General features: G+C 35.2%; 14 protein-coding genes and 2 non-coding genes across 27 annotated transcripts in view; 4 read left to right on the top strand and 12 right to left on the bottom strand.

Annotated features, from left to right (window-relative positions):
- Window positions 1-1645, bottom strand: part of LOC147405473 (uridine/cytidine kinase UKL1, chloroplastic-like) — a 12830-nt gene extending 11185 nt beyond the window's left edge. The window contains exons 1-3 of one of the 2 annotated variants that reach the window (XM_086433227.1): window positions 1400-1645; window positions 1165-1256; window positions 1-33 (exon numbers count right to left, since the gene is read on the bottom strand). The exon at window positions 1-33 is cut by the window's left edge and continues 37 nt beyond it. In XM_086433227.1, the coding sequence (XP_086289353.1) occupies window positions 1-33; window positions 1165-1256; window positions 1400-1541 (267 nt within the window). In that variant the 5' untranslated portion in view covers window positions 1542-1645. The remainder of the gene's footprint in view (window positions 34-1164; window positions 1257-1399) is intronic. The other variant, XM_086433228.1, reaches the window with a different exon arrangement.
- A 1425-nt stretch (window positions 1646-3070) lies between these two features.
- Window positions 3071-5427, bottom strand: LOC147405472 (mavicyanin-like). The gene is made up of 2 exons (XM_086432701.1): window positions 5233-5427; window positions 3071-3542 (listed from the first exon to the last, which is right to left on the bottom strand). Exons 1-2 carry the CDS (start codon window positions 5384-5386, stop codon window positions 3220-3222), a joined length of 477 nt encoding a protein of 158 aa, XP_086288827.1. The 5' UTR covers window positions 5387-5427; the 3' UTR covers window positions 3071-3219.
- An 8685-nt stretch (window positions 5428-14112) lies between these two features.
- LOC147405471 (uncharacterized protein At3g27210-like) lies at window positions 14113-18560 on the bottom strand. The gene is made up of 3 exons (XM_086433226.1): window positions 18017-18560; window positions 15223-15303; window positions 14113-14893 (listed from the first exon to the last, which is right to left on the bottom strand). The coding sequence occupies exons 1-3, from the start codon at window positions 18216-18218 to the stop codon at window positions 14460-14462; spliced, it is 717 nt and encodes a 238-aa protein (XP_086289352.1). The 5' UTR covers window positions 18219-18560; the 3' UTR covers window positions 14113-14459.
- Window positions 18561-45392: 26832 nt separating this feature from the next.
- Window positions 45393-52282, top strand: LOC147405470 (U-box domain-containing protein 45-like). The gene is made up of 6 exons (XM_086433225.1): window positions 45393-45627; window positions 46199-46284; window positions 46979-47164; window positions 47921-48028; window positions 49844-51054; window positions 51315-52282. The coding sequence occupies exons 2-6, from the start codon at window positions 46234-46236 to the stop codon at window positions 52108-52110; spliced, it is 2352 nt and encodes a 783-aa protein (XP_086289351.1). The 5' UTR covers window positions 45393-45627; window positions 46199-46233; the 3' UTR covers window positions 52111-52282.
- A 1183-nt stretch (window positions 52283-53465) lies between these two features.
- LOC147405469 (U1 spliceosomal RNA) lies at window positions 53466-53625 on the top strand. The gene has a single exon (XR_015177150.1). It is a non-coding gene; the product is annotated as a U1 spliceosomal RNA (small nuclear RNA).
- A 3908-nt stretch (window positions 53626-57533) lies between these two features.
- Window positions 57534-61824, bottom strand: LOC147405468 (putative adenylate kinase 7, mitochondrial). The gene is made up of 4 exons (XM_086433224.1): window positions 61400-61824; window positions 60634-60774; window positions 59512-59742; window positions 57534-57880 (listed from the first exon to the last, which is right to left on the bottom strand). Exons 1-4 carry the CDS (start codon window positions 61745-61747, stop codon window positions 57728-57730), a joined length of 873 nt encoding a protein of 290 aa, XP_086289350.1. The 5' UTR covers window positions 61748-61824; the 3' UTR covers window positions 57534-57727.
- A 942-nt stretch (window positions 61825-62766) lies between these two features.
- LOC147405467 (uncharacterized) lies at window positions 62767-71936 on the bottom strand. 3 transcript variants are annotated; one of them, XM_086433219.1, is made up of 9 exons: window positions 71693-71936; window positions 69907-70674; window positions 67707-68953; window positions 66747-67044; window positions 66247-66471; window positions 65711-65884; window positions 64682-64879; window positions 64457-64570; window positions 62767-63936 (listed from the first exon to the last, which is right to left on the bottom strand). In XM_086433219.1, exons 2-9 carry the CDS (start codon window positions 70615-70617, stop codon window positions 63622-63624), a joined length of 3282 nt encoding a protein of 1093 aa, XP_086289345.1. In that variant the 5' UTR covers window positions 70618-70674; window positions 71693-71936; the 3' UTR covers window positions 62767-63621. The 3 variants fall into 3 exon arrangements, with proteins under 3 accessions (XP_086289345.1, XP_086289347.1, XP_086289346.1); XM_086433220.1 differs by having other exon boundaries at window positions 62768-63936; window positions 69907-70131; window positions 71693-71931; XM_086433221.1 differs by lacking the exon at window positions 69907-70674 and having other exon boundaries at window positions 71693-71933.
- Window positions 71937-74081: 2145 nt separating this feature from the next.
- LOC147405466 (putative inactive leucine-rich repeat receptor-like protein kinase At3g03770) lies at window positions 74082-79997 on the bottom strand. 2 transcript variants are annotated; one of them, XM_086433223.1, is made up of 8 exons: window positions 79772-79997; window positions 77705-79068; window positions 77181-77314; window positions 76802-77045; window positions 75586-75797; window positions 75469-75494; window positions 74788-74899; window positions 74082-74400 (listed from the first exon to the last, which is right to left on the bottom strand). In XM_086433223.1, the coding sequence occupies exons 2-8, from the start codon at window positions 79053-79055 to the stop codon at window positions 74170-74172; spliced, it is 2310 nt and encodes a 769-aa protein (XP_086289349.1). In that variant the 5' UTR covers window positions 79056-79068; window positions 79772-79997; the 3' UTR covers window positions 74082-74169. The 2 variants fall into 2 exon arrangements, with proteins under 2 accessions (XP_086289349.1, XP_086289348.1); XM_086433222.1 differs by having other exon boundaries at window positions 77705-79159; window positions 79772-79996.
- Window positions 79998-88916: 8919 nt separating this feature from the next.
- LOC147405465 (transcription termination factor MTERF8, chloroplastic-like) lies at window positions 88917-89810 on the bottom strand. Its single transcript, XM_086433103.1, has one exon. The coding sequence runs from the start codon at window positions 89808-89810 to the stop codon at window positions 88917-88919; it is 894 nt and encodes a 297-aa protein (XP_086289229.1).
- Window positions 89811-92611: 2801 nt separating this feature from the next.
- On the bottom strand, window positions 92612-94236 carry LOC147405464 (uncharacterized). The gene has a single exon (XM_086433218.1). The coding sequence runs from the start codon at window positions 94062-94064 to the stop codon at window positions 92889-92891; it is 1176 nt and encodes a 391-aa protein (XP_086289344.1). The 5' UTR covers window positions 94065-94236; the 3' UTR covers window positions 92612-92888.
- Window positions 94237-99420: 5184 nt separating this feature from the next.
- On the bottom strand, window positions 99421-100047 carry LOC147405463 (uncharacterized). The gene has a single exon (XM_086432943.1). The coding sequence runs from the start codon at window positions 100045-100047 to the stop codon at window positions 99421-99423; it is 627 nt and encodes a 208-aa protein (XP_086289069.1).
- A 7296-nt stretch (window positions 100048-107343) lies between these two features.
- Window positions 107344-111969, top strand: LOC147405462 (nucleolar protein 56-like). The gene is made up of 8 exons (XM_086433215.1): window positions 107344-107684; window positions 108489-108703; window positions 108837-108994; window positions 109235-109422; window positions 109502-109754; window positions 110082-110230; window positions 110326-110460; window positions 111403-111969. The coding sequence occupies exons 1-8, from the start codon at window positions 107480-107482 to the stop codon at window positions 111768-111770; spliced, it is 1671 nt and encodes a 556-aa protein (XP_086289341.1). The 5' UTR covers window positions 107344-107479; the 3' UTR covers window positions 111771-111969.
- A 1981-nt stretch (window positions 111970-113950) lies between these two features.
- LOC147405461 (U6atac minor spliceosomal RNA) lies at window positions 113951-114075 on the top strand. Its single transcript, XR_015177132.1, has one exon. It is a non-coding gene; the product is annotated as a U6atac minor spliceosomal RNA (small nuclear RNA).
- A 1968-nt stretch (window positions 114076-116043) lies between these two features.
- On the bottom strand, window positions 116044-122382 carry LOC147405460 (4-coumarate--CoA ligase-like 9). The gene is made up of 6 exons (XM_086433216.1): window positions 121312-122382; window positions 119381-119570; window positions 118335-118480; window positions 117354-117421; window positions 117008-117110; window positions 116044-116285 (listed from the first exon to the last, which is right to left on the bottom strand). The coding sequence occupies exons 1-6, from the start codon at window positions 122293-122295 to the stop codon at window positions 116160-116162; spliced, it is 1617 nt and encodes a 538-aa protein (XP_086289342.1). The 5' UTR covers window positions 122296-122382; the 3' UTR covers window positions 116044-116159.
- A 5176-nt stretch (window positions 122383-127558) lies between these two features.
- On the bottom strand, window positions 127559-135817 carry LOC147405459 (cyclin-dependent kinase G-2-like). Of its 8 annotated transcripts, none has more exons than XR_015175962.1 (9): window positions 133736-135817; window positions 133301-133436; window positions 133124-133212; window positions 132808-132919; window positions 132594-132700; window positions 132317-132499; window positions 132121-132244; window positions 131863-131939; window positions 127559-130280 (listed from the first exon to the last, which is right to left on the bottom strand). XR_015175962.1 is itself a non-coding variant. In XM_086433214.1 (6 exons), exons 1-6 carry the CDS (start codon window positions 135340-135342, stop codon window positions 132400-132402), a joined length of 2151 nt encoding a protein of 716 aa, XP_086289340.1. In that variant the 5' UTR covers window positions 135343-135817; the 3' UTR covers window positions 131977-132399. The 8 variants fall into 8 exon arrangements, 1 of the variants encoding a protein (XP_086289340.1); XR_015175961.1 differs by having other exon boundaries at window positions 132121-132241; XR_015175957.1 differs by having other exon boundaries at window positions 132121-132499.
- Window positions 135818-139533: 3716 nt separating this feature from the next.
- Window positions 139534-142267, bottom strand: LOC147405458 (uncharacterized). The gene is made up of 7 exons (XM_086433213.1): window positions 142145-142267; window positions 141508-141795; window positions 141257-141342; window positions 141100-141168; window positions 140782-140935; window positions 140411-140683; window positions 139534-140308 (listed from the first exon to the last, which is right to left on the bottom strand). The coding sequence occupies exons 2-6, from the start codon at window positions 141785-141787 to the stop codon at window positions 140646-140648; spliced, it is 627 nt and encodes a 208-aa protein (XP_086289339.1). The 5' UTR covers window positions 141788-141795; window positions 142145-142267; the 3' UTR covers window positions 139534-140308; window positions 140411-140645.
- Window positions 142268-142507: the final 240 nt, after the last annotated feature.

The following is a 142507-nucleotide window of genomic DNA, read 5'->3' as shown; positions in this document are numbered from 1 at the left end:
TTCTTCAGCAGTCAAACCACGGTAGAATGAATCCTATAAAAAAAATTATATGGAGAAATTTAGTAACACAAAACTCGAACACAAAGCATCTCATTCCTACATGATTAAACATAGTGATCTCCAATTCTATTAGTCAATCTCTCTACTGCATTCAAAATTAACCTAGTAATAATTGCAAGCAAAAAAACAATGCAACAAAGAAAACAATGATCACGAACAGAACATGGAAAATTTACGTGATTCGGCAATGTACCTTCTCCACGGATGAGAACCGGATCAAGTAATTATATTCTTAAGTAGATTACAACCTTGGTATCATATAAAACACTCGAAAGCATTTTTCTCTATCTTTTAAAACCTTAATCTCCTCACCAGCAGGCGTAGAGCTAGTAAAGAGCTGGTCGGGGCAATTGCCCCCACAGAACTTTGAGACACCCTTATATTTTCAACTAATTACATGCCCCATTTGTCCCCACTCCCTCACCTCTCTCCCCATTTGCCCCCACACCCTCACCTCCCTCCAATTTTTGCCCCCTCCCCCCTTACAATTTTTTGTTGATGACATTGCCTCTTGACCGGGCCTTCTCACATACTAATTGGAAATAACCTAAATATCCTTTTCTTCGACTTCTAATTTCTCCCTAAAACCATTCATCTTCAAGTTCTTCAATTATACAACTAACCATAGTTTGCCCCCACTACAAGAAAATCCTGGCTCCGCCCCTGCTCACCAAGACATATATGTACAGAAACATATACATACCCATATAAGAATTATAAAAAATGCCCTTGATTGGTCGGGTTGGGTTTTCAGATTATGTCACATATAATTTGGATTGGGGGCACTGCCCTGATCCCTGGCCACTCCGCTTGTAACCCTCCCTCATTAGGTGGGGCTTCCCAAATAATTCCCACACTAATCCGAAGAATACGAGACACATATCAAACGAAACAATTACAATGAGATATTTCTAATAATCCATCACTAAATTGGTGAATCAATCTATGTCACACAAATATAAAGTAGCTGGCACTCAAACCTGAACAAATGCAACAAAAATAAAGTATAGAAACAAGGATTCAACAACTCCATTATCCATCTCAATATAATGCTCACGATCGTAAAAGAAAGAAACAAAATCAAAATAATTGACAATGTGGCACCTGATTGACAAGTACAACACGATGATCGTGAAGCTGTTGGATGATCATGTCGCAAACTGTGGTCTTACCAGACGCCGTACCACCCGAAACTCCTACACAATTTTTTCCCCAATTCAACAAAATTAAAAACAAACAAATAAGAAAACTGGAAAATTAAGAAGAAAAAAAAAGTTGAAGATAAGTTTAGTAGAAGTATAGAAGGGAAAAATTAGGTTTTTTTTTCAAGTTGAATTACCGATGACGAAGGGCTGTTTGGGAGCGCTGTCGTCTGTTAGGGTATCAGAAGAAGAGGAATGAAGAGGAGAAGAAGTTCGAAGGCCTTCGAAGCGTAAACCAGAGAAATGCGCACCAGATGATGCCTCCATTACGTAATCCATTGTTGCCTTCCTCTCTCTCTCTCTCTGAACACGATTCTTTTCCGTTAATTAACGAGGAAACATGATGAGCTTCACAGTTCACACACACAAATGCACAATTGAGTGATTCTATTGGAATTTGGAAATGGTTTTAAAACTCGTCCGTGACCGAAACGTATCGCCCGAGTTAATTCGGTATCTGGGCTGAACGAGACCAACTCATAAGTCACTTTTTTTTTTCGAGATTTAATACGTCACGTTCAATTTTTTAATTTTTTGATTTTTTGAACGAGACATCTCAAACGTATCGGAAAACTCATCCGAGATAACTAGATATCAGGCCTGGTTGAGACGAAACGAGACACGAAACCGAGTTTTACAACCAAAATACCAATGTTTAGTTATAAAAGCACACGAAACCGTTCACATATGATATATTTTCCAACAGTCATCTCAAGATTGTACCTCATATCGCACGTACTGACATGATGTGAAAGTATATAGGAATCTTAGATCTTTTTGACTTTTATCTCGACGAAAAACATCTATGATTCTTACACTTTCACGTCTGGATATGCGATATGAGATACAATCTTGAGGTCACTTCAGCATTGTTCATTTTCCAAAAACCCTTGTTTTACACACTCCAATTATTGATAAGACACTCCATTTACAGAGGCACCCCCAACAACTTATTTTAATGTTAACATGAAGTTAGGAATCATGGTTTCAACTTTAATAGAAATTGAATAGAGTCAACTCGACCAAATGACTTCCAATTTCTCTCTTGAATTTTTTTTTTTTAATACTCAACACTTTGTATTATGGTTTTAAAACTCGTTTTGACATCTCATCTCTTTCAAGAACGAGATTGAGTTGTTTTGAACGAGATATCTAATTTATTTGAACCGTCTCAGGTGAGATTTAAAAAAATGTCTTATAATTAAAACAAATCATGTCTTTGAGATGACTTGTCAACTTATCTCGTTGGTGGACGCTAACGAGACAACTCAGATGAGTCATCTTGGTCTCGGACGAGATTAAAACCATGCTTTAAATCTGATTGGGAATCATGATTGATGTTTGTTCTAATTTTTGGTACATCTATTTTAGTAAGCCATCACCAATGATTAACTAATTGGTGTGACATATGAATATTTTGAATAATTCCTACAAATTATCCCAAATCCCAATCTTGAATTTTCAGTAAATGTAGGATCATAATTAAGTAGTTCACGATTTTAATTTTAAGCAATGTTTTAGAACTCGGTGGAAAAAAAATCAACTCAAGACGAGAATAACCAATGAATTAAGTTAAGTTGACAACTCACAAGCCGACTCAAACGATATATTTAAAAATATTTTTTAATAATTTTAAATAACTAAAAATACCTTTTTTATTCTCCACTAAATATTATATGTAATACTCCAATTTTTTATTTATTCGGTGCATGGTTGAGTTGACTCTGTCAACTTGGCAAGTTGGTTCCATCGAGTTTGGGGGTCAAGTCAGTTCAAATCCAAATGAGTCGAGTTGACGAGTTTTAAATCAAGAAAATGTTTAGTAATGAATATACCCGTCAACCTTTTTATTCATATATTCCTCTCAAAAGTATACAATCAAGAATTCAAGATAACTATAACAAACCCAATTTTCAAATACAAACAACAAAACTTATAGGTGTCAAAATCAATCTCCTCAAATCATTTTAAGCACACCAATGGTTATCGACACAATTACTATAACAAAGGGAGCAATAGAGTGGAAACTAGGAGCTGCAGAAGTCGAAGATGAAGACGTGTCATTCGAGGAGGCAGTAACGATCTTGATCTTCAATTTCATCCCTTGATCACAATGACCGAGGGTCCCACAAGCAAAATATCTGGTCCCCGGTTTGTTTAACTTGACGACATCGTTTCCCGCATTCATAGAGTTCACAGCGTTGCCAATGTCGCAGTTCTTGTACTCTTTCTCGCCCGATAGCTCTAGCACACTGTGCAGGCCGGACGAGTACTTAAAAACTGCACCCAAGAAAAATAACAAATTATTATTTATTGTATCATTGTGATTGAAGAATGAATGATATATTTGACAATATCAATTAGATAGTACAAGCATTAGAAAATTATTGATAGTAGAAATCTTTATATTAGGTGTGGATGATCATGTTTCATGAAAACATCATATGATGACACGTGGCAGTATATGAAATCAAGTCTCAAGATCATAATGTGACGTCACGTCCATCCGAGCCCAAAAGAAACATATGGGGACAGGGCACAAGAGACAAATAAACTTCATCACTTAACTCAGAGTCGGATCTCGGAACCAGAGAGACAGATCAGATATTCAAGCTCCTAAATATAATGGATCTGATTGAAGTAGTACTTGTTGAAGCCCGAAAAATTAAAAAATTCCCTAGATACGTGAAATCCGTTGTTAAATTTGTTCAGTGAATCCAGACATGATTCAAAAGGAAATTCATTCTAATTCAGATCCGAACTCCTAATTGGAAGAAAGATGACATCAGCAGGGGATATTAAAAGATTGGGATTGGATCTCTATAAGGGGAGGGAGGGGAGGAAGACTCAAAAAGGTATGTTTTTTTTCCCATTTTTCCCATAGAAAAACTCTACTAATTTTTTGTACTCAATCTAAATAGGACGTCAGAGTGGTTGTATTGGAGGCACACCAAAGAGCACAAGAATAACAGATTTAAAATGGAAGTTGAAGATCTCGAGATAATGCAAGAAATTGCATCTACATTAGATTATTTATATATCTTGGTTGACGTAATATCCATAAATACCATGTTACGATTACTATAATAATCATCTGAAAATCATTGAGCAAGTCTCTTCTTCAATATTAAATAATACAACACGTTAAAAAGTTGTATTTCACAAAGTACTAGATCCTTTTGATAATTATTTATTTTTTACTAGGTGACTATATATGCTAAATTGGATTTACCATTTTCATACAAATGAACTTTTTTTTTTTTCTCGAAAAAAGATACTTATTTAGTTGAATTTATCTTTATACCCACTCTTTTTTTTTTCTTTTTTTTTTTTCTTTTTTTGTGAATAAACGAAATAACAAAGATAATACATTCACACAAAACACAAGGGTTTATGTGGTTCAGCAATGTGCCTACGTCCACAAAACAAAACAAGAATAATCACTATTTTCTCATCAAGAATTACCAAAACATGTAAAACTCCCCAAAAATAAAAAATTCTTAAGAAAGTATTACACGATTTCCCTTTTCGTACCCCATAAAAAATTCAAGCCCGACTCCTTGATGGAGCCACAAGCATTAGGCTCAACTCCCCGGTTGATAAACAGAATAGAAAAATGATTGGAAGTGATTTATTGGGATTTATTTATTTTTTTTTTTTAAGATTAAATATAATTGTTAGGGAAAACAAACAGAATAGAAAAATGATCTCGATTGATCATTGATGTTTGCTCATTCTTATTCTCTTAATGACTTGGGGAAATCGAAGTTACAAATCGAAAGAGACCTCAAAAATATTAAATAATAAATAAATGTGATTTTAAAATTTAAAAATGCTAAAAGTATTTTTTCTATATAATAATTTTAATATAACTAATGGATTCTTGATTTGGCTTGATGGATAGCCTTGATATTGGCTAATACCAAAAGGTTAGGCTAATTTAACAGAAAAAAATATATAAAAAAATTACCAAGTTGGTCTCCAACTTTAAAAGTGCGTCCTGATGCCCAAGAAGCCAAATCAGAGGATAGATCCCAAGAAACTGCATGCTGTGTTGCAATGGCTTCTCTTGTGCCCAACACCACCACATAGAACATCACCAATATCATGTAAACACCCTTCATTCTCACTCACTTCTTCTTATCTCTCATGCTTGTGTTTTTCCTTCTTCTATATATAGAGAATGGAGGGGAGGGGATGTCTTGAAATGTCCAATTGATTTTATTACCTTTACCATATAAAAAGAAAAATCACATAATATGAACCTTACAACTCTAATAATTAACCACATTGCCCCTAGAAGAATATTTTAGTATAATTTTCATTTTTTTCCTTTTTTATTTAATAATTTAAATAAATAAATAAATAGAACTTTGAGTAGACCCACATTAGTAATAAGCTGGAAATATTACCTTTGTATTTGCTATGAGAAGTGGGTTATTAACCGTAGAAAGGTCTGCCATGGGATTCAATCAGACCCAAATTCAATCGGATAAATTAGGGTTCAGCTCTCAGACTTTGGATCCAATATCTTATAAAAAAATACGAAATCCCGAACATCAAAACATGAAATCCAATAGTTGGGATTTATTTTAGGGATACTTGATATGTCCTTGAGATATGTGTTTTATCTTGGTCATTAGATTTCATGTTTTAGCAGTTGGGATTTCGTATATTTTAACGAATTCTAACCCATTTATAAAGTACTCCTTAAATATTTAATATTCAATATGAGCATTAATTTCTCAGAAGTTATCCATAAGGACGCACTCTCACTTATCTAGTGTGTGTGATGTGCGGACGTTGCAAGTGTCCTGGGACTAGTTCTTGGATAAGTCCATGGTCTATGAACTGGGCAAAGCCCAAATATGGGCATGTCTCCTGTTTATCGAAATACCCAATTCTCAAAACAAAACAAAAAAATTACTCCTTAAATATATATATCTTTAAAAATATGCATTGCAGAACTATATTATAAATATTATCGAATCAGATTTTACCTGAATCGAACTTGAATAAATCTGAAACCAAAGCCAATAATAAATATTTAATCCAATAAGTTATGAGTTCACATCCATATCGTGTCGAACCATTATCAAATTGTTCTAGATTGAGTCCAAAACTCCAAATCCATTTGAATTCGACCTATTGACAGACCTAGAAAAGCACAAATGATACATAGGGAGCTATACAGCTCGGGATCCTGGCGTTATCAGGCTGTGTGTAAAATAGTTTGAGACCATGACATTCAAGTGTGCAATACTGCAATGTGAGGATATATGGTGATCGGTGTTACTGATACGTGTCACAGTCAAAACAATGGTATTTTTGTAATTAAAAACTCAAGAAGGGGCAAGTTTTAGATGGATTCACATTTGTGTGCATTGTCCGCAAAGCAAAAAACCTACGTAATTTTGAAAATTCATGGCTTGGCTTGCAAACTAAGCACTCGTGAATCATTGATTCTCTCTGAGATACATACACAAGTGTTTATTTTTATTTCAATGATGTGGTGGTCTTCAGGTTGGTAGTTGTTGGGAACCTAAATGACTGATTGCTTCTCTCAAGAGCAATGTTTTAAAAATCAAACCATGATGGACCGAAAATTTATCAAATTGGTCTAACCTGGGTTGGATCCTGATTCAATTTGGTTGGACCGATTTTTATTTATTTAAATTCATATATATTGTGGAGGGTAATTCTCGGACGCACTGACATGTAGCACATATGGATGGTGTCAACCCATCAAGTAGTTCGGAGGATAGACTCCATAGATATCACGAGTTAGTATAGGTCAGAAAGACAGATTTGACAGTTGTATCGTTGATTGACTGATGTGACAACCCATATCCTGACAGATCAATTGTAACTACTCTAGGACTGCCAGGGTAGTTGTAACAACCCCTACAGTTGATAAACCAAAGAGTAAGTTAACTACTCTAGGTCAACTCAACGAGGCTGACAGACAAAAAGGACAGAAGAAGATTCCTATAAAGAGAAAGGGGCAGTTCATGAGGGGGTGAGAAAAATTTTAACTTTAAGAACTCTTCAATAAAACTACATTGATTCTAACTTGATTGTCGGAGTGGACCTATTGCAGGTCCCGACGGGCAATGATTGCGTTGAAGAGTATCTCGAGGTATATATATATATACATAGGGAATTGTTCAACAACAAACATTTTGGCAAAACATTTTTCAAAACATGGGTTAGAGGTTTTGGAATGGGCTGATTTTTGGTGAGGATAATCTCTACGGTGAGGAGATCATCATCACCAAAAATCAGCCCATTCCAAAACTTCTAACCCCATCAAAAATGGTTTACAAAAAATGGACGGTCCACGATTTTTCAACTTGTAAACTGGGGCTAGAAGTTTTGGAATGGGCTGATTTTTGATGAGGATGATCTCCTTACCGTAGAGATCATCCTCACCAAAAATCAGCCTATTCCAAAACCTCTAACTCATGTTTTGAAAAACGTTTTGCGAAAATGTTTGTTGCTGAACGGGACCCATATATATATGGGAAATGTTCAGCAACAAACATTTAGACAAACATTTTAGCAAAACATTTTTCAAAATATGGGTTAGAGGTTTTGGAATGGGCTGATTTTTGGTGAGGATGATCTCTAAGGTGAGGAGATCATTGTCACCAAAAATCAGCCCATTCCAAAACTTCTAACCCATCAAAAATGATTTACAAAAAATGGACGGTTCACGATTTTTCAACTTGTAAACATGGGGCTAGAAGTTTTGGAATGGACTGATTTTTTGTGAGGATGATCTCCTCATCGTAGAGATCATCCTCACCAAAAATCAGCCCATTCCAAAACCTCTAACCCATGTTTTGAAAAATGTTTTGCCAAAATGTTTGTTGCTGAACGGGACCCTATATATATATATATATATAGGGAAATGTTCAGCACCCTAAGTTTTACCACACACTTTAACAAACGTTTTTTGTCTTACATGGGTTAGAAGTTTTGGAATGGGCTGATTTTTGGTGAGGATGATCTCTACGATTAGAAGATCATCCTCCCCAAAAATCAGCCCATTCCGAAATATTTAGCCTCATGTTTACACGTTGAAAAATCGTGGACCGTCCATTTTTTGTAAATCATTTTTGATGGGGTTAGAAGTTTTGGAATGAGCTGATTTTTGGTGAGGATGATCTCCTCACCATAGAGATCATCCTCACCAAAAATCAGCTCATTCCGAAACTTCTAACCCATGTAGGATAAAATGCGTTTGTTAAAGTGTGTGGTAAAACTTAGGGTGCCGAACGGGACCCATATATATATATGGGTAGCGTTCAAGGGCAAACTTTTTGGCAAAACATTTTTCAAAACATGGGTTAGAGGTTTTGGAATGGGCTGATTTTTGGTGAGGATGATCTCTATGGTGAGTAGATCATCCTCACCAAAAATCAGCCCATTCCAAAACTTCTAACCCATGTTTACCAGTTGAAAAATCGTGGACCGTCCATTTTTTGTAAACTGTTTTTGATGGGGTTAGAAGTTTTGGAATGGGCTGATTTTTGGTGATGATGATCTCCTCACTGTAGAGATCATCCTCACCAAAAATCAGCCCATTCCAAAACCTCTAACTCATGTTTTGAAAAATGTTTTGCCAAAAAGTTTGCTAAAAAGTTGGCCATTGAACGCCCCTATATATATATATATATATATATATATGGTCCCGTTCAACACCCTAAGCTTTACCACACACTTTAACAAACGTGTTTTGTCTTACATGGGTTAGAAGTTTTGGAATGGGCTGATTTTTTGTGAGAATGATCTCTATGGTGAGGAGATCATCCTCACCAAAAATCAGTTCATTCCAAAACTTCTAACCCCATCAAAAATGATTTACAAAAAATGGACGGTCCATGATTTTTCAACGTGTAAACATGGGGCTAAACATTTCGGAATGGGCTGATTTTTGGGGAGGATGATCTTCTAATCATAGAGATCATCCTCACCACAAATCAATCCATTCCAAAACTTCTAACCCATGTAGGACTAAAAATGTGTGGTAAAACTTAGGATGCTGAACATTTCCCATATATATATATATATATATCCGTGGACACATAAAATTACTCATAAAGCTACAACGTTTTTGTCTTATATGGTTAAAAAGGTTCAAAATGGGCTGATTTTTTGTGAGGATGATCTCTATGGTGAGGGAATCATCCTTGCAAAAACTCATCCCATTCCAAAACTTCTAACCCCATCAAAAATGGTTTACAAAAATTGGACGGTCTAAAATTTTTCAACTTGTAAACATGGGGCTAGAAGTTTCATAATGGGCTGATTTTTGGCGAGGATGATCTCCTCACCATAGAAATCATCCTCACAAAAAATCAGCCCATTCCAAACATTTTTGTGCATATAAGACAAAACGCGTTGTAGCTTTATGAGTAGCTTTATATGTATACGGATCCTAATCCATATATATATATATGAACAGCGTTCCTAAGACTCATATTGGGACTCACATTGCGACACACCGTTTTGTCTTATATGGCAAAAAATGTTTAGAATGAGCTGATTTTTTGTGAGGATGATCTCTGTGATGAGGGGATCATCCTGGCAAAAAATCATCCCATTCCAAAACTTCTAACCCCATCAAAATTGATTTACAAAAATTGGACGGTCTATAATTTTTCAACAAAAATTGGACGGTCTAGAAGTTTCATAATGAGCTGATTTTTGGCAAGGATGATCTCCTCACCATAGAGATCATCCTCACAAAAAATCAGCCCATTCCAAATATTTTTGCCCATATAAGACAAAATGGTGTGTCGCAATGTGAGTCCCAATATGAGTCTTAGGAACGCTGTTCATATATATATATATATAATGAGAGAAGGTGGAGTAGATATGGTTTGACACCAACATTTAGATCTCACAAATGCCCCCACTTTTACACTTAAATTTAATATAATTAGGGTCATTTTAGTCAAAAATCAAGAAAGTTGCAACCCAAACGATTATAATCACAACGGTTAGTTTTCAAAATTGTGAAAACATCATTTTTATTATAATCTTCAAAAACTGTTTAATCTATATTTTAAGGGAAATGTTCAGCACCCTAAGTTTTACCATACACTTTAACAAACGTTTTTTGTCCTACATGGGTTAGAAGTTTTGGAATGGGCTGATTTTTGGTGAGGATGATCTCTATGATTAGAAGATCATCCTCCCCAAAAATCAGCCCATTCCGAAATGTTTAATCCCATGTTTACAAGTTGCAAAATCGTGGACCGTCCATTTTTTGTAAATCATTTTTGATGGGGTTAGAAGTTTTGGAATGAGCTGATTTTTGGTGAGGATGATCTCCTCACCATAGAGATCATCCTCACCAAAAATCAGCTCATTCCGAAACTTCTAACCCATATAGGACAAAACACGTTTGTTAAAGTGTGGTAAAACTTAGGGTGCCGAACAGGACCCATATTTTAAATTACAAATAAGTCTTTTTGATAAATGTGCTTTTGCACATGCCATCTAGTTTTTATAAAGAAAATAACATTTATAAAATCTAATCACTAATGGTCCACCGACCCAAGTCAATGTTGTTGAAAATTATGGTTGAACTTGATCGGACCATTGATTCGATCGAATTTTTAAAGCTCTGATCGAGAATGTTGTTCCTGCTTTTAAATGTCACTGGTTGGGCCAGGTTGGGAATGAACTCGGGCCCATGCCCAACCTGACCTTGGGAGTGAAATGCTCAACACGAACCCAACCCAACCAAGTCGGATTGGTCTGGTTAATTCATTCCTCATGTAAAAGAATTTACAATTATTTATCCTAAAAATGTGTTTCGGAATTTTATATACATGAAATTATAAGCAAATTAAAGAAAAATAATTAAAATAATCATTTTTATTTATTCTTAATCGCAATTTTCAACAAAAGAAAACATTTAAAGTTGTAATTATCATTTAAATAATTATTTATTTAATAAAAATAATCACACATTATTTTTTATATAGATTAACAAAAGCATATACATTGAAATACAAATTGTGAGTGATAAAGAAACCAAGATATAAGAAATAATTTAAATTATAATTAAGAACTGTTTGATTATAACTAGTTGTAAGTTATTAAAAGGATAGTAGCAACTCTGGCAATAACATTCCATAGCAAGGATTTAAAGAAATGCAACTCAACTATGGATATGGGTTGAATGGAAATATGACTAAAATATAGGTAAGAGAGAAGTCATGATTGACTCTTTAAGGGACAGTCTTATTAAATAAATTTGATTTACTTTCTTAATGTCAAATTTAGACTTAAATGAACGAAAGTTTTATTTTAATAAATTTAGTTTTCCTATTAAAAAAAGAGTAATTAAAATAAGGGACTTGATAACTACCATTAATATATAACACTTCGAAGGCACTTCCTTTTCAAATATTTTTGAAAAAATTACTTAAAAAACCCTCGTGGAAGGGTTTCTTTCTACATAATCCCTAAGTTTTGCGTGTTAGCTTGACAAGACATTTGTAGACTTTTTCTTTCTAAATGGAACCTTGTACTGTCGAGTTCATAATTTTTACTGTTGAACTCAACGTTTTTTTATTTAGTGTCGAGTTCACATTTTTTTTACTGTCGAACTCACCACTATTTATTGTCAAGTTCACCACTTTTTATTTACTGTCGAACTCAACGTTTTTTTTAATTATTTTCGAGTTCACCGTTTTAAAAAAATAAAAAGTAACGAACTCAACACTGGTACAACCAACCCGTTTTCAATTTTCAAGTTTTTTTGACTAAAATACATGAAAAGATCGACTAAAAACTTGAGATAACAACTTGTTTAAATGATTTCAACCCAAAAGAACTATTATTGGTTGATTTTCATACCAAAACTAAGAGAAAAAAAAGTGAAAAAAACCTAATTTTTTACATACATCTTCAAAATGTTTGAAAATGACTTCTTCTTTCTTAAATCCTTTAAAACAAAGTGGAGTCTCTGAAACTCGATTGAGGTGTCAAAAGTCTATATTTTTTTTATGAAAACGATGAGTTCGAACAGTTAAGACATTCAATCATGAGAAATGTGGGAGATGTCCAGGGACCATTTAGAAAGAAAAAGTTTACTAATTAGTGGAAAAAATTGAATTTTCCATCTCATGACCTCCGCTTCGTAAGGCATGGCCTTGGCCATCTCATGTTTTTGACTTTATTTTGGCTTTTGTAGGAAGTTGAATGTTAGTTGCTCACCAAATGCCAAAAAATTGCAATAGGAACTTTTTTTTTTTTAAGGGATGGGGAGAGGAGCCCTTATTTATTTATGATTTTTTTCAACTGGGGTATCCGAACTTATGCTTGACTAGTGGGACCGGGTGAGCCAGAGCCTGGACACACACCAGGTAAGTGAGGGTACTCCCTCGTGGCTGGCCTCGAGGAGCCACTACTCACGCTGGGTATTGAACACTCAATTTGCAAACTCTCACTGCTTATTGGATTCGAAATTGCCAATGAACTAACCCTTTGGGATTAGAGATGCCCTTAGTTGCATCCCCAACTTATATCAATCGAGGAGTGGGAATGCAATAACGTGAAGTTCCAAAAATATTGGAAAATTACTTAAAGGGACTTCTTTCTAAATAATCCCCAAGTTTTCAGCGGTTGCTTGGCAAGACATTTTCCGTTAAGCAATGAAATTATGGGTCCTGATTCTCATTTTAGTGAAATACATCAACATATTGTGCATTAAACCATTATCTCGAGCAGGTGCCCCCTGAAGTCCAACGAAGAACTTTGATTGAACCTTATGACTGAAAGACATCATTTAAGTGCATCCTCCTGAGGAGCTAAACCACTCAAAGACTCGTCTCTTAACAGCTTTGTTTGTGCACTTCATCTAAAATGTATTCTCCAGAAAATGCTGTATCAGTCTGTTCGTCTTTGATGAATTTTCAGTGGGCTCTCAAAATAATCCTGAAAATGGTAATTCCCATCTGTTATTTACCACCGTGGTCATAAAAATGTGAAGAACATGTATTGACCCCACATTATTCTTGGGCAGTTTTTTGTCCAAAATTTGCTACACACATTAATGGCATTTGAGTCATGGTTTTCTGGCACCCCCTCTGACATACACCCCCATACACTCCCTGACGTGGCATGGGCTAGAACCACAGATCTTTTTCCTCAGGATACACAACCGCACATCCCCATGCCACTTCAAGGGCGTATAGGAGTGTATGTCAAAGGGGGCATCAGAAAATCATTATTCATGGCATTTAGGTGAGACAAGAAGGCGTCTCTAGTCAGGTTGTTGTTAGCATAGTCCTATATCACCTGGGTACTCTGGGGATGTGCAATGTATAAATCGGGGGCAACCCTCTCCTTGCAAGCTGGTTTTCAAGGATTAATTAGGCCCATAGGCTTTAACATTGTATCAAAGCGGGGTGTACCTCAGGGATGGATTTGGTTAATATCTCCAGTCATGCGTTGAGGGGGAGAGCCAAGTGTCTCCAGCCCTAGCTATGAGGGGGAGTGTTAGCATAATCCCACATCACCTGAGTATTCTTGGGATGTGCAATGTATAAAGCAGAGCCAACCCTATCCTTGGAAGCTGGTTTTCAAGGATGAGTAAGGCCATGGTACTATGGTCAGACTTGGGTCTAAATGTACTCTGCAGATCATGCACAACTACAAAGTTAAAATTTGGGAGATATTCCAAAGAAATGGACCAAATCAGAACCGTATGGAAGGCCTTGTAAACGTGGATCTTTTGGTTAGAAGCAATTTGGGTTTTGTCCCAATACATACAATTTTCTATCCCTTTATATGTCTTCTTGTAATCAGAAACAATAAGAATGCATAATTGAAGAGAACTTTACATTTGAAAACATACCTATTTATGTATAATTGCCTGACATACAAGCATTTTTCTCCATCACAAGGGCATTCGAAGTCTGTTTACAGAGAGAGTACCCATCATTAACTTATAGATACAACTTTATACAACCCTTTGAATGCAAAAAATCTGCCAAGTTGTCTGAGAAAACGCAGATATATATAAGCACCCTTTACATGGATCTTTATGAAACACTCTGTCCGAAAGATGGGTATCTTGGAAATTGTAAATTTGAATGTCCTACATTCTGGCTTCTTCAATTTACACTAAACCATAAGTAATCCTTCAACTAAGAAGCAAACGGAAATCAAGTTTTAGTTAACCTCCATTATGGCTGGGCTCAACCTCTTTCTTTCATTTGAGCTGCGGCTAGGAACAAAACTTGGCATGCAACATTGGATGGTCCTTGCCGATTTCTCTTTCTCGGGTTTGAAATCTCTATTTGGGGTTCTTTCGCTACTGCAGACGGAATTTGCTCCCGATATATATGGGGTACCATTTGTAGATTTCGGAGGCAGAGGAGGTTTGGATGCCTTAACTTCCAGCTTTCCATTGGCTTGGTCATCACAGAAGTCGTCGCCCCCAAAACTCTCTCGGAAGAGATCCGATAGTTTCTTTTTCTTATCGGTTGGGGGAGGCTTGGGTATGGTCTTGGGTGCTCTGTCCATAAAAAGGGATTTATTATGCTGAGGAGTTCCTATGAAGTTGCTCTGATTGTTTGGAGTATTGCCACGAGATGGGGTAAAATCTGCATAGAAGACAAGAAGATAAATCATAATGAACTTAATGGTTTCAACAAATAGGTTAAAAAGAATGGGAAACGGGAAGTCTTATGTCTGTCTGATGGATACAAAGCATTTGAATCCTGTGTTCCACATTATAAACTTGGGCCAACCAATAAGTAAAAAACCTTATGTAGGGTGATCTTACCTCCAATTTTTTTTTCCAATGAATTAAGGGTACAATATACAATTCATGATGCGTGTCTCTGTTGTCATAAAATATACCACAATTTTTTCCAAATAAAAATGAAAAAGAATCCAAAACATAGGCATAACCAATGTAAAGTGATCTAACCTCCATTGACACTGAAGAAATCATCTTCACAGTCTGATTCCAACCAAGGCTGGGAATCAAAGAAAGTCTCCTCTTTACTACCTGCAAAGTCATGGACATTTTTTAACTTGAAGCACCAAACAGGTTTAAAAAGCAAGTAAAAAACATATGTTAAAATGCAAATCAGAGTTCTCTAAGGCTGCGCTTGGTACATTACAAATCATTTGCATTTGCAAATGGTTTGCAATGAATGATTTACTATTGCTTGCTAGTTGGTAACCAATGGAAAATCTCTTGTGAGTCTTTTTTCGTGATTGGTTGATCTTTGCAATAAAATAATTCATTGTGATTTTGCAAATGATATGTGGTTGTGCTGCAAATTATTTGCTTTGCTGAAATTTCTTAAGAATTTAGGTGATCCATGCAAATTTCATTTGCATTGTGTAACCAAGCACCAGTAAAATTGATTTCAGAAAATTATTTGCAATTGCAAATGATTTGCAGCATATCAAGCATGGCCTAAGCTGCAAATGATATAGAGTTCTCTTCAAAATTGACTTTCATACATGGTGACTAACTGACCACTAATCTCACCTGCTAGCCAGAAATAAGGAAAGATGGCACACATGTAGTTGGTTGGGACTCGGCATTGACGGATTGTGCCTAGGTGATCTCGTGGATCAAAATTTATTTTGGTCAAATGATTGAAACAATCTGGCCCATTTCACTATTTTGGATGGTCGAAAACTATCAAGCGAAGAGTCTGGAAATAGATCCAATAGTCATGATCTTCCAGTGAGAAAATATCTTATCGAGTATATCTACTGTGTATGACCTATAATATCCTGCATCAGTATCATAGTGTTGTGAAATTTCCAAATACAGACCCTAATTAGTGTGTGAATTTCTAAGAGCACATAGTGTATCCCAAGTTTGAGAAAGATACTCACTAGGCATCCTAGTGTATTCCTAGGAGTTTCTGATAGTATTGGAGGCATTCTTAAAACAATATGATCCTGTCTTCAATGGTGTTTCCACAATATTTCCAGAGAAGTTTACCCAATAGAGCCCAAAACCATTGTCACGTTGTTCAATCTATCATTTTAGATTGGCCCTCCTCTTACAGCCTTGAAAATGTGCTCCCTTTTTCATTAGTAAGATGGTGGAAATTCACCTTGCTTTAGAGAAAATTTTGGACCTCTTTTATAAGTTAGGGAATTTGGAGCGTTCTCCCCACTCTCGCACACAAATATTCTGAAGATCAAATCTCATAATAAAGCTAGATCAAACAATTTTTTGTATGAATTTTGTATTTTTTTTTTTTTTTGGGGGGGGGGGGGGGGGGAGAGAGAGCAATTAAATTACATTTCCATAGAAAACTATTCAAAAGTAATAGACCACTTAACAAACACTGATCATCTCCTTTCAATCCACAAGAGAAAAGTAATTTAAACAGTAACCACAGACCATACCGTTTCTGGTGAACAATACAACGTGAATTGCTTATCAATTTTGTATATTTTCAATCTTCAATCCTCCTATGAGCAATGTTGTCAAACAGCATATAATATGTTGTGTGATCAGCATATGTGATCTCACAATAGCATATGCAGTTGCAAAGTACATTTCTTTTTAACATAGGAAAAAAAAAGTAAGGAAGAATATGCAATTATTACGATAACTCTAGAAAAAAAAATTGTAATCTTTTACTACCAATTTCATTAAAATTTAATATATGTGCAAGTTTAAAATTTATGTAAGAATGCATAACCTCCAAATTTTGAATAAGAGTATTGAAATAGGAATTCAAGAAAGTAAATAGTAAAGAAATAAATTATAGTGGTGCAGGAACTGGGGGATGAGAATGGGGTATTTATAGGATAAAATAGGTTTTAAAAAAATAACTAATGCTCCAATTGTCAAGTTTTTGACTATTGAAGAAATATGCAATCACATACTTCATATGTAATTGCATATTGTAGCATAATATCTCAGAGCCCATGATAGAATATACAATTTAGTAACCAAAAATAGCATATTTGATCACATATTACAAATATGTTTATGAGAAAATAAGGTTGAGCCACAAGTACCATGCACCATAGGTTCTTAAAAGTCTTGAGCAAAGTTCACAACTAGTCGATCAAGGACTCTCAATAACAATGGATCAGTGGCATTAGGATGTAGCCAGAGCTCTCTCAGAATTTAAAACATATTCAACTAGAATAGAAACATTCACATTGATTGTATTAAAATCTTGAAATAATGTAGAAAATAAAATAAAATATCAACAGACAGAACAAAACTATAAATAAGTAGGCCTCCCAATTGGAGCCAAAGACTTTATAGGGCAAACGCACTCTTTAATTAAAAATATTAATTAAAGAGTGACAAATTATCCTAAATATGGGATTATAGTGTAGAAAAAACAATGAATAAATAACAATTAAGCCAAAAGAATCTCAATTTCACCAAATTTTTGCAGAAATAAAAGAAAACGAAATTCATCCGCCATCAAAAACAAATACCCATCTCTGGGTTCTCTTAAAGGTACTTAAAAGACAAGTCAGGCATCAATTAGAACCATAGATGAACAAAAGGGCACCTATAGAACAGTTTAAAACTCCAAATATATATTTAATTTGATGCACCTAAACTTCAATAATCATCTAAAAATGAAAAAAAAAAAATACAGAAAATTAGCAATCACCCATCAAATTTTTCAATAAACCAATCAAAACAAGTCATCACTCTTATAATCAGAACCATTAATTCAAACTATAAGAGAATGAGTTAAATATAAACAAGATTATACCAAAGTCTCGAAGACTCTTCACTGACGGCCGTGGTGGAGACGACTGAGACTTGAAACCGAAGTCAACGACTTGGTGTTCACCATTAATCGGTTTTTCATTGATGGGTGATGGAATCAAGAGTTTCTCAGTTTTAGAACCGATTGATAATCGCATTTTCATGGCTGAATCTGGGTTTTTATGGACTGAAACACAAGAACCCATGTTTATGACTTTAAATCCTTTCCACAAAGAACTTCAAAACCTCTCTGAATCCTGCAAAAGTTGCAGAAGAAGAAGAAAAGTTGGGGTTGGGGTTGGTGGTGTATTTATTATGGAAAAAGATAGTAGAAAATTCCTTGGAAGGAAAATAGAGAAGAGGGGATATTGGGCTTGAAAGCGAAGTAATAGTTTTTATTTTTTTTTACAGAAAGTTGGGGTCCAAATCCTATTTGGAAGAAGGAAGAAAAGTTTTTTAGGGTTTTTAATCTGACTTGGAAATAGAACAGAAAAAGCTGCATGTAGCGCGTTGGCTGAGCTTTCATGTGCTCTGCATTGGCAGAGCTGTTTAATTTTTGGCGGTTTTTGACTCATTTTATACTTCTTTATGTATACTAATTATTAGAAAAAATTACTTAAAGGTCCCTGATGGAGGGATATTATTTTAAATAATCCCTAACTTTTAGGACTTCTCTTGATAATTGATTTAATAAAAAAAATTATTTCTAATCGGTCCATAGACCTCAGATCTCGCGTTTCTCACGATTGAAACGTAAAATATGCTCTAATCGTTTGAACTTGCCATTTTCATCTAAAAAATTGAATTTTAAACATCTCAATCAAATTTAAGCGATTTCATTCTCACATTTAGGATTTGAGAAAAAAGATTAAATCATTTTCAAGTATTTTAAAGATGAATATAGAATATTAGTGTTTTTTATTTCTTTTTACTTCCTTTTTTTAATAAAAATCAATCAAATCTGATTCTTTTGATTTGAAATCATCTAGACAAGTTGTTATGTCAAGTTTTTAGTTGATATTTTTTGTGTATTTTAGTCGAAAAAATGAAAATGAATGAGTTTATAGTCTCGAGTTCGACAATTTTAAAAATTGTTGAACTCAACAATAAAAATGGTGACCTCGATAAAAAATTAAAAGTGGTGTGCTCGACAATAACTCCCTTAAGAAAAAAAAAATTCACTATATAGAGTATTAAACAACCGCCCAAAATTCAAGGACTATTAAGAAAGAGAATTCTCCATGAGAGACTTTTAAGTAATTTTTCCTAATTATTAAGTACTATCTATTATTATAAAAAAAAATATTTCTGATTAGATAAAAGACAACATAACCTAATTTAGTAAAAGATGGTTATGTGTAGGCATGGTGTACCAAAATTCGATCAACCATTGATTATCATCTATTAATCTATGATCATGTTCAAGATCCCGTGATTAAGATGATTATTAGCGTTCATTTTATTATAAATATCTCAATCTCGATCATTGGATTTTATGTTTCAAGAGTCACGGAAAAGTGACAAAAGCATACTAATAAAATGTCGAATGTCTAATGTCTAATAATAATATAAGACAAATCTACATATAAGATTTTGATATGACATTGTCGAATTTTATGGATAAGGGCCAAGTTTTGGTGACTCAAGAGAACACATGATTCTCATAACGTAAATGCAAAAAATGATCATAATGTATACATATCTTAATAACATGCATCTTAGTAAAATATCATAAATGACTATTCATGATAGATAGTCATATGTTTATGGATAGTCATTTTGAATATTCGAAGGGTATGTACAATCATGATATTTAAAATAATTTTTTATTAATATTTTAATATTTTTGTAATTCAATCTAAAATAAAGATGGATTGTGCATTGAAGACCCATAAAATTTATGATGACTTTTTAAAATAATAGTTGAAGGATGAAGAGTACAAACTTACTATCCAAAATAGATATTGAAAATCTCACTCTCCAAAATGAAGTGGGATGGATAGTGCATTAGTGACACGTATTTTGGATTTATCTCTTCAAAATGGTTATTGAGAGGGGATGGAGAGTGTGTTGGGAGTTGTTCGTATACTTATCCATAAGATAAATCCCAATTATTGGATTTAATGTTTATATGGTTTTTCCCCAAAAGTTTATTCCATGTAAAGAGTGGTTCAGATTTAATCTTTCATGTTTCTCAAGAAATAATTTGAATTTTATTTCATTTTCTCTCCTCCTTTATCAAGATCACCCCTTCAATTTTATTGCATTTTCTGTTCTACCCATTTTTTCATAATATTCCTTCAATTTTATTCTCTTTCATCCCTCCCTCCCTCCGACGTGATAACATGTCCATGTTCATATATGCATTTTACTCGTATCTCGTAAAAATGTATTTACAGGTATGCACGCCATCACGTCAAGATGTCCCCGTGTGTCTCCCAATAAAGTCGATCCAATATAAATCTTTTCAATAATACCCCTGCAACTTTAGTATTTTAATCATTTAACCCTAAAAATGATAATAAACTATATTATCATAAAAATAGATAATTTTTATCTGTCAAATTATTAATTTAAGATTTTTGGAAATTAAATAAATTATTTTATATTTTTATTTAAATATACGAAATCTATCTTGGATTTAATCCGATACAATAGGATTGAATCTATAGATATCGTACTACCAGTAGTACGATATCCTCACTCTGTCTTAAATTGGGAAAGTAATAGCGGAATAAGTTCCAGAGCTACTTTTGACAAGAGTAGGAATTGACCAATGATTACTGTAGCTCTATTTCCTGTAGGAAGGGAATGAGTGGTTGATCATTTTCCTTTAGAGCTGCTATTGGCACCTCAACTTTTACTTATTACACTTTAAATTCTTGAATTATTTATCAATCCCAATTGAATGATAATAGATTATATTGCCACACCAACTTTTGCTATATCAACCCAATTCATATGTAAGTGTATGTTTGGTAACACTTCTGAAGTCTGAATAGAGATGGCCCACCTTTAAATTTCAGACTTCATAAATTTTATTTCTATTTATTTCGTTTCAATTTTCAAGTTTTATAATCAAAATTCAAAAGTTTTTAACCAATGATGGGGGGACGTAAGATGAAACTTCTGAAGTCTGATTTCTATTTTCTGTATTTCAAACTTCAGAAGTGTTATCAAACATAGTTTAAATCACCATGGAATTAACACATTTCTTACGGTGCTATTAGGAAAAGTTGTTGTGGCAATAGAATCTCTTAGATAAACACAAATTCTTCAAACAACACTGAAGAGGGTAAAACGATATCTCATCGAGACCTTATACGTGTCTTGTTGAGAACAAGAATTGGAGAGTAGAAAAAAAAAATTACAAAAAGCAAGTAGTACACAAGATAAGTCAATAATTCAAATATGTCCATGAGAAGAGTAGGACTTGGATCGAAGTCTGCTCTGACTAATAAGACATACCAAATTTGAATATCCACACAATTCTTTACCTTGCTCGTCAAGCTCTAAAATTCTAGGACGAATTCCATGATTTATAGAGTACGATAGGGAAGGTTCCATTTTCTAAGTAAGATCCCCATAATCATGGGATCTTACAAGATCAAATCCTGAATTCAGGGAAAACTCTAATTTTGAATGTAGGATATATAATAGAGGAAGGATCCAAGGAAAAAGATCAAATTATTATCTTAACATTAAAAAAAAAAAAAATTCCTTAACTCAAAATATTTCAATAGTTGTTTATAAATAATGATTAGGCTCAAATAAAATTTTAAACCCAAAAAATAGAAATCTAGCTCATACACACACAAATAAAAAAGAAAAAGAGCTTCTATTGATACCCAACTTGTACTTATTCTCACCCATTCACATATTTTATTTACTTTTAATTGGGTTGTAATAAGTTAAAGTTGGTGTGGTAAGACCAACTCCCATATTTATTTATTTTTTTAAACTAAGAAAATAGTGTTGACCTCACCCAAACTCTGAATAATTGATGGAAATAATCAAAACGCCTTTGTTTTCAATCTCTAGCTATTATGGCTTTTATCTTATGTTTCCACCAAAAATCAATCATTTTCAAGTTCTTAGGTATATTATATCTAAATTTTTATTATCTCATTTTCAATCTCCTGTAAAACATACTTCTTCTTTTTTTCTTAAACAAAAAAATCCATCATATATTAACTGTTCAAAATGTTTATATTTTTTTAAAGTTTGATGAGTGTAGAGACTTCATTTTGAAGGAAATATGAATTTTCTAAAAAAATGATGATCATGGAAATTGGACTCTTCCATTTAAATGATTGCATCTAAGGGAATATTGAAAAAAAAAATGTGATTTTTAACCTAATTTTAAAACTCGTTGAGTGAACTTGACGTAATTGATTTTTGAGTTGCCTCGACCCAAAACTTGATGGAACCAACTCATCAACTTCATTGAACTATATGAAAAAGTTGCTTTTATCAAAATATTGAATTCTAAAGGAAATACATATTCATACCAGAGTCGTGATTTTCTAACTCCCCCCTCTACTCTCCTGACATGGCATGTACATAGAACCATAGATATTTTTTCTCGGGATAGACAACTGTACATCCCTATAAATATGTGTAGTTTTGTATTTCAAAGAAGAAAATTTATAGTTCTACGCACATGCCACGTTAGGAGAGTAGAGGGAGAGTCAATTTATCATTCTTCTTCATACTATACCTAAAAATTACATTTATTATAGAACATAAGATCAAAGATGAGGGTATGTAGGTCATTTTTTTATTGATCTCTTAAAGAAGACCAAGGTCAAATATATCTATGTATAATATTCATCCAAATGTGGAGTCAGACTAATTTACCAATTAATTTAGAACGTAACGGGTCGCAATTAATTAGATTCTAAAAACAAATCAACGTTACATCAAAATAAACTTTTTGTCTATTTCGTTGTTGTTCAAAGAAAAAGCAATATGTCGGCCCACAGGAGTAACAAGTGGTTCATTTAATTATTTATTTATTTTTTAATCAACAATATCCACCAAATGAATGGCTACAATTCACCTGAAAATGACCTAACTTATATTCTAAAAAATAGAAACAAATAAATTTATTTATTTTTGTATTTTTTATTTTGTATTATGGAACTTTTTTTTGATGGGTAGTTTTATGCAACTGAGTCATGGTGGTCCAAAAAAAACATTTAAATATCTACAATAGCTCATCCTTTGTATCGACCGAGATAACTTTTTATATGAATATAAGATCAATGGTCATTATAAGATTCGATTTGATAATCTAATGAGTTGATTTTGGATCAATCGTGTCTTCGTACAATAGTCGTTGGTCTGGTAAAATGCGAGAATTATCTATGTTATATTATAAATTTTCTTTAAATAAATGAAATTTATTTATATTTTGTATATAAAATCACAATTCTTATGAAAATTATTGGATTGATCCCAAATCAACCCCAAGCCACTAACAGCTCTACTCACAATGAGAAGAATGAAACTTTATACTTTAATCGATAGGATTTGAGATATGAAACTCACAAAAGGACTTTTTTACGACATTTTAAATTGTTTTTTAACTCAATTCTTAATAAACATGATAAAGTTAAATTAACTTAATCAATAATATTTTTAATCAAATATTAAGAATCTTAATTGGGTACTATTAAATCCTATATTAGGTCTTACGATATATTATTTATTTGAATTGAACTCATAAATTTATTTCTTTATATATATATATTATGTTTTTTTTTTGTAATCGAGGGAGTATCCCATCAAGACTCTCAAGTAAGAGTGACAGACTAATCTCCCTTGGGGGCCCCGCATGACCAACCCCATACGAGTTTTAAGGGGACGAACCCAAACCCATTAAGTGTCACACAAGGTGGTGGGAAGGGGATTCGAAGACAAGACCTGGGGAGCACACCCAGTCTTACCATTAAGCCCAACCCCGGTTGGGGTGTATATATATATATTATGTTTAAAAGTTACCAACTTATGATAATAATGTCATTTAGGATAGTTTTATAGATGATGATATCTATTAAATTATTGTATTAAAAAGATAATAAACATATTTAATTCACCAATCAAACTTTCTTTTTTTTTTCACGTTTTAGGTGGGTCAAACATGCTTTTGGTCAATGGGACCACATAAAAATAGAAAAGAGTCGTCGTGCAGGATTTTGTGTTCCACTCAGAAAATAGGACCACATAAAACTATGCTATGTTATGTATTAATTTACTTTTTTTAGATAATAAAATAATAGTAACTTCATTTAAAATATTCTCTCATATATTATCTTATTTGGGTAATTAAGACGTTCTCGGCACGATTTAATTCGTTTATTGGTTCGCTTTTATCTCCTAGATTGGTTCGTTAGCTTGGCTGGTTTATGCGTATATAAAATTCAAGTATGCAAATTATAAGTTCGTTTGTTCAATTATAATGTTAAAAAAATTCTAATTCTAAATTAAATAGAAATAAATTAATAAAATAATCTAAATTCTAATATAAACAATATAATAATTTAGTTTGATCCCCGAATCAATTAAAAAATTGCTTGGTTCACCCCAACCAAATTGTTTAATTCGTCGAACCAAATGCTTTGATTCACTGAAGCCAATAAAAAATTGGTGGGTTCGTGGTTCTCTTGATTTTACGAATCCATTGTGAACTGGTTTGACACATACCAACTCATGTTTTAGACTAGTACAATGAATTGGGTAACATAGGTTTGACATATTAGAAACCCCCTCCCATCTCACCATATAAGGGATGGTGTGATGGGCAAGTCGACATCTCAGAAAGTGGAGGTCTTGAGTTCGAATTTCACTTTAGAGGCCACTCTCAGGGATTTCTCCCAAAAATTACGTGGTGCGCATAAGGGGGAGGGGATTGCACATGCCTTGAAGATTAGTCAATGCTCTAAAAGACCTAAATACCTCGATTTTCAAAAAGGAGATAATATTCTCAATAGGGGAAGAGGATTCGAGAAAGGAAAAATGATATCTCCCACGCTTGGTCAATTAACCCCGATTTTCAGTCAAGAAAGAGAATAAGGGCTGGACAGCCCTTCAGGGGGTTGCGAGAGAGGAAATTATTATATTCACTATTCTAATAACATTAACTTTGATGTCCACAAATACATCTAAGAATTAATTCGAGATTACCCTGACATGCTTCTAGGGTATATAAAGAAAAGATGCATGGTTTAAATTTTTTTTCCTAAATAATTAAAATTAAAAAATTGTTATTGCCACACCAACTTTTACTAATGTCACACCAATTCATATGTAAATCACCAAATAATTGCCACACCAGGTGGGGCAATATTAGCTCTCTAAAATTCAAGAGTTGTTATTTTCACACCAATTTTTACTAATGCCACACCAACCATGTGCAAGGTGATTTAGTTGGGAATTGGTGTGGCATAAGTAAAAGTTGGTAGGTGGGGGGTGGGGGGCGGGGGTAGCTCTCTAAAATTATGGTATTTAAACAATTTTCTTAGAAAATATCTTTTTTGTGGACCATTCAACTCATTTTAAGTGGTTGTTAAAAAGTCAAACCAACTTGTATTGAACTTTGACCAAAGCATATGAACACAAACTGATGCCTCATCAGTAATAAAAGTTCTGCATTCATAACACATGGGCTTGTGGAGCCCACCATTGCAACATTATTAAAGAGATAAATAAGATTATTTGATATTTTAAGCCACTTCAACGATTCTCAATTTCTCATCCAAGGGTCCATTTGTTGTCTGTAGCATCATGTGATAGGACATCACACACCTAACTTTCTAGGGCATGGTTGTATGTCACTTTCATGGGCTTTATATAAACAATTAAAGAAAATCCATAAAAAAGTATAGAAAAGGTTAAATATTCAAAAAAAAAAAAAAAAAAAAAAGACTTCATTTTAATTTTGAAAATTATAAATTACGATTTTTGAAAAACTTGTGATAATCAGATACTCTTTTTTCAAACACCCTCATCGCAGAATTGTAAATCCATTGCTTTGGGATGCACAAGAAAAAGATTTATAGTTTTGTAACTACTAGTTCAAAGATCACATTGGGGGGGGGGGGCTAAAAAAAGAGTGTCAGATTATCATTAGTCTTTTTAAAATTAAAATATTTTTATTTTACTGTTTTACAAATTTTTTTAATATTTTACTAAATTAAAAAGGAAAAAAAAATATTTACTATTTTCTAGAATAGTAAATTTCTTCTCATTTACCTAAAATATTTTAATTTACCATTTTCAAAGTTATTATTTTGAAAAAATTTAATTGATACCTCTTTTTGGTTTGTTCTCTAAAGGAGTATAGGTAGGGCTGTCAGTGGATTGGATCAGACCATAAATCCGATTTATTCCAATTATATAGCTTCGAATTTAGATGAAGGATTTGGGTTCTGATAAGGATCTGATTTGATAATCTATACAATCAATTCTAGATTAACTATGTCTTGACTTGATAGGACCTCGATCTAATAACATGTGAGAAATTATGTACATTAAATATTTTGTATCTCATCAGATTTGGATCTCGATAGACATCTAAGAAAAAAAAACTTGTTCCAACAAGAGCTTAATCGATACTTAATGAATCAACTATGGGTCAAGTCCGATTTTATTAGAATAATCCCAACCCTAATTTGATTCAGACCATTTGATGGGTTAGCTTCCCTAGCAATAGAGTAAAAAAACTGTGTTATTGTTTGTTTGATTATTTTCTTTATCATTCTAATTGGGGTTGGATCGGATCTATTGGTATCAAAATCCAATCCAACAACAATTGGATCAGGTCAATTTGGATCAAATCCGGGATGACATACAAGACCTATATAAACTTTAGACACCAAATATTACTACTAATGCACATTATTTTTGGCATTTCGAAATGACTAAGTAGGTAATATTCTAATTCATCCTAATACGACCTACAAAAACGATGCGTAGTTCAGAGGTTTTGGTTGAGCTTAATCGTGTTTGGGTCATATTTGTGTCGACCTGTCTAACCCCTTTATCATACAAGTCAATGGTCGGGTTTTAGACATCAACCCATTTAACTCGTTTTGACCTAATTAATCATTGTCTTTAATGTGTCATGTTGTTGACCAACATAAAACCTGGCCTGTGTACAACTCATTTAAATAATGAACATTGAAACTACCTAAAATATCAACAATTATTTAAGAGACTTTTAAAAAAATTATGCCAATAAACATATTAAGCAGGTTATAATCATGTCATGTTACTAGTTATACTTGTCAACTTGAACACGACACAACCCAACCCAACCTGTTTATTGGATTATGTCATTTTGTGGCTTCGATTTAAGGTTTTGTCACATTATTAAACGGTCGGCTTTGAGTTGGGTAAATTTTTAGAAGAGTCGTGATGATATGACACCCCCTTTACACCCCCCATCATAGAATCATAGATTATTTGCCTTGAGATATATAAGAAAAAATTATGATTATACATATCCCGAGACAAATGATCTACGATTTTGTGATGGAGGCATGTCTAAGAGTGGGGTGTAAAAAATCATTACACTTTTTAGAATACCCTTACCTTCACACAACAAGAACACAACATGACACGACTTATATTGCCGTTCCCCCAATCTCATCATACCACATTCTAGGAGGGATATGCTAACTTCGCAGCCGGCGACCAAGGAATATATGGTGGGATGCATCTTAGCCAAGAAGCTAAGAGGATCATATCGAATGTCGGAATGAGAAAGAATCTTGATGAATTCTAAAAATCTTCGTAAATGTTGCGATGCTCGATGTCGTTAATACTTTTATATAATCAAAGGGTAATGATGTTACAAAACCATTATGTTATGAATAAACATCATAAATAAGTTTATTATAAAGGTGTTATTTTACGATAAAATCACTAATGATGCGTATTCATAACAACCCTAATCAAAACATAATTCCAAGTCTCTGGAAGTCTCACAATTGAGACATGGGTCTTCGATACCCATCACACAAAATCTATTATTATATATAAGTGGAGAAATGTAAATGTATGTAATTTTTTCTATATTCAAGAATTAAAACTCTGTTAAACTGAAAATTGACTTACATGAAATCTGATTTACAGAAATCCCAATCAAAATTAGCTCGAACATCAAAAGAGACAATCAAAGAGTCCTTATCATTTGGACTTACACATCTCAATGAAAAGGGTATTAGTTGCTACTTGCTTATTCCATGTGTAGTGATAATCAAGACAAATTTGATAGCAGCCGGTGCACTCATCCAACACCCGCTCACATGGTCCCAAATAATAGTCGAAGCATGTTGTTAATGTATTTTAATTAAATGTATCCTATAAAGTAAACACGAAGCAAATATTTTTATTTTTTGTGATTCGATCAAATAAATGTATTATGTGAGGGACAATGACAATCACATGACACCCTCAACTTCAACAATAATAGCATCCTCATCATCCCCAAAATCTTAACCCAAAGACTTGAGATTAATTAAACCAATCTTTTTTTCATTCCACATGTACTTAGAACCATATCTTTTGTTATTATAAGTATGTTCACATTGTTGGAGATTTATAAAAATCAAAATAATTGTTTTGGGTTTTTGTGTGATTAATGGGTACAATTGGGATCCACTTTTGGATGGGTTGGAGATCCGACTTCATTAATGTATTAAATTTCTTAATCTTTATAGTCTGGTCTTAAAATCTATGGTTTTGTTTGATTTTTTAGTTCTCCGATTTGATAGAACAATAGAAGTCTAAAAAGGCTTGGTTATGCGTTTTTATAAAGGATAGTTCTTCTTTCAATGGGTTAGATGTTGTATTCTATGGACCATCGTAACCACACACACACACGGAGGCACGCGATGTTGTGTTGGGTCGGGTTCAGGCCACGAGACGCGGCCTTTAGAGCCGTGGACCCACACCTTGAGCTTTGGTCTATCAAATGTTTTTTTCCTCAAAATTTATTTATTTTTGTTCAGATCCTCTTGTTAGTCATTTTCAAAATAAAATCCATTCGATTTTTCTTGTAAGGATGTTTCCTTGGATATTGGTAAGCAGGTAGACTTTTAAGAGTGGAGAATGGGTAATTTAGAAAAGTAATTTGTTTAGGAGTGAGAGAATGATTAATGAAATTATTTTTGAGTTTAATGAAATTATCTAGAGAATTATTTTATGAGTCCTTTTGGATTTAGTGACTAATTATCTCGAATTGATTAATTTTAGAGGTCTGATCTCCCTTAAACGAGATCATTTTCAATCTTTTTTTTTTCTTTTATTTATTTATTTATTTTATATACTCTAATCTAAGTAGATATATATCAATTGCATTAGAATATTGCGTTGAACATGCTTTGATTTACAAATCTTCTAACCAATGATCGAGTTCTTTCTTTTCAATTATTCATAGATTAATACTAATTTAGTAATTGAATGAGTCTTTTAGAGACAACCATCAATTTACTAAGTAGGTCAACTGTTAAGATTCGATTAATTTAATTCTTTGATTTAAATTTATCATCATTGTAACATTACATATTATTGGAAAAAAAAAATCACGTATTTGCTTTCTCCATTCATGATCTTTTGAATCTTCCTCTGGAACTCTTAGAATCGTCAACTCGAATATTTCTTATAATTAGGATTATAGTGGCCTTCATTAAGGTTAAAATTATACCCACAATTCCACACACCTACTCTCCTCGAATATATTATATCCACTGGGGCTAAAACTAAGCAACTCTATTTGTTTCTTTAATTCAACTTCACTTATAGCTTTTGTCAAAGTACACGCCTTGAAATGTTTATATAAATATAAGTTAATTTATTTTTGTACTTCTATTTATATTACATTACGTTAAGTTGTTAATATTTTAATTTATCTATATCAATAAAGAATCGATCTAGCTTTCAATCTCTCATGCATCATGTACGTTGGAGTAAAAATTAATTTCAAAATCAGACATACACATGTCATCATTAAGTGTCTTATCTCGATATTATTGACTCGAGTGCACACTTGGGGAGAGACATCCCGACTTCATAGCCAAAACGAAGGTGTTGCGTGCGTTGGCACGCACAAAGCATGCTTGATTCTTGAGAAACATAACTCCAAATGATTATAAGTATGACAGTTAAGGCATAGATCCTAGACAAGAATAGCAAGAGTTGACGACTAACCTATTATACAAAACTATTTTACCCCGATTCATGGGTTCGCTCGGTTCAAATTTGAGTTCAGGATTCACGATTCACCAGCCAAGAATGAATTTGATTCGTTGTGGTAGATAAAGATGAGGGTATTTGAAGTTTGAAGTGATGAATAAAATAAATAAGATGTTGAAGATGATAGATTTTAGGAAGAAAAAAATCAAGATTTTTTATTTACAGGTTGAAGGTGAGGGTATTTGATCAATTTTCATTAATCACTAATAAAGATAAAAGTCAAAGGGGTATACTATCAATTTGAAATTTTAAGGGTGTATCTTAAAAATTATTAATATCTGGAGGGGGTGTTAAATAATTCTCATCCCTTGTAAAAAAATGCCTCGAGATTTGTAAAACTAAATCCTTGACATTCATAATAAATCTTAAAGTTTTTTACATCTCGAGGTCTTTTTAACAGTGGATGAGGTTTAATAAGGCCTTTTTCATCAACTAATAACCTTAATATGCAATCAGACAAATTTTGGTCCAGCTGAGCCGTATAGGAGTGGCCGGGCACTCATCCGAAACTTGCTGCAATCAAGTTAAAATCAAAATAGCCGCCCCACGTGGTAGTAGTTGATAGATATACCACGTCACCTTCTTTGTATTTTATTAATAATCAAAGATTAAAACAGAGAGCTGCTATTAGCACATCAATTTTTACTTATAACACACCAATCCACATGTAATAATTTCAGAACGATTGGTACTATGTTGTAAGTAAAAGTTGATGTTACAATAAAGTTTCTCTTAAAATATATTTATCCTCTGATTTGGTCTCTTTAATCAAAGACAAATGTTTGGGTTCATAGTGAATATGTCATCTTCTTCTTTTTATTTGTCTTGATTGGAAATTAGGGGTTCTACGTTGACCCCAACTAGAATTTAAAAGTAACCCCAAGTGTTTGGCCTAATGGCAAGCCAAGCTTTGAAAAAATCCTCAGAAAGAATAGGACAAGTGTTCGAAACTCCACGAAACATTAAATTCCTTGAGACCACCCTTTAGGGTTTGGTTGACTCTTGACTCAACTAGTTGCACATAAGACTTTTAAACATTGGACTTCAATATTTCTTTGTCTTCTTCGTAGAAGATGAACGTGCCAAGGGGTTTGAACTTTCTCTACCAAACAATTAATATCAAGGAGTGAGTCGGAAGCCATCCTTAAATATTCCCATCTAAATTTGATTGAAAGCTTTAGTTAGACCATTCTTGATAGCCCCCAACTCGCGGAAGACCATTTGACTTCTCCTTGGTCAATCCTTGTACATGAAGGAGTCCGACTTTGAAGGAACCCTCCTCGTTACAAGACACATGGTGTTTTGAATTTATTTCACACCCTTACATTTCAACCAAAATTTGGAATACAACCTTAAAAGTGTCACGTGTAATGTAACGGAGAGGATTCCTTCAAAATTTTGGGGCGGTCTGCCCGCGTCAAAGTTTTTTCCCTATATGAAGAGGCCTTTGGTTTTCAAAGGCACCTCGTAGAGAACCATCGATGCTTAGTTGCTATGAACCCATGACAGGGTCGGCCCTGTTGGAATGGACTTGAATGAAAGTTATAAAAATAGCCCACAAATCGAAGAAGACACCATTGATGCTAGAGTAATACTCTATGTCCCTTTAAGAAGCCTAAGGCCTACTAAGGCTGTAAACGGGTACCCCCTTACACTGCTTGACCAAAATGGGTTAGTTGGGTTTTCGCCCATGGTTTTAAAACTCAGTTTCGCATCTTGTCTCGTCCAGACCCGATACTGAGTCGTTTCGGACTAGTTTTTCAATATGTTTGAGACGCCTCGTTCAAAAAATAAAAAAATTGAACGGGAGGTATTAAATCTCGGTAAAAAAAAGGGACTTGGGCATTTGTATCGTTCAGCCATGATACCTAGTTAAGTCGGATGATACATCTTAGTCTCGGACGAGTTTTGAAACCATGTTTTGGCCTGAATTTTTATATGAATATGGCTTTCAATGGTTTTGCCGTGGTTACTATAATTTGGTCAGGTTAGGATATTTAAGCATGGAAACCCAATTTATTGTACTTGTAAGCTAGGCTCACAATAACAATTTGATTGACGTGTACTTATACTTGGTTTCGATTGTTGGATTATGATACAATATTCTCATTTTGGATTGCCATAATCATATTGCCAATCCTAACTTTAAGAATGCAAAATCTCGTTTGGCTACATTATTTTGGAGAGAACCGTGATAATATGATGCCCCCATCACAGAACCGTAGATCAGTTTTTTTTGTTGTAACTATCCCGAGACAAATGATCTACAGTTCTGGAATGGGGGCGTCGGGGCGTTTGTTAGAAGGGGGCGTCATATAATCGTAACTCTTTTAGAAACTAGTCCAAAATCTAGAATCAGAATAGCATTTTGATTTCTGTGATTGTGATATTAAATATTATATATTTGACCACTTTTTCAGTATCAAGTTGATGCTCCCTTGTAGGTATTATGTTCACCGCTCTCGAAGACTTCTTCCTTGAGCTTTGAGGGAATCTCTTGATTTTGATTGATTGTGCATTTGGAAGCAAAGAAATACGTGTTGGGAGATGCCAGTGCTTACACCAAACATTTTCCCATAGGACCATGTGAAAATTCACATCTTTTGAACCTTTGAGCAAGTTTCTTATTTTCTCACGTTCCTTTGGACAAAGATTTTACGTGATTCCTTTAAGATTGAGTTACGTCCATAGATCACACCGATTCCACTATAAAGACAAAACTCACAGTTACAGATTACACCCATTCACCAACAATAAGAAATATAAATATCCCAGGAAATCAAACTAAGGTTTTACATAATAAAAGTGAAATTACAAAAATACCCTTGATTTGTAATACCTCCTTGTTGACCAGTACTATCAGGCTCAACAAACCACAATAGTTTGCTCATTCTGGTCGTGTGTTCGAAACTTTCGTGACCTCCTGACTTACCAGGATGCACGTTGGGAAACCTTGTGATATCAAATAAAAATAAAAATAAAAATAAAAAGGAATATTAGTAACAAATATAAACATGATATCCATACCACCACATACATTTAAGATAAGTAAGGTCTCCAAGTAAGCAATGAAGTGAAAGAGAGCTAAAATCCATGCCAGCTTCAGTAACCCACTGAAAAAGCCCATAATAGAGCTGGGCTAAGGCTTAGTATACCTAGGCTCAATAGAGGTGTAGGGTTGATAGTCCATGGCAAGAGAAGTCCAAAGACATTTTTTACTGCTAAATAATTAATAATTAATAATTAATAAAGAAGATCATGAACCAACTCCTCATGTGAAACATCACAAGAGGGCCGAGGCACCAACTTTTGGAGATTCAAGCGGTAAGATTGCACAGACCTCAACTTTTGAACTCACGGGTTCCAAACTTTGAAGTTTGAACCTGAAGTCATGAAAAGTTTCATTTCTTAAAGGTCACAACACATCACTTCACTCTACCTTCAACTTTGCATTCCTTGGAAGAAAGGGAACATGACATAATATTCCATGTGATCTTATCTGGAAGAATTCTTTGGGTATTAATCCTAACCATTTGATGTAAAATTGTATCAAACCATCTTTTAATGCTATTGTGTGTAAATCTGTCGGGCCAACGGATCTTGGATAATTTGTATACATTTGATTTGAATGTTATTACGTTAAAATATGATATTTATAAGCTATTAAATTTAATAACGTATGAGAGGGAAAGTACATATATCTACGGCCTCTTCAAGTTATTTCATTAACATATGTGTAATGACTTTGGAACTCAACCTGACAGGGTAACTCAAAAACTCAACTGGTGTGTACCTTGCAAGAATTGTAGATTTTTTTCTCTCGAGATATACAACTGCCATGTCAGTGAGTTTCTGAGTTACCCTGTCAGGTTGAGTTACAAAATCGACACTTGTAACATATTTATGTGTTAGATATTTTATTTTTTGGCTTTATCGCCTAAGATCAGTCCTCTAATCCCTTGTGATATTGCATTTATTTATAATATATTTGAAGTATGTGAAGTTTTCCCTGAAAACCCTGTCTCCCCTCAGAATTTGTATATCGGACAAGAGATGGCCCCGACCAACTGCCTATGAAAGATAAAGCAATTAGAGGTTTTGTGAATCTTTCAGGTACTCAAATGAAAGGAACTGCAATGCTCCGTCACTATGAACGTAAAAAAGATACAAACATTTGAACGCGCTCCTTTAGGTGTCCTTCAACAAGCAAACAATAGTTCAATCCTTATCTAGATGGGGATGATCATGTAGTGGTGTAGTTGTTTGTACGGGATTTAGATAAAATGCAAGATATGGATCTATGTTATTTCTCTTCTGAATATCACCTATCGAGTCAATTCAAATACTATGCTTTGATAGCTTATGTGTTAAATCAATTGATCAATGTCTTAGTTTTATCGAACTCTTGACTAAGAACTAAACTTATACTAGAAACCACCAACTTAAGGATCAAGTAGTCCCTCAATCTTGGGCTCTACAAATTCAAGATGAATGGTGAACAAATCCCAATTTTAATAATTCACCATTCCGAATAATTTAATCGGCTTGATTTTATAATTAGATAGAAATATTAGGTCACACGATAAAGTGCAATAAATACACTTTGGGAAGTGAACTTTGTACTGAAAATGCTGTTAAAAACATTTTTTATTGCCAAAATACCCTTAGATGCCTAATCCAAAGGTGTATTTATTGCACTTTAATTTTTGTGTGCCCTAAGGTACATGTAAACAAAACCTAATAGAATTTATTGAGTCATGTTACCTCAAGATAGTACCACATATTGCACATTGTAACATGAGAAAGTCTGTAGGAACCCTAGATCCTTTTTGACTCGTAATTCGATGAAAAGTATCTATGGTTCCAACACACTTTCACATCAATATGTGCAATATGAGGTACAATGTTGAGGTCACTTCAGTATTATATATTCTAATTTATTACAATGCAAGTACCATAAAGTCACTCATATCTGAAGGCTATACGTGATTACTGAAAATTGCTTGAATCCAACGTATGTGGAGCCAATAATGCTTTTTTCTTTTCTAACTTTTTATTATTATTATTTATAGATCTTATAAGACATGGGACAAACATTCATAAGTTAGTGATGTCTTTGTTGGACATTTTCCCATCTTAATAAATTTTAAATTTAAGAACATGAGACAGGATAAAAGACATGGATGTTATATTTTGGGGTCATGGAAATCATGACCCACCTTACTTTTTTACTCTCTCTCGCTCTCTCTCTCTCTCTCTCTTTCATTTGACAAAAAAAGAAAAAGAAAAAGAGATTTTATAAAGTGAACAAGCTTCCATAAGCACAAGAGTCGTGGCTAGTGTGACCTCAAATCACACTTCTTGACGTGAAAGTAGATGGGAACCATAAATGCTTTTTCACTTGCATCTCGATGAAAAGCATCTAGCTCCCCTAACTTTCACGTCGAGAAGTGCGATTTTGAGATTCTAGTCTGAGGTCACTTCAACATTATTCTAAGCACAACCATAGAGCCCTTCTACACTTGGATGATTGGCTCACATTTGAAAATTCCTTAAGATTGACACATTAGATAATTGATACTGATGACATGTATTTGTAAATTAGGCCTCGTTAGGGAGGTAGATGTGTTATGAGGATGTGATTCTATAGGACTCACTGAGTTCTTTGGAAGTGATTTCAAAATTATCATTTGATGAGAGGTGCTTTTTGAGAAATAACTTCTTTCTTATATTGATAATTATAGTAAAAGTGTGAAAATACAAGATAGTAAAGATAACACAATTGCATAAACACAAGGATTTACGTGGTTTCCGCAGAATAGAAGAAGAACAATTGCTATTTTCTCATCAGTTTTATAGTCTTAGAGATCGCTATTTATAAAATCGAGGGTTACCAAAACATATAAGAGTCATGATAATATGACTCGTCAGATGGCATACTCAAATGACTCCATGACGTGACAAGTTCGGGTACTGTAGATCTGAACACCTCAGAATACATATTTGCAATTCCCCATAAAAAATGTACCCTGAGGAAACTGTGTATCCTAAGACGTACAGATCTATAGTTCTCGAACTTATCCACGTCATGGAGTCATTTGAGTATGCCACCTAGAAGGTCATATTATTAGGACTCAACATATAAATCTCCCCAAAACAGAAAATCCATAAGAAAATAGTATACTATTGTCTTTTTCGTACCCATTAAAAAAAATTTGGTTCTACTACACAATAATAGAACGTGGAGTTCAAGTTACCACTTATTACAGTTGACCCTTTTTTGCCTCCCACAAAAGTATGAAGCACTTCTATGATTCTTATCAAACTATAATTTGACCAGTACCCCATGTATAATACCTCTTACATGGAGTCATTTGAGTATGCCACCTGGAGAGTCATATTATCAGGACTCAACATATAAATCTCCCCAAAACAGAAAATTCATAAGAAAATATTACACTATTGTCTTTTTCGTACCCATTAAAAAATTTTGGTTCTGCTACACAATAATAGAAAGTAGAGTTCAAGTTACCACTTATTACATCTGACCCTTTTTTGCCTCCCACAAAAGTATGAAGCACTTCTACAATTCTTATCAAACGATAATTTGACCAAGTACCCTTGTATAATACCTCTTACATGGTCTTTTTACTTAAACATTCATTTTGTTTTTAAATTTCATTTTTAAAACTTCACTATTTTATATATCGGGAGTATAGAATTCAGGGGCAAAGCTAGTAAGGAGCTTGTGGGGGCAATTGCCCCCATAGAACTTTGAGACAGTCCTGTATTTTCAACTAAATACATGTCTCATTTGCCTTCACCCACTCATCTCCCTCCTTATTTGCCCCCACCCCATCACCTCCCTCCAACTCCCCCCCTCTCCTCTTCCTTCTCCCCTCTCATGGACTAATTAGAAAAGACCTAAATAGTATTTTCTTCAACTTTCAATCAAAAATCTTTGAATTTCTCCTCAAAATTATTCATATTCAAGTTTTTCAACTGTACCATTAATTATAGTTTGTCCCCACTACAATAAAATCTTGGCTCCGTCCTGATAGAATTGTATTAATGTATGTACATTGCATTTGGTTAAGGCAATTAACATTAAATAAGATTAAAGAATTTAGTAATAAATAGAAGTAGGAACATTGTCATATGGCATGCACATGGTATAGTTTCCCCCTCACTTTTGATGGTGGAACTGATACATAAACAGACTTATAAAGCTTCACGTGCGCTGCAAAACATTGGAGAATGGGAATCGTTTTTTCTTCTCATCTCAGCTTATAAGACGAATCTATATTACTAGTTGACAAGGTTTTGCAACCTACCCACCTTTCTTTATCTGGGCTTGGCGTCTACAGTAAGAAGTACCACATGGACAGAGTTCATTTTTCCAAAAAAAACATATAATTGAGAGCTGATATTAGCACCCGAACTTTTAGTTATTACACCCAATTTAAAAAAAATAAGTAAATTGTTGAGGGTAATTAAAAGTTGGGAGTGGTAATAGAATCTATTTCTTTATTTTATTTTTCTAGATTTTTATGTTTTGGGTTTAGGATTTTATATGAGTCTAATCATAATTGTCAACAACTACTAAAATTATTAGAACGGGTAGGTGTCATGATATTTTGGATTGTTGAGATTATAATTTGAGCCAAACCTTTGTAATGTTCAAAGAGTGTGTTTTAAATCTTTAATTAAAGATTGGGGTGTGATAAATAATGTAGAAATTGGGTGTAATAAGTAAATGTTGGGGTGCCAATAACAGCTCTCATATTTTTTCATGCCGTTTCATTCATGAGATCATCATTATCATTCAATTGACTCCCTGACGTGGACAAGTTTGGGAACCGTAGATCTATACGCCTCAAGATAGACTTTTTTATGGGGAAGTGCAATCATGTATCCCAAGGCATGCAAATCTATAATTCCCATACTTGTCACGTCATGAACTCGATTGAGTATGCCACCTTACAAGTCATACTATCACCACTTTTTTTTTTTTTTTGCTAATCAAGTGTCCGGGCCAGCTTACGCGCACCACAACTAATTTCGGGGAGAACTACTACAACAACCCACCGCCATGGTCCCCACCACTCTTTTTTTTATATTTTTTATCTAGAAGATGTAGGAGTTGGGGCCAGTTTCACATTGCTTAGAGTTGTACTTTTAATGGATCTAGGGAATTTTGGATTGGATTTTGGCTCGATAAAGTTGGAACATATATTATACATTTATACTTCTATGTATGAAGTTAAATGCAAAAGAATTAATTTGGACAATCCACTTGTAACAATAGGAATATATTTTTTGATCATTGAACAATTATAAGAAGAATTATTCTAAAAGTTTAGAATACATACTTCCTAAATGTTATTGAGCATTCAATTGAATTGGAATTTGACGATGAATTTTGTACCGATAATTTGGTTAATGATTTATTTATTTATTTATTATTATTGTAAAGATGACAGGGTTTTGGATCCGTAAGCCTGACTAGCAAGGATGAGGCAATTGGCCTCTCTTAGAACACCATATTTCATCCAAATCCCAACAGATCGAAATCATTGCTCCAACGAATAATCATTTTTCAAGCTTTTGTATAACTTTAGAATCGTGACAATTTGACAACCCCACGAGGCACACTCAATCGACTCTCCTCACGTCTCAGTGTACATAATTGCACTTCCTCATAGAAAAATGTATCTCAAGAGGTCTGTGTTTCTTGAGACGTACATATCTATGGTTCTTAAACTTGTCACTTCAGGAGAGTCGATTAAGTGTGTCAATGGGGTAGTAATATTTTATTTATTAATCTAGCCATCCCACTAAAAAAATCTACATGTCTTTGATTTTGTCTCACTGAATAAAAGAGAGAACTCCAAAAATCTTGATCGATGGATCCCCAATTTTTGACATGATCATTAATATTTTAAAAACAAAGTTTATTCTAACATTATTGTTTATATGATTTTTTTTACTTAAAATAATAATTAAATGAAAAATCTAAGATATAGATACTATAAATATTACTACTTCGTGGGTTCACGATCAAGATCCAAGCAGGCATTTTGTTTTATGGGCTGTACGGGTCGGGTAGGCAGGCCAGTCCGTCCAATTGACAGCTTGGACATTGGTGTCGTATAATTGGTTAATCAATCCTGGGACCCACACGAGGACAAAGCTTTACGCATTGGTTAGTTTGGAGGTCAACTTTGAAGGGACTTGGCTTCTTCAAAATTTTCAACAGACCCTCTTCTTTACAAGACACGTGGTTTTATATTTATTTCACACCCCTATAGTTTTCTTGATAGTGAGATACCTCCTTGAAACTCCACGTGTCATCCAAATGAGAGGGTTCTATCGAAAATTTGATGAAATTGCGCTCCAAAGTTTTTTCTGTTTGTACTACTGGGTGGGTACTTTTGCTATTTCCTCCTTGTCGTTCTTTTAGGTGAAAAAGTCACCTTTCGCGTGTAAGAGGTATATTCACGTGACACGTGTCAGTAAACGTCATCGTGTCTGTCTCCACGTGATATAATATATTTCACAAAGTGTACTTAATGGATTTATTTCGTTTTGTTCAAATGGGTTTCGTTGTCCTGACTCCCGACCCTTATGACCAAAATACCACGTGTCACATTATCCACCAATCAGTTAAAAACCTTTTGAATTGATACATTCTGTTCAGACCTACCAACAAAAATAATATAAAAAATTAAAATCATTAAATTATACAAATTTATCAAATCAAATCAACCCAATAACCTATAAATAAAATATTACATAAAAATTTTAAAAAATAAAAAATATTTTAATATATGATGTGTCAACGTTGAACGCGCCTAAAGACTAGTCCTTAGACAAGATCATATGGATCGAACAAAGCCCAAATGCCCGATCATAAAAATAAAAATTTAATAAAATTCAATTAACTTGTATCTTTAAATCAATAATTATCTTTTAATTAATTTAATTTTAAATTAATTAACATTTTTTAATTAATATATTCAAGAAGATTTCTAGATCGACAATGATGATGACCTTAGGCCTTCACAATATCAATATTTGCGGTAATCAAGTCAACAGTCTCACGTCGGCAATTCGCAACTGTGATTGAAACAAACAACTCTTACTAAACACGTATTCCAAGTCAACAAGGACCAAACTTTTGGGACTAAAAGCTCAAAGAATGCCACGTTGCGCTTTGTGATGGGAGGTGATTTGATATGCAATGATGAGGATCATTGTAACATTGTCACTGGTCCATTATTGAATTTATGGTTATTGCTACAACTTACTGTTGAGTAGCTATCAGCCCGCGCACACACCATTGTCCCTTTATGATGGATTTCAGGATCACCCTATCTGAATCACACGGTCAACGGAAGATGATTCTCTCATTGACTTTTTCACACATGAGATTACTCTTTATTGACACACAAAAAAAAAAAAAAAAACTTTCAAGCTGCCCCCTCTCAAAAAAGTGATGGAATTTACATATGCCCCTCAAAATTTTGATGAATATTTAAAAATAATTTTAAAATTACACCCCTTGATCTTGATCTTGATCTTGTCTTATAGAATAATGAAAACTCATTTGAAGAAAATGAGTCGTGATTTTTTTAACGCCCCCTCTGACACGTGCCACCTGACATGGTATGGGTTAAATTATAAATTTTTCCTTCGAGATGCATAATTGTACATCTCCATAAATATTTGTAGTTGTGTGTCTTGAAGAAAAAATCTATGATTCTAACATATTAGGGGGTGGGGTGTGTGTTAGGTGGGAGTGTCAAAAAATTATTTAAAAAAAAAAACTTTATTTTTTTTTTAAAATTAGTTATCTTCAACCTTTCTAATAAGATGATGATAAATGTGTTAATAAATACTCATTTAACCATAATCTTAAACCTCAATTTTTTATCTCATTCAGGATTGATAAAAATTAATAGAAATCGATGATAAGAATCATTTAAGGAGAAATTTTTTGATGATTCCCATTAATTTGAGAGTCAAAATTTGATGAATCTAAATTGAAAAAATTAATAATTAATAGTTTCAACTCCAATGACTTTAGCAAATAAATCGAAATCGATCCATTGACACCCTTAGATGCTGACGATGATGATAAATGTATTAAAGTTATTTTTCATTAGTTTATGAAAAAAAATTGATGTCAAAAGGTCATTCATAGGGAGGTATCTCAAATATTCACCTAGAAGTATAAAATGCCACGTGTTATATAAAGGAAATGTTTTTTTTTTTTTTCATCGAAAATTAAAGTTTCACTATTCATTAGGAGTAGGTGAAGCATCATAGTCGATGATAGTGCGGCATCACATTGTGAAATTTTACTATTAAAGGGTTATTATTTTTATTAAATTTACCATGATTGAAACATCTGGTGGCTGTTGCCAGGCTGCTTGTCCCATCAATTATTTACAGCTGTAAACTTCTGTAAATTTAAACAGTTTTTTACATGTGGACAACATTTTTTTCTTTTATGCAGTAATAATTAATCCAGGTTGATTCTTTGAACCTTGCCGACCTGTGCTACCTATGGTGTAAACAACTGCCACGTGTACCAATAAAATAAAGCTAAAATAAAAGGACGTATTAGAGATTTCCTATTCCGTACTCCTTCATGCATGGAAACATACGCTGACGACGAGTCAGTTTGCTCTTCAATTACGAAAATACCCCCCACCCTGATATTTTAACTAAATATCATGCAATGCCATCTTAATATTATTATTAGATGCTGATTTTATATTTTAATTTTCATAATCTAGATTCTCATCTGTTATGATGATTTCAAATGTTAATTTGATTGATCTTGTCTAATATAATTTTGTAATACAAAATATTTTTGTGAGTCATGTTTTTTGACTTCACACTTTGACAAACTCTCCTATGTGGCATGTGCATTAATTGTAGATTTTTTTTTTTTCATTGGGATACACAATTGTACATCTTGATAAATATGTGATTCATGCACATGTCATGTCAAGAGAGTTTGTCAAGGGGTCAAAAAATTATTTTTATTTGTGAAGCACGAATAACAATCTCTCTATCACAATCTGTTCCTATTTCTAATCACGCGAAGACACCTTTTTTTTTTTTTTATAAATTCAAATCAACACATCAGACTCTAGAATTTTGGTAAGAATTATATTTTACGACTTGAACAAAACACCTCTTAAGATAAAGGTGTGTTTGCTTTAATATTTAATTTGTATGTACGAATTATTTGAAATACAGTCAATTTGGTCAGTGAATTAGATAAAATGGTTGTGTTAAGACCATGGGTTTAAAACTTGTTTTGATGTCTTGTCTCATCCATGAATGTGATTGTGTTGCCTTGGACGAGATATCTAATTTATTTAAGTCGTCTCGAGCAAGATTTAAAAAAAAAAAAAAAAAAAAAAAGAGGCTTAGAATTAGAACAAACTATGTCTATCATTTAGTGTACATCAGATAAAATGGTTGTGTTGTGACGATTCCACGTGATACAAATAATCTCTATTAGTATTGCTCTTGATTTGTGAAGTATGTATTCAACTAATCTAAATTGGCTTATATTTCAGTGTGTATTTGAGTTTTATAAGCAAAGTAATAAAACATATGTAATGCATTACTTAGAGTTGGGAGACAAAATAATTAGGATCTTTTTATCTTCATCCCCTTGTTCTAGACATCAAGAGGGATTCTTGTCGATCACTTTCAAAGATGAAATGAACAATCATAAAAATCTACAATCACTTACCTTCTACTTCCATTTTCTTATATATTTAAACCTTGAGGAATGTTTGTCAACATTCCATCTATTTTTTTTGGCTCTGGCAGAAAGCACGTACCATCCCATCCTACACATGTACGTCATTAAATAACCATCTTTTTATTTGGAGGGGTATATAGAGATTCGAAGCCATAACCTAATGAGCAAATCCAATCGATCTTGCCATCTCAACTAACCCCTAGTGGGTGTTTGTCAACATTCCCTTTGTAATCTATGGGATCTTTGATAAATTTGGATTATTTTGATTCGTTTAATTATTTTTTGACTTAATTTGTTTATTTATGTGATAATTTAGAGTTGGATCAATTTTTGATCGCCAAATGCATTCAGGTCAATCAATTTAAAATAATTCACAACATCTTACTCAAATCTCAAGCTATCAAGTATCTAATACCAAGAAGAGAAAGACAATTGAAAATGGTTAAATGATAACGAATACACACATGAGCTCATACCACCTTATTAGGGTGACATAATAATACAACATTGAGGTCTTCAAGATCAACAATGGTGATATGCATTATCTTTTCCTCCACTTTGATAATTAATATCATTATATGATGGTATCCTTCAATCTATTGTGTTTTTTAGACCATTATTTTTTTTTGAGATATTATATGGTATTTTCATCATTCCTAGACTTGAATCTCGATGAAAATATTACTCTTGGTACCTACAAATAATCTCAAATAGGGTTCCCAGTCCAACACCCTCCGATGATCAAGTTATAATGAAGTAAGGAGAGTTATAGTTGGTGAATGAATCCAAAAATCCTTTAGGTCTTATTCTTCCTTTTTATAGATTTATAGTTACATTCCTTCCTTAGGTGACTTTCCTTATGAAGGTTATCCAAATCTTTAATTAAATTCAACATCCTCATTTGTTAAGAAAATTTTTAATTTTATCTTTGACACTTCTGTGTTCGTTCAAACCTCTTTCTAATTGAATCGTGATGGACTTACCTCAGTGGGGGACATCTTGAGGTGGTGGTTTGCACATGTCCGTAGATGCATTTTACTCATATCTCAGAGAAAATGTGTCTACAAGAATGCGCGCGCCACCACATCAAGATGTCTCCCATGTGTCCCCCGCTGAGGTCACTCCAGCATTAGTATTTTTAATTTGATCTTCTTCCTTGTTAAACTTCCTTATATCCGAATTTCAAAAGATCTTGGGTAAATCTTCTGTTATGATTTGCATCCAACCACAAGTTTACACGTTCTTTCCTTCATATGAATGATCACTCAAGGAAATGTTACTTTTTATTGAGTGCTCTCCTTAAACAACATGTCTCGTAAACTAAGTCATTCTCTATGCTTGGTATTGTTCACACCTCGATGCCTTGACCCATTCTCTTATTAGTTGAGTTAGCTCTTAACACAACATAGTTAAAACGCATGATTTGCATCCAACCATACGTTTACAGGCTATTTCCTTCATATGAATGATCACTCGAGACAAAGTTACCTTTAGTTGAGTGCTCTCCTTAAACAACATGTCTCGTCAACTGAGTTGTTTTCTATACTTGGTATTGTTGACACCTAGAGGTCTTAACCCATTCACTTGTTCATTGAGTTAGCTCTTAAACACAACTGAGCTAAAACGTGGATATCTCCAGTCAACTCATTCATGTACTGGTGGCCATGTCGATTCATTCTTATTGGTCAACGTCATGACTCACGAGGTGTAATTATGCACCTACATGGTCTACGGGGTACTTTGTTCGTTTCATTAGACTTCGATTTCACATTCTAATTTAGGTTATTTATATTAGATTATAGATATTATTAATATCCAAAATTTGCCACACTATATCTAGAAATGATTTTAGAATCTAGAATTAGAATCCAATCTATTTATTTTTAACCATGTTTCTACATTTGTGATTCAAATTGTGATTATTTCAAAATCACAATAAACAGGTCCTCCCTTATTTATTTCTTAACTAATTTTTTATTCTGATCATGAGAGATCACTTTTAGAATTCAAACCAAATGTGATGTTGGATTCCAAAATCAAATTATGGGGAAGAATGAGATTCTAAGAATCCAAACCAAAACCACTACTAGATACATAAATTAATAAATTGGTTTAAAAGGCTATTTTCGTCATTTTGATCCATTTAAGAAGATATACTACTAACTGACAAAGAAGAAAGTCGGCCAATGTCGGCCGATAAACCAGGAGACAAAACCGGAAAAAAACTAATCAAATTTGAAATTTTAATTATTTATATTTTATCACCAAAAATAAAAACAATTAATAGTTGTTTTATTTCCCTTTTTTAACTCCATTATAAAAAAACTAAAATCAGTTTGTCTCCTCTCTTTTCTCAGTTGTCTCTCCCCTCCACCAATGCGTGAAATTCGCTTGTCCGCAACTCCGGATCGAAACCCTAACCCTAGCCCTAATTATCTGTTTGACAGATGGGATGAGAAAAGAAACAGATCGATTCTTCAAAACTCATTACGTATTTGTTCTGTCTCTCTATCTCTGCGAATGCTCACTCATGAAGCTTCCCTAAAAAAAATCTTGTTTTTTAGGTAGGTTTTCTGCCTCAAACCCTGATTTTCTCTTTGCAGATTCAATTGATATTTGGTAATTCTGTACTAATTCTGTAAAAGTCGGCATTTTGTACCGAAGACTGTATATTTTCCGTGTTAGGGATTTGGGATGTAAACCTGCATTTTTCCGGAGAGTTTTGATTTAATGGTTGACGAATTCTTGAATTTTTTTTTTTATTTATGTGAATCTCAATATTGGTTGTAATTCGAGATCTCAGCTGAAAGTGTGGATCGTGATTTTATTGTCATATTTGCTTTATTTGAATCCAAACCATTTGAAATAACAACTAAATAGATTGTAAACCATTGTATTTGATTTACTTTTCTTGCATTTCGTTGAAATAAAACTTTTTTTTTTTTTTTTTGGCTAAATGTCGAAATCAAATCAGAAACTTTTCGGGCAACAGATCCATCAGGTTAATTGGCATAATTTAGCTGACCCAAAATTGTTTTAGCGAGTATTTGTCATTGTTTTCTTGGTTTTGATAATTGATAGACGAGTTGGTTCCCTTTTGTTTTACTGACTTCTAGACTTTTTTTGTTTTTACAGAATTAAACTTGTGTGAGTGTCATTGATTGGGAAATATGGACGTCTCGGAGGTCGAAGAGAGTCTTTTTGCTGCCAGCGATGCAAAGGTATTGATTCTATTTGTATATCTTGGAGCTGCAAAAAGGATATAGTGTCGATAAACATCATTGTTCTATGAAATTGTTGGGTTTTTTAAGCAACATTTTACTTTGAAAGCTTTGGGCATATCGTGTCATGGTTGTTCGTCTTCGGGAGGGTAGTGGTGGGGAAATGTGGTTTTTGTGTGATGTAAGTTCCTTATTTTCAAGGAAATGGGCTAGAACATCATACGCATCCCTCTTCCCCACACAAAGTCACCTACTATCAAAAGAAGAATAACATAAAATAAATAAAATGATAATTTGAAAAATTATGGTGTGATAATAGATATTGTAATTTATAACAATATTGAACCCTAGTTTGATGTCGAAATGATGTTCCAACTCGTAGGTTCAGCTCAACCGATTCACTTGAAAAACACTTATCTTAAAGTCACTTAAGGCATAGTTGGTTAATTTACTAAATATAATTTGGATTTACACTCAGTATTGAGGAGTCCAACTATAGTTGACTTGGTAAAGCGTAGATCAACCTGAAAATATAATTTTTTTCCCCAGAAGTAACTTAGAGATATTTGTAAGGTGAGTTGCTAGCTTTGTTTTCCTTCTTTTGGAGGTCTTCTTGTCATCCTTTAAATAAAAGTTACTTAGAGATATTTGTGATTCCATTAATAGAGCTGCATGATTAATGCTTTTATTGCAGTTACATAGAGAGATGTGTAGAGTACTTTCCACGATCGTTTGTAAAGTTTTGGGAGTCTTTCCAGACTTGGAAGCGGCACGGCCGAGGAGCAAGTCTGGCCTGCAGGCACTTTGTTCATTGCATGTAGCACTGGAGAAGGCTAAGAATCTACTTCAACATTGCTCGAATTGTAGTAAACTTTATTTGGTATGTCATTTTTCTTTTGCACAAGTAACTTTATGCTGTGTTTACCCATCTATATACCGTAGCAGCGACACCATTTTTAGTACTTGTGCTATTTTGCACAAATGAAGAGGTCTTCAACTCTATTAATTTATGTCCCATCTCCTGATTGGTAATTTGATGGTTTTGTAAGATGTACTTTTTGTATTTTGATTAAATTTTCTCATTGAGCTTGGCCATTGGGTTTGTTATGTCTCTTTGGAGCAAATTTCTCTTCGTGACATGAATTTTTTCCCTCTTCGTAGTTTCTGTGATTGAAGTAGAAACAAGTTTTAGCTCCTATGTTCTTTGTATGATTGTAAGCTTGTAACCCATTTTTTACTTTGGACATTATAGTCTAAGCTTTTGCGATTATATTCATATTTAAGGATTCTGTAAGGGCATTATGAAGGATGAATGATAATTCTTGCTTGTTAAATATTTATGGAAATATATTCATAAATAAAAGAACTGTATGTATGGGAGACCACAGAAGGTTGGCGGTTAGATGCATATTCAGACTCTAAATGATATATTTTATTGGAGAAATGGATGCTTCTCTTTACATGTAGCCTATTCCATTTTATGGTTGCATATGATTTCTTCCATGTGATTGAATATTTAGGGGGATGAGGAGCTCCTTATTGTGTGCTGCATTTTTTCTTAGTTTTCAACTCATTTGGTATAAATAAGAACTTCTTTAATGAGATAATAATTAATTGCATGTTTTGCATTCCTTAGGCTATAACAGGGGACTCCGTTCTCCTAAAATTTGAGAAGGCAAAATGTGCTCTTGGGGATAGCCTTAGACGTGTTGAAGATATTGTCCCACAATCTATTGGTAGTCAGGTAAGGAAAACATATTTATTTGATTATTGGTTGTAGAAGTGTATAATGTTCATTTTAAATATGTTTTAAGCTGGTTTATTTGATTATTGGTAATTGTACTGGTTTAAGCTGTATTTTAAATGCATTCTTTGATTTGAACTCTGTTATACCTGGTAACAAGTTCTATTCTGGGTAATGCTTTCCAGAAAATTCATGTGGTTAGTGCTTTCACTTGAAAGAGACGTTCGGAAACTTGTTGAATGAGTCAAAACGTGGTTGACTTGCTTTGACTAGGCTTTTTTTTTTTTTTTATATTTTAAATATACTAAAACTGGCAACATTTTCATTAAACCTTTCCTTGTTGAACTCATAAATGGAAGATCCTTTACAAGCAAGAGCCAGGTATTTTCACAATTGCAAAGAAAGTGTCTATCCAAAAAAAAAAAAAAAAAAGACAATTGCAAAGAAGGTCCCTGGTTGGATCATCTCAGAATAATGGTCATAGAAGGGAAAGAATAAACTCTGTTTGGGCAGGTGCTCCAACACGTGCTAATGGGAGCTCACCAATGTGAACTACAAAATTAGCTAAACTGGCTCACTTGGAGGCTCATTTATTTAGTTTTGTGATGGTACTTTATAATGCGTACCACAGGTCAGGGGTCAGCCCCCCCCTCCCCCTTTCGTTGTCGTTTTGTCATCTTTTTGCGTGTCTGAAAAGTTTTATAATTTGTGTATAAACCTGAGATATGGAGAATGCTTTTTGGACTTTTAAAACTTTCAATTTTTTTTGTCTATTGGAAAGATTGATGCGGATGTTGTCATAGAATTGGAGCTGGCTGGCTGAAGTAGATGTGTGATTCTTGAGTGCTATGTGACTGATGTATCCCAATCAAATTAAAAGGAGAATCTTTGAAGCCAGCAGCAAGACTGCTTATGTTGTATAGAGCTGAATATTTGCCAATCAAGAAGCAGTATGTTTATACATTCAGCGTAGCAGATATGAGGATGAGTGTAATGACTAAGAAAGATAAAATAGAAATGAATGTGTGGTAAGGAAAATTTAGGAATGATAAACTAAGGAAAGTCGATTGAGATGGTTTGATTGTGCAACAAAGGAATGGAGGTAGTGAGAGCAATTATGAACACTTGAATTAACCTAAGACATGGCTTTAGACATAATTGAATGGAGGAGCAGGATTCGCTCATCTGATCCCAAAGCTTTTGAATTAGATTTGGATGATAATGGTGACAAGTTGCACCCCACCCCCATAAATATTCCAAGTTTTACTTGTAAGAAGTATTCAGCTGATTTTTTAGCCTCTCCTGAAGAAACAATCAACTTTAAAGAGATCGTGGGTGTCCCCTAATTTGGAATTCCGTTTTTAATATTCTTCTTTGATGAGAACAGAAATTAATAAAATAACTATCTTGGTCTCATCTTATCATTTAAATGTTTGGGCAGTAGCTCCATTATCATTTACTTCAAAAGAATTTTTCTAAAATGTAACAATGGGTGTTATAGAAAAGAACGGAAACAGAAAACTAGTTATGACTAAAGAAACTATAACTTTGGAGCCTGAATGTAATTTCAAATTCTTTTAACATCATTTGTTAATAACTGTTATGTTCTCTGTCAAATGATTCTGATACTCTTTTGCTATAAGACTTTCTCAATTGTGAATGGAGTATTCATTTTCAGCTCATAAATTTTTTCTTCGTATAACAAATAATCAGTAATATTGTTCTTCCATATGGTTTTAGTTCTTTTTATTTATTACACCCCTCTAATGCCCGAAAAATTCACTTATTTTCTTTTTGTGATCTCATCCCTTGCAGATTTCAGAAATTGTAAATGAACTTGAGGGAATTGTGTTCTCAATAGATCCGTTAGAGAAGCTAGTCGGTGATGAAGTGATTGCATTGCTCCAACAGGATATTAAATTTAACAACAATAGTAATGACAATAGTGAGCTTGAAACCTTTCATCAAGCTGCTTCAAGGCTTGGAATTACTTCTTCGAGAGCTGCTCTTACGGAGAGAAGAGCTCTCAAGAAACTAATTGAAAGAGCTCGTGCTGAGGATGATAAAAGAAAGGAATCCATTGTTGCTTACCTTTTACATCTCATGAGAAAATACTCGAAACTATTCAGAAATGAATTCTCCGATGACAACGATTCACAAGGATCGACTCCTTGCTCTCCTACCATCCAGAGCTCATTCGAGGAATATGGTGTGCCTGGGGCAAATGGCCAAGCTTTTGAGCGGCAGCTGTCGAAATTGAGTTCTTTCAATTTTAAGTCAAGTGAGAGGAGATCGGGGCAGATGCAAGTACCGCCCCAGGAATTGAGGTGTCCTATCTCGTTGCAACTCATGTATGACCCTGTTATCATCTCATCCGGGCAGACTTACGAGAGAGTCTGCATTGAGAAATGGTTCAGTGATGGGCACAACACCTGCCCAAAGACTCAGCAGCAACTCGCCCATCTTGGTTTAACCCCAAATTTCTGTGTCAAGGGTCTTGTTTCTGGTTGGTGTGAACAGAATAGTGTCCCCGTTCCTGACGCCCCCCCAGACTCTCTCGATCTCAATTACTGGAGGTTGGCACTATCGGAGCGCGAGTCCGCAAATTCAAGATCTATGGGAAGCATCAACTCCTGCAAGTCGAAGGGAGTTAAGGTGGTTCCTCTGGAGGAGAGTGGTATCGTTGAGGAACTTGAAGTAAATGAAATGGGAGATATGTCTTGCCAGGATGGTGAAGTAGATTCGTTTGAAATGTCTGGCCAGGACGGTGAAGAGGACTTGTTTGAAAGGTACAGGAGCTTACTAGCGATCTTGTGCGAAGGAGGAGATATGAGGAGACGGTGCAAAGCGGTAGAACAGATACGGCTCATAGTGAAGGATGACGAAGAAGGCAGGATTTTTATGGGGGCTAATGGGTTTGTTGAGGTGCTAGTGCAGTTTTTGAGTTCTGCTGTTTCTGAGGGAAATGAGAAGGCTCAGGAAATTGGAGCTATGGCTCTCTTCAACCTAGCTGTCAATAATAACAGGTGTGTTCTGCTTTACAAGTTCCCAACTTAGCTTGCTTTATGAACTTGTTCTGGCCCTTACCCATTATGTTATAGGAAATGCTGCAAATTACATAAATGCATTAGGGCACTTGTTAACAAGACCCTTGTTTCTGTTATTCCTCTTATTGAATCATGCTAGTCCTCTATTTATGCGATTTTCCAGCTAGATACTGCTCTATAAGAAGACCTTTAATAACCTGAAAATTTATTTCTTACTTCAATTTATTCATGTTTTTCAGGAACAAGGAGATGATGTTATCTGCAGGAGTAATTCTACTATTGGAGGAAATGATCCTTAATTCAAACTCTTATGAAGCGGCAACTGCACTCTTTCTTAATCTCTCCTGTATGGAAGAAGCCAAGCCCATCATCGGATCAAGCCAAGCGGTTCCCATTTTAGTCCAACTTCTCCAAACCAACTCCACACCACAATGCAAGCTCGATGCCCTCCATACCCTCTACAACCTCTCCACCCTCTCATCCAACATCCCCCATCTCCTCTCAGCCGGCATTATAGACGTGCTTAAGGCCCTCCTCACGAGCCCGGAGAATCAATGGGTCGAAAAGACCATTGCTGTATTTATAAACTTAGCCACAAATAAATCAGGAAAAGTGGAAATTATGTCAGCAAATGGCCTTATTAGTGGGCTCGCTGCAATCTTGGATACTGGCGAGCCCATCGAGCAGGAGCAAGCTGTTTCGTGTCTTTTTATTTTATGTAACGGTGATGAGAAATGCGGTGAGATGTTGTTACAAGAAGGGGTGATACCAGCGCTTGTGTCCATCTCAGTGAATGGGACAAATAGAGGGAAAGACAAGGCACAGAAGCTACTCATGTTGTTTCGGCAGCAGCGGCAGCGTGACCCATCTCCTGTACTTCAGACACAGCAGGCAAACGAGAGCAGTGATGAGTCTCCTTCTCCCCCTCCTCCTCCGCCTGCTTCGGACTCGAAGCCGCTTTGTAAATCGACTACTAGGAAGATGGGCAGGGGTTGGAGTTCAATATGGAAGAGCAAGAACTTTTCAGTTCACTAGTCTTATCTCAAGATCTGTGTATCCATGTAAATTTCTGTTGTATCTTTGTTCTTCCTCTACGTTTTTTTTTTGCTATGGGCATTATTTATTTTTGCCTTGATGAGGTGTACAGGCAACTGTAATCTTTGGAATGTTAATTTTTCTTCTAATTTATTGTCATATGATATGAGTAGGATCTGTGTATTATGTTTCAAGGATTCATTCGTGTCCTATGATCAGTGAGGACTCTCTCGAACAGCATATCACCACCAACACATTTTACCGACGGGGATCGTTGTAGGGGTGTTATAGCAGATTTACCTCGAACAATTCAAATATCTCTGATGCAAGGCTCTCTTTCTCTATGAACACATGTGATACCTGCAAATGCTAAGTTAGAATTGACATTGCAGAATGTAATAGTTGATAACTTTGATCACCTTGCAAAAATCCTTTATTTCGAGTCTGGTTCTCTATTTATAGGGTCAACCTCTTTCCTTAATTACATCTTTAGCCACATCACCCTCTTCCATTATTCAGAGAGATTCGAGTTTATGATGAACTTATCCTTCTTTTAAATCCCTTAGATTGTTAACAGTTATTTTTTTATTCTAGAATAGGAAGTGATTCTTTTACAAAAGAACATGATTGATACGGTCAATCACTCTTAAGATTCTCGTGATACCTTCCAAATTTGAACTCAAAGATAACATTGACAGCTTGTCCCGATATTCTTTTTTGGTTTGCCCCTCCCTACTTGAGATGGGCAGACATTAGCTCAGCTTTACCACTCCATGCTGAGTAGAGCTGACGAATTTCTTAGGTGCCACATATCTAGGAATTGTCGGATCTTTCCTTACTTGGCTGTCAAACCTCTCTCAGATTTTGACACGTGTAGAGTTTAGATCCAATTTATCTTTTACCCTATACAATCATTGATCATGACTCGAAAACTCAACGTTGATTAATTATGTGATGGATTCTTAGATCCAAGTCCAACTTATCTTGTGGTGATGAAATCTGGGCCATTTAAAAATGAGTATACCTCGTATCACGAAATGGTTTTTTGTGTGTGTGTGTGTGTGTGTGTGTGTGAACAGAAGCAAGAAAAATTAATAATGTCCATTTGGATATAAAACAAATAAAAAATCATGACCGTTCATTATGGACCCAACATCAACATCAGACAGACAACAATAAATACGATCCCCATTTATTCATAAAAAAGTTTTGGGTCCCACTCCCACATAAAATAGCGAGAGCTAGTGCTGGCAGGCAAAGGAAATTATATTTGAATTAGTCCCACATCGATTGGAGTAGATGAAAGGAAGGAGAAAGAGAGATTATAAATAAGAGGAGAGTGGGAAGGTTGAAACATACTTACCTGGACGGGGTCAACGGGCGATCAAGAAGGTCCGTGGCCTAGGTTAGCGGCCTCCATTGCACGTGGGAGGAGCGCTCGCCTAACATCTCCCCAAGTGGGAGAGTGTACGTCATAATTTGTGAAAGAGGGGGTACGCGTTCGCGCGGCCCCTGCCCAACTCTATCTTTAAATTTTAGCTCTCTTCTTCTTCTTCGAGTTTTAAGAAAGAGTAAATTTACAGTACAATAGGTTCTGGGTTTTGGATATTTATTGTGTAGAAATAGAAATATTTAGGGCAAACATGGAGAAAAAGATTTGCCCAAAAAGGGAAAAATCTTCTCACTCCCTCTACAATTAGTTCTTTAGAGTCTTGATAATCTGACTTGCACATGTGGCACCATTTCTGTCTCCTCGAGATACAAAATTGCACCTTTGTTTTGATTGGTTGTCGTATGTTGGTAATTAAGGTCGATTGGTTGTTGTATGCTCGTAATTAAGGTCGAACTTACCTTGTGGTATGCAAGACCAGTCCTCTGGATATGTTAGATCTGTTTTTTTTTTTTTAAAGTTATTTATTTATAAATTAATTAATTTATGTCTTCTCGAAAAAAACCATTTTGTTGGGTTTGATCCTAGCTATTGAAAATGGGCAGTTGCCAAATTCTCAAAGTTAAAATTAAAATTCTAACAATGAAAATTAATTTGTTTTTGAATTTATATTTGTTAAAATGTTTATAGAATTTTGTCATCTACAATCATGTAGCCTCAGATCATGTATTTGGATGTCACAATGTGAGCTTAATTACCCTTCGAATCTTTTGAAATCTCACTAAGTAAAGTTGGTCTTATTTTGTAGATCTTATGGGTGACCTTCTTTAGTCATGTGTTACGTATTTTTTCTTTTTTCCTTTTTTTTTCTTGATTTTTTTATATCAGCCATGGGTTAGGACTTCAGATTTTCTGTTAAATTTACATTATGTGCTCAAATAGTGAAAATGGAATTGTCCGTGTGAATCATTTGCTTGGTAAATCATTTGTTTGACAAATGATTTATTAATAAATATTTTCTTTGCAATCAAATACGTCGATAATTGATTAGAAAGAACCAAGGAAGCCTATTTGTGGGCTGTAATAAAAATAATAGTAAGCACCGATCAAATCTAAAATTAACTCTTACCACCATTAGAATTTTAGGATTGAATTATGAAAAAAATGGGTTTTAGGGTTAGATTATGGAAAAAGTGGATCGCTTTATTCTTGCCTTGAGTCCTCCTCATTAACAACCCTAGCTATTGTTAATTTGAAATAAGGAAATGTTCAGCACCTAACCATTTGCCCAACATGTTTTGTCCTACATGGGTTAGAAGTTTTAAAATTAGTTGATTTTTGGTGAAGATGATCCTTATGGTTAGAAGATCATCCTCACCAAAAATCAGCCTATTCCAAAACTTATAACCCCATGTTTACAAGTTGAAAAATTGTAGATCATCCATTTTTTGTAAATCATTTGTGATGGGGTTAGAAGTTTTGCCCAACATGTTTTGTCCTATATGGGTTAGAAGTTTTAAAATTTGCTGATTTCTAGTGAGGATGATCTCTACGGTTAGAAGATCATCCTCACCAAAAATCAGCTTGTTCCAAAACTTATAACCCCATGTTTACAAGTTGAAAAATTGTAGACCGTTTATTTTTTGTAAACCATTTGTGATCAGGTTAGAAGTTTTGGAATGGGCTGATTTTTGGTGAGGATGATCTCCTCATCATAGAGATCATCCTCACCAAAAATCAGTCCATTCCAAAAGTACTAACCCATGTAGGACAAAACATGCAGAGCAAATGGTTGGATAAATGATTGGGTGCCGAACAGGACCCTTTGAAATAATCTAACATGAGATGAAAAAGTTTGGGAGTAAATATATATAGGGGGGCGTTCAAGGGCCAACTTTTTGGCAAAACATTTTTCAAAACATGAGTTAGAGGTTTTGGAATGGGCTGATTTTTGGTGAGGCTGATCTCTACGGTGAGGAGATCATCATCACCAAAAATCAGCCCATTCCAAAACTTCTAATCCCATCAAAAACAGTTTACAAAAAATGGACGATCCACGATTTTTCAGCTTATAAACATGGGTTAGAAGTTTTGGAATGGTCGGATTTTTGGTGAGGATGATCTACTCACTGTAGAGATCATCCTCACCAAAAATCAGCCCATTCCAAAACCTGTAATTCATGTTTTGAAAAATGTTTTGCTAAAAAGTTTGCCAAAAAGTTGGCCATTGATCACTACCCACATATATATATATATATATATATATATATATCACTCCTCTGTTGGGGGATTCAAATTATCTCCTTCTGGTTAGATTTGGAAACTTTTAGCTATTGAAAAGGGGCATTTTGTTTTTCCCTTTAAGCATTATGTATTTGGTTAATTATATTAAATAATTATCTTCTCGATGAATAAAAAATGGCATCAAATGCTGGCAGTGAGGAAGTTGGTTTAAGCTGGGGCTATCAACGCATCAGTTCAATATTGGATCATTGCCACTCTGATCCGATTCAAATTTTTTAAAAGATGTATTAGATCCAAATGAATTAATGAATATTAGTATAAAATTTTAAAAAATCTACTTTCATATTACAAATATAGAAAGATGACATCGGGTATATTTCGAATAAATAATTGCCTACCCTAATTTAGGCAGGCAAAGTTGCTTGTTTACGTCCATTATTAGTTTGTGTTTGGTGGGATTCCTAAAGTTGTTTTGAGTGCCAAAAAGTATGAGAAATCCTCTCCAAACTTGGTCTCAAGCTCTATTCAAGAGATTCTACCAGCACACCAACTTTTACTAAGAGCAACCTAACAAGTGTGCTAATTCTTCTATAATATCATATGAATTGGGGTGCTCTTAGTAAAAGTTGGTGTGGCATGTGGAGCATTCAAATTCTATTCCATAATCCTAATCCAATGTAAATCTCTCTTGATCTGTCTGTCCATGTTAGTTATTACAGTACCTTTCTGGTGCAATCCTTCGGCTTTAGCATCTTATGAAGGAAAAAATTACCTTAACAACAAAATCTCAGCAAATTAGTTTCCACGAGAGGACTCCACATAGTATAGTAAAATTATGGACTACTAGAATAAAGTGCAAACAGACAACTCATAACAACCATATGAAAGATGGGAAATGTTCAATACCCTAAGTTTTACCCTACACTTTAACAAACGTGTTTTGTCCTACATGTGTTAGAAGTTTTGGAATAGACTAATTTTTGGTGAGGATGATCTCTATGATAGAAGATCATCATCACCAAAAATCAGTTCATTCTGAAATTTTTAGCCCCATGTTTACAAGTTGAAAAATCGTGAACCGTCCATTTTTTGTAAACCATTTTTGATGGAGTTAGAAGTTTTGGAATGAGCTGATTTTTGGTGAGGATGATCTCCTCACTATAGAGATCATCCTCACCAAAAATCAGCCCATTCCAAAACTTCTAACCCATGTAGAACAAAACACGTTTGTTAAAGTGTAGGGTAAAGTGGGGAACGGAACCCATGAAAGAAACACTTTTAACCAAAATATATATATAGGAAATGTTCAACACCCTAAGCTTTACCCTATACTTTAACAAACGGGTCTTGTCCTACATGGGTTAGAAGTTTTGGAATGAACTGATTTTTTATGAGGATGATCTTGTCCTACATGGGTTAGAAGTTTTGGAATGGACTGATTTTTTATGAAGATGATCTATATGATTAAAAGATCATCCTCACAAAAAATCAACCCATTCCGAAATTTTTAACCCCATGTTTACAAGTTGAAAAATTGTGGACCGTCCATTTTTTGTAAACCATTTTTTATGGGGTTAGAAGTTTTGGAATGGGCTGATTTTTAGTGAGGATGATCTCCTCACCATAGAGATCATCATCACCAAAAATCAGCCTATTCCAAAACTTCTAAATCATTTAGGACAAAACACGTTTGTTAAAATGAAGGGTAAAGCTTAGGGTGGCGAACAGGACCTATATGTCTTAACAGAAAACAAAGAATATTATGGAAAATGCATCAACTCAATGCACAGATAGAAAGTAAGGTCTTTTGCTTATTTAAGCTCACAAATGCTAATGTTGTCTACTTTTATTGTTCTTGCCGGAATTAAATTACAAAATTGCACCCCTCAAAATCGCACACACGCTTAGAAAGGGAAAACTTAGACGACAAAAATCTTCGAACTCACTCCTCTATGAGTCTCTCATACTGCAATATGATTGGGATCATGCTGTCAATTTATGTTTAGAATGGATAGCATTCATGTGCTGGAGATGTAATGCTGCCAAGAGACCTTGCCAGGTTTCTCCAGGTCCACTTGTTACTTGGAAATCAAGAATCTTGTTTTGCTTTCTGTAGTAATCTTCCAATGGCTTTTCCTAGAGAAAAAAAACTTACTCTGTCAGCAACATTTTCCATGTTCTTTTCTATATTCCATATTCCAGTTCAGAAGTGAGAATAAAATAACAAATATAACTCAAGCTCTCTATCCTTCAAAATTATATAGATAAACAATCATCACACGGAATGGAAACTATTTTTTTTTTACCACATTAGGAGATTGTTGAAGTATTGGTGTTAAACATGAAAAGCTCATTTTAAAATGTGTCTGACACAGACAGATGGTGCTAGATTCTTTGCACAAATTCTTTCTGTACCATATGCCATATCTTCTATCCTGCATGATTTTTAAAGGTTCTGCTAGGGCTCACATGGAGATGACTTAAAAGTATCCTCACAAACAACAATCTCTTCTGAAACTTCTAATCCTACTAATTATTGGCTCAAAATTCTTGTTTGATATTGGTTAGAAGTTTCAGAATTAGCTGGTGATCCAAGGAAAAAAAAAAAAAAATTCAGATCTAGACTTGTCCATGTGGGCCCCAAAGAAGTGAGTAAAAAATTGTTTTAAGGAAAGTCGTGTATGTAACCCACTCCTTTAACATTTATTAGTTAAATTTGCATTATTGTAAGTTGTGCAATCCTATTCGGTTGATGTTATGTAAAATGAGAAGACACATTGCAATTGAGAAGCATTCTTGATTTACCCAACTTGGGGCTAATTACAAGGGAACTTAATGATTCAGAACAATGGGTGGGACATTGAAGACTCTCCAAAACCTAAGTAGTAATTAAGCACAGCTCCCATGCAGAGAGATTAGAAGTCAAGGGTTTGCCAAATGTGGAGAGGCCTTAGTGCATGAAGAAGTGGGTGCGCCGAAGGCCTCAGATTCAAGGATGATCAAATTTACACCCCTATTCTTTTGTTTGAAAACGAGGTGGGCAGTTTTTTTTAATATTTTTTTTTGAAAAGTATAATAAATTGATAAAGAAGGAAACAAAATACAAGGAGGCCGAGAAAGCCTCCAAAAGAGAAAGAAAGAAAAAACTTAAGCTACATTAATCACAAAAAGATTGCCATCTAAAAACGAAATCATCAAAAGTTATCCCCGCGAACTGAATGTTCTGTTTAGACCACATGTATAAAAAGCCCAATATCTCCAAGAAGCATGCATGAGAGCTACTAGTCTTATTATTGAACACTCTGTTATTTCTCTCCTTCCATACCCCCCAAGCAATAGCCGTCGGTAGCATATCCCACAAGATCCGTTTTTTGGTGTGAAAAACATTACTGGTCCATTCTACTAACAAAGAAGAGAACTCACGCGGGGGAACCCAAAAAACATGGAAATATTAGTTTCTTTTAATATTAGTTGAACTTTAAATGTTTCTTACTTCTTTTTTTTCCCAATGCTTGGAGGTTAGCAATTTAAATGAAAAAATTAAACGTGATTAAGTTTTAACTTCTATTTAGGCACCCCTTTTCCCTTTCATAACCTCTAAGCTTTCTTAGTTGGACTTTGGATGCCATTTTTCTTTGTTTTATCTAAACAAGAATTATAATTAAGCTAGAATTTCATCGTCATCAGACACAGCTAAAGTTAAAGTACAGCAAAGATTGTTCTAAAAAAATCAACAGGAATGGTAATTTGTGTAGCACGTAGTTTACCTGCTCTGCATATATCCGAAGTTTTTCCTTTTGGGCATCTTCTGCATTGGATGATTTCAGTTGAGTCTGCTGCGAGTGCAGATTGAGACTGGTAGAGCCCAAGTTTCCCAAACGAAGAGCTTCTTGACAATGGGAACACATACCACTTCCCAAATGCTTCTTCACCAAGCACTCCTCCGTGCATTTGAAATTCACGACTAAATCAATATCAGAAATTTGGTCAAGGATCTCCTGCAACAAACAAAAAAACAATCAAATTTAAAGGTCTTGGAAAGCTTCCAACACTTGAAAATTCCCTCACTTTTCTCTGAAAATCAACATTTCTTGGAAATTGAATAAGTTAAGTAATCGGCAGGGGCGGAGCCAGGATTTTCTTGTAGTGGGGGCAAAAATTGGAGGGAGATGAGGGTGTGGGGGCAAATGGGGAGAGAGATGAGGGAGTGGGGACAAATGAGGCATGTAATTAGTTGAAAATATAGGGGTGTCTCAAAGTTCTGTGGGGGCAATTGCCCCCACCAGCTCTTTACTAGCTCCGCCCCTGGAAATCGGTGCACCCTGTTGAGCACTATATATTTATAGGAAAATGCTGAACTGACTTTGTTCGACACCGCACTGATGTGGCAGTGTGCCTCAACCATAGATTTCTTCACTTGTATCTCGAGGAAAAAACTATGCTACTCTGCACACTGCCACGACAGCGCAGTGTGGAACAAAGTCAGTTTAGAATGACTCATATTTATAAGCAACGACACGACTAAAATTGATCATCTGCTTAAGTTTGAAAATGGATGCCTAGCGTCCATAACAGAACCAACCATTCTGACACATACACAGAATTTCATTCATTCGATGAAAGAATCACCCCACTAATTTATACGCCAGGCTATATATAAATTTGAGAGATTAAAGGAAAGAATGGATATTCGTACAAGCAAATCCAAAATAACTCATTTTTCAAAACAATTGTTTTGATAATTCCGAAGCTATCAAAATATTTGAATATAATTAACAGAAGCCAAGGCTTTAGATCAAACTCAATGAAGAGAATTCCTCCAATTTTTTGGATAAAACTTTGAAAATGATTATGAAAATATTTGATTATGTCACAATTATTAAACTTACAGCTTGGATTCGAGTTCGAGGAATCCCATCCAAAATAAAGCCAGTTTCGCCTCTGTGGTACCCTTCTTCTAGCCTCCTCGACAATAGTCCAAATATCATATCCTCTTGAACGAGTTTTCCTTGGTTCACCGCATTTGCAATCTAAATCAAGAACAAGTTTACAGATAAAATATAGAACTTGAAGAAAATCACAACAATGCAACAAGGAAAGTTGTTCAGAAACTAAACAAACCAAACTTCGAGACATCTTTCCAAGAAGAATTACAATAATTCCGTTGATGAACAAACTAAATAGATTACTGAATTCCAATCATACCACAAATTGTGTTTCAAATCCAATCCTACATGAGTTTAATCATCCTAATAAGTGTGTTACTTCGAATTTCTCCTTATGAACTGCATCGATAAAAAATAAAAATAAAAGTTCAGATTTTTTCAAATTTTCGGCCAATTTAAACAGATTTTTCCCCGATTCAAATTGGGTCTAATTCACAATTCACATTGTAGAATTCTCCCGGTATCCCAATCCAATTCTAATTCATCGAACTGATGAAAATCTTCTAAGAAACCCAGCTAAGAAGTCTCGGCTATTGAAAGAAACAAGAAAACGAAGATCAACAAAAACCCTAGCAAGAAAAAAAACATTACCCACCCCCCCCCCCCCCCCCAAAAAAAAAAAAAAAGAGGAAATATTTTAAATAAGAAAAAATCGATAAAAAAAATATTGCGAAATTAAAAAGAACACAATGAGATTTAAGAAAAAGACCTGTTTGTAGAGAGAAGAACGACGGTTGAGTTCTTGGCGTACGAGGCTTCCCATGGAAATATGAGGAACTTCTAGAAGCTTCGAGAGCCTCTCGGCGTACAAATGCTTCTGTACGCCGGGGTTCCCAATAAACACCCACTTCACTCCTCTCCCCGAGATCGATCTCTCTGACTCGGTCAACGCGTCCGACCTACGCCGATCTCCGTTGACCTCGAACTCGTCTTCCTCTTCATCGTAGTAATCGTATTCCATCTGAACTGCAGCCGCTCCGAAGGATCTTCTTTGCGCGAGTCCGATCCGACGGATCAGTGGTTGCCCTGCCGTTCTTAGGTGATAGATTCCGGCCATGGCGGCGGAGATGTGAATTATCTCCGGCGAGGCAGAGAAAAGCGAGAGAATTGAGAGCGACGCAACAGGGTTTTTGGTTTGTGAGGGAAATGAGGTTTTAGAGAATGGGATTGATGTGGAAATACCCATATGTATCTAAGTAATTACGTTTAATGCCATTAGCCCTAACGTTTAACAAGCCCATGTGTCAAGTTTGTGCTGGCTGGGTGCGAATAGCGCAAGTTAGGATTACCAATAGAAAAGGATCGAAAGGAGCGAAAGCGTACGCGTCGTGCGCACCACGCGTGATCTCTTTCTCTATACTTAAAAATTGACACGTGGAAATAACAGTTAAGGTAGGAATGAGATCGGGCACGTGAGAGGAATAATGTTTGATTTTGAGATTTGAGAGATTAATACCGCTGATAGACCTCGAGATTCACATTTGCCGTCGTGGAACTTATATTAACTCCAACGACTCAAATATTGGTTACCTTCGCATCCTCACCAAATTTATGGTTGTCAATGGGCCGGACTAGGCTACGCCCAATTCATGGTTTGCGCCAGATTAAGGATTGGGCCCCAACCAGCCCAGCCCATAAATAGGTCAGCATAATGGCTGTTTTAACGACTTATATCTTCTTCTTTTTAAAAATATATAAAAATATTTTCATGGCAATGATGACAAATGATCCTTCACCGTAGGAGAAACCATCCAGTTTCTAACTAAAACTTAGCTCCTCAATGCATTTTTATGTATTCGTACGGCAATGGTGACATGTGGTGAATTACTTGAAAACCAAGGTGGGAGAATTATTAGAGGGTTAATGAGGGGATAAAAAAGTAAAATGGAGGGATTTCTTGAGGGAAAAGTCAATTAGAAAAGGGTTTAGAGTGCCATTTTTCTCAAGCAAATTTAAGCACGCATGGGATTGTAACTGCCCAACAGATTTGGCCTTGGGTGAGTCATGGACTGTTTAGAGTTATGCTTGGCCGAAGGTGACCCTCATATTGTGTAGAAATCAGACCTGGCCATGGGTGAAGCAAGGCCAAGCCAAAAACTGACTTGACAAGGGTCACCCATGGCCAGACTTACAATCTTAAAGAAAAATGGCCTCGGGTCTTGTGGCTACTCCAATAGTGAGCTTTAAAGCCTTCTTGAAATACACCTTGGGTCAAGCTCATTTTCGAAAGGTTCTTAGTGCTCTCGGGCTCAGCCCAAGCAAAATGGGGTGGCTACAAAGTGCATACGCTATGTCGTGCTATCAATGTAGGTGCAGATGGTCCTTGTGGGAGGATTTGATTATCCTAACACTTATGCGATGCGTACACATCATTTTTGACTGTTTGGCATACATAAGTCCGGTAATCCCCATGTTCAATTAAATATTAGAAATAGATCCAATATGACAACATGGTGACACCATGACTGTAATCATCAAAGAAAGAAAAAGAAAAAAGAAAAAAAAGAGACCCAAAATGGGTGCCCCAAGGTATCATTTTTTACTCTCTTTTATTTTGGAGTGGTGTCATCACACTCATTCATACAAGCAAACCACTTATGGTTTGAGTTTATTAATATTTTTATGGTGTGGTAATATCATGATGGGAAAAAAAAAGAGGGAAGGAAAGGAAGTAAGATGATGAGATATTTCTGTTTAGAAAAACATTTTTTCAGTGTAAATGGCCATGAAGTATATGGTTTATACAAAAATAACAAGAAAACTTTCGTCTAATGAGAGACTCATCACCACTATGACTCAAAATGGTATTGAAATTTACAAGAACTCAAAACGAGAAGATCAAAACACAAAGAGTAGATGCCCATGAAGATAAGATACATGTTAATATAGAGAGGTAATATCAAATCATAAAGAAGAAGGGACGAAGTAGGACTAATCTCCATCCCTCCATACCTCTTGGAGGAGTTGATATCTGACAGCATTTGAAATTCCATTTTCCTTCGATTTCCAACTATGTGTACGGGAAGCACGAAATATGTCACTAAGGTGTGCATCAAGGTCATCCAGCTCTTCATCACTAGCATAAGATTTTCGGAGCACTGAAGAACCACTCCTCCTAAGCTGAGATTCACTTCCACCATCTCCTATAATAAGTGCAAGTGAAGCTGTTGAAGGTGGCAAATAAACTATTGGAGCAGCATTACAAGGGAAGTTTCTGACAGACTTTTCTTCATCCTTAACAGGGTCCTGAAAAGAACATTTACAGATCAAGATAAAATAGGGCAAAATTGGTAAATGAATACATCTTTGAAGATAATGCAGGCTAATTACGTGAGCGTCTAAAAGAATAAAAATCCCCCAATGGTAACAAAACACACATACTTTTGAAGAAAACAAAAATCATTAACTTCCCAATTAGTCTCACTAAATCTCATCTTGCTCAGCAGGAAAACATGCAGTGTACCTTCATGCATGCCATATGTATTGAATTGTTTTCATTTATATATTGATTTATGTACAAACATGCCCTAGCAAAAACAAGAAAGGTACAGACATGTATACATGCACAAGTATAAAAATGGATAAATTTCATTCAGAAATACTGGAGGCTTAGACCTTGTGCCGCCACACCTCAAAGAAGCCTGAAATCCCATTTACAAGATAGATAATTACATAACATGCATAGAACTTTGTTGTGCATATTCCCTGTATAGATAATCAAGTGTGGGAAATAAAAATAATTGTAGAGCTTTTGGTGGCCACTAACCTCAGTATCCAGCATCTCAAACACCACCTCTGGAATTGGGTCAGGACAAAACTCGTCAGGGACAAAATTGGTAAGAACCCTCTTGATCAGTGGTGCACCAAGGGTAGGGCATACCTTCAAAAAATATATATGTATATAATTTTTAAAAGACAAATAAAAATAATGACTGGGAAGAGATTTGAATAACTCAAACACAAGGGTCTCATTTGGGTTGGGGGGAGGAACCTCTTTCCTGATGGACCCATTCAAGAGCATGTCCTTCGGAAGCATCATAAGATCGCTCAATGCATTCAGGACATGGAAAGTTTTGAACAATGTTTCACATCCCAGTCTTCCATCATCATCAAGTTCATTTTCATCTTCATGTGAGTCATTATAGTCTATGCTGAATAGATCAGTGAGCCATCTGGACCAGTTCCCAATCTGGATTACATATATGACACAAATTCAGTGAGTTGGGATGGAAAATTTTGAAAAAAAAAAAAAAAAACTCAACTTCCTGCATTATGCCATCATCAAACACTCAATTTTTTATGAAGAGACAAATATACTGTACTTTCATGCCTATGTTCATTTTATATGATGTGAGAACACCTGAGGTACATTAACAAATATCAAAGAACTCTTGTATTGGATACTCTGAAGAACAAGGTAGCAGGACCAACCCTATAAAGAGTCTCACCATTGAGTCCTCTTACATCCAGAGTGAAAAGACGAACTAACCAAGATCATAATGAATCTGATTTATATAACATGTTTGGACATTCAAAAAGAAAAAAAATATAACAAGTAGTTCAGAAAAATAATAATTTAGATCATCAAATTGTTTTGATTTTTGACCTGAGAGAGTTTCGAGGTGGGACCTATCTACTTGTGGGCTTCAATCTCAACCATATGTACCATGCGGCTTCTATAGTATCCAACACAGGAGTATCATGCATTTCAGGATGAAACCAAGGTTTTGTTTAATGGTTTACAGTTGATAATTATATAGATTAATTATTACTCAGATTGGCACATCAAAGTATAATACTTCAAATAAATTCGCAATTCCACATTTTGAAAACCCAACAGTCACACAGAAAGAGTGGAACTAAAACAGAATAGAATGTCCTGTTGTGAGCTAGGGAAACTGGAATCAGTGATGCATTTAAGTGAGAGGAGTATACAGATGAAAGTTTGCAAACAGGTGTCATATTGACTAATATGATTTAGTATTGAAACTAGCTTGACACAAGAAGATGTATTACGTACAACATTTTTCAGTTGCGCACCGGCACTGAAGCTTGATTTCCCAACAGGAACAGGGAGAACCTTGGGATCACTAATTGGATCGGACAAAGGATCCGTTGGAATCTCATCAGTTGATTCACGAAGAAGAGCATTGAACATAGCCACATCCAGTCTAGCCGTACATTGCTCCAATATCTAGATGCGTAAAAAAGAACATTTCAACATCAAAATCAAAATATTTTGAAGCTCAGAAATGATCAATTTTCTTACCTTCTCAATAAAAAGTGGTGTCATAGGTATGCTTGGCAAAATCATACAATATTCAAACTAAGAAAACATAAGGAATATATTGCACAACATCCAGCAGTTCTATGTAGTAAATGCACCCTATTGCTATGGATACAGAACATATGAGTACTTCAACATGTTTATATTTTCCTTCGTATGGACACATAGAATAACGGGTTTGTCTGTTTACATATGTTATCACTTGTAACCACACAACCACAAAATGTCATGACCATGTAATCAATGAAATGGGATCTACAGATACTTGCCAATCTAGCCAGCACAGGCAAACAGCCACATTCATGCCCCTCGGCTCGAACAGGACAAAGCCTTTCAAAGGCATCCTTGAACACCTTCTTCCAAAGGTCCAAAGAAAATTCTGCCTGTTTTTTATCATCCAAATCAGGTCTCCTTTCATAGCTCTTTTTCCCACTAGTACCGATAATATTTTCACTTGATTTCCTAGGAGCAGAGTGCATTCGTGGAGTGAAAGTCTGGAGAAGACAGAGAAGAGAAGCCAGGTCAGAATGTTAAGAGGATTCAAGACATCTATTGACATGTGGGAATATTGAACAAATATAACAAGAAGAGTTTTTCTTTCTCCCTGGACAGTGAGGCATATTTGACATTTACCCCTGATCAGGTCAAGGTCAAATGTTCAAGGAAGCAACTAAAATTTTCAAGTTCAGGAAGGTGTGCAAAATATGCTTCATTATCCGCAGAGGGTAAGCCAAAGAAACTTAAAAAAGATAAACCTTCAGGATCTGACCTGCCACCACAAAGACTCAACTATTCGAGAGAAGATCCAGCCTTCAATATTTTCCAATGCAGTTATAAATTTGTGTGGGTCCTCCCAGTTGTCAAAAGATTCAGTAAAACTGAAATTCTTTTCCTTCACAATCGAAGAGGACTCCTTCCATTTCAATGTAAAAGATCTTCTGTCATTTCCCTTCCCACCACCATTAATTTCAACACTGCGTGTGGCAGAAACCGAGTGCTGCAAATTCCCAACAGACTGGATGATAATCGCTCTCAAGACAACTGAATTTGACAGCCAGAAAGTTAACCTGTATTCATTGGCAACACAGGCAGTGAAATGACTAAAGAAAATGGCAGTTTCTGGATAAACCCAGTGCAGCTTTTATATTTGCATGCAAGCTGCAGAATTTCTTCAAGGAAATTAATGTATCCATTGAATAGGCCATAAGTGTCTTGCCATCACAGAGATTGTGATATAGTATATGGTTTAGATCACCCCATTGCGACAATTATGGCCCATAGGAGCAATTTGTTGGGAGTTCCCAAAGTTCCCATTTATGGCCCGTAACATCACCAATACTCACAAGCATAAATAGCAGCACTTGAAAGCACAGCCAGACCGAATTGATTCAGCTGAGCTGGACACTAAAAAACTAAGGTAACATTGCCTGGTTGGTGTGAAAAATCGAAATAGCAAAGATGACATAAACACACAAACACAAGGATTTACGTGGTTTGGCAGTGTTCCTATGTCCACAGATCAGAACAAGAACAATCACTATTTTCTATCAAGTTTTACAGCCCTATATATCTCTATTTATAAAGCCAGGAGTTACTAAAACCCGTTTTTCTCCCCAAAAATAGAAAACCCTTAAGAAAATATTAAGAGCAACAGAATACAAGACGTCTCATAAACAACAGTTGGATGGCTCAAGAAAGACATGTTGCAAATACAGGGCTCTAAACATACCTTGGGACATCATTTCCACATGCTTTTGCAACCAAGACTAATCCAGAAATAGCACTTCTAGCTGCACTTGACCTTCTTGTTTGGGATCCTTGTTTGCAAGCATGAAGATATAACCTAGAAAGGCGACGAGCTGGTGCATGGACCTTATTTGCTGAACCCCCATGCTCAGCAATTATTGAATAAAGGGAAACCTCAACTGAAGCAGCTTCTCTCAACTCTCCCTCAAGCTTCTCTATTCTACGCTCTAATTGCAGGACTTTTCCATTGGAGAAATTATGTGTTGCCTCTCTGCGAACAATCGTAGCTTCTTTTCTTTCACTCTTTCTGAAGTTCCTTGCACCATTACGAGCATCTTCCAAACTATAAATTTCCTTTACATCTTCCATAGATGTAGTATCGCTTACAGACCCATTGCTCCTAGGCGAGTCCAATGGTGGTTCAATAGACTTCACATTCCTTAGTCTATCTCTAGTTATGGAATTGCCCTTTACTCCAAAACCTCTCCGGCTGAATGTTAATGTATCACTCGGGGATGCCAAAGGGTTTCTGATAGCATCCGGTGAAAATTTATGGAGAGATTCGGCTCTCATAAAATAACTTTTTTCCTTTTGGCTTTGTTCTTCCTGTTTCTCTCCATTTCTGTTCTCCATTAGACCAGCATGTGTACTTCCAACTTCTTCTGAACAATCTGTTTTCTGTCGCAAAGTCTTCCCATCATCTTCTTCATTGACATGATAATCATCATCAGAGCTTAAAAGCCCATACTTCACCCGCAGATGAGTATCGTAGGATGCAACTTTGGCAATGAGCCTATTGGGGTTATTTTCCTTTACAAATTGTGGAGAGGTTTCTTTTATTTTGTTTCTGCCATTAACAATCTTTTCATTAACTTCCTGAACCAACTTATCCTGGTTCAGATTTCTCGTGCAATTGCCGGATACAAACTCTTCCTCTGTACCTTCATAAGATATTGACGAAGAAGCTGATTTAAAGCTTTGAGTTACAGATTTTCTGGGAATTGATCTCCTGTTTCTTTCTTGCAGAGCAGACAAATAACTGTGGATGTTTTCTGGACTCCTAATTTCAGGAGACAAGGGTACTGATGACAAATGAGATGGATCCCCATTTAGATGTTTGAAAGTTGCAGTTCCTTGCTTCACCTGTTGTTTTGTAGGTTCCAGCTCCAGAGGCAATTCTGCTCCTCGATTACGCCTTCGGATAATATCCATCACTGTATCAGATGCTTTCTGCAAATGAATGGAAATTGATTATGAAGTCACCTAAAACTGTGCGACTGCATCTGCTTTAACAGAAGATCTTGGGGTAACAATCAGCTTAACCGTAAGGATGGTCTGCCAATGCCATAGTCGCATGGATATGGGCATGGTATCTCCATAGTGTCGGATTCAACAAACCCTTACAAGTAGGCTTGGTGGACTTGGCATTATGTTTTAAATAACATAGAATAAAGTAGTTACTTTTATATGATAAAAAGAACATTAATGGATTATGTGATGAGATATCTAATGATATTCATCACATACCCATTTGACAAAAGGATACATATATTGAATGGTAAAGTTGCTACAAAGAAACTTTCAACTGAAGAGAGCAAAATTCCTAATCTATGTGATAAATTTTGTTTGATATCTTGCAATAAGAAAAGAAAAGAAAAGAAAATTGCAAGTGTAGCACAAGAATTTGTGGAAGGCAAACTAACATGTGTACTTTACCCAGTTAGTAGAATCCATGGAACATTGTCTAGCCGAATATGGGTTGTCAAGCAGGGGATTAAATCCCACCATTTATTATTCCAACCATGCTACACCAAAAATCTGGATATTGGTAACTATGGGAAAAAAAATCCCCAAGACTGATAGATTACAACCATCCTTGATGGCAGTGTTAAACTGACGGGTCCAACCACTTTCACTGAGCTTTATGTGTAAGGCTCACCTCACGTTTCCTCGTTTTAGAAAACCCAGTTTATAGAAATCGGAAAAAAGGGAAGCTAGGCTAAATTTTTTGACAATTAATGGAAAAGTATAATAAACCTAGCGTCCATCAATAGGACCAAAAATCAAAATGAGTATGAAAAAAATTAATAAATGCAGCAATTATCAACATATTGTATTGAACAAGGTAACTCAACCACAGCCAATAAATGGAGATATTAAAAAAAATGAACAGGTACAAATACCTCTTCACGTTGAGTGGTTGAACACCTAGTAATCTCAAAGGCAGATGAAGGAACAATCGGGGACGAATGAGACAAAACGTTTCCATTAGTGAGTGAGGTGATCTCGTCTTTAACAGCATACTCTTCATTAGTCAAGACAGAAACCAATTCCTTACCATTGTCCAAAGAAACTTCTTTTGACCGGCCCTCCCTTGACAAGGTATTGGAGCTCTCCTTTTTAAGAGGCTGGATTTTAACATACAAAACAGGCTGAGCCGTGTTATTAAAGCTTCTCTTGCAATTCATTGGAGAGTTTACGGTAACAGTTTCTTTAAGAACACCATACTCCGCCAAATCAATTATGACGGTTCCCAAGAGTTGACCTCTCACAGTATTATCCCTCCTAGGTTCATACAAGTTAAACTCCAAGTAGTTCTTCTCAAATGTGTTAGAATCTCCACCTTTTACAGAGATTTCTCTAGTTAGAGTAACAGGAAGCCTGAAGGACTCATTGAATACAATCTTTCCATCCCCAATAACAGACCCAAGAGAAGGGGCAACTGGGCTTGTAGTCCCAGAACTCTGACAGCCATTTTCCCAATGAAGCAGAACAGACTTAAGGGATCTTAGGGAATGAGATGGGGGCCAGGGTTTGATCTCATGTATGTGTACGAGGTAATAGACCTGAACCGAAGCAACGTTTCTGTTCTTTGCCCTCGACCCAAGAACCATGGTGGGAAAAATGCTAGAATTGTTTCAAGCGGGTGACAATGTGCCTAATTTGTTCACCTACAATGCAATTAAGTTGCAAAGAAATGAAATTGTGAAACAAATTGGAGAAAATTAGTATTAAATTGGAGAAAAAGAACCAATCTGTATTAAAATGAATAGATGGAAAGAAACTTTTTGGAGGGAAGAAAACAAAAAGAATGAGCTCTGGAATAAGAACGATTTTAGTTGGCGAAGAAGGATGCAAGGAACCGCATTGGAGCTCATTTAAGAGCAGAAACAACTTGAAATATTCAAAATGGAGAGAACTATTGTGCTAAATTGGAGGGATCAGTAGGATAATTCTGTCTAATTAAAGGATATAATGCACCACCTTACAGAACATTTAAGAACTAAAACAAAGTTGAAACCCTAAACCAAGAATAAAAACAGAAGTAATGAAAATTAAAATAATAAAAAAAAACAAAATTAACTCTTTTCAGCTCATATTGACATATTTCATCAAAAGCAAGGAGAAATCCCAGAATTAAAAAAAATAATAAAAAATAGAAAATGCATCACAAAGTACCTCAACTCCAGAAAAGAAGAACAAATGAAGCTAAAAAGAAAAATATTGTTTTTTTGCACTTAGTTCTATAAACACTAAACATCAAAAGTCTTCTTTTTTTGCCAAACACAGCTCATTGCAACGTAAATATCAGCAAAAAAAAAAAATCATAAAACACAAATTTTGTGATTGATTTAAGATCGAACCAGACACAAAAACATCTAAAAAAACAGTTACCCCAAATTGAATATCAAGATATGGAATGCCAACAGATTCTCAAGATCCTTCAAACATCAAAAAAACAGATATTTTTCTCAACAGATTAAAAAATAGAATCCCAAAAAAAATTGTTTAAAAAATCTAAACTTTGAACTCAAATCACTAGTATGCACTCAGAATCATAAGAAACCCATGCATCAAAACAACATAAATCTCCTCAAATCAAAACATCAAGCAAAATAACCATTAAATCTCCACCTAAACATCCAAAATCAAATAAAAGAGAAAAAAAAAATGAATAAACTTGCTTACCACGACAATCGGTTAGATGCTTGAGCAGAAATGCAGTAGCAGAGAAGTAAAAGCAAGACAAGTGGTTACATATCTGAGTTTTTGAAGAAAAACCAGAGAGAGAGAGAGAGAGTGAGTGAGAGTGAGTGATTCTTAAGGAACTTTTATTAAAAGACAGTTTGTCAGTCGATGTCAATCAAACAGTGACCTTTAAACTCCTGAAACTGACATTTTCGCGCCACGTCATTTGCGTGTAATTCACTAAACCTTAAATGTTGGAAAATCAATTAACATGAATTTGCTGTTGTATGAAATAGAAAAAACTTGATACGACCCTTGTTTTGTATTCTTTAACATTTTGGGCCCACCACTAATCCTAACTTGAACTGGAAGGGAAAAGAGAAACCCTTCCCTTACTATGATAGTGAAGAAAAAGACCTTACTAAACCACATCCACCGTAAAAAAAATTAAAAATTAAAAAAATTGTCGAGATATGTTACAAATCTTGAATACTTGTTTTGCACATCTCAAGGTGTTTTCGGTGGTGGATGAGACTCAATAAAATCTTTTTTCCTCATTCTCGTAGTAAGACTAGTCGGCCTCTAGGGAAAATTACTTGGAGGACCTTGATGGAAGGATTTCTTTCTAAATAGTCCTTGAATTTTGTGCAATAGCTTGATAGACCATTTGATAAACTTTCTATTTCTTAATGATCTCTCATTATTGTCGAGGTCACCACTTTTTTATTTATTGTCAAACACACCACTTATTATTGGATAAAGACAATACATAATTGGCATCCGATGCAACACTTTGATTGGTTGAATCTTGGATAATTAGGACTACAAGGGAGAGAGGATTGTAGAATGATTAGAATTCCAATTAAAGGTGTTCCACTTCAAGAATCAAATACTATTTGGCACCCAATGAGTAAAACCAATTTGATTTTGATTAATGTTGGTTCAATTCTTTTTAGATTCGATTGCAATCAAGCAGAGAGAAAAGGAATCCGGAACTAAGGTTTTTGGTTTCGTTTCGATAAATTGCATGTAAAGATTGAAAGAATTGTTTGAGTTCAAGTTTGACGTGAGGAGGTTGCACATCATCAAATGTGAGAATTTATTGTTTTCTCACGGATCAGTTCCGATCTTCTAGGGATTACTAATACATGTCATCCTAGGGATACATTTTCCTTGGGAATCATGTTGATGGAGAGTGGGGGTTGAGGCTAGCATTCTCCTCCTGGCCCATATTGGTGATAGAAAGTCACTAAATTTGATTATTTTTCATGATTTAATTCTTAATCATTTATTTGATTATATTTTATACCCAAATCTATTATCTATTATCAGTTATAACTAATCAAACTTACCTTTGTTTTATTTATAGATCTATCAAGATAGGGCATTGAAATCATATATTTATTAGACCCAATTGTTTCAAGTTGAAGGAAATAATAAATTATTGTATTTTTATGTTATAAATTCTAACATCTCTAATGACGTGTCCTTTCGTGTCGGCTTTGTGTAGCTTATTTTATTTTTGATAATTTCATTTACCTATCATAGACTATGTTTATTTTCCAATACTATTATAATATTTTAGAATAATGATTTTTTGACGCCCGACTTTGACATATGCCCTCATCACAGAACCGTAGATCATTTGCCTTGGGATACACAGGACCATAAAATATTTTTATTGTATATGCCGAGGCAAATGATCTACGGCTCTGTGATAGGGGTGTATGTCAGAGGGGGTGTCAGATTATCACGACGCAATATTTTAACCCTTTTTCATATTTTAATAAAAATTAAATAATAAAAATTCATGCCAAGATTGAATAAAACTTTATTTTGGTGATTCCCTAGTTCTTAACTTTGTTTTTAATAATTCATTAGAATATTTATTTTTGAGGACATACATGATTAATATTTATTTAAGAAATAAAAAAATATTTAATATGATAAATAAAATGAAATTCATTATATGAGCGGGTTTCAACATTTTGAGAGCGGGAATTGGAGAAGATTCGCTCCGAAAGCACCAAAGCGAGGTTTGAGAACGTGAGCAACACCCCTAACAGAAGGATTGAGCTTGGATTCGTGAAAGGGTCTCGTTCTTAGGGCTGTAAGGGAATCAATTGGGACCCAATTCTGATCCATTTGACCCAATAACTTCTGGTCCAAATTGAGGATTTGGTGTCTGATAAAGGCCCAGTCCAATAATAATCCAATATGATAATTGATCATTTTAATTTTGGATCAATCATGATCCAATCCAATAAGGGCCCAATTGGATAATACATGTATGGAATGAAATTTCATTCTATGCTTAGCCAATCCAATATGGGTCCCATCACCTATCAAGTCACCTGCTATTGATGATCAAAATGGGCCCACATCCACAGATTTGAAATATGATCATCTTTCTCATGCATAAACCCATATGAACAAGAACACTTATGACAAATTAACAATGTTGATGAATCAAACATCTACGATTGCGATGCAACATCCGATCTCTGATCACTGTCCGATGTCGCTTGAACTTGAGCTGCATACTGCAAGTTCCAAAGGACATCTTCAAAAGAAGGACGAGTTGATACCTCGGGTGATATGCATTTGTTTGTTATGGATAGCACAACCGATAACGATTCTTGGGAACAAGTGGTGAGCACAATTGGGTCCACCATTTGTCTTCGACCGTCCTGGCTACTGAACGATGTCTGTAAAATATGAGAGCCCATCTTAGAATTTGGATCTCTTAGTTAACAAAACTCAGGGGATGCAAAGAGAATGAAATATAAGATCCCATACATCTAAATTAAGGTGCATTGTGAGAAAAAAGAAAGATGAAAAATGGTTTTTTTATAAGGCCTAGAGAAATAACGAGAGAACATAAATGACACAAGTTTGTGGGATCTTTGGGCCTAGACAGGACCTATGGTTTGGAATGAATATCATCTCAAGATGTAAGGCCCCCCACATTTATTGAATTACAATTGTGTTCTTTCTAACCAAAGTTTTTATATGTTGAGGCATGAGGCGAGGAGTTCGACTGGCCTGTATTTTGAGTGTAAGCTTCAATATCCAAAATAAAAATATTTGCATACCATTTCATTGAGCAGAGTTGCTCCCCCTTTTTCAACTGTAGAAGGTCCAACAAGTGTTTCAAGTAATATGAAACCAAAGCTATAAACATCTTCCTCTAATTTAGCCATTTTCCTGCAAAGACCGATGCCCCAAAATGACAGTTCTTGTTAATGCACAGAACCAACATTACAGTTACGAATTATAGAACCCATGAATGGGCAGGAGCAGCAAAATTTGTCTTCTATAGCAAAATTTATCACGTGTGCCTAACTTATGATGATCATGGGTTTAAATCTCGTCCGAGACCGAGATGACTTGTCCGATACATCTCGGTATCGTCCACTAACAAGATGGTTAGACAAGTCAAAGTATCAGACGAGATTTAAAACCACATTTCATTTTGTCTTGTTGTTGAACAAAACTTATCGGAAAACTCATCCGAGATGACTCGGTCTCATTCATGGATGAGACAAGACGTCAAAATGAGTTTTAAAACCATGATGATGACAATCCCGGAACCTTTTCTGGACAGTCAAGAAAGAATATGGTAAATGGTCCTGAAAAATGTTGAAAGGTTGGAGGTTTACGATCATATGATCTGGTATATTATGGTGTAGGAGATCCGTTTTTTTTTTTTTTTTTTAGGAAGATAGTGTAGGAGATCTCTTACGGGAAACATATTGACTAATAATGATGCTTACCATGATTTATTGGCTTCTTCCTTTGCCTACAAACAATTAGATCATATATGTCAGAATAACCACTTGAGAAACTAAGTGCAAGATGCTTCAGTTGACTTGCAAATTGATTAAGCTTACCTCAAGTTTGTTGATGTCGTCTGTGATAATTGACAATCCATAGTCACTCAGCTTCACAATCCCATGCTCATCCAGTAAAATACTATTTGTTTTCAAACAGTTGTTGAAGAATCCAGGAGAAATTCCGGTATGTAGAAAGTGCACGGCCTTGGCAATGCCAATTAAAGCTGACAATCTCTCCGACCATTTTAGAACCCTCCCTGGATTGCTCTCTACACAAATAAATGAAATAAAATCACAAACACAAACAAAAACAAAAAAATCCCTACTTGGAAGGAAAAACTTGGGGTTTGGCCTATGTTACTCTACTATTAACCAACCAACAACTCCAAAAAAACGATCAGTTGGAGACGACGAGAACTATGAATATAAAAGGTTCACGGGGCTTACCTAAGGTATGATACACCCGAGAGTGGAGGAAAATATACACTCAACAGTTACCAGATATGGCAAAGGTACGACCAGGGGCACATCATGGATGTTGGAATTTGTGGTTTATTTTTTCTTAAAATAAGTGTCCAACTTGGTTACAACATCCATTTTGTAGTGCCCAAGTAACATAGGTTTTGGGTAGATCCATAACTGATTTTCAATAAGAGGGAAATATTATGATATATGTAATACATTTGCACCCTCTAGCGTCTTCGTCAATGAAATGATTCAAATCATTACAGAAACTATATGAGATGTAATAACACCTCATTTATATCACTAGAGTTTTCCCATGCCTATGGCATGGTCATCATCTTTGGGGTTAAGGGGGGTAGAAGAGGAAAGACAATAAAGTTGTAGGCAAAAGAAAATAAAGTTGAAGGGAATAGAGTAAATGTAATAAAGTCAAAGGGGAATTATTGGAAAAGGGGGAGAAGAGAAAAGAAAATAAAGTTGAAGGGCTATTATTGGAAAGCAGTAGAAGAGAAGGGGCAATAAAGTGAAAGGGTATTCTTGGAAAGAGGAGGAGAAAAGGGAATAAAGTTGAAATTGTTCCTCTTGAGAACATTGGGGGAAGACAACTGTTGTGTTTTATTATATAGATTACATTATTCAGATAAAAGACCCCTAATGTCCCGAGCGATAACAACAACGAGTGAGATTTGGAAGATGTACTAGAGCAATCAAAAGGAGAGTCCAATACCCTTAATATCTGTAAAACCAAGACTCACGATTAACAATATGAAGATTGTTAATGGGACATTCACTCTTTTATTAAACTAACCTGAGAGATGTGTATGAAGACTTCCATTGGGCACATATTCATAAATAAGAAAGACTCTGTTGACACTAGAATCATCACGTTCGCCACCATCAATGCAGTGCCCCAAAAGGCAAACCAAATGTGGATGGTGAAGCTTTGAAAGTAAATCTAATCGAAGTTTAAGGTTTCGCAATGTATCACTCTTAGATAATGACAAACATCGAATGGCAACATACGTCCCGTTCTCCAATCTTCCCTTGTAGAGCTGGAAAAAGAGAAAAGAAAGAAACAAAGAGGTGCTTGTGAGATGGATTCAAACATTTCATCCAATGTTCTAAGCATTTTTTATTTTTTATTTCTTTCCTTTTGATAATCAAACTTTTAGTTCTAGATGGGTTACCTTCCCATTTGAACCTTCGCCCATAAATACTGAATGATGGAAGTTGTTAGTGGCTTCCTTTAACTCTTCTACAGAGAACAATCGATATGCAGGGACACCTCGTGTCCCTAGCTTTGCTGCTTGAGAAATAAATCCTGAACATGTAAAAGAGTAACCAAAGTAACTCTTTGGAATCCAAAAATAGACAAATGAGTAGATGATATGCGAATTTTCAAAATCTGGATGAATGGAAAGATTAATGAGATGTTCTAGAAAGCTTAGTGACAAAGTCGGGGTTCAGGAATAATTCGGCAATAGAAAGCTTCAGTAAAATCGGAAAAACATTGGATAAATAAAAAAAATGTTTTAAATAAATCAAAAATAAAAAAATCTGTGATTTTTTCACAAAAATGTTGATTAAATTGTGATTAATCATGATTTTTTCAAAAACTTGATTTAATTGACAACTATCAAAATTGTGATTTTTTTTTCAAAAAAAATAAATCACAGATTTTTGTCACTATGCGTGAAAGTAGAAAACTCACTAGCATTTGCAAGGAGCTCGGAGGAGAATCCTGTAGACGAGTTATCTTGCATTGCCTTTGGCAATAAATGCTGATCAGTTGTCCCTTGCAGACAATATTTTCTACAGAAAACTAGAATCCCGAATGCCAGAAGTACCATAACAATCACAAGTCCTCCAATGACACTAACTAGTACTCCAATGCCATTGCCCTGAGACTCAGGTTGTTTCTTCTTTCCTTGGCAATAGGATTCTTGATGCTGATGTTGTGGATCAACAGACAAGCAATTTCCACCAAACTTAACAACCCTCTTATCTGATGACAAGCTCAAGCAAGAAGGCACTCCACCTATTAATCTGTTAATTGAAATATCCACAACCCTGAGTGCACTCCCACAATGTAGATGGTCAGGAAGAGACCCACTCAACATATTTGAAGACAAATTCAAATAACTAATATACGGCAAAGAGAACAGTGCTTCGGGAGGTGTTCCTTGGAGAAAATTGAATGATAGATCGAGGTGCTGAAGCTGACCCAACTCACCAAATTGTTTTGGAATCTCGCCAGAGATGGAATTTTTGCTGAGAAGTGCTGTTATGATCCCTTTGGGCATGATGGGTAGTTCAGAATTGATCTGGTTCTCTCTCAAATCCAATGTGTGTAAGCTAGTTAAGCTTCTTAAATCGGGTAATTTACCAGAAATCTCATTGTGAGACAAATCAAGGTCGGTGAGAGTCTTAATTCTGCTTATTGAAGAAGGTAACTGACCCTTCAACCTATTGTTCTTCAAACTCAAATTTGTCAAATTTGATAACGAATCAAACCATTCGGGGAAAGTATCATTAAAGAAATTACCATCCAGTCTCAAAGTTTGAAGCTTTATCATTGCAGAAATCTTCGGAGGAATCGAACCATAAAGAAAATTTGAACTCAAATCGAGAAATTCAAGCAAATATAATCTGTGAATTTTATCGGAAAGTGGACCCCAAATTCCTACAGATACCAAGCTAAGAACTCTCAAAGTGGTTAACCTCGCCAGCGTTGTAATAAAAGAACCAATCGAGAAACCCAACGATAGAGTCTGATTGGGAATTGGGAAGCCCTCGAACTTACTAACATTGGCATGCATTAACCCCATGATTTTGAGCTCAGTGATCGAATTGTTTTGGCATGTGATGGTTATCTGTGGGGATGAAGGCAAAAAACAAAAGTCTCCACTGAAATTGTTCCAACTTTCCAATTGTTTTGGGTATTCTAGATGCTTTCTTAGCTGATAAAGAAGATGGGTCTGAGTGATTTGTAATTGTTCAGTACCAGGGACGACGAACAACCACGAAAAACATACAATCAGAAACAAGCATGAATGCTCCATCGCTGATAACAAACTGCAATAGAATTCCAGTTTTCTTATTGAGACTTGGAAAATCAAGTAAAAAACCCGAAATTACATTGAGAGAGGCCTTCAAACTTCAAAGCCTGCCCAAGATTAAAATAAATAAATAAAAGGGTTTCTTCAATGGAGATTCTCTAGTTCAAGGAGTCGGATACATTAACTAAAGAAAGGAATGTTGGGTTTTTAGAGACATTAAATAAAAAAACCCATGAGGGATTAAACAGATCTACGTTCAAGAGAACCACCATGAATTAACTGTGGTGTTTGGAGTGGGTTTTTTGCTAAAAATATTGGGTCTTGTTCTAATTAATTTAAATAAAAATCCCAAGAAGAAAAATAAGGAAAAACAACTAAAAAAATCCTACATTAGATGCTCAAAAGAGTGTTTTTCGCCATTGGATTTCTGACAGGAGTTCGAAACATGCATGAACCAGAAACATGTCAAATGCACTAAATATCAAGTTTTTAAGAATTTATAACAAAACCCATGAAGAAAATACATGAGAAATTGCAGAAATTCCGATCTTGAATGCTCAGAGAAGCGTCCTTTAAGGGAAATGTTGGGTTTTTAAGCAAAGTTTGAAAACAAAAAATAACCCATTAAGGAGAAAACAAAAAATATGCTCAATTCAGGCTTAGAGAACAACCAATGAAGTAAAAAACATTTAAAACAGAGAGATTTACAAAAACTAAACCTTGTGATGAGATCTACAAGAAGATAGTTGACAATGCCAAGGAAATTTTAGTGAAACCAGAAGGTCATCGTCAATGAAGCTTCTTCAATGAGAGCTTTCCGACATTAATGGAATAAGTTTTCTTAACTCTGCTAAGTTGCAGAGCTCACAGCACAGAGAGACGTGACAGTGGGGAATTACTATGATACAGACGTCCTCTAAGTCCAAGTGGCAGCTCCATTGGGCCCACTACCTCAACACATAAAAGGTCAGCATTATTGGCAATTTCTAGCCATTGGATTCAATCATCTTTCGATCAATGATTTTGAGACCTTTGAAAAAAAAATAGAGTCCTATGTGCAATTGATTGAGTCTTGGGTCAAATGGGCCATGGAGGGTGGCCTCAAGGAATTCATTGCTTCATGGTGTTTTGAACACTTGACCTATTCTTTTTTATACGCTTATCAAGGATCGGCTTGCCACTAAGCCAATCCTTTGGGGTTTAGTACTCTGGTAATTGGTTGTAGGGGTGTGAATAGGTCGGTTTCAATTCAATTCTTATAAGAATCATAATCAAAATCGTTAATTTTTCTTGATTATAAGTTTTATATGTTTTCGTTGTGGTACTCAAATCAATGCAATAGAATTGGAACAGTATAAAAAAAAAAATCTTTAAATGATTCGGCTCACTAGGTTTTTTCAGGTCTTATTGATTTTGATTCTCAATTGGTTCGTTTTTAAGTGACCCGACTCTAATTGGTTCTACAAAAAAATGGACCCAAAACAAAATTGTCTAATTGATTCTAATTTTGGTTCGATTCCGGTTAAATGGGTACCCATTGACACACCTAGTTGATTGGTGTAATATGAACTGGAGTGCTCCAAGAAAATATTAGTGTGGCAATAGAATTTCTTTAAAATAAACGTCTTCACCAATTTCCAGCTCAGCAACTGCAACGGCAGCTGGGATGTGGTGTCTTTATCTATTTATCTTTTTGGATAAAGACCTGGGCTCCAACCACTCCAAGACCAAGTAGCAGAACAAACAAGTCTGTTTCATTGTTTGTCGCATATGTTTATAGTGACTTAGATAATAGTTGGAAATGCCCTCGGTTTTGATGATAATTACAAGTGTAACTGTCGTTGTGTTCGATTTTACCATTTTATTACCAAAATATGTATAGATGGGAAGTTGGAAGAAAGGCGACAGCTTGACATGAATAGGGCTTTAGTTGGGCCCAGTCCATTGTAGACTGATTTTGGGGAATGTTACTAGGCTTGTTAAATTATGAGAGCTGCTATTAACACACCAATATATGTCTCTTAATTTTAAAAGGATTGTTGTGTTTTAAGTAAAATTTGGTGTGGTAATAAGATTTCTCTTAATTATCTAACCATCACACCAAGGTTTAGAAGCTTCACACTTCAATTAAAATAGTCTACCCCTGCAACGAGGTTCCTTTTTGACTTTGTTTAATAATAATTTCTAATATATATATATATGGGTCCCGTTCGCCACCCTTAGTTTTACCACACACTTTAACAAACGCGTTTTGTCTTACATGGGTTAGAAGTTTCGGAATGAGCTGATTTTTGGTGAGGATGATCTCTATGGTGAGGAGATCATCCTCACCAAAAATCAGCTCATTCCAAAACTTCTAACCCCATCAAAATTGATTTACAAAAAATGGACGGTCCACGATTTTTCAACGTGTAAACATGGGGCTAAACATTTCGGAATGGGCTGATTTTTGGGGAGGATGATCTTCTAATCATAGAGATCATCCTCACCAAAAATCAGCTCATTCCAAAACTTCTAACCCATGTAGGACAAAAAACGTTTGTTAAAGTGTGTGGTAAAACTTAGGGTGCTGAACATTTCCCTATATATATATATATAGGGTAGCGATCCATGGCCAACAGTTTGGCAAACATTTTGGCAAACACATTTTTCAAAACATGGGTTAGAGGTCTTGGAATGGGCTGATTTTTGGTGAGGATGATCTCTACGGTGAGGAGATCATCCTCACCAAAAATCAGCTCATTCCAAAACTTCTAACCTCATCAAAAATGGTTTACAAAAAATGGACGGTTCACGATTTTTCAACTTGTAAAATGGGACTAGAAGTTTTGGAATGAGCTGATTTTTGGTGAGGATGATCTCCTCACCGTAGAGATCATCCTCACCAAAAATCAGCCCATTCCAAGACCTCTAACCCATGTTTTGAAAAAGTGTTTGCCAAAATGTTTGCCAAACTGTTGGCCACGGATAGGGACCCATATATATATATATATATATATATATATATGGGAAATGTTCAGCGCAAAACATTTTGACAACATTTTGGCAAACATTTTGGCGCCGTTCGATTTAACGTAAATGAACGGATCAGATTTAATTTTACTGTTTTATAAAGTTATAAGTTAATTACAGCGCCGTCCCTCGTTTTCATCATATTTAGTGCGACGCCCCTCTCCTCTTTCAAACCGAACGAGGTTCGTTACTGCCTACCTTTCTGTCGAACCCTCTCTCTCTCTCTCTCTCTCTCTCTCTCTCTCGCACTCTCGCTCCAGCTCTCTCATTCTCTCTCGGTCTCTCTCTCTCTCTCGCACTCTCGCTCCAACTCTCTCATTCTCTCTCGATCTCTCTCTCGTTCTCGCTCGGTCTTTCACTTGCTCTCGGTCTCGCTCTTACTCTCTCATTCTTTTTCGTCGATGGAGTTGCAGAGACGTCGAGGTTCTGGGCATTCGTGCTTCGTCGATGGAGTTGCAGAGAGGTCGAAGTTGCAGCGGTTTGTGCTTCGTCGAAAGCGAGAAGGTTTGAGAGAGAGTGAGAGTGAGAGAGAAGGGCGTTGAGAGAGAGAGAGAGAGGTTTGAGAGAGAAAGAGAGAGAGGCGTTCTGTCGATAACGAGAAGGTTTGAGATAGAGAGAGAGTGTGAGAGAGAAGGGCATCGAGTGAAAGAGAAAACAGAGAGTTAAACTCTCTGAATTTTTTTTTTTTTTTTTTTATTTTAAAGAGAAAGGGATGGGGCACTAATTTTGGAAAACATTAAGGATGTCAGTGTAATTTTCGTATAACTTATAAGTTATACGTTAAATCAAGTTTGAGCCGTCCGATCTCTCTATATCCGATAGTAGAAAAATGTTTGTCAAAATGTTTTGTGCCGAACGGGACCCTATATATATATATATAGGGTCCCGTTCAGCACCCTAAGCTTTACCACACATTTTAACAAACGTGTTTTGTCTTACATGGGTTAGAAGTTTTGGAATGGGCTGATTTTTGGTGAGGATGATCTCTATGGTGAGGAGATCATCCTCACCAAAAATCAGCTCATTCCAAAACTTCTAACCCCATCAAAAATGGTTTACAAAAAAAGGATGGTCCACGATTTTTCAACGTGTAAACATGGGGCTAAACATTTCAGAATGGGCTGATTTTTGGGGAGGATGATCTTCTAATCATAGAGATCATCCTCACCAAAAATCAGCCCATTCCAAAACTTCTAACCCATGTAGGACAAAAAACGTTTGTTAAAGTGTGTGGTAAAACTTAGGGTGCTGAACATTTATATATATATATATATATATATATATATATAATGATAAAGACTAACCTACCCCTAAAAAGGACCTAAAAGCAATTAAGAAAAGTTATTAAAACTATACTAACTCAGTTAATCAGTGACCACTCTAAACCTAATCGTGCACTTAAACAATTAAAATATCAAGTGCATCTTCTTCTTCCTCTGGTATTATTGAAGAAGTTAGTCCCATCAAACTTTTTTAAAGAATCCCGAGGGGTTGGCTCAATGGTAATTTTAGATCGATAAGCGATTAATACTTATAGGTTATGAGTTTAATATCCAGTATGAGCATTAATTTCTCAAGGGCCACTTACGAGGGTACCTTGTGTGTATGATGTGCGAGTGTTGCATGTGCCTTGAGACTAGTCTTTGGACAAGACCATGATCTATGGATTGATACGGGCCAGACCATTATCAACGGGATACTCGATTATAATATATAAAAAAAAAATTGAAAGATTTTTATTTTTATATTTACAATATCTTTAATCACTTGATTTATTATGAATATCACTACGATACAACAAAAAAAAATATTAAAACTATCCATTTAAGGGTTGATTTATTTTTTTATGATGGGAAAATTACTTAAAGGGTTCTCGTGGGGGGACTTCTTTCTAAAATAATCCCTAAGTTTTCAACGTTTGCTTGGCAAGACACTTCGTAAACTTTTTCTTTCTAAATGGTCCATGGACCTCACCTCCAATATTTATCACGATTAAATGTCTTAACCGTTCAAATTTATCATTTTCATCAAAAAATTAGATTTTTGACATCTCAATAGAGTTTGGGAAACTTCATTCTGTAATAAAGGATTTAAGAATAAAGAATGAACCATTTTTCAAGGATTTTTTCAAACATTTTAAAGATGTATGTAAAAAATTAGGATTTTTTCCACTTTTTTCTGCTTAATTTTTGGACGAAAATCAATCAACAATGGGTCTTTTGGAATCATTTAAACAAGTCGTTATATCCTATTTTTTAATCGATCTTTCCATGTATTTTGCTCAAAAAAATTTAAAAATTGAAAATAGATGAAATTTACTAGTGTCAAGTTCACCACTTTTTATTTTAAAAAATGGTGAACTCGACAATAATTAAAAAAACGTTGAGTTCAACAATAAATAAAAAGTGGTTAAACAATGTTGAGTTAGAGAATAGTAAAATGCGAATTCGACACTAAATTAAAAAGCATCGAGTTTGACAATAAAAATTATGAGCTCGATAGTACGAGGGATCACTAAGAAAGAAAAAGTTTACTAAATGTCCAGTCAAGCTAACACGTAAAATGTGGGGATTATTTAGAAAGAAACCCTTCCTCAAAGGTTTTTTAAGTAATTTTCCCTTTTATAATATCAAAATCAGGAAGTTAAATACTAAATCCAAGCTGAGGGGTGAAATGGGAAATGTAATTGCATATCCTTGGAACTTTCCATGACTCCCATGTGGGCCTATTTGACAGCTATTGGACTTCTTTTGGCTGGATTTGGCATCTCATCAGGAAATCCATACAGTTGTAAGTCTGTGTGTCTCGCTGCAAAACGGCTTTGGAAACATTAGAAGATGGAGGGGCCCACGTACTTTAAATAGATAAGTCATGGTTAGAGCTGCTATTGGCACCCTAACTTTTACTTATTACACCCCTATTAAAAAAGAAAAATAAGTGAAATATAAATTACCATTTTGCCAGCTGCATATGACACAATTCCAAGTCTGCTACACTGCTCATTTTAATTCCCAAAACATGTTTTTGAGTGAATTTGTTGGTAGGTATTTTAATTTAAAGTAATGATATTTATGATAAAAAGTGACGAACTCGCCAATAATGATCAACAATCTCATCGTTGAAAAATAAGGATATTTGTCTTTAAATTTACCAGCGAGATTGCCACTTTAAAATTTATTAGTAACTTTATCACTTTTTATCAACGAGATCTTCACTTAAAGCATTTTGAAGATGTCTATAAAAAATTAAGATTTTTTCAATTGTTTTTCTTCATTTTTGGATGAAAATCGATCAAAGATGGTTCTTTTGATTTGAAATCATCTCACACAAATTGTTATGTCAAGTTTGAAGTTGATCTTTCCATGTATTTTAGTTGTAAAAATTCAAAGAAAAAAAAATGGGTCAATCTTACAGCATCGAGATTGATAATTTTTATTTTTGAGTTCAGTATTTTCATTGTTGAGGTCAATATTAAAAAAAAAAAATTATCAACCTCACCAATAATTATTGTTGACCTCACCAATTTTTATTATTGTTAAGTTCAATTTTACTGTTTTTATTATTCCAATAGTAGCTCTCAATTATAACTTGGGGTCTTTAGCTTGGTGAACTTGGTTTACAAGATCATTTCTAAGGTTCTATCTTCAAGATTAAAGGAAATGTTGAAAAATATCATTGATCTTGAACAAAGCGCTTTTATTAAAGGGAGACAAATTCTAGATGGAGTTTTGGTTGCTAATGAGTGTCTTGATACGAAGATCAAGGAGAATAAGGCGGGAGTAGTGAGTAAAATCGATTTGTAGAAAGCCTACGACCATGTAAGTTGGGACTTCATTGAGTACATGATAGGTAGGATGGGTTTCGGTAAGAAATGGATTGGGTGGATTATGAAATGCATACTTCAATGTCTTTTTTTCATTTTAATCAATGGTAGTCTTATAGGTTTCTTTAGGGGCTCGAGGGGTTTGAGACAGGGTGTTTCTTTGTCATCGTTCTTGTTTCTTACTATGGTGAGACCTTGGGTAGACTCTTTAAAAAAGCAATGGACATTAGTAAACTGATGGGTTTCATAGCTTATAATGAGGGCCCTTTGACCAGTCATCTCCAAGTTGTAAATAACACTGGTGTTATTGAACCATTCCAAAGATCAAGTGAGAATTTTGCGCGAGTTATTAAATTGTTTTGAGGTTATCTCGAGATTATATATCAACCTGCAAAAATACAAGCTTCTAGAGGTGGGTAATGTTCCCAATCTTCCTAGGTTAACACCTATCTTGGGATGCTCTAGCGGTAATTTTCGTTCTTCGTATTGGGGCCTTCCTTTAGGAGTTTCGTATAACAGTAAGAGTATTTAGGATGGGGTGGCTGATAGGATGGAGGAGAAGTAGAGCTAGTGAAAAGCTAAATATATCTCTAAGGGGAGCAAGGTGACTTTAATCAAAAGTACTCTTTCTAGCATCCCAATCTAATTTATTTCACTTTTTTTTTATGCCTAAATCTGTGGAGATCCAAATCGAAAGACTTCTGAAGAATTTTTTGTAGAATGATAAGAACAAAATGAGGAAATACCACCTAGTGAATTGGTGGAGGGTATGCACCTCTAAGAAAAATGGTGATTTGGGGATTAAAAGATTTAGGTTAATCAATCAGACTTTTTTAGGTAAATAGTTATGGAGGTTTGGGGAAGAGAGGGATAGTTTATGGAAAAGAGTTATCTGTGCGAAATACGGGAAAAAGAGATTCAGTTGGTACAGTGGGGGGGGCTAAAAGGTTCTTATGGTTGTAACGTGTGGAAAAAGATTTTGATAGTAGTATTAGTTTTAAAGTGGGTTCTGAGGATAGAGTAAGGATGTGGGAAGATAGATGGTGTGAAAATTTGGCTTTATCAATTCAATTCCCATCCTTGTATGCTTGTTCTTTGAAAAGAAATGCTAACCTAGGTAGCATTTCTTTTTAATCTCTTGGATGACATCCAACTTAGGGAGATAATCAGGATAGAATGAAGTGAATCAAGGCTAAGGACAAGAGATTTACAATTTTGCTTTTTACAAAGCTCTTCTACCTAAATCAAAACTCTTTTACCTAATTTTCCTCATTTGGTCTTCTTTGGTTCCTCTCAAAGTTTCATTCGTTATTTGACTTGCTTCCTTAGGCATGCTTCTCACCTTGGATGATCTGATTGTCTAAGGGTGGATTACTCCCAATTTCTACCCTCTTTGTATGACGGACGGGAAATCCATAGATCATATCTTACTCCATTGTTCTTTCTCCCGTCACATTTGAACTTCTTTTCTACTTTTGTTTCATATGCATTGGGTTCTTCCTAATACCTTTTTGATAATGCTAGACAGGTGATCTTATAATATCTTCTCTCATAGAAAAAAGATTGTCATGGGCCATTCTTCCCTCGACCATTTCTTGGGGTCTTTGAAAAGAAAGGAATAACAGATTGTTCCATGGTAAGAGTAATGAGTATACAATGTTTATGGAAGTTCTTGAGTTATTGTTTATTTGGACGAAGCTTAAAAAAGAGCTCTTCAGTGTCTCCTTCAAAGACTCTCTTTAGATGGGATCAGTTGTGTACTGTGTACCTTGTAGTTTCTTGCGTTTTTTCTTTTCTTTTCTTTTGCTTGCTTACTTTCTTTCTTGTTTGGGGGCCTCCTCAGCCTCCTTTGTACTCTCTTTTGGCTTTTCATAAACTCTTATAAAATAAAAAATTACACACACACACACACGTGCGAATGTAGCAACTTCTATGAGTTGCTAACCTTAATCCCCCAATTCTCTGCTTTAAATAGGGCTCCAAATTAATTTTTACTGAAAAGAGGTAAAAGAACACTGAAACTGCCCCCAACAAATTTACATTCGGACCAATCAAAATAGAATACCAAGTATTTACTTGAGAAATTCAATTTACTGGAGATGCAACTCAAACCAATACAAATTGAGAATCAAAATTTTCCTACCCATACAAATTGGATTCATTCAAAAGTATTGAACTACAAACCCAAATCTAAACAAACTGACAAACCAAGTACCATAATTTCTCACTTTCTTTGTTTGTGTTTTTGTGTGTGTGCACGCGAGCGCGCATGCTTTTGTCACATTCAGAGTCACTTTCTGATTAAACCAATCTTCCAAAAGAAACCTCAAAAGAGAAGAAAAAGTTGGAAGGGAAAAATGCTTTTTAGATGAATCTTTCCCATGCTATAATCAGGATCCAAGAAGTCCAACATTGATTCCTTGCCCCAGAAGCAATAGAGATGGCTGCATCTCACTGGATTTGCTCCATTTGTACTGTGTTTCTTTTGTAATCCCTCAATAAAGAACCAGACATTTTTGAAGTTCAAGCCTCATATGAGATGTTGTCACATCAGATTAAATCAAACAACTAAACCAATCTTCCAAACAAACCTCAAAAGAACCTTGGATGAATTGACTCGGATCTTGGATGACTCATATAGATGGACAAGCGTGAATCACAACAGAAATCTCCTACGTTTGCCTCTGAGGGTGAGGGTGAGGGTAAGTGACTGACCCGATCATTGAGGTTTTGACCCAAATTTAAAACCATGACTCAAACAAGCCAAATTATTGAAAGAAAATGCAACCAAATAAGAACAAAATAATACTATTGGCCAAGCTCAATCCCTACAATAGTAAGAAAATTCAAGGAACATAAGTCCACTATTTGGAGAGTGATAACATATCTACTTCCTACTAACACCCAAATAAATTGTTACAAAAGAAACAAAGAATTACATAATCCAGCAATTTCAATCCTACAATAAGTCAAAGCTTAACTTTATTAGTTTTCAAAACTACATTGAGGATCCAACACCACCTTAAATACTAACAAACATATTTGGATTCATCATGAAACCCTTGAAATTCTATCTTACCTTGATGTGCCATCACAATTTCAGGAACTTTATCACTATACTTGATCACAAACTTCGCCACGAAAAACTTCTCAGTCATTCTCAATACTGAAGGTACAATTATATCTTTCTTAACAAGACCCTTCGACATCAAAATCTGAAGAATCGAGCATCTAGGAATAATCCTCTTTTCCAAACTAAGCATCAGAAGACTCGGGTATTTAGAAGCCAATGAGGGCTTCGATCCTAACTTGTTCACAATGAAATTCATTATTTTCTTGATCTTTTCCTCTGAAGGGAGCATAAACATGGGCTGCAGTTTAAATGCCGAAATAATCTCTTCCTCGGATAAACCAAAACTCCTATAAAGCTCCATTTTTTGTTCCAATTTTGATTCACTCAACATCATCATCGTTCGGACTGCTAGAATGAATCCCATACTTTTGGGGTCGAAACCCAATTGCTTCAGCACTCTTACACCCACCTCAAACCGATCGGTACGTAACATCAACGCCGATGGATCAAGCAAAATCAATTTTGAAATACTAGGTTCGGGTAGACCATGGGTTCGCAAGATCGAGATATTGGGTCCCATTGCTTTCTCTATATCATACTGAGTAAATCTTCGAAACAAAAATTTCTTCAGAACCTTTACGAGGTTCTGATCGGTGTGAACAAGAGTTTTAATAAAATTAAGAGCGGGTACAATATGATTATCCAATCCTCTTTGCAGGAGTAACGGTTCCTTAGAGATAATAACTGCAAGTTCAGGAGTAGAAATGCCCAAAGATTTGAAAAATTCAATTTTGGGATTTAGGGTTTTGTCTGGTTTGGATAGAAGTAGTGAAGGACCCTTGGTGATCATATTTTTGATCTGGGTCTCGGTGAACCCATGTGTCCTGAACAGCTCAAGAACTGAGTCAGGTGTTACTGTGGACTTAATTTTGATCTTCTTTGAAACTGAAATAGCGGATTCTAATGACAACCCACATGAATTTATGAGATAAGAAACTGTGAGAGATTCTTGATTTTCAGTTTTTGAATTATTTGTGTTGGATTTTTTAAGAGATTGGGTTTGAACAAAGCAGACATGATAGATTCTTGTTGAAACTCGAATTCTATTTTGTATCAGTTGCTGGGAGATAAATTGAAACATTGCTTGAGAAAAATATCAAAGCATTTGGAGTACAGAACTTACTGATTCGATTAGCTTTAAAGGATTTGGATTCATTTGGCTTCCCTTTCACGCGTTCTTGAGCAAGAATGAACCCTAAAAGCTAATATCTAAAGAAGGGTTCCATAGATGGTTTTAAAACTTGGTTCTTCGTCTACCCTTTTCTCTAACGAGCTACCGAGTTGACTCGTCCGAGTCATCTCGTTTTGCCTATGTTACCCTTTTAACTCAACATAGATTATCAAGTAGATATCCCACTTGTTCTCGGTACGATCCCTCCATCACCCCTTTCATTCTGGGGTGATCTCGTAATTCTTGGTCTATGAACATGTGTTGTTATGTGCTCCATTTTGTTTTCCCATTGAAGCCGAACCTAAACATGTGCTCTAGAGATAGTTGTCCATACACTGATAAGAGATGTATGAATTCTCGAGAAAAGAGAACCAGGAACAGAGAGTTTTCCCTCCTTTTTCGCCCCTCATAGATGCAGAGTTGACTCATTTGATTCATCACTTTTAGAACAAGTCAACTTCATTAAATTGTTTTAAAATTTTATACATAAATTACTAGCTGCTCATCCATAAAATATTATTTTCATGGATAACAAACATTTAAATCATTTATTAAAAAAAAACTTATTTTCCATCAAAATGCAAAACCCAGTTAACTCAAACAAGTTTTTATTGCCTTGAACAATATTTTAATATCAAACTAGTCATGTTGGACAATCAATTCTAAGCACAGTTTTAAAACTCTTTTTGACGTCTCGTCCATGAACGAGACCGATTCATCTTGGACGAGGCATCCTATTTATTTGAGTTGTCTCAGATGAGATTTAGTACAATGCCATAAAGTCAAAACAAAATATGCCTTTGAGACGATTTGTCAACACCTCCACGAAATTTAAAACCATGATTCTAAGAGCTCATCATCAATAATAGAAAACTCATAATACATATAGGAATTTTCCTCAGCCCTTTAGGCCCAGCCCCTCCGCTATGGAAAGGGCCTCTTTACTTCTGATTAGCTACTTGAGACCCAAAAGCCCAACTTAGGAATTCCAGAGATCTCACAACAGAATCATTCTTTTTGTACATATGACCTACAATTTTTAACAAGATCTGTTGTAACTTGCTTACATACTCCAACTATATGTTATAAACGAAAGCGACTAAACAAGAGAGAGGCTAATCAAGAATCGAATTCTTCCTACCCTTTCGAACTAGGTTCATTCTAGATCGACAAAACATGAACTTGCAACTGCAAACCCAATTTCGATCCGAGTAACCCAAGAAATCAGGTAATATAGTTTCGATAAGGTGAAATAATCAGCTATATAGTAAAACCCCATAACTGCCAAAGTTTCATGTAGACTTGATCGTCGGAGTAAATTCACAATCATCAGTTGAAGCAATTCATGGCAAAGAACTTGGAAAGTCCAATATTATTTGTTGATCTACTTGTACAATTTTGACTTGAGTCGTGCTGGAGTGACCTCAGGATTGTTGTACCTCATATCGCACTCTCTGACGGGGAAGTGTGCAAGAACCATATATGCTTTTTCACTGGTATCTCTATGATAAACCTAAGTGCAACTGACATTCAATTCACACCATGGTTCTTAAACTCAAAAGTTCTTTAAATCTTCTTGGCACCCTCATGAGACATAATTTTGACGAGTCGGACATCACATTTGAGCTGTTGTAATAATTAGATCATCATGTAACACAAATCTTCAACAAATAAAAATAGTCTTGATTATGACACTTTCAGGTTGAACTATGAAACCAAAAACAATCTTCCAACAAAACCAAGAAAGCTAGATGCAAGATAAAACAATGTGAGAAAAGAGCTATAGAGAATCAAGGAAACATACTGGCCAGAAGCATAGTGACAAAATTCAGTTCGGAATATACTCAATGTGGGCTCAATTCGGATAAATTCGGGAATGTTTTGTAAAAAAATGAGGAAATTTTTGGAAAAATATACCAATGATGTTTTTAGGTTTCTTACCAAAATCCATCATCTTCAGCCTATCTAAAAACCCTATTTTGTTCGTGAGATTTAAATGTTGAAGAAAATAAAATTTTGAGAGTGAAGGATAAAAATTTTACCATATTCCTAGATTAATCAATAAATCATTGATGAATTCGTCGATTCATTCACCTAGTCCCTAATTGGGAGAATTTTACAAAAAATTGAAAAAATTCGGAGTATTTTATGAATATGGTCGGGAGGAGGTAGCAGTAGCAGTGATTCGAATAGGATTCTGATTCTTGAGTCTGGGTTTTGAAGTTTGAGTTTGGTATAATAGAGAATGGGTTTATATCAACTGAGAAATGAGTAGGATCTCAAATGAGTCATCAAGAGTGGTGAATGGGTCACAATAGAAATATCACCAACTTGCCTCTGATTCTAAGTGACTCATCTGATCATCTAGATTTAAAACCATGATTCACACAAGCCAAGGTATTGAAAGAAAGCACAGTACATTAAGAACATAATAATACAATTGGCTCAGATTCAATCCCTACAACAGCAAGGGAATTCAAGACACAATTCCAAAATCAAATGCACAATTTGGAGGGTATAACACAATTGCTTTCTCCTAAACACCCAAATAAATTCGAAGAAAAAAAAATCTACAAAGGATTAAATGATCCTTAAAGCAATTTCAATCCTACTATAAGAATTCAAAAGCTTAACTTGCTAGTTTTCATAACTGCATCGTTTCATCAAATTGAGCATCCAAGTTCAACAACACCTTAACTACTGACAAACATATTTGGATTCATTATGAAACCCTTGAAATTCAATCATACCTTGATGTGCCCTTACAACTTCAGGAACTTCATCACTATACTTGATCACAAACTTCTTAAAGAAATCCTTCTCTATCATTCTCAATACCTGTATTACACTTATATCTTTCTTAACCAGATCCTTCGACATCAAAAGCTGAAGAACTGAGCACCTAGGAATAATCCTCTTTTCCAAACTAAGCAACAGAAGATTCGGGCATTTGGAAGTAAATGAAGGCTTCCATTTCAACTTGTTCACAATGAAATTCATCGTTTTCTTGATCTTTTCCTCTGAAGTAAGCATGAACATGGGTTGTAATTTGAATGCTGAAAGAATCTCATCCTCGGACAAACCAAAGCTCCTATAGAGCTCCATTTTCCGTTTCCAACTTGATTCACTCAAAAACATCATTGCTTTGACAGCTAGAACAAATACAACTCTTGTACGGTCGAAACCCAATTTCTTAGCCATCCCAATACTTGCCTCCAACCGATCAGGACTTAGCATTAGCGTTGATGATTCAAGCATTATAAATCTTAAAATATTGGATTCGGATACACCATGGGTTCTCAAGATCGAGATGTTGGGTACCAATGTTTTCTCTACATTATAAGGAAGATATCGGAACGATTTCTTGAAAACACTTCCGAGGTTCTCATCAGTGTGAACGAAAGTTCTAATAAATTTAAGAGAAGGGATTAAATGGTTTTTCAATCCCCTTTGCAGGATAGCAGGCTCCTTTGAGATTATCGTTGCAAGTTCGGGCGACGAAAGGCCCAAAGATTTGAAAAATTCAATCTTGGGACTAAGGGTTTTATCCGGATTGGATAGAAGTAGTGAAGGGTACTTGGTAATCATATTTTTAATTTGGGTTTCTGTGAAACCATGTGTTCTGAAAAACTCAAGAACTGAGTTAGATTTCTCTGTGGACCTAATTTTGATCTTCTTTGAAGCTAATATAGCAGATTCTAACGACAACCCACATAAGTTTAGGAGATAAGAAACTGTGAGAGATTCCTGATTTGAAATGTTTGTGTTGGATTTTTTAAGAGATTGGGTTTTCAGAAAGCAGACATGGAAGGTTGTTGTTGAAGATCGAATTCTATTTCGTATTAGTTGTTGGTAGATAGTAAATCGAAACATTGCTTGAGAAAGAATTTTAGGGTTTCAACAGAACTTACTGTTTCGATGATTTTGAAGGATTATGATCCATGGTTTTCCCTCCACGCTTTCTCCTGCAAGAATTAACCCTAAAAAATCCAAAGTTTGGGTTAAGCCGTTCGAGAGAACCTAAAATGCATCTCGTCTCACCCTAGTCCCCACTCCCCACCAACGGATATCGAGTTGACTCATTCGATTAAGCGCATCTTAGATGAGTCAACTCACTTAATCATAATTTTCTTTTATTAAAAGGTAGAAAAGTATATGCTCATCCATCAAATCTTATTTTTCATAAAATAAGAAAATTTGAAATCACTACAAAATTAATTATTTTACTTGCAAACGCAACAAAATCCAGTTGACCCAGTTGATTTATTATTATCTATTTATTTTTAAAATGAGGATGTCCGGACTTATGTCCAACTAGAGTGATCGAATGAATTAGGGCCGAAGCCAAGGCATATGGGTCCCTCCCTTGGGAACATGCAATGTTCGCACATCACACGCACTAGGTAAGTGAGGGAGTGCCCATGCTGGTGGCCCTGATGAAATATTGGTCATATTAGGTATCGAACACACAACCTACAGACTTTCACCACTTATTGGATCTGAAATTGTCATTGAGCCACTCCCTCGAGGTTAGTTGAGTTATTATTAATTCGTATAATTTCATAATCTAACTTATAGGATTATACTCTTAGGCTATCGTATAATTGTAGTCATGAGATGTTCATCATAAAACCTTAATGTTACGTTATTTGGAGTTGTCGTCATTTAAAAAAACATGTGTGAATAGGTATCCGAAATGATTTTACAGTTGGTTTTATCATTGTAATGGCCCTCTTATAAGAAAAAACGCGTGTTCTACCTAAGATCTAAGTAGGGAAGCCTAGTTAGAGGATGAGAAAGGTATTAGGTACCCCGTCCTCTCCACCAAAAGTGGTTATCTTAAAACTTGGCCAATCTTTTAAAAGTTTAAGAAACTCAAAAATACATGAAGATGCATGTTTAGAGGTGGTGTGTGCAATAGGTGAAAATGTATCTTTAAAAAGGATTTTGATATCAATGTGAATTATTGGGAATATCTTATAGAAAAGGATGACCCATATAATTTACATTATTTTTATGAGTAGGAATGTTGATTAGGCTTTTTATAATGATTTCATGATGGAGTTCTCTTAATTAATGCTATAACTTTAATGCATGTATGCAATGCTAGAAATTTAGTGTTTCAATCCCAATAAGAGGATGACACATTTCTTCATCATTGTTAAGCATATGTGAGCGAATGTACGGTATACAATATGATGCATAAGATACATTATAAGTAAAAGAGGGTTTTAACCCTCACCCTTTCAGTCAAACCAAAATTCAACCTACCGGAGGTGAGAAAGGGTGTGCATTACATCCTAAAAGTTTTCTAGAACATAAAGTACTAGAGGGTTAAGAGTAGAAAATGCAAGTACTTGAAATAAAAATCTTAATCTACACCCACCTTTATCCCTTGATGTTCTTGAATGATGTTGAGTCTTGAAAGAAACAACTTGAAAGTTGATAATTTTAATTAAGGGTGTGAGGTTAAAGAAGATGAGGGTTCTTGGTTGAAAGTTGAGAGTTGAGAGATAGATAAAAATTCTTGAGTTGAAGATTGGGTTAAGAAAATGATAGAGATGTTGAGTAGGGATTTTGGTAGAGTTTTGGGTTGAGAGATGGGGCTTGAGAATATCAATTACTCATGGGAAATTGAGTAATTTATAGAGTTTTTTAAGAATTTTTGGGGTAAAGTGGTTTAACCCTAAAAACAAAGAAAAAGGACATGAGGTTTATATTTTTTTAATTTTTTTTTCTAACTTCATAAGGGTAGATGTGAAATTTGTGAGATCAAACCTTAAAATAATTTTTAGTCTTTGGTTTTTGATAAATAGAAGTGAGATAACAAAAGAATTTTTGAGAAGAGAAGTAGAAGAATGACATGTATGATGGTAGAGTGATAGATAAAAAGTAGATTTGGGTTCTCTTGTAAATATCCCTAAAAGTAAGGGTAGATATGTATTTCTTGAAATAAATTAATGGGAGAATTTCATGCATATACTTGAAGATTTCTATCTTTTGAGGTAAAATTGAAAATTCTCCCAATTTTAAGGATTTTTACCAAAAACTAAAACACATTTTTTATTTGACATCACTTTTTAAAAGGGGTATTCTAGGATTTTCTCAAGAGAGTTAGCTCACTTTTTAAAATAAGCATTCTTAAGTTTTCTAAAGAAAGTTGGCTCAAATTAGGTTGAAGCATTGACCGACCAATAAGGATCATTCTTAGATGTTGAAGCTTATGAGAAACTAACACGTGCCCTTTGTTAGGGGATGTGTAAGACAATGGACTTAAAATAAGCTTGGTATTAGATTTTGTTTTTGAATTTTGGTTATGAGCTTGCAATGGTTTAGGGTTAGGTATTGAACTAAACTTAATAGTGGACTTGGTATTGGATTGGAGTATGGATAATGTATTAATTAATGGAAAATGAGTTTGGATTAGAGAGCAGGTATGGAATTGGGTCAGACTATGAATTCGGAGAAATAAGTTAGGGAGGTAGGTATGAAATTGGATTGGATTAGGGAAGTGGTTATGGAATTGGAATAGGGACAAGGTTTGGACATGCATATCAATATGAGACAACGCATGTGTGCACGAAGAAATTATTATGCAATGAGCCTGTTGAAAGATTTTAGACTCTTAATTAAAATCAACTCGAGATTTTGAAAATTTGGACTTTTTCTAATGTATTTATACAAATTGAGGTGTCTACAATAATCTATTGGACAATCAATCTCAAGGGCCTACTCATCAATGACAGAAAAAGACGTGTCATTAACAAAATTGATTCGAGGAACTAATTCATAGAACAATTTGATTTGAGGTCCAAAAATTCAACAAAGTATGTATCGTAAAATTTGTGAATTTAATCATTATAGGTTGTATAAAAATTCATCATTTTTAGCAAAATCAATTTAATCTTCAGTTCAAGCCAAATGAATATGAAGATACTACGTCTTTACTTGAGAAATTCAACGTCTCTTCACCTCCTTCCTTCAATACATGTATAAAAGAGAACAACTCCAACTCCTCTACATTAATCCTCTAACATGACATATAGCATGTACATTAATTAGGGCCGCAACCTGGGCGGGTTGGACGGTAAATCCAGGCTCAACCCAAGTAGTAGAGCTCTCAACTCGGCCATTAGGCCTAAGCTCACCAACCTAAGCTTGATCTTCTAAAATCTGATTGAGCTTGAGTTAGCCCAGATTAGACAATTTTGGGTAGTTTGGTTGGATTGGACTCATTGAATAACCCTAATTTCGTTTTGATTAGCTAATAAATTTTATATTTTAAAAAAGAAATACAACATTAAAATAAAATCACTAGTAAATAAAATCACATATGACCTTCAAATCCATCAATGAAGAATATTTAGACAAATGCCAGTTCAAAGCCCCTGTTAACCACAAAAAAAGAAGAAGCTATAACCGATATAAAAATATTTACATATTAGTATATATCATCGAGTTCAGGTTGAGTTAGGTTGCCCGAACCCTCAACCCAAACTCAACTCGAATTGAGGCCGGGTTGAGATATTCTAATCTAGGCTCAACTCATCTTCTACATAACTCAGTCCAGGCTCACCCATCAATCGGGTTGAGCCCCAGTGGAGTTTTGGCCATCCCGCCCAAGTTGCAGACCTAAAATTAATTACAGTTTGCATTTGTTATCATATCAGCTATAGTATCAAATTTGCTCTTCCTATACAAGCTTAGTATCATTCGATATGGATATGTAGAACACAACAAACTATGTGCCATTAAGTGTCTGAAATCCTTCATTAGGGTTTGCTAAATTTGGGTTTGGTGAAATCAATTCGACGTTCAAATTTTGCTTAAGAGATTGATTGCAACCTCTTTTATTTTCCTCTTCATCTTCCCTTCAAGAGAGGAAACATTGGGAAAGCAAAAGCTCAAAGATAAAACTGAGTGCAATTGGTTTTTCACTCCATGGCTTTTAAACTTGGAATTTTTTTGATCAGGAAGCCTTTGAAACCTTTATTTTAATGAGATCAGTAACTTGGTGCTGACGGGATTTGAACCTAGGTCTTTGGTATCATCATCCAAAGCCTTCACCAACAAACTTGATGCATCGGACATCACATATGAGCTATTGTTACGATTCACGCAAGAGAGATTATTGAAAGAAAGTGTTGGCAAATTAACTCACCTTTCCCTGTAAGTGCAAACTCATGGAATTTCATCAATGTAGAATGTACATGCAGAATAAAATGAAATTGGAGCCAAAAAATAACACAAACACACCATGATTTTTAACGCGTAAAATCCTCCAATGAGAAGGGAAAAACCATGGAACATTAGTCAAATATATGAATAATAGAGTTACAAGGAATCTCTCTCTAGAAAAACAAAGACTATACAAACATCAAGAGAATGACACTGTTAATTACAAAGACAAAGTGGATTCTAATATCAACAAGAATAACAAAATCTCTTACCCGGGTTAGGATTGCAAATACCTGAAAAAAAAAAAAAAAAAAACTCTTTTTGGGATGTCAATGGATGCCTTGAACTTTTATATTAAGCCTTCACAAATCCAGCAATACTCCTTATAAATTGCAAGCAAATCTATAAAGAAACGAATTTGAAATAGCTCCTGAAAATAGGACTGGTTGGCCCGCACTATTTTTTGTATGGAAAATGATGGACTGCCTGCGTTGGACATTGCGTTCAACACTGAATTGGACTGTCCAACCGTTGATTTTTAACTTGTATCTCGAAGGAAACAAATCTATGGTTATCTGTGCACTGCCACGTCAACTCAGTGTTGAACGTAGTGTCCAACGCAGGCAGTGTGGCATGATTCTTCTTTTTATTTTTGGATTGTCTTCAACATATTCTGCCTCCACTACTCGAGATATATTGGAGATTGAGAGACTTTCTCTCTCTTCAAGCTAATGTGGTACCTACCTCGTAATGAGGAGGGGATACCCAACAGAAAGCATAGTACATTAAGAACATAATATTGGTTGAAAATGAATACCCACAAAAGCAAGGGAAATCAAGACACAATTCTACAATCAAATGCACAATTTGGAGAGCGAAGAGTGATGACATATCTTCTTTCGTCTGAACACCCAAAAAAAAAAGAAAATCTTAGAACAAAAAAATTATAAAGGATTAAATGATGGTTAAAGTAATTTCAATCCTATTATTAGAAGTCAAAACTTAACTTGCTACTTTTCAACACTGCGTCAGGCATCCAACAACATCTTAACTACAAACAAACATCATTGGATTCCTTGTGAAACCCTTGAAATTCTATCTTACCTTGATGTGCCCTCACAATTTCAGGAACTTCATCATGATACTTGATCAAAAACCTCCTGACAAAATCTTTCTCAATCATTTTCAATATTGTCACTAAATTTATATCTTTCTTGACCAGCCCCTTCGACATTAGAATCTGAAGAACCGAACACCTAGGAATAATCCTCTTTTCCAAACTAAGCAATAGAAGATTGGGGCATTTCAAAACTGATGAAGGCTTCCATTCCAACTTGTTCACAATAAAATTCATAATTTTTTTAATCTTTTCCTCTGAAGTGAGCATGAACAACGGTTGTAATTTGAATGCTGAAAGAAGTTCATCCTCAGACAAACCAAAGCTCTTATAAAGCTCCATTTTCCGTTCCCAATTCGATTTACTCAACACCATCATCGATCGGACTGCTAGAACGAATCCCCTACTTACAGGATCAAAACCCATTTTCTTGGCCATTGCAACGCTGGCCTCAAACCGATTAGTATTTAACATCAACGTCGATGGTTGAAGCATGATCAATCTTGAAATATTTGGTTTGGGCACACCATGGGTTTGCAAGATCAAGACGTTTGGTCCCATTGCTTTTTCTACATTGCATTGATGATATGGATACAATCTCTTGATAACACTAACAAGGTTCTTGTCGGTATGAACGAATGTTCTAATAAAATTAAATGAAGGTATTAAATGATTTTTCAATCCCCTTTGAAGGATAAGAGGCTCCTTTGAGAGCATTGCAGCAAGTTCGAGAGACGAAAGGCCCAAAGATTTGAAAAATTCAATCTTGGGACTAAGGGTTTTGTCTGGTTTGGATAGAAGTATTGCAGGGAACTTGGAAATGACATTTGTAAGTTGGGTTTCTGTGAACCCATGTGTTCTGAAAAGCTCAAGAACTGAGTTAGATTTCTCTGTGGATCTAATTTTGATCTTCTTTGAAGTTGAAATAGCAGATTCTAATGAAAACCCACACGAGTTTAGGAGGTAAGAAACTGTGAGAGATTCTTGATTTGAAATTTTTGTGTTGGATTTTGTAAGAGATTGGGTTTGAAGAAAGCAGACATGACAGCTTGTTTTTGAAGCTCGAATTCTATTTCGAATCAGTTCTTGGCAGATAGTAAATCGAAACATTGCTTGAGAAAGAATTAAAGGGTTTCGACAGAACTTACTTATTTACTGATTCGATGAGTTTGAAGGATTTTGATCCATGGGTTTCCCTCCACGCTTTCTCCTGAAAGAACGAACCCTAGAAAGCCAATTTTAGGGTTTTACCGTTCGAGAGAACATAAGGTATCTCGTCCAACGGATACCGAGTTGACTCATACGATTCATCGCATTTTAGACTAGTCAACCCGCTTTATCATAATTTTCTCAGGGTCTTGTTAACGTGTGCCTTAAAATGCAATAAATACACTTCGGAAGTAGGATTCTGTATTGAAAATGCCCTAAAAAGTTAATTTTTTTAACCGAAATATACTCAAATTCCAATTTCCAAAGTGTATTTATTGCACTTCAATGCACATGTTAACAAAACCCATTTTCTTTAAGAGTCGTGCCAATGACCTCAAGATTGTACCTCACATCACACGTCTTAACGTGAAAGTGTGTAGAAACCATATGGAGGTACAATCTTGAGGTTACTTCAGCATTAGTTTTTCTTTTATTTGAAGGTAAGATCATGGTTTTAAAACTCATATTGACGTCTCGTCTTGTCCAAGAACGAGACCAAGTCGTTTTGACGTTTTGAATGAGTTGTCCGATTTATTTGAGTCATCTCATTCAACAATAAGACAATGGACTGAATTTTAAGAAACAACATCAGGTTTGAGAAGACTTATCTATCTGTCTCGTTGCTGGACAATGGTCTCAAATGAGATTTAAAACTATGGGTAAGACAGATGCTCATCTGTGTAGCCTCTCAGACCAAGATGACTCGCCTAAGTCACCGGGTCTCAAATAAGTTTAGAACCATGACTGAAATCACATAAATTGACTTGCGTGATTCAAACCAGAATTGTTGATCAATCTCTTAGGCCATTTACAGTTATTTGGACAATGGTCGTAAGGGTGTCCAACAACAAAAGAAGACACGACCCTTGAGAAAATGGAATGAAGGAATAATTCATGGTATGATTTGATTTGGGTTTGTATGGTGCCACAAGCATGTACAGATAAATTTGCAAAACTCAAATTGTTTTTGGATTGCTAACTGTTTTTTTGTTGGATTTGGTGAGATTAATTAAATGTTCGATGTGAAGTTATAACGTAGTTGTTTGAGAAATTCAATTACGTCTCTTTACAACTTCGGGAGCTTCATCACAATAATCACAAATTTCTCTAAGAAAACCTTATGGGGTCGAAACCCAACTTCTTCACCACTCTAGCACTTGCCTCAAGCCAATCAATATTTGGTATCAGCATTTTGACAGATCAAGCATAATCGATGTTGAAATATTTAGTTCAAGCATGCCATGGGTTTGCAAGATCAAGATGTTGGGTCCCATTGCTTTCTCTACATCACCGTGAACAATTTCTTCAGGACCTTGTCCTGTCAAGGGCACTTGCCTTGGTGATGAAATATTTGATCTGGGTTTTGGTGAACCCATGTGTTTAGAACAACTTCAGAACTGAGTCAGATTTCATTGTGGACCTAATTTTGATGTTCTTTGTACCTGGAATAGCAGATTCTATGGAAAACCCACATGAGATTTGCAGGTAAGAAACTGTGCGAAATTCTTGATTTGGAAATTTTAAGAGATTGGACTTGCAGAAAAGCAGATATGGCAGCATCTTGTCGAAGTTCCAAGTTCTATTTCGTATCAGTTCTTGGCATGTTAATAGAAGCATAACTTGAGAAAGAATTAAAAGGTTTGGATAGAACTTACTGGTTTGATGAATTTGAAGGATTTTGATCCATGGTTTTCCCTCTATGCTTTCTCAACAAAGAATGAATCGTAAAAGTCAGATCAAAACAGATGTTCAAAATTTGGTTAGGAAGTGTTCAAGCGTACATCCTTAGTTCTCCATCAAAGTATTCCTTGTGGGAAAGTGACATTCTTCCTGCCTTCAAAAATGGAAACTTTAGGAAAGCAACTCAAAGATTTAAAAAACACTCGGTGCAACTAGTATGGAATTCTCATCATGGTTTCTGAACTTTTGAGATATGTTCAAAGAATCCGATGTCATCCCCAAGTAGAAGAAATATTCAAGTTGAAGGTCTTAAAAGTGCAAGAAGAAGATCCAAAAGACATGGATGGAGAACTTAAAAGCAGAAACAAGAAAATTTGTTTTTGCAGACATTGAATTTTTGCGATAAGGCTTTGGTGCTGCTGTTAAACTTGATTTTTTATTTTTTTTGCTTTGTAGTACCAATATTTATAACCACAAAAAACAACTTGGAATTCAGTTTGAACTTTTAGTGAGAACATCACACATACATTGTTGTTGGGATTGGATCGTCAAGTAAAACTGTACAACAATCTTCTCTAGATCTAAAAAGGATATTGAGTTTGATCTTTGGGTTTGGTTTGGAATCCATCTGAAATCAACATACCTCATTTCTCATTTCTGTATCCATGTAGAGGATCAAGAGAAGCTGAAAGGAAGATAAAACAAGGGGGAGAATGAGAAACATAGAATTGTGATTATGTGCTTGTCAGAGGAAAGAGGCTGATCAGTGGTCGTGGTGGTTCTACAAAAATTTTGATTTGTGGGTCTTTTTGGGTTTTGAATTTTCTAGTGGTTTAATAGAGATATGTTCTAATTTTAAATCTCAGACAAGATTTTTCAAAATCTAGAAAAACAAGTTTTAACTTGGATTCAAACGATAAGTGATTCACAATAGAAAATCTAGCTCAGTTACCTCAAAAAACATGATTCGCACAAGCATCGAAAGAAAGCAAAGTACTTACAAAATAGAAGAATACTATTGGCTGAGACACAATCCCTACAACAAGGGAATTCAAGAAACGATTCCACAATCTAATGCACAATTTAGAGGACGATAACATATCTGCTTTCTCCTAAACAACGAAAAAAATATATATATATTCTAAAATTGATTCAATGGTACTTAAGAATTTGCAATCCTTCTGTTACAATTGATCAAAAACTATAAGTTGGACAACTAACTTGCTAGTTTCCAAAACTTCATTGAACATCCAATACCAATATCACCTAAATTACTAACAATCTATTTGGATTCATTGTGAAACCCTTGAAAATCTATCTCACCTTTATGTGCCCCCACAATTTCAAGAACTTCATCAAGATACTTGATCACAGACTTCTCCAAGAAAGCCTACTCGGTCAATCTCAATTGCGGCAGTACCTTAATAGTTTTCTTGCCAAACCCTTCGACATCAAAAGCTGAAGAACCGAACACCTAGGAATAATCCTCTTTTCCAAACTAAGCAGTAAAAGATCCGGGTATTTAGAAACCAATGAAGGCTTCCATTGCAACTTGTTCACAATGAAGTTCATCATTTTCTTGATATTTTCCTCTGAAGTGATTATAAACATCGGTTGCACTTTGAATGCTAAAAGAATCTCATCCTCAGACAACCCAAAGCTCTTATAAAGCTCCATTTTCCGTTCCCAACTCGATTCACTCAACGCCATCATTGATCAAATTGCTAGAATGAATTGTCGACTTTCAGGGTCGAAACCCAATTTCTTGACCATTCCAGCACTCACCTCAAACCGATCAGGATTTAACATCAGCGTCAACAGTTGAATCAAGATCAATCTTGAAATATTGGGTTTGGGTACACCATAGTTTCACAAGATCTTGATGTTGGGTCCCATTGCTTTCTCTACATTACACTGAAGAAATTGGCTCGATTTCTTCAGAACCCTTACGATATTCTTGTCGGTTTGAACCAAAGTTCTAATAAATTCAAATAAAGGGATGATCTGATTTTTCAGTCCCCTTAACAGGATTAAAGGCTCCCTAGATATGATTGTAGCAAGTTCAGGGATTGAGAGACCCCAAGATTTGAAAATTTCAATCTTGGGATTAAGAGTCATATCGGGATGAACTAGAAGTAGTGAGGGGCGTTTGGTGATGAAATTTGTGATCTGGGTTTCGGTGAACCCATGTGTTCTAAACAGCTCTATAATAGAGTCAGAATTCTCTGTGGACCTGATTTTGATCTTCTTTGAAGCTGAAATAGCGGATTCTAATGGAAACCCACACGAATTTAGGAGATAAGAAACTGTGTGAGATTCTTGATTTTCAGAGTTTGAGTTAGTTGAGTCGGATTGTTCAAAAGATTGGGTTTGTAGAAACAGACATCACAGCTTCTTGTTGAACCTTGAGTTCTATTTTGTATGAGTGCTTGGTAGATAAATCGAAACATTGCTTGAAAAATTAATAAAGGGTTTCGATTTACGGACTTACTGCTTGGATGAATTTGAAGGATTTTGATCCATTGGCTTCCCTCCATTCTTTTTCGAAAAGAATGAACCCTAAAAAAGGCAATAGTTTTGAACTTGCTTAGGATTTGCTTATGGTTTCAAAATTGGGGCGGACTATTTTCACCCTAATTTGTGCTTACTACACCCCTTTTTCTACCTTCGAAGTTAAATAAAAATTTAATATTTTTTAAGAGAAAATTTAATCTACTTAAAATGACTGATACATATGATATTAATTAAATTAATTTAATCCTAACCATCGAAATAAGTATTAGGGTTTTCATGCTAAGCCTGCAAATCCAGGTTGGATTAAGGCCTAATAGTTCATAGTCTGACCCAAACCGATCCATTACCATTTCTTATAGAAATATCCTTAATATATTAATTATGTAGATATTATTTTTATAGAACTTAGATAAAAGTAAAATATATTATATAATTATAATTCAACTTTCACCTATAATAATTATAGGTTAATAACATATTAATTTCAAAGTATTTTTTATTAAAAACATTAAAATTTAGTGATGTTATTTGGTTCAAACCCAAGCTCATTAGAGGTTAGTACACTTAGGCCCAACAAAGGTCTAAGGTTGGTTAAAGTAGAGTCAACTTATTTAGGGCCGGGTTAAGATTCAAGTAAGCCCGGCCCAACCCAAATTGGACTTAGACTTGCCCATTGATAGTCCTATTGGTAGGAACCTAGTGGAAGGAGAGGAAGATCAAATGAGATTTAGTTGGGGTGGTGGGTGCAGAGAGTACCTACATACAAAACTATGACTAAAAGGAATATTTCAAAATTTTGGGGAGATTTCAAAATAGTTCCAAATTCATTTATAAAATAAAGTTAGAGGATGCTTAGTCACAGTAATATAATTTTATTTAGACAACAAATATTTACATTATAAGAAATTAAATATTTTAATTAAAAAATATAAAATCATAGTTGACTTGACCGAGGCTAAAAAGTTCAAAATATTGTCCAACTCGTCTCGATTGTCAAATGAGGCAATATAGGAGATAAGTCACATTGAATACCCTTCTCGTTGTGGAACAATGTGGAACGATACCGAATGACTCGGGCGTGTCATCTCAATTTCGGATGAGATTTGAAGCCAAGTCAACTTGATCACCTTAATCAATTGTTGACCAATCCAAGTAACGCCAACTACAACTCAAATGATCCTTATGAAGCTCGGATCAATAAAAGTTTGAAACAAAACACTTGTTGTAGCGTTTGAACCTTAGATAGGTGAGGCAATGTGGGGACATAACTAGCGATTTGAAATGAAAATGCATATAAAAGAATTGAGCAAAGGAAACAATATGCAACCAGTCAAAATTTCTACCGACTTGATTGGTAAAATACAATTGTAGAATTAATAAAGTTCAAGTTGAATAACAATAGTCGTGCATCAAGTCAAACTCAAGGAGATTGAAGTTGGACAAATTTTGGAGTCTATAATTTTAGTATTTATCTGTAACATCTCATTCATATTTCAAAAATAATTATAGATAATTTATCCAATTTCTTATTCAAATAAAAAAAGGGTTTGTATATGTAGACTCATGAAATGTGAACTCATAAAATTCACACACAATCCGGACCGTATGTGAAATCCAACGGTGGAGATGCATCTTAGAGATTCTTAACCTATTCTCAGGATACATCTTTTATTCCCACCGTAGGATTTCACATATACACGGTTTGGATTGTGTTTGAACACATGAGTTCATGTTTCATGAGTCTACCGATCAACCCATAAAAAAATTGTACCCATTCTAAAATAACTTGTTGAGTTTAGTCCCGAATCAAACACAAATTGCCTTGTCTCTCTTTTTATAAACTTATGGACCTCTTCACTCATTGCCAATTAGTTTTGAGTTAAACCTCCAAATTTATAACAACTTGGATCAGATAAGTTGACTAAATGGATATTATCTGAATTTATCATTCAACTCTATCGTTACGTTAGACGAATCAGTATGAATTACTCATCACATTAACTCATTTAAGATGGACAAAATAGACTCAGGTTGATCGATTTAACGAAAAATCGACAAGTACTTTTATCTTTATTATTATAATGAGAAAGGCGGAGTAGAGGATCGTTGACACCAAAATTTCCTTCAAATTATCCTCACAATACATTTAACGAAAAAAAAAAATGTAATTATGGTAGGTAATTGTTGAAATTCTCATTTAATTTTCAAGGATCTGATGTAAAATACATTATTGATTTGGTAATAAACAAAAAAGAAGGTAATTATTTTGTAAAATTTACTTAGATATTCATAAGTAAATAACTATTAATTAGTTGATAGTAAAAAAACAATAACTATTTTAGAGCCCATAGCATACATCATGATGAGAAGGAAGCCGTTCACATCTTAATACAATGTACTGTGTTGCATCATAACTTTGCCTCTTAATCTCTCAGAACACAAAACCCTTCTTCAAATGCCGCCCTCTCAACTTTCTTTCATGTCCCCAAAACCCTAAAAACAAGTTATTAGGGTTTGAGGCAAAACCCTAAACAAACCCCCCTTGAATTTCAGTTGCAGAGTTTCAAAAATATCTGTCGATCTCTCTCCAATGGCGTTGTACCTGCTCTTTGAATCGGCCTCTGGTTTCGCCCTCTTCTTAGCTCACGGCATTGACGAAATCGGTCAGAACACTGAAGCGGTTAAGAGTTCTGTTGTGGATCTCAACCGATTCGGTAAAGTGGTGAAGCTCGCCGCGTTTCATCCATTCTCGTCTGCTCTCGATGCTCTCAACCAATGTAACGCTGTCTCTGAAGGTAAACTAAGATTAGATTGAACTTTATAGTATTTCCTTTTGCGTTTCGTTGTTTCTGTTCTTGTTGGATTCAAAGGTCGGTTTTTGAGTGATAGATTTAATGAAAAATAACGTCTGAAGTTCAAATACGACTCTTATTTTCTGTGTTTATGCGCTTATGAAACATTTGGAGTTCAATCATGCAGTGCGTTTCTGAGATGTTATTATTGGTTTTATATGATTTGAAGTTGCTGCGCTTTTAACTAGATTATATTGGACTTTCTAGGGATTCATTTACTTTCTTTGTTTCTGTTCTTGTTTGATTCAGTAGACTTCAAGAAAAACCAATTTCTGAAGTTCAACTACAACCCTTAATTTATGTGTTTGATGTGCTAATGAAGCTTTTGGAGTTCAATGATATAGTGATTTGACTGCTATTGTTATTGAAGTTTACAGTGCGCAATTTCAGTGGGAGTTTCACATTGTTTAGTTTATATGACTTCCTGGTGATGATTTGTGTGTTTGTTTTTCTGTATGTATGCATGTATGTAATTCTCGTGTATTGGATTTTAGCGTTTTGGGTATCGTCTGGTTATGAAATAATTAAGCAATGGGCTTGAGCCCTAGCTAGGATCGACAAATTTCACGGTAGAGTTTATGGGTTCAATCGTGGCTTTACCACCAAAGAGATGGAAAGACTGTTCAAAACTTGTAGTTTGTTTATGAGTAGTATTGTTGTGATTTCTGTTGGAGATGTTCAATTCGGGCCTTTTTGGAGCTATAAGTCAGTGGATTTTTACTGATTTGTTGTTTACTGGTGTTTCAGGGCTTATGACTGATGAGTTGAGGAATTTTTTGGAGTTGAATCTCCCAAAAATTAAGGAAGGGAAGAAACCAAAGTTCAGCCTAGGAGTTGCAGAGCCGAAGATAGGGTCACATATTTGCGAAGTGACTAAAATTCCATGCCAAAGCAATGAGTTTGTTCTTGAAATTATTCGTGGTGTGAGGTTGCATTTCGATAAGTTCATTAAGGACCTTAAGGTTTGCAGTAACTCTAGATTCCTCCACTTTTTTTCTTTTTGAAAAAAAAATTATTTCCTTTTTATTTATCTTTGGTAGATTTTACTTTCTGAAACTATGTTACTTTCTGGGTTTTTTTCCCCGTTTTATATAGCCTTCCGACTTAGACAAGGCTCAGCTTGGTCTAGGGCACAGCTACAGTCGGGCAAAGGTCAAATTCAATGTCAACAGAGTTGATAATATGGTTATTCAGGCAATCTTTCTTCTTGATACTCTTGATAAGGATGTTAACTCTTTCTCCATGAGAGTCAGGTATGTTGTTCACATTTTGATGGTTTATTTATTATTAGTTATGGGACTCTTCACTGTATTTCCATCTAGCATTGTTCCTGCATTTGGATAAGAATGGGATTAAGATGTGTTGGGTTTTTGTTTGATTTAATAATGGAATGTTTTGGAATAATGTAATATTTTGTTTTTTTTAATATTCTTTTTTTTTCTTAGGTGGTAACACATTTTCAGTTCTTTCTCTGATTTATCACCTTTTTGCAGAGAATGGTACTCTTGGCATTTCCCTGAACTAGTGAAGATTGTCAATGATAACTATCTCTATGCCAAAGTTGCAAAATTTGTGGAGAACAAATCAGAATTATCCGAAGAAAAAATCCCAGGTTTAGCTGAGATACTTGGGGATGAAGACAAAGCAAAGGAGATTGTAGAAGCAGCCAAAGCATCGTTTGGTAAAACTCGTGAAATTATTTTATTTTGTAAGGGTACATCCAATTTTCCATTCATCTTGTGCTTTTTAACTTCTTACAGGGCAGGATTTATCCCCAATTGACTTGATAAATGTCCAGCAATTTGCTCAGAGGGTAATGGACCTCTCTGAATACAGGAAGAAACTCCATGAATATTTAGTCACTAAAATGAACGACATCGCACCAAATTTGGCTTCTCTAATTGGTGAGATGGTTGGGGCTCGCTTGATTTCTCATGCCGGCAGTCTGACAAATTTGGCCAAGTGCCCTTCTTCTACCCTTCAGATCCTCGGTGCAGAGAAGGCGCTCTTCAGGTATCACTCAGTTTGAGGCCTTTTACTCAATTTGGTATAGCTTCTCATGTTGCAGTTGATTAGAACAAAATGAAATTAAAGCAGTTCGTATTTTTTTTTTTTTTGGATAGTAATTTTGTTTGTATTTTTTTTGCTCTATATGTCTGAAATACCACATCTTTAGGTATTTGGCCATCTTCGAGTCAAAAATCCATTTATTCCAAAAATAGCTTTTTTACGTCCGTCAATTATGGACCTCATTATCATGTCTACTTATTTTTATCCCATTTTTAATCCCCTTTTAACTTTGTTTTACCTGTTCCCCTCATCGATATTTTTTGTGTCTAGGGCATTGAAAACCCGAGGGAACACACCAAAATATGGTCTTATCTTTCACTCTTCTTTTATTGGCCGAGCATCTGCACGAAACAAAGGTCGAATGGCTCGATATCTAGCAAACAAGTGTTCTATAGCATCTCGTATTGACTGCTTCTCAGGTAAAATTTTCTTCATTAGTTGTACACTTGTACCTACCTTTCTCATGTTTGTGGGCCATTGTTGCTTAACAAAACATATAATCTTTTCAATACAGAGATGAACTCAACTGTGTTTGGGGAGAAGCTCCGTGAACAGGTCGAGGAGAGGCTGGAATTCTATGATAAGGGAATCGCACCTCGCAAGAACATTGATGTTATGAAAGCTGCTATTGAATGTACTGAAAATGAAGGTGAGCAGGCAGAGGAACCTGGTCAGAGTGGCATTTCTTTCAGAAGAATATTCATATATGTTATACACATATCTACATGAGGTTATAAATATGAATATTTATAAGCTATCAGTTTGCATAGGTTATAAATTATTTGAAAATGGGACTTGCGATTTGCAGGGACTCTTAGCTTCAATTAGTATCCACATTAGGTTAACATTCAGAAGAAAATATACAATGCCATTATATATGCTAACCTTAGACCATATAATATTATACATGTGACCACCAGCTTTCTGATTTAGTTTGGATGGGTCATTGTCTGTCCAAGTGGTTAGGACAATGTCGAGGATATTATATGGAAATTTTTTTTTGTTTGTATGTGTTTAAATCATAACCATTCAATTTATTGACCTTTACAAATCATTCCCTGTATATTAGGAGAATTAGTTAATATCAATCGTGGACTATGTGCCATGGTTTCAAATCTCGTTTTGACATCTCATCTTGTTCATGGACAAGACCAAGTTGTCTTGAACAAGTCAACTCATATCAGACAAGATAAACCATTAAACTCAGCTTACAATTATGTAAAAATTTATATGAAAATAATAATAACTTTTTTATAATATAAGATTGATTAGAAGATATTTAATCTTAAAATCTTATTTTATTTACATAATATATATTTAAATTGTACAAAAAATAATATTATTTTCAATTAAAATGTATAAAATGCCGGTTGTACTAGCTCGATGGGATTTTCAAAATCTCGGCTGAGTCATCTCATTCATCTTGCGAGATTCCGCATAGTTGAGACGCCTTGTCTATCCGTCTCGGACGAGTTTTGAAACAATGCTTTGTGCATTTCCATGTGCACTACATGCACCATTAGTCCTAGCTTGTTTAATGGAAGGTCATGTGTATGTGGTTCTTATTCTGGCTGTAATTACACACTCACAGGTGGAGAGACTACCGATATGGTTTTAGAAGATGGACCTTCAGTAAAGAAGAGCAAGAAAAAGAAATCCAAAGGTGAGGTCTCTGTGGATGATGATGAGCCTATGACTACTACAAATGGAGATGCTTCTGAGGATGAGCCCCAAACAGAAAAGAAGAAGAAAAAGAAGGAAAAGCGTAAGTTGGCAGAGGAACTGGAACTTGCTCAGACTCCTAAGATCTTAAATGGCGTGAATGGGTTCGATTCAGAACAGGACAAAACAGCCAAGAAGAAAAAGAAGAAGAACAAAGATGTTGATGGAGAGGATATCCAGACTGCCAGTGAAGTAAAGAAGAAAAAGAAGAAATCTAAAACTGATTGTGACGAGTGAGTTCTTGAATATGTTGTTACCATATGTTTTTGGTATATTTCCAGACACCAATATTTAGGACAAGGCATGAGCGATGATGATGTTATCTTTCTGTTCTGCTCTGCTATGCTCTGATATTTTCGGTTAATTTTGTTCTCTTGGTTCTTGTCCCAGATTTGATATTGTTTTAGTATTTTAATCAAATTGTCTGTTAGTTTTCTATTCATGCTAAGGTAGAATCATGTGATTACACATGATAATCTTGACATTGCTTCCTCGGATATGAAACTTTCACTGAATTGACATTGGGATGAATGTTGTCATTCAAATTACTGCCACACACATTTGTTATGTTATGCAAGAAGCATGCATTTAGGACTAGAATCCCTTAGACATTGAAAATATGGAGTATAAATTTCATATATTGGTTTTATAGTAGCATGTTCTTGTGTTAATGTGTGGCTACAGCATGGAACTGTTTATCTATTATGGGTAACTCTGAGAGATGAAATCTTCAATGGGCCAAGTTGTTTTAAATCTCCAACCATGACCCTGCCACATCAATTTGTGGAATATTATTTTTTTCTTAAAATAATTTAGGAAAAGAGGATTGATGTTTTTAATCTTTTAAGAAATGTAAATTGGTCATTCCAAATTGAACTGTGATCTTTTATCAATTTGATAAATTTTGGTCTAATATGGTTTGGTAGACCAAAATCTTGATTCCAACTGGCCTTACCTAAGTGAGGGAAAAAGGCCTTACTAAGCCTCATCCACCATCAAAAGGACCTCGAGGTCTTGTTTTACGCATCTCAAAGTCTTTTTGACAGTCTTCTTCACCAGCTTAGTAAGGAAAGGGATTCTCCAGAATCTTTGGCATGAGAGTGAATTTAGGAATGGCAGGCAAAGTTACTGTGCGTGGAGTCTCTTGTTCATGTTACACTATTGTCTTTTGTTTGGTTCAATCTTAAGTAGGGGTGTCATTGGGTACCCATTTAATCAGTATTTGGACCGATAGGATGATTCTGGATTCCTTTTTACTCGAATCAATTAGAGTTAAGGTCTCTTGGAATCAAACCGATTGAGAATTAGAACCAATAGGAACCGAGAATCAAGAACCATGATCGATTATAGAGAAAAAAAATAAAATTATGTGTCAAGTTCATCAATAGGAGAACCAGAATTAGAATCAACAAAATTTAATGCGGATCCAAAACCAACCTGTTGACACTCCTAAATTTAAGACTTCAATTTGGTTCCATATGTCCAGTTGCTAAGGTAGTATGTGGAATTGCTTCCCTCCCTTTACATCACTAAAAGTTTTTAACAATTTTAAATTTTGGTTTGGTAACATCTCAGCTTTTATTTGTATCCATCGAAGAAGAAAAAAATAACTAGGAGGAGTTTTCCAAACTATCTTCTGGCTTCCTGTGATGGTGAGAATCCGATGAAACGTTAGGTCACGATTTTTTTGGATGTGCCTAAGTTTACTTTTCAATTTATAACTAAAATACATCCTACAATTTTTCTGGGTTGCTAATTCAATGAGCAGTGGTTCCGAATCTTTTTATATGATTATCAAAAAATTCAAAAAAAAGTTGTTTCTGATGGACTTCCACCAACCGATGGTGATTTCGCCTGAAATGCTTCTAATCATGGTTTTAAATCTCATCTGAGCCGAGTCATCTCGGTCTCGTTCAACAACGATATAGATTTACAAGGTGTATCAACATTCACATTATCCAGCAAGATAAATGAGATGTCTCAGAGGCTGAGTCAGTAAAATTCGACCAAGTCAACTGGAATTTTGATTAAAATAATAATTATTTTTATAATTTAAATTTGTATTATATAAAAAAAAAAAAAAAAACTAATCTATCTTATTTTATTAAAAAATCATAATTATTTTTATTTAAATATACGTAAATCAATGATTATAAAACCAAGTTTAAAGATTTGTCTCGTCCGAGTCAAACTGAGTTTTGAAGCCATGCTTCTAATGGAATACTTTTGAAGGGGCAGTACTGGTAAAACACTCCACAACTTTTTTGGGTGAAAAAGGAGAGTTTTGGGGAGAATGAAATAATAAAAGTGAGGGTATTATAGTCCTGTGAATTAAAAGGAGTCTCAAAATTTAGTCCCACATCGAAAGATTAGATAGTTTTATTTACTTTATAAAGGTAGAGAAGTGTGCACTGGATGTGTTCGTAGAAAGGAGAGACGGTTGGCATCTCCCCTGACAGGGACGGGAACAGCTTTCGAGCTTACCTGTTACCACACATGGTTAAGGCTACCCACTTCGGTGGATCTATAACCCAATTTTTTTTTCCTTTTCTGTCCTTGTAAAGGCAATTGTTTCCCTTTCTGTCCTCTGCAAAAGCATTTGGATTGATTACATCTGTTGGCTGTCTATGATTGAGTTTACCTCATCAAGCCATGTTGATAGGCCGGGTTTTGTCATGGCCCCAATTCATATTTGGGGTTTAGCTGGACCTACGAACTAGGCCCATTGGGCAGCCCATCCAGGTCTGATAGCTTCTCTGAAGGATTGCCTTTTTATGATGTAATATCTAAAATACCCCCAAGGATACAATATTTCAACCTTATTTTAAAACAAGTTTTGTGATCAAATTATTTTCATATATGATACATCTATAAAGAATCGTGATAATCGGACTACCCCACGTGCACACTCAATGGACTCTCTTGATGTGACAAATTTGGAAATTGTAGATTTGTACGACTGGAGATATAAAACTGGACTTCCCCATTAAAAGTGTGTCTTGATGGAACCGTGTATCTCTAGACATATAGATTTACAGTTCCCGAACTTGTCATGTCAAAAGAGTGGATTGAGTGTGCCACATGGGGTAGTCAAATCATCACGACTCATCTATAAAATGCCCCCAAGGGAATACATCAATGCAACTTCACAATTTTGGATTTTTTGAAAATATCCGTACATCTTTAGTCTTTACCTTTCAATACAAAAAATGTAAGGGGACTTTAGTACTCTCTCTCTCTCTCTTTCTCTCTCACACACACACACATATCATATTTGTTATCCAATTATAGTACATTGTTTTAATCATAACCACGGAGTGTTGGGCACAGTGGCCAAGGCATCCCTCTAGGAGAGGTCTTGAATTCAACCCCCTCATTGGCCACCCATATAGGTTTATCCCTACTTTCTAGGTATGTATGGTGTGTGTGGGTATCATGTACCAGAGGTAGTTGGGTGAAATGGTGCTCTGAGAAGCTAGTTGCCTTGCCTACTAATCTACTTGTGGGTCCCTCCATCAAAAAAATATTGTTTTAATCATATTGGTGATCCCATGGTACTAGGGTTTATCCATCTGGTCATCTCCTATTTAGTGTTGTTGATATCATCTAGGCAATAAGGTCCATAACACGGCACAGACTTGATGGGAAAGCCTGAAATTCCTAGGGTGCACCCCCATTGTTTCTTTTTCAAATTGTTCTCACCACACAAAAATTGCACCTCTCATTGTTTCTTATACTTGAAAATGTTCAAAGGTTGGTTTTCTTTACTAGGTTGTGTATTAGATCTTCATTATTGGATTCTGCAGCATAAATCCTATGAAAAAATCAAAATAACAAATATAACATAATTGCACAAAACATAATGATTTATGTGATTTGGTAATGTGCCTACGTTCACGAAACAGAATAAGAACAATCACTTTTTTCTCTTGCGTTTTACAATCCTAGAGATCTCTATTTATATAACTGAGAGTCACCAAAACAAGTAAAACTCCCCAAAAATAGAAAATTCCTTAAGAAAATATTACACAATTACCCTTTTCATACTCCTTAACAAATTTGGGCCTAGGGTTTTGCCCCCTTCACTGCTGACTGGACAACGGGACTCTCACAGCTCTGCGTAGCGTAACAGAATACAAGACATTTACACAACAGATCCTATATTTAGTCAAAGTATCTATTCTAACGTCTTTTCTTATTACTTCCATTCATGTAATTTTCCTCTCAACATTTGAAAATTTTCGACTTGCACCAAAATAATATTTTTCATTGGTGTTGTTATTACTAATATTTTCTTTATATATGCCTAAGCATTTCAAACAACTTTATTAATTCTCCAATTGGGATCATTCCTAAATTTCTATGAATGTTCTCATTTTTAATTTTGTCTATTCTAGTCGTGCAAGGCATCCATCTCGGCATCTATCTTTCGAACTCATGCTATAGGCATGTGGCTTGAAGTTGGGGATACTAATGAGAATCCTAATCCAAATTCCGAGAATCTTAACCCAAATCTGAAAAACAAGAATTTCCTATTCCCAACTTGTTTAAAATAACACAATACGTATTTCTCCAACTCAAATTTGGAATTGGAGATCAGACTTGAGAAAATCAATTTGACATAAATTACAATTTCACAGTTGGGCTAGAGATCGCAAGCTTTATCAACTCCTGTCGCAATATCTTTCCCGGAGCATTCTTGGGTATTGAATTAATGAACGATACCCGTCTTACTTTCTTGTATGGGGCAACCTGCAACCAAAAATAGAGAGAGAAAAAAAAAGGTGGTAAAAGTTCGGGAATTTCTATCACCATTGATCCAACATTTCGGAGTGCTTGGAATTAATGATGACCTCACTCTCTTGGCCTTTCAAAGTTAATTCAGATTAATGGATGTATGCAGTCTCACCCAACTGATTTGGGTTCATTTAAATGAATCTTGTTACTCGATTCCACTTTGTCCAAAGGCAAGTCTATTGTTATTGAGAGTGAGCTCATATGTTTTCTTTTATTATCTCCATTCACATTCTTTTCGCTGTTCCTCAGGTTCTTTTAGGACCTTCAACTTAAAATTTTCTTTTATCTGGGATTTTGTAATTGGTCTCTGTTGAACAAGTCCAAACTATCTTGATTGACTTTCTCTTATCTCATCATCTATTGGATGCTTTTTCATGGTTCGTCTCATTCATCGCAACATCCTATCTTTGCTTACCTAATCTATTAACATGATGGTTCTTGAACATCTAACATTCAGTTCCAGATTAAAGCACGGTAGGTCTTACTACCATTTTATAAAATTTTATTTTTAATTTGTTTGGTATGCATCTGTAATCACATAGTAAACCTCCCTCCTCTTTAACCAACTAGCTTTGATTCTAATTTCTACGGGGTAACATCTTTCTCAATCTCTACATCCTTACGTATCAGACCCGAAAACACATTATGGTGAAATTTGTAACAGAGAAAAGAGATACCTGTTTAGCTATAAAATCCATGACTTGTTCTTCGTTGAGAGAACTCTGGGATCGTCTCACCACAAATGCCATTGGCACTTGACCTGCTTCTTCATTAGGATACCTGCTATTTCATTACATGCAATCCATTAAGCACATCTACAAGATTTGATTCTGGTTAGTTAGATGTTCTTCAACTTTAAACAACAATCTTGCACTGTTATATTGCAAGCTAACCATAGTCGTCACATGTGCATAGATCATTGAAATAGCAAAGCATCAAAAAAATTCTCCATTTAATATAGGTAAAATCAAAATTGTTTCAAATATTCCTCTTTAGTAAATAATATGAGCTGATGAAACTTACGGAATCACCGCGGCATCGACAATATCTGGATGTGAATGAAGCAATTGCTCCAATTCTGCAGGGGCTACCTGCATAAATCATAATGCAAAGCACAAGCATTGCGTAGGAGCCCAAAATAGCTTTAAAAGAGAACAATGTTAAGAATAGATAAGATCTTTCTTTTGGGTGTCTTACCAAAAAGGGGATGAAAATGCCAAAATTATTCTGCCATACCCATTTTTAAAATATTTAGCTAAAAGGGGTATATTCTGATTTTGGTATTGAATTGCTTTTTCCAAAGAGGATACCCTTTGTTGAGTGTTGTGTTATCCGCCTCTGCTACCGAGTGTCATGTGCTCACGTATCATGTCCCAGTTTGACTTGTGACCCTCTTATATTCATAGTTGTGTTTTCCCCATTAGATCGGTCTTTTGGGGTAAACGGTTGTCAAAATGGTATATATCAGAGAACTAGGTTCATATAGGTCATGGGTTCAAGTCTCCTCGAAGAAAATTTTCACCCTTATGCGTGAGGAGAAGTGTTGAGTTTTGTGTTATCCATCTCCACCCCTCGGTGTCACGTACTTATGTCTCGTGCCCCAAGTTGACCCATGAACCTCTTATATTCATAGTTGTGTCTTCGCTATCAAATCTGTCTTTTGAGGTAAATGGTTTGTCAACACCATTGTATGGAAATTTTCTTGAATTTACTTTTATACCCTTGTGAACTTCAAATAAATGACCATGGTTTTAGTAAAATTAAAAAAATGTAAGTACAATAGGTGCCTGTTTGGAAAACAAAAAAATTCAGAACCAAAACGGGAATATAGCTTCTTGCTAAAATTTAACAATGGGTATGCCAAAAATGTAATTTAGTTCTGACAAAGTTATCTAGTAATACGAATTGTTGAAATTTAATTTCCACAATTCTACCAAAGTTCTTTTATTGTTAAAGATGATTTTAAGTTCTTCTATAAAACTTCTACCACACTAATGTGAGTACCTGGTATCCCTTGTATTTGATTAATTCCTTTAGCCTATCTACAACAAAAAGGAAACCATCATCGTCGATATAACACAGGTCACCAGTTCTAAACCACCCATCTGAATCCAAAGTCATAGCAGTTGCCTCTTCATCACCAATGTAACCTACACTAGAATCACAAACTCCCCCAATTAATTCTAGTGAACACGGCAAGAATTGGATCTACGTATTATTAATGAACCAAAGATATGAATCATATAACATAATTTTACATACAAGTCTCTTATATATTAGTCTTGAATGTTAAAATCCTTTGTTCAACTTTTAGATGGGGTAACAACCTAGCATCCTTGGTCCACTAATGAATGACAATAATGCCCTTTAGAGAAAGAGAGAAATAATGCCCTTAAAGATGGGGAAGGTGCCAAGTTAACTAAGTAGGTAAAGACGTGTTGAGTATTGATCCCACGATTAAGGTTCAAATTTCATTGAACCCACCTTCACATTGACTAGTAATCACCTTTTTGTCTCACGAGAAAAAAAAAAAGGATGGGTGAATAACAGGGGAGGTAATGTAAGCAGGAACTTTGGAATTTTGAATAAGGAATGAGGCACAAAAAGGTAGGCCAAGGCATTTTAGGTGGGGAGGGGGCTCTGTGGGAATTATATAGAATTGGGTACAAAATGGTATAAAATACAATTCACTCAATTGGTTATAGGACATGGAAGTTTTTGCATTTTGAAAAAGGAGGGACAAAATGGGAATAAAGGTGCTTGTTTGACAAATAGAATTGCTTCCAGCAAATGAGAGGAGCAGATATTAGTTGCTTCTTGCTTTTGCCCATTCTCAACAACTCATTTTGAGTGAAGCTGAAATCGGGAAGTGCTGGGAAACTCAAAATGGCCAAAAGTCAAATCATGATGCATACATGGTCAAAATTGGGCTTTTTTGTGGAAACCCACAATAAGCTTGGATGGGAGTAGGGAACTTAATTTGTCCTCAAAAAATATATTAACCCCCCCCCCCCCCCTCTTAAATAGAAGATCTAATGAAAAGATATTACCCTTCATGATTGTTGGCCCTCTAATCCAAAGCTCCCCATGCTTGCAAGGAGGCAAAGCAACACCAGTTTCAGGATCCACAATCTTTGCTTCATAATTTGCTGCAAGCCTCCCTGTTGAACCTAATCTACGGCTCTCTTCAAGACTAACTGTTCGGAATACTCCACCAGTTGATTCGGTCAATCCATATGCCTTAAAAATGAGAGAGTAAATATCATTAGCATCCAATCTCCCAACATACACATAGTTAATCAATCTTTGGATCTTCCTTTTTTTTTTATAACTATATTTTGGAGCTGTAGCATTTACACATATAAGGGATTGCCTATATCATGAGTCTTGTATACTACTAGAAGAGAAAAGATAATAAAGTTGGAGTATAATTAAAAAAGATTGCTAATAATCTGACTTAGCCATGTGGCAACTCAATCGATTTACCTGACGTGTCAGGCTTGGGAACCATAGATGTGCTCTCCTCGAGATACAGAACTATGATTCCCCATAAAAAGGTGCAGTTTTGTATCCCAAGGAGAGCACATCCATGGTTTCCGAGCCTGTCACGTCAGATAAGTCGGTTGAGTATGCCACATGCCTCAGTTAGATTATCACAACTCATTAAAAAAAAGGGAGGAGAAAAAACAATAAAGTTGGAAAGGTATTCAAAGGTAGAAGAGAAAAGAGAATAAAGTAGGAGGTATTCTTGAAAGCTCTCCTAGAGATTTTCATGACAAATCCCTACCTGTTTGTGGGAGATAACCATTGGGAAGACAACAATCATATTTTATTATAGATAAAAGAGATGTTATGATCACCTCATATACATAAAATATCCATAGAACAATTTGAAATGAAATCAAGAAACAATTTATGATTATAAGAGTTTTTTAATTTGAAACACCATGCGACTAGCAATAATTAGTATTTGTAAACACTATTTTTTTTTTTTTTTTGAGTCATGCTGAAATGACATTGAAATTTACATCGTTTTACACGTTACTGACGTGGAGGTGCCCACAGAACCATTGATCTTTTCACTGTTATCTCAATGAAAAGCATCTATGGTTCCGTACACATATCCACGTCAGCAATGTGTGAAACGATGTAAATTTCAATGTCACTTCAGCATTTTCCTTATCTTTTTTTAAAAATAGGTTTATACAGAAGAGGGTGGGGGTTTGGTTGAGATATATCAATCATGCACTGACGTTTAGGCTTGTGTTAGGATTGAGAGAAGTGGAAAGAAGAGAAGAGAAGGGAAGAGAAGAGAAACTCTATTTCTCTCCACCATGTTTGGATTGGCAGGAGAGAACATGGGACAACTTTGGCATTTTAAAATATCTTTTCTCTCCTCTTATCTCCAGTTCTTTTCTCTTCTCTCCACACTTAACAATCCAAACAAGAGAAATAGAGAGAATCTTATTTATTTTCTCTTCGCTTCTTTCCATTTCTCTCAATCCAACGACAACCTTACTTAAAATAATTTAAAGAGCTTCAACTGCCACAATTATGCTACAAACATCCTCTAATCAGTTTGATTGATGATTCTTAGCCATCCGATTCAAATATCTTTTTCTTACCGCGAATTTCATAAACAGGATTGCAAATTGTTCCAAGCCCATAGTGAAATCATGACAGATTTTTAGGAGGTTTTTTAGTTGAAGATGGGTATTCAGGTCATTTTTCATACGTCTATAAGAAAAGACTGTTGTCAAGGGGCATGCCATCAAATTCTTAAAAAGTCAAATATTCACCAAAACGTGGCCAAAAGAAAATTCTAACCATCAACGTGAATAGACGCACAGATAATATGACAACGTCACGTAATTATGATTAGAAGTAGCCAATCACGTAGCATCAAACGTACGGCCTCACAAAGTTATTGGTCCACGTGGCATGCAAAAAAGAACAATACAGAGCGGCGATCTTCACTAACCTGCGCCAAAAAGGCACCGGGAAACCGCTTGTTGAACATCGGGATCATCTGTTTTCCAAGTGGAGCTCCGCCGCACAACACAGCCTCCAACGATCTTAAATCATAATCGTCCATTTTAAGATCACCCTTCATCATGGCCACAACTACAGGTGGGGCCACCGCAAGATGCGTAACCTTATACTCCACCACCACCTCCATCATCCTCCGTACATCAAACCTCTCCATCATCACTGTAGTCTCTCCCATCGCCACCGACTTCACACAGTAAAGAAACCCATAAACATGAAAGTACGGCACCGTCGACAACACTACGGACGGAAACTCCCTTGTTTTCCGACTCGCATGGATTCCGGTCACCGCAGATATAAAATTCCGGTGAGTCAACACTACGCCTTTGAATCTTCCAGTTGTACCAGATGAGTATAGAATCGTTGCTGGATCTGATTGACTCACCTCCGTTTTGGTGAACTTTCCTTTTGCAATCGTTTTCATGGAGTGGAAATCAAGCGAGTCAATGAGAATCGTTTGGTATTTAAAAGAAGGGAGTTTGTGAGCAGTAGTGGAGGTCGCGAACGCGATTACTGGTTTGGAAAGCTCGATTTGGCGGGAAATTTCGGATTTGGTGCTTGTTGGATTGGCGGGAGAGATAACGACACCTAGAGAGAAGAGAGAGAAGTAGAGAATCGGAATTTGAATGTTGGATGGAGAGATTACGAAAGCGGAATCACCTTTGGAGAGACCGATTTGGATTTGAAGAGAGGTGGCGAGAGTTTCAATCTGATGGAAGAATTCTGAGTAGGAGAGGTGGCTACCGGTGGAGGAGTCGATCAGTGCAGTGGTTTCCGGCGAGGAGGATATGCGTTGGAGATTGGAGACATGATCGGTGATGGAAAGAGGATAATCCGCCGGAGGGAGGGTAACGGCCGGTCGGAGGCTGTGGTAGATCTTCGTTTCTAAGCAGAAACCGCTCTTGGTATCCGCCATTAGAGAGAGAGAGAGATTGGGGTTCTGAATCGGCCGAAGCTGTTTCTCTAATTCTTTTCTTCTATTCGAATGTTGGAAATTGTTTTTTTTTTCTTTTCTGGTTTTTGTTTTTAATGCCGCCAGGTGTTTTTTAGAGAGATGATATTGGCACCCCCACTTTTACTTATTACACCCCAATCAAAAATAAAGAAAATAGAGATTCTTCCGCAAAATTAACCATATACAACCCACGAAACAGTAATTCAAACTAGAAAATAAAATGATTTTTCAAAAGTGGGGCAGGTGGTTGAAACTTATTTTATCATGAAAAAATCAAGAGTTTTAAGAGGACTCTTTGAGACTGTCTTATAAATCAAAGTTAAATAAAAGAGCCGTGAGAAAGTAAAATTATTAGAGATATCTTACGTCATTTCTAATGTAGATGGGTGTCATAATTATAGATACTTTTCATCAAAATGGAAATCATATTTCAATGAAAAACATCAATGATTATGACATATCCACGTCAAAAATGTCCAGCACGGTCCCCTCCCAATAAATGAATAATTAGAATAGGAGTGTGAATAGCAGTTCCTTCTTTTTATATTTTATCCCAAGTGACCTTAAATAAAAAAAAGAATGTGTTCAATATGAATTTAACCTTCACACGACTTTTTCAAACACAATATTTGAGAGAGGCCGGCCTAAGGGTTGAGAGTGATTTTTGATAAGAGATTGAAGATGGGGATATTCAAAAAAATAAACCTATAGGTATACATGTCCAAATGACCTTTTATTTAATTGAAAAAGGACAGATGAAAGCAAACATTATTGTTAACAAAAGAAAATAGAAATAGAAATAACATTTTTACTCCAAGCAGATGTCATGTATATCTATTATAGTAATTCCATTATTTCTCATAATTATAATAAGGGCGGACTCTTGACACCGACTTACTCATTTTACCCATCGTCACCTTCCTTGTCATTGTATGCAGCAAATAGTTTTGTACTAGTTTCAACCGCCAAATTCTTTTAAGGGTAGCGTTCAACAACAAACTTTATGGCAAAACATTTTTCAAAACATGGGTTAGAGGTTTTGAAATGGACTGATTTTTTGTGAGGATGATCTCTAACCCATTCCAAAACTTTTAACCCATGTTTACAAGTTGAAAAATCGTGAACCATCCATTTTTTGTAAACTATTTTTGATGGGGCTAGAAGTTTTGAAATGGACTGATTTTTGGTGAGGATGATCTCTACAAAGATTATCAGCCCATTCCAAAACTTCTAACTCATGTTTTGAAAAATGTTTTGCCATTATTGAACGGGACCCTTCTTTTAAAACTTCCATTCAATAATTTTCAATTGATACATAATAAATATTTTCATAAAGATTTAGCGATAACATAGGAAATATTGTTTCACATAAGATCTCTTGCAAGGAATTGATTGGTATGTACCTATCTGAGATCAAAAAATTTTATAGAAATACATTGAAAAAATGGGCCCCATTTCAATGGCTAACTTTTTGGCAAAACATTTTTCAAAACATGAGTTTGAAGTTTTGGAATGGTCTGATTTTTGATGAAGATGATCCTACGGTGAGGAGATCATCATCACAAAAAAATCAGCCCATTTCAAAACTTTTAACTCATGTTTCGAAAAATATTTTGCCAAAAAATTAGCCATTGAACGCTTATCATACAGTAAGTACATACAGTTACTTGCATGGAGATCTCACGAGAAAAAATAAGCTCAATATGTACCTACCAAAATAATGTTGATGAATTCAGCCCTGACATACCGTACGTACTTGAATTTTTGAAACATAAAATAGATTTTTAATATGGTTCATTTGCAAAACAATTCTAAGAATAAAAGATTTTGAAAATAAATGATAAAAATTCATCTCCATCCATGAAAATACTTAATTATATCAAATAATGATAAAAATCAGATTTAAATGAATAACATCCCACCCCAATAGATCAAAATGTGATCTTTTGAAGAATCTCTAAAGAAAAATCATTTGATTATGTGAATTCAATTGAACTTCAATAAGATTTAATATGCTTAGAATCAGTGAGAGGGAAAAATTGTGTATCTTAATTGAGTTTTAGGCGGGTGTACGCAATAAAATAAAAGATATTTACATATTTACACATTATTGACATTTAATTTAACTGAGACAAAAAGTGGGCGTCTATAAGCACTCCTAACCTGCATTATAGTTATCCAAGTGGTTCACTTACCCCATTCCATCAGTCAAGCTAAATGTTCAATTTCTTTTATAAAAACCATTTTAATCTTTTTTAAATGTCAATTCTCTTTAATAAATAATAAATAAATGCCTGTCAAAAGCTTGAGAAAAGTGGAGAAGAGAAACAAAATTTCTCCAATATGTTTGGAATTTTAAACTATCTCAAAAGAGATGGAAGGCAGAGTTGAAATTATAAAATATTTTAGAAGGATTGCTATCCATTAATAAAGAGTATTTAATTCTTTCTATATTCAACATATATTCCAAAAGAATTTTTTTTCATTTTTATTTCAAGCTTTACAAAATATAAATAATTCATGATTATATTTTGGTTAATCCGACAAATAAACTTTGTAGGTCTGAGATGGACAAAAACAAAAACAAAAAAACAAAAACCAAAAAGCATTAGCAGATGTTTCCCAAGTACCCATACTTTTTGGAATCCCTAGGAATATCTTCTCACCCAACCAGTCGTTTGATGAGAATGGTTCTTACGTCAAACCATGTTTGAGATTGTACAGCAAATAATGCAATCCGGCCTTAGTCCAGCTACAAATTCATCCAATCCATAACTACTTTCGCCTACTAAATGAGGTCTCAAACCAACTACTGGTTATTGGATCCAGTCGAACCAATCTATTAATAGTTGTGGATTGGATTCTACCTTACCCGACCCGGCAAACAATTTACATCAGAATAAAGCCTTTGATCCATAAATATGAAAAAAGGGGTATAGGACATAGCTAGAAAGACTGCCCCCACTTGTCTAGTATTATCAACTAAAACCGAAAAAAAAAAAAATTGAGAGATTTCTACAAGCCTTAACCAAATTAAATGGGTTTTGTTTGACATTGTGATGGACTAGCTTGGGGAAAGAAGCTTATTTCTACTTGAATACAACAGTCAAGGGGCAACCTTCATAGGTGACATATTATACAACTCTGGGCATACATATAGCTGATATTTATATCAGCTGACGAAACAATGAAAAAAAAAAAATGAAAAAATGGAAAAGAAAGCTTGCATGTTGAACCTTTGAAACAGTAAGAAACATGTCAATAATATTAAGTTTGTTCTTTTTACTGAGAATGTCTACCGTTGGAAGTCTGTATAGCCATTAGCCACAGCAACCGCCCATCCCAACTAAGGTTAGGTGCTGGCATGGTGAATGCAATCTGAGTGGACAATAGAGTAAAAATACAGGCAAAATAACATCCCACCATCCAATAATATACGGAAAAATTGAAAACCCAAAAAAAAGGTTCATGGGCAAGTTTAGGAGAAATGGATAATATCAATGCAAATAAACAAAAGGAACTTATCTGACCATGATGCCCGTAAGTTTGCTAAGGACCGATTTCTTCCATGGCATTTTGGTTTTGACCATGATGCCCGTAAGAAACACCAATATTTTGTTTTTATGCACCGTTAACTTGAGGACTTCCCTTTGCATATTAACCAAATATATATATATATATATATATATATATTTTAACTTGAGGACTTCCCTCACTTGTTAAGCCAAAAGGTCTACCTCAGTCTGTGTTCCAACGTCACATGTACAAACCACCACCACTGACAAAGCCTGATCCTGAAGAATTGAGGTCTGCTAAACAAATACTGTTACTCCATTACACTTTGTCAAACGTACTGTCTTTTGGTATTTGAGTTCGTTAATGTCTACTTTCACTATCTTCGTCCAATTTCTTCCAGGTCTTCCTCTCGGTTGATTAGGACCTTCAACTCAAATATTTCTTCTAACTGGGGCAGCAATCAGTCTTTTCATTGAACATGCCCAAATGCGTCCACTTCTAAATTTATCTTTCCAGTCTTTCCGCTCATCTTCTAACATCAAATGTGTTACTGTATATATATATATATATATGGATGGCGTTATTACGACCCCCATTACGACTCACCATTTGTCTTGTATGGGCAAAAATGTTTGCAATGGGCTGATTTTTTGCGAGGATGATCTCTGATGAGAGGATCATCCTGACAAAAGATCATCCCATTCCAAAACTTCTAACCCTATCAAAATTGATTTACAAAAATTGGACGGTCTAAAATTTTTCAACTTGTAAACATGGGGCTAGAAGTTTCATAATGAGCTGATTTTTGGCAAAAGGATGATCTCCTCACCATAGAGATCATCCTCACAAAAAATCAGCCCATTCCAAACATTTTTGCCCATATAAGACAAAATGGTGTGTCGCAAAGGGGGTCTACGGAACCCGACCCTATATATATATATATATATATATATATATATATATATATAATATATATATATATATTATATATATATATATATCCTTCACTTGTTAAGCCAAAAGGTCTACCTCAGTCTCTGTTCCAAGGTCACATGTACAAACCACCACCACCACTGATAAAGCCTGCTCCTAAAGAATTGCGGTCTGCTAAACAAATACTGTTACTCCATTACACTTTGTCAAAAGTAAAGTCTTTTGGTATTTGAGTTCGTTAATGTCTACTTTCACTATCTTCATCCAATTTCTTCCAGGTCTTCCTCTCGCTTGTTTAGGACCTTCAACCCGAATATTTCTTCTAATTGGGGCAGCAATCAGTCTTCATTGAACGTGCCAAAACATCTCTCTCAACTTTCTCATAGTTTATTGCCTATAGGAGCTAACCTACATTACCCAAATGCGTCCATTTCTAAATTTATCTTTCCAGTCTTTCCGCTCATCTTCTAACATCAAATGTGTTAACTATATATATATATATATTGGGGGGGGGCAAAGATCTTTAATAAATAGCAAGAACTTTTGATCTTATAACAATTTACAGCAGCAATGGTTAAAATAAGTCCAACTCTATGCACGTCAAAGTCAGGTGCCAAAAATACACGGAATGATCATGAAAAAAGATGTTAGTGGCTTTTCTTGTTGATCCATAATGAACTCTAATGAATATATATTGAAAATTAGTACATGTAACCAATAAATGGTTATTATAGTTCAACCTCTTCAATAGAAATAATAAAAGTACAGCTCTTAATTTCGTAAGATAATGGCAACCAAATAAATAGCCCAAAGCAAATATTTCTGTTTCCATTTCTACACAAAACATTTAGTACTTGAGAATACATGCATGTCAAACATTACCATCTATATTATGATAAATAAATAAAAACCTATGGCCCCCAACCAATGAAGACGTGGCACTACAGGGTGGTTGCCCTTTCATCTTAATTTCTAAATATTAAGATGCAAAGGGCACTTCAACTGCAGTAATCCAGGTCTACAGCAGGAGAGGACTCTGCAGGGTCTCATTCTGAATTAGTTGTCAGTCTATCGCAGAACAAATTATAGAACAGAACTACTTCATAAAGATGTTTCAAAAAGGATAAGTTGAGTTCAGGATGTGCAATGCTCAGTATTCTAAGAAATGGAACAAATTATACATATATTTGTACAAATTTAACTCGATATGCCTACCTCCCATTCCCATGTTATTATTAACCTTCCAACTCAACTCACATACCTACATGGTTGCTGTAAGTCGCCCCTTGCACTACCTGTTTCATTGCCGCCCACTCATACCGAAACCAAAAAATAAAAAACTAATTATGCAGTTAAAAAGTCACAATCCCAAAAAAGTAAAATGGCTTGACTGCATGTCCATTCACTCATGTTGTGGGTCACACTTCCAAACGCATTGTTGTGGCACAACTAGTATCACTGGTGTTGATATTACACCGGTCACACGACAAATCCATTAAATCAACATCACCATACATTAGCAGTGTTACATTTAATGTTCTTTGATGATAAAAAGAATGCCTTGTAGTTCAAAGGATTCAATGATGCGGGGAATATTGCAATTTCAGCAACATTGTAGACCATTGTAGCACCGTAGTGATAATAGTAACCAATATTCTATTGTCATCATTGTTTTAGAACAAGGTATTTTTAATCCATATTTCATTAAGAGAAGGATTAGTTCATAAAACGTCGGATCAGTGTCTCACAACGACGGCAGCACTGCTACGAGGTTCCGGTTACTAATGTGTAATATTATCGCCATAGGTTCATAGAATAAATGCAATGTACCTATGCAACTTATCAAGTACAATAATTATTTCGTACAATTTTACTCATAAAACTTAGTAAGAGACTAAGATGTAAAATGCATACTATTTGTCAAGGAAAAAAAATGCCTGGTCCTCCCTAATGTTCTTGGCTGCCTTTCTTTCTATTATCTACTAAATAAAATAAAAGACGTGAGTTGGGAAGTTTCCACCATACCACATGTTTCACTTGAAATCTGCATAAGTGATATGCAAACTTATACTTCAAGGAAGTACTACTAAGAAAACCAAGAAGGAATGGCAAGTCATCATATTGTTCTCTCTTAAATGATTCACAGGGCTTTCACTCTAACAATAATAACCACATGGAGACTGACCACCGCATGATAAAAAAGATAAGGAACTCAGCTATAGCAGGATTAAAAGGAATCCAAACCATAAAATCCATTTTCACAAAATATCACACATAACAAACAAACAAGAGGCCGATGTTATTATCTTCATGGAAATAATCATAGTCACCAAGTCTAAGTTCGGGAATAAGTCGGCAAGAGGAGAAATCAAAAAAAATTCAGGAGCATCGGGAAAAAATCAATTTGGACTGTGCAATTGTTCCTACTAAGTGGTATTCTCATGTACTATCATTAAATACCATATTGAATTATAAGAATCAATTACCAAATCCCCTATTGATTTCATCCATGCATATGCACAAGAAGTAACCACAGGTCCACAATATAGTCAAGGTTTATATTGTCCAGAATATAAAAAAGATAACTGCTCAAAAACATCAAAATCAATGTCATCCTCATTTAGTCCCTTACATCATTATTATCTTGTGTTTTATTGGTCAAAAGGTCACCACCATCATTTTCATCAAGGTTATATTATCTTACTAGTCGAACGATGTCATATTTCATTTTTCTTGATTTAATCGCAAAGTTTGTGATTTAATCATGAGATTCATGATTTAAAAGGCACGTCTTATTAAAAAGTCACAATTAAATCAGTGAAGAAAAAAGTCATGATTTAATCACAACTTTTTCAATAAGTCGGAGACTTTGGTGACTATGGAAATAATGAACAAAGGGTGGTATACAGTACCTCTACTGAGCCAGATATGATGAAACTAATTTCTGAGGCACGCAGAACACAGTTGTAGTTCTACAAATTCCTGAATGTTTGGTACCTTCCACAATATGCTTTCTCCGATACTGCAGTAACATTGGCAGATAACCATCATGCTTTCAGTGTGGACAAAGGCTTGAACTTGCTCACACAACACAGGCAAAAGTAAACAAGGGATAACAACAACATACATTCCCATCAACTTATATCATCCCCTATCATTCTCACAAGAGCTAAATTCCATATAAACAAGGAAAATGGGTGCCATCGAGTATGGGAGGAGACTAACAGAGAAAAATTGAAGTGAGGAGTCAGAGATATCAGCAATCAGGTGCTGCTAATAGATGCCACCCCCAGCATGCTTTGTGTATGGATAAGAGAAGACAATATAATCAGCTTTTTATACAAAAAGGAACGGTAGTAGTAGAATACTGACCACAATATAACATCTCATCAGCAAAAGGTTATTGATATTCAATCAAAAGCTTCAGAAAGTTGGTGGATACTGCTCAAGTTAGAAACCATCAAGCTTCAAACATTTTTTGAGGAAGCCACAACTTACTGCAGAGTTATAGAACATACATTACAATAAGCAAACAATGCCTTTGAGTCAGTGAATTCAACAGAAAGCTTCAATGAGCTCTTCGTAAATGAACATATTGCCCAAGATATATATTAAAGAAAGAGAGAGATGTCCCTACATTACAAATTAACCTTGACGGAAAAAAAAGAGTTGTGGAAAAAATTGAAACAACAACAATAAAAACCTATCCGAGCTAAATAAATCCTGCTCCTCCATTCCATTCACTCCAGAGCCAAGTCAAAATCATTTCAAATCTGCTTTCATTGTGGAAAATATTGAAAATAAATCACAAATTGGAGACATAAAACACTAACCATCATGTTTTCAAAAGCGTTGGAGGGTTGCGCCTTGAGGCTGGTCTTAGAGAGAGGCTTTTTTCCCTCGAAAGGTTTCCAACCTACTCTAAGAAGCATACAAATGCTTAAACCTTATATAGTTACAAATTTGACCTTCTTATAATATTTACATAATAGGACATAATTGATTTGCTACTTCGCAGTCTTCTTCCGACATTTCTCCATCTCTTCATCATTTATACCTCTACAAAAGTCGAACTCTACTTCAATCCTACTATTGGAGAGGTGTTATGATTTTTAGTAAGAGCAGTGGTCAGTGATTACACTCTTAAGAGTTGTTTTTGTTTGAGGAATTGAAACTCTGGAAAGTTCAAAATATGACGCTACAGGTCCAATTTTCATTTGACCGATGAGTTTGAAATTTGGATTAGGATATTAAACATTAGAGTGCGAAATCAAGATGCCACAAATTTTTATTTCATTTTCTTTTCTTCTTTTTGTGAAATTTTCCCTTCATTTTAACTTTATAGAAATTTTCCATTTATTCATTTGCATAATTATTCATTTATTAAAAAATGCATGCTTGTGAGGCTTACTCCATGAGGCTCTGGCCAGTGAAATACCCCGCCTCACCCCTTAGTGTTTCAAGACTCTGCTTGCCATTACTATATCCTAGAATTTCATTGGAATTGGGAATTGTGAACCCAGTTGTAGGTATTGCAAAAAACAACCAACAATGTGAAAAATGCTAGCTTTATTGCCAATTAATGCACAGGTTGAGAAAATGCACCTCATTCAGCATAATTACAACATGGGCCACACATCTTATGCACCTAGCTTTTAAATTTAACGTATTGGAAGGGTGATGAGTGGAATTTGGCATGAACAAGTGAATAACTAGATCTTTAGGGAGTATAATATAAGAAATTTAGTGTTGAATGAAGTAAGTGGCTAGGAACCTAAATTAGTAGCAAATGCACCTATGCAAGGACCACCTTCGAGAAACAATCAAAATAGCCAGTTTCTATCGTCCATTGAAGTTATCAGCAACTACAAGGAAAAAAAAAGATACAGACGTCCTCTTGTTTCTCCAAGCTGGTAAAATTAGCAAACAAGAACTCCTCATGGCGAAATTATCTCAGAACAGGTCAACCACCATAATTAAATTATCACCACTCTTAAACATAAATCTTATATATATTAGGCATTTCTAATATACTCCTGATCTTTGCTTACATCCCACAACATCAAGTAAGTAGATTACCTTTGAAGTGGAACAGTTTCCTTCAACTTCTTCAGGTATGAAAAGCAAAGAACGCCCTCCGCTCACACCAAATGTCTCTTGCAAACACAATGTGAAGATTAAAGAAACAGTATAGACAGTAGACATTAAATTCATGATATTCCAGTACTTAAATCCCAGCTTTTAATAGCATCGTTTACAGTGTGCCAATGGAAATATGTTACACATACAAGATCCAAATGAAACTAATTTTATAAAAGAAAAGGCATTTTGCCACACCTTGCGATGCAAGCAGAGAATGGGCGCACTTCCTATAATCACCACAAAAATATCCTGCAATACAATTAGGCGGGTGGAACAGAACAAGAGAATCTTTTGCCACCCAAATCATCTCAAGTGCCTGCTAAAGAACAGCATCAATTGTCGTCTCACTAAAAGGGGTTTCACATTATTGCATGCAATACATGCCTCTCACCTCATTGGCATCCATGTGCTGTGAATCCACTCAGAATTGAAGAATGGGGGGCTCAAATGTCACTGTGAACCTACTCCTTTCTCTTAGCCAAATAGACCACCGGTTCCTAACTCCCCTTGTTTCAACTCCTTTCTCCGTTGCTCTTCTAACGGATCTGGGCTCTTCATAATTCTCCGTAGACGCCTAGTAATCATGTGAGAAAAATTTAAATGCATGAAACTCCTGGGATAGGAAATGCAAATGTTTTAAGAAATACTTATTTATTGGATCAAAATACCTGTCTTGGGCATGTAGAGAAGGAAACGTTGGCATAAACTCTTTTGATTTGGGGAGAGGAACTTCACGGAACCACTCATGGTTAAGAGCATCTCCTGCTGATATACGCTGTATTATAGAGTAACAATGTTCAATTAATATCAAGAAAACAAAAAACACATAACTAATAGTCAAGCTTTGAACTCTGATAACTACATGTATGTTATAAGAATTACCTTGTCAGGGTCATATGTTAGAAGTTTGTTCAATAAATCAAATCCAGCATCAGAGAGAATTGGAGATCCAGTGAAAGCCGTAGCTGGGAATTTCTTACGCAGTAGGTTATACCTGAAATAAACAGGTCAGTGGTTACAAGTTCACAACAAATATGAAATGTATACCACACAACTGAAAAATGCCAAGTAGGCAGCCAAAAAAGCCTGACAGAATCACCTAAACATGGAACCCTGGGAAAATAGTAGCTAGACCAAGAACACAGTGAATTTCATAGTGAACTAAATAATATTGGAAATAAAGGGTGCATTTACTTACGGTTGCTTAACAAAGTTAGCCTTCACCCCAGGCAATTTGGAAAACCCTGGCCAAATTGTCTCACTTGGTGTGCCAAGAGTTCTAAATATCTGCAAATGGGAAGAAAAAATACAAACTGGTGAGACCAACCCAGCAAAGATCAAGAAGGTGGAGTAGATTAGCATGATAGAGATTTACCTTGTCAAGCTGATCGACTTCAGTTTTCCCACTAAATAATGGTCCTTTAGCTAAAAGTTCAGCCATTATGCAGCCCAATGACCACATATCAATAGCTGTTGAATATTGTTTTAATCCTAATAGAAGTTCAGGTGCCCTGCAATGTAAACAAAAGCACACAATTATATAAAATAGCCAAGAAATTGAAAAGAAGAAAGTCCCATGAATCGTAGTGAAAAAGTACAATAGCAAAAGTTAAAGAGTAAAAAAATTTGAACCAGGTTCACACGGGTAATGACTCTTTACATGTGGAGTAGGGATCAAAATTGAATAGAAGGCCATAAATGAAATATTGAGTTAATATTCATAAACCGGGGAAATAGCATAAGGAGACATCAAGAAGCTATTACGTAAAATGCATTAGGAGAACATATGGGGAAATAGTGTGGAGCTCACCTGTACCATAGAGTAACCACCAAATGAGTATAAGGCTTCAAAGGGCTCCCATATTGACGAGACAACCCAAAATCACAGATTTTCAACTCACCCCGATTATTAAGAAGAAGATTTGAAGTCTTTAAATCCCTATGAAGCACCCAATTATCGTGAAGATACTTCACACCCTCTAACAGCTGTAACATTAGGCATTTGACTTCACTCTGACTAAAGGGCTGCTTCATTGTGTCCATCAAACCTTTAAGGTCATGCTCCATGTACTCCATTGCCATAAAAATACTGTCAAGGTTGCTCCCAACTACAACCTCCTTCACATCCACAATTGACGGGTGATGGAAAGACAAGAGAATGTTTATTTCCCTTAAAGAGGTCAAGGGAAAACCTTCTCTTTCTTTCTCCATCTTCACCTTCTTCAATGCTACAATTTCCCCAGTTTTCTTGTCCTTGGCTCTATAGACAACACCATAAGTGCCTTCATTTATTTTATTGAGTCTCTCGTACTCATCAACACTTCTACACCCCTGAAGCATATTTATGCTTCTTTGTGAATGAATTGGCTCAGAATCCGGGGACATAGGAGAATCATCTTCCTCCTCGGAATCATTATCTGACCCATTTTCTTCATCGATCTCCATATAACCATTCTTCTCCAGGTCATTATCAGGGTACTCTCCTTCACTTGCAGACACAAATTCCTCGGATTCTGATGATTTTGCTCGAGATCTATCTGAGCCCTCTCTTGTAAGCTCCCCAAGCTCAGGACTCGACGCCTTTGGATTTAATTGGGTTTCCAACAATCCTGTGATTGGCATCTTTTTCCCCCTTTTACACATGTCTTCATTATCAGAAACTTCTTCATCTCTAGGGGAATTGTTCTCATCTGCCCATCGTGAAGATGAAATATTCCGTGTGGAAACACAGTCTTCCTCGTCTAGCTGCCCAAGCTCTTTATCATTGCTCCAAAGCTGCTCCAGAGGGGATGATACAACAGATCCCACTGAAACAGGTGCCACCAAGGGCTTAGGTGGCGAAGGATGGGAACTTTGATGTCGGTTAAGTTTTGAGGGAGAAATCTTTACACTCTCATCAAGAGTAATATTTGGCAATTGGCAAAAAGATTTTGGCAATGGAGGTAGGGGAGGAAGCGAAGAGTTTGTTGGGCTAACTCTGATTTTAGATAAATTGCTTACACCCTTTTCTCCTCTATCCAACACTGTTGGAGACAACTTCCGCTTCTTAGCGGGAGAAATCCAAGCCCCATTTTCAGGCTTACAAACCTCATTGTTCTTAACCTGTGGTTCAGAACCAACCCCACCATCCGAACTACTACCACTAGACAACTCGCCTGGTTCTCGGTCTACAATTCCAACAGAAAACCCATTTCGCCTACGACGAGTACTGCTACTGCTGCCCGAATTACTTGTACTCGAAGACGAATGATACCCAAAACCGTTCATAACTTCCCTCTCCTTAATATCCTTCTGTCTAACCCGATTACGAGTACGTTTGTACTCTTCTTTCGAATAATAAAAATCCCTCTTCGAAACTTCGATATCATAGTCCCTAAATCCCTTATCACGGTAGCCCCCACGCTTTCCTGCCGCCATATACTCGACAGAATAGAAACCCTAAAGAATCAACAATAGATCCACTAACCTAACCCTAGAAATCGCAAAAGCTTTTTTTTCCCCCTTTTGCAAACCCTAAGATTCACACAAACCCTAGAAATCCCTATTTTCTCACAGATCTTATAAAGATAACAAGAAGAAGAAACACAATAACCCTAGGTAACTATTCGAAGATTTATGTTCGTCTTTGCAACTCGAATTTTTCTCTATTTCCAGACAGAATTCGAAAGAGAATAAAGGATTATCAAGAGCGAAACCCTAGAAATCGATATGTGAGAATAAAACCAAATCCAATCCACGCAAATCTCTCACTGTTACAGTCGAACTATAATAAAGGAAAAAAATTAGAAAGTCTTACCGAAGAGGGAAAGAGAGAGGAAGGACAGCCCGCTCCCTTATGCGTAGTCGATAGATGTTTTGATGCTTCGTAGAAGCGGAGATCTTATAATAGATTTTTTTGCGAGTCCGACTTTCACCTTAATTCAAAAATGAGGGTAATTTTTGAGTGTTGGCTTTGATAATGGAGGAACCTTCGTGTTTTTCGTATTTATTTCATGCCTCTAATTTTCTTTAATATTTGGGATACCTCCTTAGAGACACCACGTGTACTCAATGATTTTTAAATCTCTTCTGATGCATCTTAATATCGTCCACCACAGAGACAGGTAGACAAGTCAAACATAATGAACAAGATTTAAAATCATGATTCATTTTTTTCATTATTAAATGAGACAACTCAAACGTATCGAAAAATTCGTTCGAGACGAGACGAGAGTTTTAAAATCATTCGTGTAATCCAAAATCTTCTTAACAATTTGTTATTTTATTCAAAAACTTCATGAATTTTTTATTTTAATAAAATTAAAAGGGTTATTCATTCGAATAATTCACTAGTTCAAAAATCCACATATTTTTATGAGAAAACAACTAGAATGATTTTTTTTTCATGAATATTATAATATTCAATTGGACATTTCAATCTCTCCGACGGCCAATTCAAGCATCTCTATCTCTCTATCTTCATATCTCTCTTCAGCAAATCAATAATAATAAAAAGTTATATACTAGACTTGAAAGAAACGAAAAAATAGATCTAAAATCAAATTTATCTCTTCGACTTCGTAGAGAATAATTGAAATCGAATCCATCTTTACAACCCTTTAGAATTTTGTTTAATGTCACGTTGAAGTAACATTGAAATTATTTTTTTGGATTCTAAATTTTATTATATGTATTCCATGTATTCTAGACTCTAGAGCCATGATTCACATAACTAAAACTTTCTAACTTGAAAGGCCAATATTATGATAATTATATTATTATATAGGTTTGACTCTCTTTTGAAAAATATTGAATTTTTTACGTGGGACATATAACATATGTATGAAACATAAGTCGCATATATCCCGTATGGCAAATGGTTGATCGAATTTTTAACTGTATTTTTGCAACCCAAAATCGAATAAAACTCAAAATTTTCACGTAATGATTTTTTGTCGTATTCTGAATTGCTAACAAGGATCCAAATTTTTTCTTGATTTAGACATACTCCTCCACATTTTGCCTAATATTTGAGATATTCCCCCGTGTTTTAAACCAGTGATGTTCCCCCTCGACCTCAGTAATATGTGATAGAGTGATATACAATAACCTAAACATCCTCATATTCCAATAAAAAACTTTTGATTTTTGTTTGCCAAATCAGTAATCTTCAGCCTCTTTTGTTTAATTATTTACACTCATATTTAGCCATGTTATCCACTTCAACCTTCAAGTCTCGAGAACAAGATAGGATGATCATCTTCAAGATTGTTTCTCCACAATACCCATTTTTAACAAGGGGATAAGAAGAAGGTATTTTCCCCATGGGATGCAAAACTTGTGATACGAAAGGGGACCATTGGACATCCAAGCTATTGTACAAGGATCTTGTTTGCTCCCACAAGGCATGAACATCATCTCTTGGGCCAAGGCGGTAGATGAGTAAAGGTAAAAAAAATTGAGACATTATTGAAAAAGGGGGAGAAAAGGAAAGATAGTGTATGAAGTTGAAGGGATATTATTGAAAAAATGGTAATAAAGTTGTAGGGTTATTTCGAAAAGATGGAGAAAACAAGTAAACAAAGAAAGGCTTGGAGAGGTATTCTTGGAAAGGAGAAGAAGAGAAAATAGAATAAAATTGAAATTTGTCTTCGAGATATGTGGAAGATTGAATCTCAACCCCTTTGTTGGGGATAACAATTGTGTTTAATTGTATATACGCTCCATTGATTAGTCTATTGCACTTGAAACCATGGCGCCTTGTACCAATAGGGAACTTACGTTCCTCTAAGCCCAAGATGAATCCCTAAAAGAAGTGGACGAGAAATCGGGTTATTAATCGTGGAATACTAGTTCATTATTATCATTATTTAAAAAAAAAATAAACTTATATTCGAGAAAGGAATGATCTAGAAGTTCCACATAATTATGAAACAATTCTTTATAGTCGAAGTCGATAGAATAATATCCGAAGATACACATGGAAAAGCTAGCATGAGAATTCATAGAAAATATACAAAGTTGATGAGAAGGCACAATAAGGATCATATCCACTTTGGTCTACACTTCTCAATAAATATTTAGGATGAATTAAGAAATATTTTTATCGAGTCGCCCACTTATCGGTGACACCCAAGTACAATTTGCTTGGGCTCATCTCTGTTTTTTTAATTTTTGAGTAATGTCTATATGTTGATGTCAATCAAATACTTGCACGAGTAGAAGCTTTGGTTTTGACAATCTTGTAAACGGGGATGATGCCAATAATCCAATAACAAACACAGTGGGTTGGAGAAATTTCATTCAATAGAGACAAAAAACGAGCAATGATGAAAATAGTGGAGTGTTCATCATCTTTTTAATTTTTACTACGCCATTCCATCCATTTTATTACCTCTCCCCCTTTATGTATATTCTTATTGGGTTCAAAACATCCATCAATGAAAAATTGGTGTCAACAACTTCTCCTCCTATTTCTTTATTTTATTATCTCCATCTGTGTCTATCCCTCTAATATTACCCCCTCATCATAAGAAAAATTAGAAGGTGATTGTATGCATTTTATTTTTTTTTTTTTGGAATGGAGCTTTTCAGACTTCTTAAAGCATTGACTAATCCTCGAAGCATGTGCAATCTTCTCCCCATACAATCACCAGGTAATTCCTGGAATAAATCATAGAGGGTGACCCCTAAGGGGGAATTCAAACTCAAGACCTCCGCTTCCTAAGAGGTGATCTTAGCCATCTCAATAATCCCTTGATGGGTGGGTGGTGTGCATTTAGTTATGGATTTTCATTAAATAGTGTGTTATAAGGGAAGTTTTTGTGTTAAGTGAGTTAACGAGCTGACTCAGACGAGTATATTCGGCATCGATGGAGAGTGAGACAAGATACCAGGTTTTAAAACCACAAGAAATACGCAACGAGAGTGATTCGTATTTACAGTCTGTTTGAATCGAGAGAAGAGAAGAGAAGAGAAAATAGGCAATTTTCTCTTCCTTTCTCCTGTTTGAATTGTTAAGTGGGAAGAGAAGAGAAGAAATGTGGAGGGAAGAGAAGGAAAACAATGTCAATTTTTGTTATCTCTAAAAGTGGAGAGACAAGGAGGGAAGAGAGATAATGAAATTTTACATTTCAAGTTTATCTTTATTATTTAATTGTTTTTTTTAAATAGATAATATTGGCAGGCCAGGTATTACTAACACCTTAAGTAAACAAACATCCGACAGGCCATTGGGTAGGTTATGAAGGGTATAATAATCATTTGACAAAAATAATTTCTCTTCTCTTATGAATCCTAATCAAATATGAGAAACTTGGGTCTTTCTCTTCTCTTCTCTTTTGATCCAAACTAGGTGAAGAGAAACTAGTCTTTTCTTCTCTTAATGAGTTTCTCTTCCCTTCCCTTCTTTCAATCTAAACAAAGTGGATAAACTCATTAAGAGAAGAGAAGAGAAGGGAAGAGAATACTAGTTTCTCTTCACCTTGTTTGGATTGAAAGAGAAGAGAAGAGAAAGAGTCTGTTTGGTTAGGATTCATAGGAGAAGAGAAGAGAAATTATTCTTGTCAAATGACACTATTATATCAAATTATTCTTAAGAAATTATTCTTGTCAAATGATTGTTTGGTTAGTTTCTCCTGTTTTGTTTGGATTGAAGAGAAGAGAAGAGAACATTTCATCGAATTTTGATGATTCAAAAGGCTTTGGGTATTAAGATCTGAGAATCGCACATGTTTTTATGCACTCATTGATTCTCTTCCATGTCCTGTTTTTCTTGGAACGGTTTATCAATTCAATGGCTTAAAGCCGTCGAATCTGGGATTTTTACCATATATTTGACGGCTATAGGCCGTCAAATAACATATTTTCGACAGTTATAAGTTGTCGAATCGGGGATTCTTACCAATCAATTGCATACTGCTTCTCTAATGGACCATGGGCTTGAAATTAAAATCAATTGGTGAAAACTGAAAACCCAATACAAAAGTTAATATTGAAACCTTGTAAATCTGATTCTGTCCTGAATTGAATTCTTTGAAGATAACCATAGGGAATCCTCTAATAGAAACAACAGCATACATACATACATATGGAGAGAGAGAGAGAGAGAGATTATTATTATTAAATGAAAAAAGAAAATTTCTGTTAAGCTCAAATCTCTGCCATAGTTCACAGATAATTAAATTCATGGATACTATTTTCTTAATTAAGATAAGAATTTTGAAATGGGAACTCTACCAAGATAAATGCCTACATTATTTTATTTTTTATTTTTAAAAAAGGGGGAAAAAGCTTCCTAACAGGCAACCTCCACTGCTAGCCTCCTAGTTATATTGCTGCAATTGGTCGATCCAAGAGTTTTCTCTGAGACATAGATCGAACAACTCGCTTTACCAATACAAGCCTGCAAAATTGAAAATAAATATATCTGTAGTGTTCCACTCTAGTCCTATAATAATAATCATTAAGGATAAAAGAATTGAATACAATTAAGAAGAGAAATTACTTGTTGGATGATCGATAAACTATCGGCAGCCTCACAACTGCCTTTCACCATAGATCCACACGAGCCCTGTGGTTCTCCAAAGCTAGCAAATTTAACAGTTGAAATGGTTGAATCCTCACATGACAACTCCAAGGGGTTACCCTCATAAGCAAAGCTGCACGCCGAACCAACTGAAATGGTCTGGAAATTCACTAGTGAAGGGTTCCACCAATCTCCTCGAACAAAACCAATGTGTTCATGTCGTCATGAAGAAAAGAGCGTGGCACATGGTACCTAATAATATTTGCATCAATCTTACTTGGTAAATGATTTTTCCAAAGATATTTTATAACATCGAAATCAAAACATAATTGAAAGAAAATTTATCATACCATCTTTGAGAAGGCTGACCACAATTGGAAACACATTTGTTACCATCGTATGGACCACTGTAATCACACGTTGCATTGCAACCATTCTCATCAGCAAGGAAGGATGGCCAATATCGACCAATAACCATTCTTGTTTTTTCTTACCATTGAATGCCTGCAAGAAGACAAATTTTCCTTTCAGTGTTTTTTTTTTTTTTTTTCTCCCTCTAGAACACAGGCATATGGGAGAAAATCCATAACAACAGTAAAACAAGAAACCTTATACCTATTACATTATAAAAGTTTGTACCGATCAAAAAAATTATAAATGGATCGTACCTGGTAGAATGGAACGATATGGAGAGGGTTAATCATGTTGATGAATGCATAGCCCACATTGCATTTGTTCTACATAAAATTTTATGCAATCTTTAATCAGTAAACTAATATATGGACACTAGATAAAAGAGAGAAAGAGTGGAGAAACTTCGCTTGCCTTGAAGTCAATTGGCAGATAAATGAAATCGTAAGTTCCTTGATGGCGTTCATCAATAGCAGTCAAAAAGCATCTTTGAAGTGTACCTAAATTTACCACCAAATTAAATAAAAATGGCCAAGTTAAAAATAAAAAAGAATGGGGAAGCACCCCAAAAACAATCTATACGGTTTTTCTACTGAAGGAAGACTACAAAGAAAAATAAATAAAAGAGAACTGAGCAGGCATTAATATGAAAAAAGAGAACTTACAATTTTTACTAAATATTTCTGACAGTGAGCTTGAGAAGAGACCATTCTCATATTGAGAGTCCATATCAACCTTATTGTTTTCCACAGAACAAGATGTTGGCTGCACGAGCATGTTTGACTTTGTTCCTAGATCATGGTCTATAAATCTCCAAGACGGTATGGACAGATTGGTTGTTCTTTCTGCTCCAACCACTTGTCGCTCTAGACTAAGCCTGGCTTTCTGCTCCAGTGGGGATGGTGCAATTGACTTGCTTTCTAGTGTTCTTGACTTTCCATCCATTCCTACTCCTGAAGCAAGGCAACATTGATGCAAGAACAAAGTGAACATTCCACCTCAGAGCATATATACGAATTAGACAATTGGATGTAAAAGGGAAAATAAATGAACAAATAAAATATAATTGGGATAACTTGTCTTCTCTAGAAACATCACTAGGTCCAATCATTAGTTGTATTAAAGCTCAACATGGATCGGGTTAAAGTAGACAAGAGATGCTAATCAAGAACATATTGGGAATATAAATTATTGAGACCATATTGGGAATATGATATGGAAAGAGAAACTAAAAAAAAATCTGAAAATAAAAAGAGCTTCAATATAACCTAATAAAAAGAGCTTCAATATAGGGAGTTCCACCTTTAGCAATAATCCACGTGAACGTCCTCGACTTTGTGGATATGTACAACGCCCCACCCTTGCTTTCTCCTTGGATATGTGGCTTAGGACCATATTCACAATGGTTAGTTGGGTTGAGTTCAAATGGCTACAATGATATTTAAGTGGTTATGTGTCTCCATGCAACACTGCCAAGTATGCCTATAGAATCCAAACATAAGACATAAATAACGTAATACACAAGTGGCACAATACTATGGGAAATGCCCTAAATGCAATTGTTATTAATATGTACATGGGCAAGCTAGCTTCCTTTTATCATAGACAAATTTCCCAAACGCAGCTTTTATTGGCAATTTATGAGGCACAAACTACATGGATTCA

The sequence above is a fragment of the Akebia trifoliata genome, chromosome 3 (genome assembly GCF_017979445.1).
Source record: "Akebia trifoliata isolate Shusen 1 chromosome 3, ASM1797944v1, whole genome shotgun sequence".
In the NCBI taxonomy this organism is placed as follows: Eukaryota; Viridiplantae; Streptophyta; class Magnoliopsida; order Ranunculales; family Lardizabalaceae; genus Akebia; species Akebia trifoliata.
This window is presented reverse-complemented; position numbering and strand designations above follow the sequence as displayed.

Excerpts from the sequence above, each read along its gene's own strand:
- LOC147405460 (XM_086433216.1), bottom strand. The coding sequence starts at position 122,295 with ATGGCGGATACCAAGAGCGGTTTCTGCTTAGAAACGAAGATCTACCAC. Across the intron at positions 119,571-121,311 it reads CCGGTGCCTTTTTGGCGCAG|GCATATGGATTGACCGAATC; the intron begins GTTAGTGAAGAT and ends CTCATTTTTAAG. Across the intron at positions 116,286-117,007 it reads TGGATTTTATAGCTAAACAG|GTTGCCCCATACAAGAAAGT; the intron begins GTATCTCTTTTC and ends TTTTGGTTGCAG.
- LOC147405462 (XM_086433215.1), top strand. The coding sequence starts at position 107,480 with ATGGCGTTGTACCTGCTCTTTGAATCGGCCTCTGGTTTCGCCCTCTTC. Across the intron at positions 107,685-108,488 it reads ATGTAACGCTGTCTCTGAAG|GGCTTATGACTGATGAGTTG; the intron begins GTAAACTAAGAT and ends CTGGTGTTTCAG. Across the intron at positions 110,231-110,325 it reads TCGTATTGACTGCTTCTCAG|AGATGAACTCAACTGTGTTT; the intron begins GTAAAATTTTCT and ends TTTTCAATACAG.
- LOC147405468 (XM_086433224.1), bottom strand. The coding sequence starts at position 61,747 with ATGGCCGGAATCTATCACCTAAGAACGGCAGGGCAACCACTGATCCGT. Across the intron at positions 60,775-61,399 it reads GTTCTTCTCTCTACAAACAG|ATTGCAAATGCGGTGAACCA; the intron begins GTCTTTTTCTTA and ends TTCTTGATTTAG. Across the intron at positions 57,881-59,511 it reads TTCGGATATATGCAGAGCAG|GAAAAGCCATTGGAAGATTA; the intron begins GTAAACTACGTG and ends TTTTTTCTCTAG.
- LOC147405472 (XM_086432701.1), bottom strand. The coding sequence starts at position 5,386 with ATGAAGGGTGTTTACATGATATTGGTGATGTTCTATGTGGTGGTGTTG. Across the intron at positions 3,543-5,232 it reads TAAAGTTGGAGACCAACTTG|TTTTTAAGTACTCGTCCGGC; the intron begins GTAATTTTTTTA and ends TCTTGGGTGCAG.
- LOC147405458 (XM_086433213.1), bottom strand. The coding sequence starts at position 141,787 with ATGGATGGAAAGTCAAGAACACTAGAAAGCAAGTCAATTGCACCATCC. Across the intron at positions 141,343-141,507 it reads AGAAATATTTAGTAAAAATT|GTACACTTCAAAGATGCTTT; the intron begins GTAAGTTCTCTT and ends TGGTAAATTTAG. Across the intron at positions 140,936-141,099 it reads ATATCGTTCCATTCTACCAG|GCATTCAATGGTAAGAAAAA; the intron begins GTACGATCCATT and ends GTCTTCTTGCAG.
- LOC147405464 (XM_086433218.1), bottom strand. The coding sequence starts at position 94,064 with ATGTTTCGATTTACTATCTACCAACAACTAATACGAAATAGAATTCGA.
- LOC147405463 (XM_086432943.1), bottom strand. The coding sequence starts at position 100,047 with ATGGGACCAAACGTCTTGATCTTGCAAACCCATGGTGTGCCCAAACCA.
- LOC147405466 (XM_086433223.1), bottom strand. The coding sequence starts at position 79,055 with ATGGAGCATTCATGCTTGTTTCTGATTGTATGTTTTTCGTGGTTGTTC. Across the intron at positions 75,495-75,585 it reads ACGACATCAACAAACTTGAG|GCAAAGGAAGAAGCCAATAA; the intron begins GTAAGCTTAATC and ends AATTGTTTGTAG. Across the intron at positions 74,900-75,468 it reads GAAGAAGCCAATAAATCATG|GAAAATGGCTAAATTAGAGG; the intron begins GTAAGCATCATT and ends CGGTCTTTGCAG.
- LOC147405465 (XM_086433103.1), bottom strand. The coding sequence starts at position 89,810 with ATGATCACCAAGGGTCCTTCACTACTTCTATCCAAACCAGACAAAACC.
- LOC147405470 (XM_086433225.1), top strand. The coding sequence starts at position 46,234 with ATGGACGTCTCGGAGGTCGAAGAGAGTCTTTTTGCTGCCAGCGATGCA. Across the intron at positions 46,285-46,978 it reads TTGCTGCCAGCGATGCAAAG|TTACATAGAGAGATGTGTAG; the intron begins GTATTGATTCTA and ends CTTTTATTGCAG. Across the intron at positions 48,029-49,843 it reads CACAATCTATTGGTAGTCAG|ATTTCAGAAATTGTAAATGA; the intron begins GTAAGGAAAACA and ends CATCCCTTGCAG.
- LOC147405467 (XM_086433219.1), bottom strand. The coding sequence starts at position 70,617 with ATGGTTCTTGGGTCGAGGGCAAAGAACAGAAACGTTGCTTCGGTTCAG. Across the intron at positions 65,885-66,246 it reads TGCCTGTGCTGGCTAGATTG|ATATTGGAGCAATGTACGGC; the intron begins GCAAGTATCTGT and ends TTACGCATCTAG. Across the intron at positions 63,937-64,456 it reads TTGAGATGCTGGATACTGAG|GACCCTGTTAAGGATGAAGA; the intron begins GTTAGTGGCCAC and ends TGTTCTTTTCAG.
- LOC147405459 (XM_086433214.1), bottom strand. The coding sequence starts at position 135,342 with ATGGCGGCAGGAAAGCGTGGGGGCTACCGTGATAAGGGATTTAGGGAC. Across the intron at positions 132,920-133,123 it reads GCTAACTTTGTTAAGCAACC|GTATAACCTACTGCGTAAGA; the intron begins GTAAGTAAATGC and ends TGTTTATTTCAG. Across the intron at positions 132,701-132,807 it reads TAACATATGACCCTGACAAG|CGTATATCAGCAGGAGATGC; the intron begins GTAATTCTTATA and ends TCTATAATACAG.
- LOC147405471 (XM_086433226.1), bottom strand. The coding sequence starts at position 18,218 with ATGGGTTCTTGTGTTTCAGTCCATAAAAACCCAGATTCAGCCATGAAA. Across the intron at positions 15,304-18,016 it reads GAAGAGTCTTCGAGACTTTG|GTAGTAAAGAGGAGACTTTC; the intron begins GTATAATCTTGT and ends ATGACTTTGCAG. Across the intron at positions 14,894-15,222 it reads TTTCTTCAGTGTCAATGGAG|ATTTTACCCCATCTCGTGGC; the intron begins GTTAGATCACTT and ends TCTTCTATGCAG.